General features: G+C 36.7%; 3 protein-coding genes across 3 annotated transcripts; 1 reads left to right on the top strand and 2 right to left on the bottom strand.

Moving 5' to 3' along the window:
- Positions 1–13721: 13721 nt before the first annotated feature.
- LOC149814976 (GDSL esterase/lipase At1g29670-like) lies at positions 13722–19297 on the bottom strand. Its single transcript, XM_089989445.1, has 4 exons — positions 18867–19297; positions 15586–15825; positions 15241–15493; positions 13722–14135 (listed from the first exon to the last, which is right to left on the bottom strand). The coding sequence occupies exons 1-4, from the start codon at positions 19272–19274 to the stop codon at positions 13873–13875; spliced, it is 1164 nt and encodes a 387-aa protein (XP_089845571.1). The 5' UTR covers positions 19275–19297; the 3' UTR covers positions 13722–13872.
- A 39194-nt stretch (positions 19298–58491) lies between these two features.
- ATMND1 (Mnd1 family protein) lies at positions 58492–101009 on the bottom strand. The gene is made up of 10 exons (XM_089990457.1): positions 100977–101009; positions 76526–76606; positions 74153–74269; positions 73712–73750; positions 73467–73574; positions 73325–73387; positions 73108–73159; positions 59204–59248; positions 59037–59116; positions 58492–58790 (listed from the first exon to the last, which is right to left on the bottom strand). The coding sequence occupies exons 1-10, from the start codon at positions 101007–101009 to the stop codon at positions 58749–58751; spliced, it is 660 nt and encodes a 219-aa protein (XP_089846583.1). The 3' UTR covers positions 58492–58748.
- Positions 101010–110464: 9455 nt separating this feature from the next.
- Positions 110465–130166, top strand: LOC149814974 (receptor-like protein kinase At3g21340). The gene is made up of 8 exons (XM_089990456.1): positions 110465–110486; positions 111195–111602; positions 114536–114679; positions 114796–115163; positions 115255–115381; positions 129061–129129; positions 129228–129420; positions 129788–130166. Exons 1-8 carry the CDS (start codon positions 110465–110467, stop codon positions 130164–130166), a joined length of 1710 nt encoding a protein of 569 aa, XP_089846582.1.
- Positions 130167–144179: the final 14013 nt, after the last annotated feature.

Here is a 144179-nt window from a genome sequence, read left to right as displayed (position 1 = left end):
CCAAATCAAAAAAGTGTTCAGAAGATAAGGCAACAATCAATGTTAAAGGGGAGAGAAAACGGTAAGGGATTAAAGAGAATGACTGGAGGACCGTTTGACCACAAATGATCACAAACAAAGATATTAGACTAAGTCAAGGTCAAAATCAGTTGGTCAAAAGCTATATAGAGAACAACCAAAGGTCTTGGGGATAAAATCATCCTAAGCACCAAAAAGAATAATTAAAGGTCAAGCAAAACAATGGCCAAGTTCAAGCCTAACCAAGTCGGGTTGGGACTGACCAAAAGTTAACCTAAATCCAAAACTCAAGGTCAAGGTCAAAAGTTCAAAGTTCATTTGATAAGTCCCCAATGAGTCTTGCTCATAAAAGCAACTATGCCTTATATAAACTAAACAAAGTTTTCGCACTCTTCAATGTGAAACTAAACTTTTAAGAAAAAATGAAAACCTACTTAGGTAAAAGAGAGAAAAGAGTAGGCAATGCTAGGTTCTAACCCAATAATTTTGAGACAGAACCCCAATACTTTTTACCACCCACATTATGTATATGCTACAAATAGGGGTGGGCAACAGGTCAGGCGGCCAGATGGGCCAAGCCAACCTGACCCACCAAGGGCCGGGTTTGGGCCAAGATTTTAAGCCCAAACCCATTAGAAACCAAGCCAAAAACATATCATGCGGGCTACTAGGCTGGCCCAATGAGCTTGAGTTATAGAAAAATTAATAAAAAAAAGTAAAATTACTTTTTATGAAAACTAGAAATCACATAGTAACTTGGGTACATGAAAACTTATTAATTACTTTTAATTACCTAACTATCGGCACTAATTTTAATAAAAATATAATTGATTGCACACACAATTGGCTAGGATTGTTTTTTATAGGAATCGTCTTATTTGGGCCCGCCCGAACCCGGCCCGCTTCAGATTGGCATGTTGGGCCAATTGTAATACCCATAATTTTTTGATAGTTATTTTAATAAATAAAGATGAAATTTTATGTCATTTATAGATTTTTATGTATTCAAAGATTAAAATTAATTATGAATATTAACTCACAAGTTAATCTTAAGTGAGTTAGAATTTTAACTAAGATTAAAATTAATTATGTTTATTAACTCACAAGTTAATCTTAAGTGAGTTAGAATTTTAACTAAAAGTTTAAATGAATTCGAATTCAACTTAGGATTAATTTTATGTAAATTAGAATTTGAATTTAGAATTAATTACAAATGAGTTTACATTTAATTAGACATGCATGTAATGCCATTTCAATAAATTAAGATTTAGTTTTTATGAATTTGAAATCCAAAATACAAAATAATGTTAATAAGTGAAATAAGTTTTTTTGGAATAAAATTTTTGACTTGACCAAAAATTATAAATTGGTTGAGGTCCATAAGTAGGGCATCCCCATATGGGGCCCATACTATATGGCACCTCAAATGAAATTCAATTTAAAGTTAAAAACACAAGAAATAGATATTTTAAAAGTTTTCAAAAAACAAAAGAAAGAAGAGAAAAATAAAAATTAAATATTTTCCATATAAGCAAGCTTTAGGACCTAAGTTAGATTTTTTTGAAATTGGTAAGTAAGCAAACACAAGGAGGCATCCCATGCTTGTGGATCCCTTGTGCTTACTTGGCAATATGATGTTCATTATAATGTAATGAGACCTAAGTTATGGCTTTAGTAAGGAAAACTAAGAAAACTTTTATGGAAAAAAATAGGTGGAATAATTTAACAAAAAAATCTTGTTAAATGGAAAGCTTAGGCTAGGATTTGTGAGGGATTTGGAAAGAGTCAAAGTTAGAAAAAAATAAAGGTATATAGAGCCAAGGAGGGGCTCAACCCCCGCTACTGGACTCTTTATATTTTTTAGCTCTTTCCTTCTCTTCTCATTTTCATCTTTTTTTTCCTTTTCTTCCCTCCTTCCTCTATTAAAGGTAGAACCACTATTGAAGGTGAGCTGAGTGAAGAGTTGCAACCATATAAATGAAGGATTTTATCGATTCAGAAAACTCGAATGAGGTAGGTACACCAATCACGTAGACATAAATTGATCTAAACATGAGTTGTTTAGATGATCAATTTTCATATTTGAACCAATAGGGATCAAACCTGAAAACATCTTATTAAAATTTGTTTTTACTCTCAAAAACTCAATTTTGGTGGATCTCTGTCACCACGGGATCCTTGAAAAAAATAGTTTGTAAAACTAGATTGTTTTTTGCTTCTAAAAGGAAAAATGGTTAGGGGAGGCTTAGGTTATAATTATTTGTTAAAACTTGTTTGATTCAAGCATGTTTAAATATGATTATTAGATTAGATTGATGTGATATAAGTTATAAAAATTTTGAAAATTCTATGTGTGACTAAATCCATATTCGTTTATGCAAAATTGTTTTAAAGATAAGGTTTAGCAAAATTGTGTAGGGGCTTTATGATTTATGATTAAGATAAATTAATAAAAAGCGTGGCTATTTAGTTTAATTCATGATAGTATGGGTAATCAACATGCCAGTGCATATGTAAACCATAATTTGATGATTGATTAGGTCACATGTGATTAATAAAAGGGCACAAGTTTAATTGAATAACCCCATTAATGCAATGTGATTTTGAATGATGGATGTTAATGTTTTAATATAATTAAGCACAAATATGTTTAAATATGTATTGTATGGTGTTGTAAATATGTCTGAAAAAGTTGTATTCATGCTTGATCATATTTTAATATCATCTTTAATCTTGCTTAATGAGTGTGCTATGAGTTTGAAATCTCTGATATTTTGTTCTTGTTTTTTACCTGGCCAATTTCAAAATAAATTCAAGATCTTTGGGAATACGAATTCAATAAAAAAATAAAAATACTAGAGTATTTTACACATCTAGGGTTTGAATTTGGAATTTTGTTTTTCCTGTTTTAGTGAGTTTTAAGGGTGAAACATCTATTACAATAGAGCATAGGTTTTTTGCTCTATCAACAGGACTATTTTGATCAGTGATTTTGAAAGTTTTAGAAACCTAATCAAAATTGTTCAAAATAAATTGCAAAAACAACTGAGTGAAGGGTGACACATATAAGAAGATTTTATAAAGGGGATTTTATCAAGAGTTATTAATAAATCTTAGGAAATTTTCTAATTCTGAACAGATTTCTGCAATTGACAAAATATGTCTTATTTTTTTTTAATAGGGGTCAGTTTGAGAATTTTTATAATTTTTTTACAATTGATTTTGAAGTTATGTTTCTTGGGTTGTGCTTCTGACATTTTAGAGCAACCCTAGTTAAATTTTGAAAGCTAAAACTGATTTCTATGATTTTTGGTGGCTTTCTCAAAAGCAGGTTAACAAAGACACAAACTACACAATTATCATGAATTAGTAGCTTGTCATTTTTACATTATTCAACTTGATATATGATGCATAAAAGTTGATTGGTCATCTAATATCCATGCTAACTAAATGCTATTCATGCTGAATTATGAATGTTAAGAATGTATGTGCTATATATAATAATATACATTATACATCATGAAGCATGATCAGTGAGTGAAAACACATGAATGCACATGTTAATTTTAAATGAAGTATATATGACTTAATTATGCATGCAACCTTTATGTAAGTATGTAGTCATATGATATGGTACATGCATGATAATAATGAATGTGTGGTATGAGCATGAACATGGTTTATGAGTGAACCTAGGTTCAATAAGACCTACGGGTGCTTGTGAAACACCAAGGATAGGAAAGACTAGACATACATGCACATAATCACATAATTGCCTTCAAGAGGCCATGTTCAAAGTCACCTAGAGATGAGATTTGAACTGCAAGAAATTTGAATCGGTTAAAACAACCTTGTGTTATAGAATCTCCACAAGTGGGGATTGGGCTAGTGAGCCCGTGTGCTAAAAGTACTTTAAATTAATTTATGAGTCTAATATTAAATAACACATATGACCCATTCAAACCCGGGACCACCTTAGAGAGGTTGGTGATACACTTGATCGGTCGACCGTTGTCACTTTAGAGAGCTAGGCATCTCTGTTGGTCCCCAGTCGCTGATCATAGGAGGTTAGACTACCGTGTAGCTCACTACAAGAAAAATGTTAATTAGCGACGAAAATTTGCGACGGATTTTTTCCATCGCAACTTTGCGACAAATTAGCTAGAGAAAACTTTCTTCATGGATCCGTCGCTAATTAGCGACGGATTAGCGATGAAAGTTGTTTCATCGCTAATCCGTCGCTAATTAGCGACGGATTAACGACAATGATTTTTTCATCGCTAATTCTCAATACAAGAAAAACATTTTAGCGAGGGAATTTTTCCCTCGCTAATTTTCGATTTAACAGAGCGCAAAATTTTCCCTCTCCACGTTTGAAATTTAAATCGGCCGCGCTCGATTTAAACCGACTTCTTCGGAGGACAGCGACGTCGGAGAGCATGACGGCGACGAGGCAGTTTCACGGAGGATGGCGACGCCGGAGGACGACGACGTCGGAGGACGCTGGAGGACGGCAATGCCGGAGGACGGCGACGCCGGAGGACGCTGGAGGACGGCGACGCCGTCTCACGGAGGATGCCATTTCACAGAGGACGACGACGAGGCAGACGCAAAAGCGGTGGCCGGAACCTCAGCTTTTGGCAGCTCGTTGGAGCCGAAGATGGCGGTGCCAGCAGCTGCAGTGGATAAGAAGAAGTGGCATGCCTCTGGACTGTCAAGGAACAACAATATTGAAGACGGAATGCTGTCTTTCTCCTCTGCGATCGTCCTTCCGTCCGGGGTGAAGTCGGAGGGAGACTCGAACCACTTTAACCTCGAGGCATCGGTGCGGGAGGCTGGTTCACGGAGGATGACAACACCGATTCACGGAGGACGGGGACGCCGGAGAGCATCGGTTCATGGAGGACGGTTCACAGAGGACGATGACGCCGGTTCACGGAGGACGGCGACGCCGGAGAGCATCGGTTCACGGAGGACGGTTCACAGAGGACGATGACGCCGGTTCACGGAAGACGACGACGCTGGAGAGCACTGGTTCTGTGTAATGCCTGTCGGGTGCGGTATAAGTCCGGCTTATTGCTGCCGGAATACCGCCCGACAGGGATCAATTTTTTTTTTTAAATTTAGCGACAGCTTAGCGACGAACATTATCCGTCACTAATCTGTCACAAATTAGCGACAGAATTAATGACAGATAAGTTTTTTCGCTAATTAGCGAGCAAAAATTCGCGATGGTCTCTATCCATCGCTAATCTGTCGCTAAGCCATCGCTAAACTGTTTAGCGACGGATTAGCGGTGGATAGAGACCATCGCTAATCCACGATTTTCTTATAGTGGCTTAGGTGGTATGTCATGAATCTCTGTAAAGTAGGAATCAATTTTGTATGGACCATTGGAAGATTCGTTCGGTAACAGACCGCTCTAGTGGAAACATCGAAAGGAGTTTGCAAATTCTTCTAATCAACGAGGCTAATAAATTACATGGCATAACAGATACCTCATTGGATTAGCAGAGTCAGAGTTAGAAACATTGGGTGTGTACCTTTCAGGGCTAGAAAAGAGAAATAAAACATCAAGTATGGAATCACTTATTTTAATCTATACATGATCGTAGGATTTAAGATGTATTGCTTATTTTCCTGAATTTCTACATAGTAGAATATTTGTTATAGAATTTGACTGCAAGCATAAGTGATTATAAAAATGTAAATTATCCTTATCATAATATGTTGTGTTGCATGATTTAATCACTTATCTGAAAATGTATCAATGCTTATCTCTTGTATTTGGATTATGTTTGTATTTATGTGTTTTGATGTAACCTACTGGGTTTGTTGCATAATACCACATACTTTAACATTTTTTAGATAATGCATAAGTTGGTGTGATTACAGGTTGTTCGGCGACATCAGATAAATCATCATCATTCTTCTTTCTCAGGGAATTCAACTTTTTTTTTTAAATGGTTTTTATTAAGTTGGATTTTAATATAACATATAAACTTTGAATTTAATTAATTATTGAATTGCATTAATTTCTTTAATTAAGTGTTTTAGACCCAATGTGTGTGTAATTGTTTTATTGTAACTTGCTCAAAGTTGCATTGGTTTTCAATTACATTATTATGCTATGTAGGCAAGGCCGGCCCGATCCATTAGGCCGGCCCGACCGATGCCCACCCCTAGCTACAAAAGCACCCAAAGTTTTTAATGTTTTTGAAAGGCAAGCTAGGGTTAGGCAAACCCCACTAGTTATTATTCAACGTACCACTGAGGTCTTGAACCTTTAACGTCCCATGACAGAGAGACGTGCACTGACAGCTCCTACCAAAAGCACCCAAAGTTCCAAGGCTTTATATGCACTTAATCAACTAGCCGTGCCCGTGCTCACCAAGTCTGACCAGGCTGATTAGACCTGGCCTAGGTTGGTGGTTAAGGTGCATGACGCGCTTGTAGGGCCATCCGATTCAACATTCACTCATTTGTAAAGTTCACATGCTTAGGTTTGCTTTTTGCTAGTTAAGTTGGGATATTAAGTACACCCCCCACCTTACATCATCCGAGTAACTTTACTTCAGTCCTTGTTTACAGTCCAGTTCGGTGGCTTGTCGTTCCATATATATATATATAGGACCTGATTTTCATCTTTTGAAATGCAATTAAGGACTGCACATATCGATAGATGCAATTATGGTACCCGGGTCTTATTCATCTTCAAGTCTGAACCCGGGTCTTATTCAGGTTTTATTATTTATCATCATACCCTGACCCTACAGGGTTTGGTCTGGATCGGTCTGGGTAAACCAGAGCCATTGACACCAAAAGATGCAATTTCCGGATTTGAACTTCACATCGACATAAATATGCATGAAATTAGGAAATGCCCTCTAGAAGCTGGATTCGCCCTTCAGCTATGGCTTTCATTCTCGATATCCATGTCCTGTTGGTTGCTGAAATGAATTACCAACGGGGGCTCCGCTTGTCTTTTAGGAGTAGGTAGTGCAGGTCAGGTAGTGTTAGGACGTTGGACGTTCAAAACCCAATAGTATAGTTGTATAACTGGTAGGGGTCTGCCTAACCCAGCTTGCCTTTCAAAAAAAAAATTATGACACCGCTCCATTCAAATGCAAGTCAATTAGTAGGTCAGTCATAATTTCAGTTTTACGAAAAAACGATTCAAACAGCAAACATGAGACTCTCCAACAATCAGAAACTGTCCATTCAATGTGTGTACCTTGTAAGCTATTTTGTTACTACATGCCAGTGTGACAAAGACCAGCTAAGTAGGGATGCAAACGGGTCAGATCCAAAACAGCTAAATGCATGTGAGATTTGGATCCGGTTAGATCAGGAACAACCACAAATTGAAAAACCTTTGTTCTGGATCTAACCGACCCTCTCATGCTGCAATTCAAGACCGAGCAATCTGGAAAGTCTATGATTATGCGGCCCAAATTTCTTCAGAATGAATTTGAATTTCGAGATAATCATAGCGACCAGGCATTCAATAAACAAATGGTAATTGGATTTCAACGTTCTTGATTCAGTAAAGTTACTACAACAAAAGAAGAAAACAGCGGCAATTTGTACAGCGGGCAATTTGGGAAATTGCCACTGTTGATCAAAAAGCGGCAATTTGGGAGAAGCTGCAGCGCAGTTCAAAAACGGCCGCTAAATATACCCTTTATCTACAGCGACAGTTCAAGACTTCCGGTAAATGTAGGGTACTTATTCCACACCTCTGCTGCCAGTCTTGTGTTGCGAGCTTCTGCTCACAACCTCAAGTATAAATATCATGCTGCACAAGGCAAAGCATGTATGCCAGTTTTCAGGGTTAAATTTCATTCTTATCTCCTACCAGAGATGTTAACGGGTGACACATGTTGCTACCTTCCCTTTCCAAAGAAGGGTGTTCATTCCTACAAAAATGGAGGGAACATTCAAAGGCTTCCAAGTAAGAAATCATTTACATCGTTATGCTGAGAGAGAGAGAGAGACTCAAAGATTTATAGTGACATTTTCATACCATCCCATACAAATTAGGGTTTAGAAAATCAAATATATAATTCTATTTTGTAGCCAAGACTTTGTTCAAAACTTGGCTGAAGCCCCATTTTCGATTTCCAAATTTTCTATATGATGTCTAATACCAGACCATCCCCAAATGATGCCACCACAAGCATAGGAACCCCTTATCTGTTACCTGTGACACCAAATGCCTCTCACTGGCCATTGTGATTTAGCAGTAAGAACTTATTGAACCAATTATGCAAGATTTGCTTTGTTAGTGTCACAGATTTGTCTTAGGTCAATTATACCTTCTATTTTGGCCTACAAATTTGAAACCATTTCACCAAATGATGTTTGGGATGGTTATGTTGGCATCGTTGTGGATAAGGGTCACGCCCCTTATTTTTAGTAGGTTTCCTCTATCCTAGGCTCCTTCTGTTTTTGGGAGGTTGTTACCTTCTGCATTGTGGTTATCGCATAGCCTCTTGTTGGCTATTTAACCAATACACTGTGTAACCAGAAATCATAACAAAATAAAGTGTCATTTGGGGTTTTCTCTGTGGATGTAGGCCACATTGGCTGAACCACGTACATGCGTTGTGCATCTATGCATCTCTTCTTTGCTTCTTGTTATTTCAACATGGTATCAGAGCCCCTTCTTTGATCCTGTGTATGCTTGCACAGCTAACTGCTTCAACCTTACGGTGGACTATTGCTTCAGCATTGAGGTGGATTGCCATCAGAACCTGTTTCACAAGGTATCCCTGTGCTAACTGCTTCAGCCTTACGGTGGACTATTGCTTCAGCATTGAGGTAGATTGCCATCAGCACCTGCTTCACAAGGTATCCCTGTTCTTTCTGATCCTGCCCAGCCCTTGTTTTTTGGTTTATTAGTCCTTCTGAGTGTGCCATCATGGATGCATCATCTCAAAGCCTTGGAAATATGAAACTGACCATCCACGATCAGAACCCCTCTCTCAAAATTACTACTGTTCCATTAAATGGAACAAATTATCTTAGTTGGTCCAAAGCTGCGAGCCTATTTCTCAGTGGCAAAGGAAAGTTGGGACACATAACAGGAAAAATATCTCGTCCAGCACAAGATAACGTTGGATATGACGAATGGGAGTCGGCTAATCATTTGGTAATGTCGTGGCTTCTTAATTCCATGGATCCTAGTATTGCTGAAGGATTCCTTTTCGTAGAAACTGCCCAAGAAATGTGGGAGAATATACGCGATGTATATGGTGAACAAAATAATCTTGCACGCATTTTTCAAATTCAGCAAGAAATTTCTCTTCTCACTCAGCAAGAAAAACCCTTCCACACTTATTTAGGGACTCTCAGAGGCTTATGGGACGAGCTTGCCCAATATCGTCCAATCACCACTGATCTAGATGTCATTAAAAAACGTATAGAGGAAGACCGAATTTTCAAGTTGTTGGCTGGTCTCAAGCCAGAATATGAATCCCTGAGAAGTCAAATGCTCATATCAACACCATTGCCTACTTTTAACACGGTGTGTTCTATCATTCAACGTGAGGAGACCAGACGAAAAATAATGAATTCTCCATCTCAAGTCATTGAAGTCGCAACTGAAAAAATGGCTTTCAAAGCTTTTCAACCATCATCCACCACTGCTGGTATTAACCTGAAAGATAGTTCGAAAAAGCCCAAGTTTCGGTGCACTTATTGTAAGAAGTCTGGCCATACTAAAGACAGGTGCTGGGAGCTTCACGGCAGACCACCTAAAGCCCCTGGTCTCACTAATCCAAGAAGCCCTTATGCTGCCAACGTTGTATCCATTGCCGATCTTACCAACATTCTGCAACAACTAAACAAGGGACATCAGGTGGAAATGCCAGAATCAACATGTGAAAACACGTCAGGTATCTCTCACTGCTTTACCTCAAATATGTTATCTAGAAGATGGATTGTGGACACTGGAGCGTCCGACCACATGACAGGACAAGGATCACAACTTCATGACATTCGGTACACTACTAAGAAAACCGTATGCATTGCCGATGGAAGCACAGTCCCAGTAGAAGGAATCGGTTCGACCTGGTTTTTTGATAAATATGCTAAGTCAAAAGTGCTTTATATTCCAACATTTCCAGCGAGTCTATTATCTGTTAGTCGTATCACCGGGAGTCATGATTGTGTTGTTGTGTTTTCTGCTGATAATGTGGTTTTTCAGGATCAAAGGACGCAGAAAGTGATTGGTAAAGGGCGGCAACACGATGACCTATATTTTTTGGATAGTGATGCTCAAGCTCTTGTTGCATACAACACCAAGGAGTTGAGCAGGTTGTGGCACATTAGATTAGGCCATCCTTCATACAAAGTTCAAAATCAGTTATTACCGCATTTACCTGTTATTTCAAATGCTTGTGATGCTTGCGAGTATGCCAAAGCAACTCGACTACCGTTCTCTAAGTCTCATAGTAGGTCTGATGTTATGTTTCATTTGATACATTCTGATGTCTGGGGACCTGCCCCAGTGCCTTCACATTTGGGGTACAACTATTTTGTTACATTTATTGATGATCACTCACGGGCAACGTGGATTTATTTTCTTAAAAATAAAAGTGAAGTTTCAAGAGTCTTCTCAGATTTTTATCAGCTTGTCTTCACCCAATTTGATAAGAAAATCAAGATCGTGCGATCTGACAATGGGGGTGAGTTTGTCAATACTAACATAAGAGATTTCTTTTCAAAACATGGGATCTTACCTCAAAACTCTTGTGCCGGGACCCCACAACAAAATGGAGTCGCAGAACGAAAAAACCGCCAGTTACTGAATATTTCCAGAGCAATTATGTTTGAAAAAAATATACCAAAAGAATACTGGTCTGAGGCTATTGGAACAGCATGCTACATTTCAAATCGTTTGCCCAGCTCTGCTATTGAAGGACGTGTGCCATTGGAAGTTGTCTATAATAAGCCCATATCTATATCTCATTTGCGGGTTTTCGGATGCAAAGTTTTTGTTCACCTTCAAGCTAAAGACAAAGACAAACTCGAACCCAGGTTAGTCAAGTGTGTTTTCTTGGGTTACTCTACAGTTAAAAAAGGTTACCGATGTTTTGATCCGCATCAAAACAAAATGTATATCTCCAGAGATGTTCATTTTTTTGAAAATGAATGTTTTTTTCATGAGCCGATTACCCTTGACAATGAGGTTCATCCGCAGGGGGAGGATGGGAAGGGAAAGGGATGCGAATTGACCCTTCCAAATGTCCAAAACTATGAGTCTATCGAATTACAAACCTTACCCAATTTGACTCCCAACACCCAAATTGAGTCAGACTTAAACATTGCTGATGAACCGATTTCTCATGAATCAACCTCAACTGATACTGTGGCTCCCACTAGAAGATCCAGTCGCATTTCCAAACTTCCTGAGCGGTTGAATGATTTTTATACCTATTTGGCTTCATCTTCAACCACTTACCCTACAACACACCCCATCCAAAATTATCTCTCTCTTAAAGGCCTTTCATCATCTTATATCTCCTATGCCTTAAGTGTTTATGCTCACCGTGAACCCAACACGTTTCAAGAAGCCAATCTCGACCCAGAGTGGAGAAAAGCTATGGAAGAAGAAATTCAGGCTCTGAAAAAAAATGGTACTTGGGAAATCGTCAATCGCCCTGAAGGAAAAAAACTTGTCGGATGTCGTTGGATCTATAAAATCAAGTACAACAGTGATGGTACCATTGAAAGGTATAAAGCCAGATTGGTTGCAAAAGGTTACACTCAAATAGAAGGAATAGACTATAATGAAACGTTTGCTCCCGTAGCTAAAATGAATTCTATAAGAATTCTTTTATCAGTAGCCGCAAATAAGAACTAGAGAATGTTCCAATCCGATATTAAAAATGCTTTTCTTTACGGAGATCTTGAGGAGGAAATATATATGGAATTCCCTCCAGGATATCAGGTCCAAGACCAGGAAAAGGTAGCATGCAAATTAAAAAAGGCGCTTTATGGGCTGAAGCAATCTCCTCGAGCCTGGTTCGCTAAGCTAAGCAGAGCTCTATGTGAGATGGGTTTTAAAAGAAGTTCTGCTGATTATTCCATGTTTGTGTCTATTCAGGGATCTAAAACTGCCATTATTCTCATATATGTTGATGATATAATCATGACAGAAAATGATGAAGCCTTGATTGAACAAGTCAAAAGGAGACTTCATCATAAATTCGAGATAAAAGACCTAGGAACTCTCAGGTACTTCCTCGGTTTAGAGGTTGCTCACTCAAGTAAAGGAATCTTTGTCTGCCAAAGAAAGTATATTTTTGACCTTCTTCAGGATACAGGGATGCTTGGCGCCAAACCTGTAGACACCCCTATAGATTCCAGCAGTAAGTTGAGGACAGATGATGGAAAACCAGTAGCCGACATTGGTGAATTCCAAAGATTGGTTGGGCGTCTCATTTATCTCACGGTTACTCGGCCAGATATTACATTTGCCGTCAACTTGATAAGTCAATTCATGCATGACCCTAAAGAACCACATCTTGATGCTGCTTACAGAATTCTCAAATACCTAAAAGGAACAATGGGAAAAGGAATTTTGATGAAAAGAAATGCAGACTTGAATGTTGTTGGTTATACAGATGCTGATTGGGCTGGTGACCCAAATGATAGACGTTCTACATCTGGATATTGTGTGTTTGTTGGAGGTAACCTGGTAACATGGCGTAGCAAAAAACAGAGTGTTGTAGCTAGATCAAGTGCTGAAGCCGAATATCGGTCCATAGCCCTTGGAGCGTGCGAACTCATCTGGATCAAATCTTTGCTATCAGACATGGGAATTAATGTCAATGAACCTATGGAATTAAGATGCGATAATCAAGTTGCCATCCATATTGGAGCTAACCCAGTTTTTCACGAGCGAACAAAACACATTGAGCTCGATTGTCATTTTGTTCGTGAAAAAATTCAGGCTCAAGTTATCAAAACTCCTCATGTCAGAAGTCGTGACCAATTGGCCGATGTTTTTACTAAAGCTTTAGGAAAAAGAAGACATCTGGATATCATAAGCAAGTTGGGACAGATTGATATCTGCCTACCAACTTGAGGGGGAGTTTGTTGGCATCGTTGTGGATAAGGGTCACGCCCCTTATTTTTAGCAGGTTTCCTCTATCCTGGGCTCCTTCTGTTTTTGGGAGGTTGTTACCTTCTGCATTGTGGTTATCGCATAGCCTCTTGTTGGCTATTTAACCAATACACTGTGTAACCAGAAATCATAACAAAATAAAGTGTCATTTGGGGTTTTCTCTGTGGATGTAGGCCACATTGGCTGAACCATCGATGTTTGAAAGAGAGCATCCAATGCAATGGAAAAGAAAACAGGACATGTGGAATAAGACAAACATCTTGCACAAGAAAGGATATGCAACCGCCACCCTTTCAATAAATTTTGCACTTCAGAAATCAAGACATAGCAATATTTTGCCTTCCATATCTGTAAATAGAGGGGGGGCACACAAATATTGTAAGAGAAGGGTTCCCAAACTCTATTTGAGAATTGATCAAAAACTATCTGCTGGCAAGGCTCCATATTGAGTGGAATATATTGAGATTTAGAGGCATTTATCTGCATACCAGCATTCAAACTGTGAATTCCCGATACGTTGGAAATATGTGAGACTTTCACAGACTGTGAATTCAGACTTTCACCGATATTTGTGGCTATGGCCCATGGAAACTAGAGCCACAAAGTTATGTACAGATTATTAACATATCCCTTGGTTACAATGATTGCAGCAAATATGAGTTATTACTAGCCTAACAAAAGCCAAGAGGGAGGCCTCGAGTGTTACAAAAACGCACCACTCACAAGCTTTCATATGCCTTTGCATGAGCATCTGAAACCATGAGGCTAGCCAGATGACCAACATTGTAGGGGTAAACTTCCGTTGCGAGCTTTGAGAAATATGCCTTCCTTGCCAAATGCTTGTAGAGGGCCTCTGTGAAGTGCACCCCATCGAAGTACATATAGGCATTCCTGTCTTTACATGGGCTGCTGCCCTTCGCACACATCTTCTTCTGGCTTGAACTTGAGAGTGTGCAGCAAGTCTCGTTTATCACCTTGAACCCTGTGAGTATTCATCATGTTGGTCATTTATGTAAGCCCTTCATTTAAAGCAATCAAGTCGAGATATGAATTTCATAAGCTATGAATAATTAGTTCTCCTTGTAAAACAGCAGATCAGGTGCAATCACATTGCACACTTTGTGATATAGCCTGTCAGCCCTGGGGCTCACCAGAAGATGGAGGGTGGATCAGGTGCAGCGGCACACTAAAGTGTGCAACGTGATTGCATCTGATCTGCCGCCTACAGGGAAAGGTTTATATAAACCCAAATTTAGTGACCAGTATGAGTCGAAACGTAATTTATTTGCATACCAGAAACGAACCTGAATCCTGTCTAATTGCAACCGGGCCCAAATTTTATGACTGATTCAAAATGGGTTATGGGAGAGTTCTCCTCATTCCCAAATTGGCATTTGACACTGGTCAATTGGAATGAAATCCCTCAAAGCAGTCAGAATTTTTCTTGGGTCTATTTTCCATGAGAGGGTTAGGTCGAACCCTCTATGAGTAGGGATCTCAGTGAGTCAAGTAAAGCCAGACCAACCCCATAATATCCGAATGTGACCACAAGAATGTATTCTCTATATTGATCAGGTTGGATCCAAAAGATCAATTCTTAGGTGGATCTGAACCCGGTTTAGGTGTTCTTAAACTAGAGCTGGATTTACGCTGCCCACCAGCTAGGCTGATATGGGCGAGTTTAATTTTATTAGTCAAAATCTGTATACTCAGTGGTACGTTTTTCTTTCCTCCCCTTTTCTGTTTGGGTTGAGGATGCTATTTTGATTGTTTGATCTTGAGAGAGAGAGAGAGAGAGAGAGAGAGAGAGAGAGAGAGAGATGGTTGGCACCTAGTGGCACCAACATCCTAATTTTTGATGATGAGGAACCCATACTCAGAACCGGGTCACTTAATTGATCCGCCCCACCGCTGCAAGGCAAACCCCAGGTGGGGCCCACGGCCTTAGGTGACCCACCTTGAAAAGCTATGGACACACTCGTGTGCCAGCGGGGTTTGATCCGGCGCCCTCCTCTAGTGACACCAACATCCTTGATGATGATGATGGTAGTGGTGGTGGTGGTGATGATGGTGAGAGGCGGCCATACCCAAGGGTGCCGGATTGTCAAAGACGTCTCTCACAAGTCTGTAGGTATCAACATAGACAAAATGAGATCCCGGCATCTCTTTCTTCAAATCATCTAAAGAAGATCCCAAACGAGAGTTGAACGAAATTGCTGCCTGATTCATAGCCTCCTGGCACCCTTCCTTCACATTAGACACTGCCCTGGCAAAGGGGGTGCAACCAATCGCTTGGACACCAAACAACACAAACTTTCTAGCTCCTAAGCCGTGCACCTTCTGCAAAAACCAAGCAAGCATTCAGTTGCTAACCGTTGTTTTAACAAACATTAGAATAGTTCTATATGGTGCCGAAGATATAGTTGTTGTACCTTGAGTTGTTGAGTGAAATTTCCCAATAGGAACTGCAGGAACTCATCTGAAGTGCATTGTCCGTTCCCACTGGACCGGGAACACATCCATGAGCAGTCATTGCCTCCAGCATTGAACATGAATATGCTCTTAGATAGGAAGGAAAAAAGTTGGTCCCCCTTGTTGAGTTGAGACCTCAGATCTGGGATAGTTACAGTTTGAAAGTGCCCGATTTGTTCGTTCAATGATATGCACACTGACTGTTAAAGGATTCACATGAAAGGGATATGTTTTCATTAGATGTTGCATTTCTTTTCTTTGTAATATGAAATGGTTAGTAATGGTCGACCTGAGTCATCGTCTCCCTATTGGGGACGTTTTTGTGATGAACTAACTTTGTTTTTTTTTTAGAAGATTCAAGACGATTTTTGCACGTATTTAAATTTTAAAATGAGAAAAGTTTAAAACACTGAAAATATAAAAATGCAAGGAAGTTGTAAGAAATTAAAATCGTGATATGTTTTTAAAGTGACATTTTGGTTAATCATAATTCTATAAAAAAAAATCATTTTAGAAATTTATTGCAATGGATTCAAAATGTCGCTAATGTTTGTCCAATCTCAAACTAGGGTCAGGGCCAACGGCTCTTACATTTATGGTCAAGTTAATCAAAAGGTTGAAAGAAAGCATATGTTAAAATATTTTATTTTCTTAATTGAGTGCTTTGTGCTCGAAGAATGTTAAAATGTATTTTCGTAACTTGGGCAGACTCCTCTCTATTACCCAAAACGAATATTAAAAAATTACAAAAACAGTGTTTGCCGTATTTACAAAAACACGCCAGCCTTCTCTAAAATTACAAAAACACGATTGTGTTAGCAAAATAATTCTCAAACACACGCCTCTTATGTGTGCAAGTACAACGGTTAGTTATACTCAAATGAGTGTATTATCCTCTACCATTTTATCATTTAACCTAAAAGAAATTAAGCGTTTTATTTCAAAAAGCAAAAAGGGTTCTTAGGGTTGCTTCCCTTCATCTACGTTGTGATTAGGGGTGGGCAGGGCCGGCCCTAGCCCATTTAGAGCTTGGCCCGCCGGGCTTTAAGTACGGCCCAGACCAGCCTGGCCCATTTACTAATGGGCTGAGTTTTGGCCCGGTCCATTTACTAATAGGCTGAGTTTTGGTCCAGTTCTTAATGGGCTCGGGTCTGCCCATTGGCCCAATGAGCCAATATGTGAAGCAGGTTAGGCCCAGCCCGACCCAAACCCATTTGTAGGTCAGCTTTTAATAAAAGTAATAAATTGATTTTTATAATACTAAAAAATAAATTAAATAAAAAGTATATATAATTCAAAATTCCTCATCTGATAATGCTCAAAGTATCCAAATCAAAAGTTTGTAACAATATTTCATCCATAGCAGCATTTGAACTAATAAATCAACATCAATTTTCCAAATTGACATAAAGCAGGATCTTGAATTCTTGTCCATAAAGTTATCTTTCTTTTTCTCCTAAAATTAGTGTAACTAATTAGGTAAATAGCAAATAATTAACAAGCTCTCATGTACCAACTAATTATCTTTCTAGTTTTCATAAAATTAATGCAACTAATTAAGTGATAATAGTTATTAATTGAATTACTATGTAATTAATTAATTTTTTAAAATTTTATATTATTAAAAATAACAAATAGCTCAGACCTGTGGTCCGGCCTGGTAGCTCCTGGGCCGACTCAAACCCGGCCCACTACGTAGCCAGGGGCGGCTCAATAGAAGTTGAAGCCCTAGGCATATTTCATTGGAGGCCCATATTTCTCTATTTTTTTCATTGAAGGCCCTAAACATGTGAAATATAAGGTTATATATATATATATATATATATATATATATATATATATATATGTATATATATATATATATAGAGAGAGAGAGAGAGAGAGAGAGAGAGGCCAGCTGGAGGTTGTAGGGATTCCAAAACAGTGGGAAGGCAGCAATCCGTCAACAACTGTAGTCGATGAGGGGGATGAACTCCAGCAGTTTACTCAAACGGAATGACAGAGAAACCTGAAAATCCCTCTTTTACTTCCGGCTAAATGGTAGAAAGGGGAAAGAGGGTAATATAGTCATTTACACATACAAAACCCTAATCTCACCATTGTAAACCCACTTTAGTTGAAGGAAGCGTGTGTTTGAGAACTATTTTCCTAACCTAGTCGTGTTTTTGTAAGTTTTGAAAAGTCACCTGTAAATAAAATCAAACGTTGCCGTGTTTTTGTAAACTTCTTTATTTTCTGAGGTGTTACGTCATTTTGACAAGTTTTTAACTCTTTCCCACTTCAGTCCAAACGTAATAAAAAATTGAAAAAAATTATTCAACTGTAGAAGAAAACAGACCGGCATGACCAAAAGATACAACGGAGAGAGAGAGAGAGAGAGGCGCATTTCTCTACCTACCATTCCTTGGTTTTCTTAGCAGACTTTGGCACAAAAGTGTTAGGTTAAAGCTAACGAATTAAAGTTAGCATTCCCTGAAGTTAAAACAAAGTTTAGGTTAGTTGGGTGAATATCTTTTTTTGTGCCTTCCGCTTTTTTATTTTCTTATTTTCACATCAGTATTATTTTTTTCTTGAATTCATCAAGGAGTACAAAAAAACAGGAGAGAGATGGACGCTGTCTTATGGACCACCTTCAAGCTGTCAAAGCTTCCGTCACCGTGCTTGTCCACTAAGAGGCCTGTTGCTTACGCCTTGAACCAAGGGATGCCCGTGACCTTGAGAACTTGTTACATCCTTGAACTTGAATGTCTTAAATTAACCCATCCAACCAAGTTTGCAGAGCCTTAATTTGTAAGGTCACGTCGATATTGTCTGCTAAAGGGTTTATTTGGAGCAACCAACATCCGGTTCTTGTTATGAAATTTTACAAATGCCTCAGTAATTTTTTCCCCTTCATAATAGAGTTTAGAAAGTGTTATATAATTGGAGAAAACTACATCTTTGCATAAGGTCAACTAGCACCCGATAATTCATCTATTCAATTTTCCAAAAAACTAGCATCCAATAATTCATTTAACCATTGAAAGGGAGTGGTTAGTCATATATGCTAGTACTGGGGTCTAGTGTAAATGACCAAGGCCCACCCTATCTCAAAAAGCAAAGTTTGCATTATTGAAAACCAACAAATAACAGTGTCCTACGGTTCATCAACTCTGAAACGCTTTGCTTTCATGCCCAACCTTCCCGCATAGAAACCTCAAGCATAAAAAACACAGGCAAGGGGAAGGAAGCTCATACTCACAATGTCAGCAATTGAGTCAAGAATTCCAGAACCACCAGAGGCATAATTGACTCCATTGAGTATCCTCTCCCCCTTGGTCTGAGGGTCCCTTGCGGCAGGAAGGAAGCCAGGAAGGTTGAGGAGCTGCCCCAAAAGATCAGATGGGTTCCTTCCGTTGGTGAACCTCCCTGTAGGGCCTTGGGGAAAATCAACTCCATAAGGCAGAAAATCATATTTGGCATCTGGATTTGGCAGGAAGACATTGTTTCCGTTGTCAACTAGGGAGTCCCCAAAAACAAACAAGGCTGGGACATACTTCTCTTGTGAGTATACCCTGGAAGAGACTGAAGAAGGAAGGAAAAGCACGAGATAGAAGAAGAATAAAATGAAGAGGAAGAAGAAGCAAGAGGACGGAAAAAATCTTAGCATCTTGTGGAGACAGTAACCAGATAAAGAATGACTTGTGGTTGAGGTTTCTTTGTGTTATATAATACGAGGAGGGTACGGGGGGAGTAATATGCGCGCACTTTGCCGCCCATCTTAAGTAATCAAATTAGTAGAAACATGCTTCTTATGTCTTGTTTTTGTTTGCCACCTAACACTCTCTAAGAAAAATTGTCTCATCCACGCTTACAGGAGAAGAGGTCGGATCAGGTGCAATCACATTGCATAAATGTAATGTGCTGCTGCACCCGATCACCCTCCATCTGCTATTGGAGGGAGGATCAGGTAAAATGTGATTGCACATTTTTAGTGTGTTGTTGCACCAATCACCTACCTGATCTCAATTCCTGCTGTTGGGCCCCACGTCTGATGGGTTGTACAACAGTAGATGGAGGGAGGGTGGTGTATGCTCGCCCCCGATGATTCACTGTATCCCACGTCTGTGTTCGGGGGAATGAATGAGCGTCACGTATTTATGCACATGGGGCTCATATTCCCTTGTATGTTGACATAACTTTGCATCGGACTCTGGTGTTGTTGCAAAGACTTAAGTACCCTTTCTTGCTATTCTTCTCATAAAGCGATGGTTTGAGAAAATGACAAAAATGCTCTTCATTCAAAAAAGAAAAAACAAACAGTTCAAAAAAAAGACAAACATGTCCTTCATCCAGAAAGTCGAGGATGATGTTGACTCTTCAAAGTCTTCTTCTTCTTTCTCCGTAAAACACTGTAAAACACACTCTCTCTCTCTCTAGAGAAGAAATCAAGGGAGGCAAAGAGTTCTTCCTAAAGAAGGCCATGAACATCAACCTTCTCACTCTCTCTCTCTCTTCTCTCTCTACTTCTGTGCACATCCAACAGACGATCCTACATTGCTCCATCAAACATTGACTGACCTGCACACTGATTGTAGCATCGTTCAACTTGATGAGTTGTGGAGCCTGATTCATAGTTTTTGCCTTTACAGGAGGGGGTTTGGGGGCTCCTCCCAGCGTGGGTAACATCATTCAACTTGATGAGTTGTGAAGCCTGATTTAGAGTTTTTGCCCTTACAGGAGGGGGGTCTCCCCCCGACGCGGACCAAATTTTTTTGGGGCCTTCCAACAACGATTTTTAGTATTATCGGGTTTTTCTACAGCGATTTATAGTGTTTTTTGGTCTCTAACGAGCCCCACAATGATTTATAGTATTATCCAGCTTTTCAACAACGATTTGTAGTGTCTTTCGCAAATCACTATAGCGATTTATAGTGTTTTTGGGTCTCCAACGAGCCTCACAATGATTTATAGTGTTATTCGGCTTTTCAATAGCGATTTGTAGTGTCTTCCGCAAATTACTATAGCAATTTATAGTGTTTTGGGGTCTTCAACGAGCCCCACAATGATTTATAGTGTTATCCGGCTTTTCAACAGCGATTTGTAGTGTCTTTCGCAAATCACTATAGCGATTTATAGTGTTATCCGACTTTTCAACAGCAATTTTTAGTGTCTTCCGCAAATCACTATAGCGATTTATAGTGTTTTAGGGTCTCCAACGAGCCCCACAGCGATTTATAATGTTGTTGGATCTCACTATAGTGATTTGTAGTATCTTCTGCAAATCACTATAGCGATTGTAGTGTTATTCATTAAGCAAATCGCTGTAAATCGCTACCCGAATTAGGACCAACTTGTCAGGGTTATATCTCCCTAACCAGAGGTCATATTTCAAATCCGTAAAAAGTGGTGTCTTTGTTATTAAGTCTAGTTTATTCCTGTAAATTTTCAGCGATTTCTATTGTAATTTCATTCTCTATTTTAACTAAAAACTAGAACCCTATTATTCTGTGTTATTTGAGTTGCACAACACCATTCTCGCTTGACATCCACATCTTGATTCTGGCATGCTCCTTGTTGGATTTTCCATTGATTTCTTCCAACCTTGCTTGAAATAAACATATGTCTTTCTCACCACGACACCCAGGACCCGTGCCGGGAGGAGCCTCCAAACCCCCCTCCTGTAAGGGCAAAAACTCTAAATCAGGCTCCGCAACGAATCAAGTTGAACGATGCTACCCACGCTGGGAGGAGCCCCCCAGTCCCCTCTCCTGTAAGGGTAAAAACTCTGAATCAGGATCTACAACTCATTTAGTTGAATGATGCTACCCACGCTGGGAGGAGCCCCCAAACCCTCCTTCTGTAAGGGCAAAAATTCTGAATCAGACTCCACAACTCTTCAAGTTGAATGATGCTATCCACGCTGGGAGGAGCCCCCAAACCCTTTTCCTATAAGGGCAAAAACTCTAAATCAAGCTCCACAACTCATCAAGTTGAATGATGCTACCCACGTTGGGAGGAGCCCTCAGACCCCCCTCCTGTAAGGGTAAAAACTCTGAATCAGGATCTACAACTCATTTAGTTGAATGATGCTACCCACGCTGGCAGGAGCCCCCCAAACCCTTCTCCTGTAAGGGTAAAAACTCTGAATCAGGATCCACAACAGTCAATGTGCAGGTCAGTTGGTGCTTGATGGAGCAATGTAGGATCTTCTGCTGGATGTGCATAGAAGCAGAAAGAGAAGGGAGAGAGTGAGTGAGAGGGTTGATGTTCATGGCCTCCTCCAGGGGAGATTTCTTTCTCAGATAATCCTACAGTGCAAAGACTGAGTCTTAAATAATCATCTTCGGAGCACTTAAGTCTTTACAACCACTCCTTTTCAAGAATCGTCATTTTTTTTTGGCACCAATGGAGGAGAGGGTACTTAAGTCTCTGTAATTGCATCAAACTCCAACGCTAATTAATGCTGAAAAACATGGGGATACGAGACACACATACTTACATACATGGTGCTCTTTGGAACCCCCGAACATGAGATGTAGCTAACTGCCTTGTTCAGGGGGGAACATATAACCTGCTTCGGTAGATGGAGGGTGATCAGGTGCAGCACCACCTTACATTTGCGCAATGTGATTGCAGCTGATCTAATTCATGCTGATAGGGATGCAAATGGATAGGATCTGGCTCTGGTTAGGGTTGACTCAATCCCTTTTCAATTAGTGGGTCTTGATTTGGGATACCTATTTGACTTCAAAGACGTGGTAGAATTCTGGATACAGATCTGATATAAAAACGACACCCACCCAACACAAGTTTAGGTATGTTGGTTTTCTTGTGCAATATATATAAGAAGTCGTATAACTGTAGTTATATGTCTTAGTAGTGCACTAGAGGGAGGGATGGCATGTCTCGGGCATCTTTTATCCTCCAAGGGTTAAAATACGAAAATAAAATATTTGAATGAACACCCCTTAGGAGGCTTGAGCACCCAAGTAGCCCAAGAAGTGGTACTTCAGGAGTTAATCAAGACGGTCGCTTAATTTGTGATGGTTGCAAGTATAACACATAATTCAAAAGCAATTGAATGGAAAGATACAAAAATGTTCATGTCATACAAGTCATGTAATATGCATAATTGTTATTTATGAAATACATGTCATTATATAATGTTATATGTTTAATAAATGATGACCTATCAATTTGTTTTTCTTGTTTGCTTTACATACGGTGCATATTAGAGACCAAGTAAGGGTTTGCGGGATTATACTGAGATATTAAGTTATTTCATGCTTCTTTATCTTACTATTTTATAAGCTCACAAGAGTAGGCGAACAGACAGACTCAGAGATATATTTGGAATGAACTGGATTGCATCTGAAAATCAACTATTATTTTTTGTTGTAAAAATTTGATATTTTATTTAATGAAATGAATGAAGTTATTTTTATTACTTTGAATTGTAAATTGTTCGAATGGTTTTTACTTAAAATTTATGGTGTGCCCAAGGTTAGGGCATGTTCAAATTTAAAAAGACTTTTGTTGTGTTTGAAAAGAGTTAGAAAAAGAATATAAAAAAAATCTAAATTTTTGCGGCATCAGACGCGGTGAGTGTCCCACCTATGACACCCAAATGGGTATGGTCTATTTAAGGTTCACACGAATTTCATTAATGAATCTAAGCCTTGCGTGTTCAACAATATAGCATGAATAAAATAATAGGTTTAAGATTGTCAATTGACAGCTAATATTTTAAGCAAAAAATAGATTTTTAGTCATGAAAAGGATGAGGGGAAATTCATTTTATGATTGGCAAAGAATCATATTGAACCCTTGTTACCAGGTTTAACGTGAGTTAATGAATCACAGAAATAAATGCAACAATGCAAGAAATCAACTCAATCATTTGATTCTAAATCAACAACTTATAATTTTTATAATTTTTTTAGGCTCCAAATACCATTTTTTTCATACAAAATGCATGATCCAAGGGTCAATTTCTAGTAAATCAAGCATGTTGAACACATTTGTAAGGCCATAATTTGAAAAAAAACACCAAAAATTGATAAAATGTTTCTTAGTAGGTAGATTTTCATTTTCCTATATATATATATATATATATATATATATATATATATATATATCATAGTGTTTATCGTTTCTAAGGTAAAGGGTTCTATTTCATAGGAGTCTCAGGTCCAATATATCATTAGGGTGTTCCTCGACATTACACCCTACATAGTTCGCGTACGATTGGTATCAGAGAATAGGGTTATTGGGTTTTAACTCAGTACAAACCTTAGTTTTCATGATTCCTCAAAAAGTGTATAGCCTCAACATGATTATGGAGTTTCTTAAAACTGTTCAGAAACTTTATCAACAATGTCATCTTCGACAATATCAAATCAAAGACATGATGCATAGAATAGATGTTTTAGAGGCATGTATGTTACATAGGCAGAATCATGATCTTCAGAAGCAGTTGGATGCACTCATACATCAATTGGAAACCTTAGTCATGCCAACGTGCCAAGCATTGGAAGAATATCCTCCAGTATAAGATCACCAATCGGATGACTCTTGCATACAAGCATCCTTCGAGAGTAGTCCCATCTCGACCTAGCAGGCTAGCTTCTTCTAGTCAACCCACACATGGATCAAACCAAAGCAAGCTCTCAACCCAACTCACATCTCAATCATGACTTGTAGGATTGAACAATGTCACCATGTGCTATACTTGTAGTGGAATGAGCCACAGAGCATCAAAATGTCGATCCAAGGTTTTCATTGACAAGGTTTGCAAGGATCGAGTCAAGATTTTAAGGGTGAGCCTATTTTTTATGAAGATGAGGAAGAACCCTTACATAAAATTGAAGGTGAACTCATTTTCGATGAAGATATGGGGGAAATTCAAGATGAGCTACTATGTCAAGAATAATCCTTATGGACGTCATCTTAACTACCGATGGATATGTATCAACATAATTAATTTCTTCTATTTGTGAGAACCCTTTAGCATCTAATCTAGCTTTAAATTTATCTATTGTTCTATCTTATTTTAGCTTTTTCTTTAAACTTGTTTACAACCAATGGCTTTACGTTTTTATGATAAATCAACTAATTCTCAAATATTATTCTTTTTCATAAACTTTATCTCATCTTGTATGACTTAAATCCATTCAAATGACTCTGGTGAATTAAGTGCATTTGAGAAAATGAGATTATTAGCTAATTCATCTATATCAATAGAATAACATAGTTCTTCAGTAAGATACATATACTACTCATCTAAATAAAAATGTAATGTTCTTGACCTTTTATGACCAGAAAGACGAGTTAAATATCAATATCTCCAAAAGGTGACACAACTTCTATATTATTTGGTGGCATATAATTGTCATGTAATAGAATAAGACACCCAAGTTCTTTATTTTGTTTATTTAGTAGGTCTTCTATAAGTTCAAATAGTTCATCATTTATATCTAGACTAGGTTTAATATATTGATCTTTCAAGAAATTTTCATATCTACTCTCTATCCATCCTTTTTTTGGGTGATAAAACTTGTAACCTTTGGATATGGTTAGTAACCTACAAAGGTACACTTAATACTCTTATAGCCAAGTTTGTCTTTGTATTGGCTAGAGATTCATACATAAGTGGCTAGTGTTTTGCTTTGTATATGTCAACAACTCATAAGGTATTTTGTCTATCGCTTTTCTAGGGACTCTATTTAGTATGAATATAGTAGTAGTTAAGGCATCTCTCCAAAATTTCTTGGGTAGATTTGCATGAGCTAACATAGATTTCATCATTTATAAGAGTTACATTTCACCTTTCAGCTACTCCATCTTTTTTGTGGCATATTGGACATAGTTTTATAAAGAGTGATGTGATGTACCTTACAAAAAGGTTTCAAATTCTATTGAATGATATTCGCCTCCTCGTGTAGTGCAAAGTCTTTTAATTTTCTTAAGTGTGATTCAACATGTTTTTCATATTCCACAAATTTTTTTAAAGCCTTATATTTATATATTATAAGATAAACATAACCAAACCTTGAAAAATCATTTATGAGAGTTATAAATTATTTTATTATATTTTAATATTTCAATTGTAAATAGTCCAAATATGTCAAAATATACTTCTAAGAGTTCTAATGATCTAATACCTTTAGTAAATGATTCTCCCAATAAGCAAGGTTCACATTTTCTTAAGTCTGAATTATTTAATTCAGGTATTAGTTCATATTTAACCATTCTTTTCATTTTGTTAACATTTATATGTTCTAGTCTTGAATGCCATAAATAAGGATCAACATTCAAAGCATAGTCAAATATAAAGCAAAAAAAAAAATAACTCATTATTTTAAACGGAACAAACAATATTCAAAATCAAGGTGACATTAACATGGTTATAAATATTGATGGTCACCTATCCTGGAAGAAATCTATTCTCATAGCATTTCTTGACAAATTTTTGCACAAAAATCAAAATTTTCCTCAAAGAGAACACATGGAAAACATGTCTATAACAAACACTACAAGAAACCTGTGGATTAGCGATGACCTAAATCCGTCGTTAATCTGTCGCTAAACAGCTTAGCGGTGGATTAGCGACAGATATCTTCCATCATGATTTTTTTTACTCTAAATCGCAATGGAATATATTTGTCGCCTATTCTGTCTCTAAGTAGCGACAGATTGTATATGTCACCAGTTCCGTCGCTAAGTTGTGACGGAATAACGAATGCCAACATCCGTCGCAAGGTCGGCGTTACTATATATCGACTTTGGTTTTGCAATGGATTTATAGTCGTCGCTACTCCGTCACTAAATTCAACGCTAATAGTAATTAGTGACGGATATATCCGTCGTTAATCCGATGCAAACAAGGAAAAAATTTAAAAAATATATTTGAAAATTAAATATTGAGAAAAAAATTCTCGTGATACAATTTATATTTCTTGTACAATTTATGTTTCCTATGAATAAAAAATAAAGTACACATCAAAATACAAATAAAAGAAAACTAAAACAATTAATCGTTCCACTGTAAAATTTGCAAGTTCTAATTATTTACAATTCAAAATTTACATTTTTGAAACAAAAAGAAGGTAGAACAAATTCAACACATGAATCTAATCATTGCAAAGATTTTATAAATCTTCTTGTTCATTGTCTTGTTATGTCCCTTCAACTCCACTACGCTGATTATCGCCAGCAACCTACACAAGAAAAGAAAGGTCAATATTGATAAACAAAATATATTGAAATAAATTATACTCTATATGTGATTCTATCATCCTAATGTGTTCTAAGGCAGTAAAAAAACTGTATATGTGATTCTATCATGCTCATATGTGTTATAAGGCAGTAAAAAATTTGTATATGTGATTCTATCATGCTCGTATGTGTTCTTAATGCAGTAAAAAAACTTATATGTGATTCAATCATGCTCACATGTGTTCTAAGGCAATAAAAAAACTTTATATGTGAATCAATCATGCTCACATGTGTTCTAAGGCAGTAAAAAACTATATATGTGGTTCTATCATGCTCATATGTGTTCTTAAGGCACTAAAAAAAACTTATATGTGATTTAATCATGTTCATATGTGCTATAAGGCAGTCAAAAAAACTGTATATGTGATTCTATCATGCTCATATGTGCTCTAAGGCAGTCAAAAAATAGTATTTATGTGATTCTATCATGCTCATATGTGTTCTAAGGTAGACAAAAAACTATATATGTGATTATATCATGCTCATATGTGTTCTAAGGCAGTCGAAAAAACTACATATATGATTCTATCATTCTCATATGTGTTCTTAAGGAAGTAAAAAGAACTTATATGTGATTCAATCATGCTCATAGGTGCTCTAAGGCAGTCAAAAAAATAATATTTATGTGATTCTATCATGCTCATATGTGCTCTAAGGCACTCAAAAAAATAATATTTATATGATTCTATCATGCTCATATGTGTTCTAAGGCAGTAAAAAAACTGTATATGTGATTCTATCATGCTTATATGTGTTCTTAAGGCAGTAAAAAAAACTCATATGTGATTCAATCATGCTCATATGTACTCTAAGGCAGTCAAAAAAATTGTATATGTGATTCTATCATGCTCATATGTGCTCTGAGGCAGTAAAACAAATAATATTTATGTGATTCTATCATGCTCATATGTGTTCTAAGGCAAACAAAAAACTATATATGTGATTATATCATGCTCATATGTGTTCTAAGGTAGTCGAAAAAACTGTATATGTGATTTTATCACCCTCATATGTGTTTTTAAGGCAGTAAAAAAAACTTATATGTGATTCAATCATGCTCATATGTGCTCTAAGGCAGTCAAAAAAATAATATTTATGTGATTCTATCATGCTTATATGTGTTATAAGGCAGACAAAAAATTATATATGTGATTATATCATGCTCATATGTGTTCTAAGACAGTAAAAAAAACTCTATATGTGATTCTACCATGCTCATGTGTTCTAAGGCAGTAAAAAAGCTTTATATGTGATTCTATCTTGCTCATATGTGTTCTAAGGCAAGCAAAAAACTGTATATGTGATTATATCATGCTCATATATGTTGTAAGGCAGTCAAAAAAATTGTATATGTGATTCTATCATGCTCATATGTGCTCTAAGGCAGTCAAAAAACTTTATATGTGATTTTGTCATGCTCATATGTGTTTTAAGGCAAACAAAAAACTATATATGTGATTATATCATGCTCATATGTGCTCTAAGGCAGTCAAAAAAACTCTATATGTGATTCTACCATGCTCATATATGTTCTAAGGCAGTAAAAAAAATGTATATGTGATTCTACCATGCTCATATGTGCTCTAAGGCAGTCAAAAAGTTGTAGATGTGATTCTACCATGCTCATATGTGTTCTAAGGTAGGCAAAAAATTGTATATGTGATTTTATCGTGCTCATATGTGCTCTAAGGCAGTCAAAAACTGTATATGTGATTCTACCATGCTCATATGTGCTCTAAGGCAGTCAAAAAACTGTATATCTGATTCTATCATGCTCATATGTGTTCTAAGGCAATAAAAAAACTGTATATGTGATTCTATCATGCTCATATGTGTTCTTAAGGCACTAAAAAAAACTTATATGTGATTCAATCATACTTATATGTACTCTAAGGCAGTCAAAAAAATGTATATGTGATTCTACAGTGCTCATATGTGTTCTAAGGCAGTAAAAAAAACTTTATATGTGATTCTATCATGCTCATATGTGTTCTAAGGAAGTAAAAAAACTGTATATGTGATTCTATCATGCTCATATGTGTTCAAAGGCAATAAAAATATTATACTGAAATATTATATAAAAGATCAGTATTGATAAACAAAATATACTGAAATAAATTATATCCAATGCACCTAAGTTAAGGCAATCAAAGTTATATGAAATCTAATGACATGCAATATATCACATAGAACTTTCATACCTGAGAGGCACCTGCAATCGAAGTTCTCCTGTTCTGCTAAAAACTGTTGAACTCGTCTCAGAGAACGTCGGCAATTGTTTCATAAAAGTAGTCACACATTGTGTCCTTAACGATTTAGCGTACATCATCACCGAAAAAAATATGATGCTTGGAGCTGATGTTCACAGGAGAAGTCTGTGAGTTGTGATTGGAGGAAGCAACAACTGGTGAGATGTTCATATTACTCCCAAACCCAAACACAACCCTTTTTGGGTTCACCTGCTGCAGTTACCCATGCTGCAGGATCAAATGATGGATGCTGAGTAGAGTCATCATCATATCGCTCTACCATCTGTTGCTCATATGCCTCCTACAAAATAATGTTTACAATATGCATTAATAATTAAGAATTACAATGTTTATGATAACTTGTATATTACAATGATTATTAATACAATAAATACATATTGTTGTCATTCTCGCCTTCTCTAATACAAACTCTCACGTGGTCTTACGTTTATGTGTTTCAACAAAAATATCCTTGTATGACACAATGCATCTTTTTTCTGCTTCCTGCGAAGTGAAATAATAAAAGATTTAGTTAACAGGTTTGCAATAATACTTATAAAATTGACAATATATATTGATGAGTTACCATTTTCTTAAGGTGGTCCCCAAAAGTCTTAGATCCACCTGTGTGTAGATGGGTTTTGAGCATTTTTGCTGGATTTTGTGCAGCCTTCGCTGAGCGGTTTCGAAATGCATCATATGCTCACTTGTCGCATATTCCCTCCGAATAATCTTTCTTGATAGTAATAGGGCCATGGCCCTTCCACTATAGTAGATCATCTATTCCGCCAAATGTTTTTTTTGTTGCAGTCTTCATATTGTGCAGCATGTCTGCAAATTGATCGACAGCCACCTTCTGCCACACCTTCCTTGCATCATGTTCCTCCATCGTAGTCACGAAGCGATTTGAAGCCTACATATATTTTCAGAAAGTTAGTAGACATAACTATAACAAAAAAATAAATATAAAACACATTAACTATGACAAACAACTGTATACCGTGAATGAGGACCACAATCTATCTATCACCTCTTTTGGATACTTTTTTCATTGAGCGATCGGTCCTGGTAGATGTTGAAGTAGTGAATTCTTATTATCATGTACTACTTCTTGTGGCTCAAACCTCATGATGCATATGAATTGGTATACAGAAAATATCAATATACAATATTTATAAGATATGGAATAAGTGAAAAGAAAATACTTACAGTCGATTATCAATATACACTATTTGAACGAGTCTTCTTGTGCCAGACTGAGAAGACTTTGCATCCTGTGTTGGCTTTTGACTTGTATGATCAACTGATGTAGGTGAGTCATATACAGGCGAAACATCATCTACAACAAAATATGTTAGAAATTCATAGAATGCACATTTTAACTAATCAAGCATCCAATTAGTTAAATGATATACCTATCAAAGGAGCCTGTGAAGACGAAGGTTGAGCCTAGATACTACAGGATGAACGACCACTATAAGCTCCAAAAACCATATTCTAACAAATAAAAAATGTCATGCAATATATTCAAATTATTTCAAATCATTCACATCAATGCAATACATTTTAATACATTCAAATAATTCAAATCAAGTATTGCAATACATTCAAATCATTGGAATACCTGCAAATCATCCACATTATTGCAATACATTCAAATCATTCACATCAAGTATTGCAATACATTCAAATCATTCACATCAAGTATTGCAATACATTCAAATCAATCACATCAAGTATTACAATACATTCAAATAGAGGTTTGTATTACAAGATTTTGATCACTAGCTTGAGAATTCTTCCTCATCACTTGTTTGACTTTCATATTCTTCTTCTTTATCTTCTTCATCTTCTTCTTCTTCTTCTTCTTCTTCTTCTTCTTCTTCATCTTCTTCTTCATTGTTTGTCCATCCACTTGGTATATCATTTGGATCACATTTTTCTATGAATGTTTCATTGACCAATGGAGATATGACATGCATATCATGCACAACATCATGACCATAAGAGAAGTCATAGATATCATCTGATTGATAGTAATCACTCTCTTCAGTTAACTTGTCTTCCTGTAACTGATCATACTCAGGGTATAGTTTGGACTTCACCTTGCAAACTGCCCACCATTCATTTCTATCTGACTTTTTTGTACTCGGATATAAAGTATAATAAACTTGTTGAGCTTGCGAGGCTAATATGAATGGTTCATATGTTCCAAACCTTGAATTATGATTCACCTCCACAATGCCTGAGGCTTTGTCGACTCTTGTTGTTGTTGGATCAAACCAATGACACTTGAATAAAGTTACCCTATTATTTATGCCTAAGTAAGTCAACTCTATTATTTCTTCTATAACACTCTAGTAATCATGTTCATTTTCACTGTATCTGCTACCCTTGGCACACACGCCACTATTCACCATTGATTTATTTATACCGTAATCTTTTGTATGGAATCGATAACCATTTACGATGTACCTGTTGTAACATTGCACAACTTTGGTCAAACCATTTTGTAAATCATATATTCCTTGATCTTTAACATCACCATAGCAGACCTACACACAAACATAAACAATGATTGTGATCACAACCAATTAAGTAACTTAGTGTTGTTACAAGTATACAATTTATGTGAGCGTCCTTACCAACTCTTTCAACCACTCCACAAACTTAGTTTCACATTGTTTTTGTACTTCTGCATCAGTGAGATGTGAAACTTCTCTTTGCAACTCCAGATCAAATCGTCTGCAAATCACAAATACTTATATTACCAAACCATAAATGCACATATAGAATACAAAAGTATTTAGAATTATGTTGCATCTATATATACTTACTCGATGTATGGGTCGATCGCTAAGCAATTAAAAAGAATATAGATGTGTGTTGCGTCTTGCTCTCGATATGCCAAGAGTCTTGATTGACAACTACCAAATGCATGCCCAAGTGGTTGAAATATCGACAGTTTGTCAACTACAGTTACTTGTTCTTCATCATCGTTATGAGGCGGGAATGTGTAATGTGTTGGAATGTGAGGTTCAAAGTACATAGATGAGAAATTTGAAATCTCTTCTAAAGTGTACGTCTCACAAATATTGGCCAGCATGAGTATAGAGTTGATCTACCCCCAAATGGATTAAATCCATTTGTACATAGACCGAGCCTAACATTTCTCACTTCCATTGCAAAATTCTGATGAGTACAATCAAAGTGCTTCCAAACTTCCACGTCAACAAGATGTGTGATCTTGTCTTCATCATGTCAAACTTTATTTGCATGCCATCTCATGTGTTTAGTTGTTCTTGAAGACATATACAATCGTTGCAATCTAGGAGTGATAGGAAAGTAGCAGAGCGACTTGTATGAAACTTCTTTTAATCTCGTGCTACCATTGCCTCTTGTCTTTGGCTTAAACCAAGGATGTCCACATGACGGGCATGATATGTTGTTTTCCTAGTCTTTGAAATACAACATGCAGTGATTTGGACAAGCATCTATCTTTTTATACCTCATACCTAGAGCGTTGACCATAACCTTCGCACGATAAGAAATTTATGACAATTTCTCATCTTTGGGCAACATACTCTTCACAATCATGCACAAACGGTCAAAACATGATTGACTCAAATTATACTCAGAATTCAATCTCATTAGTTGAAAAATTGCATACAAGATAGTGTGACTCTAACAATCGTTCCAAAGTAGCTTATTAACATCTTTAAGTAAATCATAAAATCTACTAGCTGCATTATTTGGTAATTCTTCATTTACTACAGTTGTTACATCATTAGGACCCATAGCAAAACCCAATTTTGTTCTTGCGACATCAAATATCAAATCCATATATGGATTATCATGCACCATATTCATTCGTGCATCAAAATTGTTTCTAAATTCTTCACCATGAAATGTTCAATTCTGATAATCATTCACAAATCCCTTCCTGTATAGGTGATGTCTAACACCATGAGGTTCTACAAATCGATTGTTCTTATAGATCTTGCAAGGACACTTAATCTGACCTTTAAGATCCACAATACTAACACTTGCCGTTGCAAATTCAATAAAACTTTCAACACCATTTGTATATCCATGCGATAACTCATTGTCAACTATTCTACAGTACATCCATTCACGGTTTGCAGTCATTTTGTCGTATGATGTTACTAATAGTATCCTAACCAGTTAAAAGAAAACCATTAGAATGCTATGATGAAGAAAATATTAAATTTATCATGCAATATATGATGTCTTACAATCACAAGAATTATGATGTATGCATTGATAACTTAATATTTTTATGTGCAAACTATTCATAACACGATACATTTATTTGAAGCATGCTTTCATTATACAATTTCACATGTAAGTCATAATCAAATTGAAAGTAACTACAACCAAACATGGATACAATCACATCAAACATTGCAATACATCAAAATCAATCATATCAAAAAAATGTCAAAGATGTACCTGCAGCAAACACACTCTAATATCTCGTTAACTATTAGCATGCCTAGCATGGAATCCATACTCCAAAAATAAGAATACTTCTATTCTCATACATTAAAATCATGCTCGGCATGATCTCCAAACTCCAACAAAGCAGTCCTAGATATCAACAACTAAGTGAGTGTGTGAACAGTAAAGTGTTGCATCCAATAAATTAAATAACATGTGATGCACTTGCATCACTTACTCACCAAGGGTATTTACCCGATTTGCATTATTTTTGTCACTTACTTACCACGGGTGGCAGGGTACAAATGGGATCCATTGAGAAATCTGCAAGAGACGGTGTGTTAAAATGAAGTCACCCTCTGCCAAAAGAAAAAAAAATAGAATAAATATTGAAGTCGAACAGGATTTCAGTGAGGCAGAATGCCTCCCCAGCGTCGACCACCTCTCCATTCGGCCCAACCGCCCTCGAGTTCGGTCGGCCAGTCAGTAGGTCAGTGATATACGACAACAACACGAGGTCTTCGAAGGCAGTGATCGTCCCCCGGAGCGGCAGGCACAAGGTGATGTCATGGTTCATGAACCCGGTGATCGCCGAGTGCCACCCGGCTTGTCGCCCCCCTACCGAAAAAAAAAATGAGACAGGAGGGGCGACCCCCAACCAAAAAAAATGAGGTTGGGTCATCGCCACCCCCCTGCCAAAAAAGCAGGGGGGCGACTCCCTGCCGGAAAAAACAAATGAGGCAGTGGGCGACTCTCTGCCTGAAAAAACAAATGAGGCAAGGGTCGCCCCTCCCTGCCAGAAAAAAAGAGAGGTATGAGGGCGACCCTTTACCGGAAAAGCAGGGGGGCGACCCTCTGCCCGAATAAAAAAATGAGGCAAAGGACGACCCCCTGTCGAAAAAAAAAAATAAGGCAGGGGGTTGCCCCCCTGCCAAAAAAAAAAAGTGGCATGGGGGCGACCCCCTGCCCGAATAAAACAACGAGGCAGAGGGGTCGCCCCCCTGCCAGAAAAAACAAAATGCGGCAGGGGGTCGCCCCTGTCAAAAAAAAAAAAACAAACGAGGCAGGGGGGCGACCCTCTGCCGAAAAAGCAGGGAGCGACCCTCTGCCTGAATAAAACAACAAGGCAGGGGGTCGCCCCCCTTCCAAAAAAAAAGTGGCAGGGGAGCGACCCCCTGCTTAAATAGAACAATGAGGCAGAGGGGTCGCCCTCTGCCGGAAAAAACAAAATACGACAGAGGGTCGCCCCCCGTGCCGGAAAAACAAACGAGGCAGGGGGGCGACTCCCTGTTGAAAAAAATAAAAGGGGCAAGCGCCCCCCCCCCCCCTGCCGGAATAAAAAAGAGGGATTTACCTAGGAGATGTCGGGCGACGGGCGGGAGGCGACGGGCGGGAGGCGACGGGCGACAGACCAAGGAGCAACGGGCGACAGACCGGGGAGTGCGGCGGGCGGCGGGCCGGAGAGTGCGTCGGACGATGGAGGAGTGCATCAAGCGGGCGAGAGAGATAAAACAAAAAAGAGAAAAAAGGGCTCTGATTAGGGATTTGCGGGAAAATTAGTGATGGATTTGGTGACAGTCTAATTCTATCACAACACCATCATAAATTTACATGACCAGTTGGCGACGAAAGATTTATGTTGCTAACGTCGTCGCTAAGTAGCCATGAAAAAACTTCTGTCGCCAAATTCGTCGCTAATTGTCACGTGTGTTGCGACTTAGCGACAGATTAGTTTCTCTCACTAATCCGCCGCAACATTGCAACGGGAAAAAAACTGTCGCCAATATCCATCGCTAATTGGCAATTTTCTTGTAGTGAAAGTTTTGCCCTTAATCATCAAACGATATAACCCAATAGTTATTACCCCATAGTAAGTATTATTACCTATATACACTTTGTGTTCATTTGGATTCACCTCTTTTAGATCCACTAACCCATTCTTCATTTTAGCAATATGATGAGTTGAAGTTGAATCAATCCACCAACCTAGAATATCATGATCGGCAATCAAGCATTCGGATATAACCATAAGTATTTCATGTTTCCCACCTTTTGGTGTATTTTTGTTAGGCCTTTTTAAATGTGAGTAATTATGCTTGAAATGTCCAGTTTTTTCACAGTAGAAACATTCATCTTTCTAGTGAGCAACTTCTTGTGTCGTGTGAAATGATTGTTGCTTCTTATTCTTGAAGTGATTTGTCTTGTTGTATCCCTTTTTAAATTGGTCCTTAGCACCACGATCATTTTCAAGTCCTTTGGCCAATAGTAACTCATTTCTTTTTTTTTATATGCTCTTGCTTAAGAGCAAGCTTACTAGAGTCAAGAAAGAATTCAATCTTAAAGCAAAAATAACTATATTTCATAATATAAGAAGGCTATTCAAAATAGTTGAAATTTGTGTATGGTTGGGTATCACATTTTCTGCTGCAACAAGGCTCTTTGCCATGACTCCATGGCATAGTGTTCACATGATCCACTATATTATTTGACTCCTTCATTCTCAAGGAATTATACTTTTCAAAGAATAATTGAATATGAGGTTTTGAATTTGTATCATATTTTGCACATATGGCATCTGCCATACTCTTGATAATAGGACAATCTTAGAAGACCTTTATCAAATGTCCACAAAGTAAGCAAAGTTGCTTTTGCATAAAGGTCATCTTCAACATATTTGTCTAACTTTTTTTTTTCTTGAGGAGTTACATTGTTTGAAAGCACATGTTTTTCTTCTTTAAAACATAGTGGATCTTTTTAATGATAAAAATATGTTCTATTTTATGGCTTCAAAAGTCAAATTTTGAACCATTCAACTTAACAATTTTTTATAATTCATTTGCGAGAACCTTTCTCGCCATATTTTCACCTTTAGAAGGCAATTACAAAATTAATAAACAAAGTACAACCAAAGTATGTCCTTGTCTAGCTTTAAAGTTCCCAAAGAATAATGGTTTTTTATGTCCACAAATTGTTATGTAATTTGTTCAAAACCAATGGTGCATCGTATAACTGGTGGAGGTCTGCCTAATCCCACCTTATCTATCTAAAAAAAATGTTATGTAATTTTCAACAAGTTTTTTAGACTACCAAAATGCAATTGTAAAAAAAAAACACCTATTTTGCAATTTTGTTGAGTCAAGTCCAATTTTTTGAATTTCAGACAAGTTTAGACACTATTCAACAATATCAGAAATACTAAACAGAATATATGACAAATAACAATCACTTTTCTGAATTTCACAAATTTAGGCACTGATCAATAATATAATTGGAACTACTTAAAATGAAATGTCAAATATAAAAATCACCAATATATATGTCTTCAAACTACAAATATTCATCAATTAAGCAATATGCAGTAATTATTATACAACCTTTTAGAAATTTCAGAATGTCAAAGGCACTAACAGAGAATTATCAGCAAACTCGCTTTTGATAAAAGAGGAATAGAAAACTCGCAATCCTTCTCAAGAGTCAAAATAGAGGGTTCCAACTTCTCTACACATGGCTTGCAGAGAACTGTAATCTGGTAACCTACTGGGGCCATTCGATGTCCCTTTATCAGTTGGCTAGTGTCCAGCCACCTACCAGCAAGAAGCAGAGAAATAAAGACGAAGCAATAGAGTGCTTCAAAAAAGGAAAATCAACTTAACAATAGAATATAAAAAGGAGATGGAGGCCACACACAATCTGCAGGCCGAGTTTTTAAGTATATTTTTCAATCACTTGACTGAGGTCTAAAAAAAGGCACAATATGTAGCAATAGAGATACACACTAAGTGCTTTCTAAACTGCCTCAAAGAAAGTAGATCTCATAGGAGAAGCATATATGCAACATGTATATGCAGTTTGTGTATTGTACACCTATCAACTCAACCTCTAAATTAAGAGCCAAGCAAAAGAAATATAGCTTGCAACAAGGTTGCACACTATATGTTTGTTAAAATGCCTCAAAGAGGCTAGACTTACCTCTGATTGCTAAATACTCTTGTTGTGATGTAGAGTGGGCAGTTGTTGTGATTTCCCACGTATGAAAGCACTTGAAGCAGAATGATCAACAGAGCAGCATGTGGGACATGAAAACACTAACATTGAGAGCGCAACAGACTATGACTACTACTCTGAAACCTATATCTATGGTGGTTTCAAGCAATGAAGGGCAGAGAGAGATATCGTGAGACTGGTGATTTTCAATGGGACTGCAAGGTATTTCCTCACCTTTTATGGTATGCAATTTCTAAGTTTTACACACTTTCCAATATGTGCCATCTCTATTTATAGATTTTCCTTGAACTAGATTTGCGTATGTTATCTCGTTGGAGAAGACAGTCTCCTCCTTCATTACTTGAAGGGCTATCTTAATTATGATTTTGGTAAGTTTTGCAAAAAATAATTAGATTTATTATGTTTGTTTATAGAACAACATGACACTATCATACTGGGTCTACCTTCAACAGAAATATTATTGATAGTCACATTCAACCACAATCATATCGGTAGTGCTTGACCCATAAAATATTCAAGAAAATGTTTGTAAGTTACTGCATTTGAATGGGACTCTCAAGTTTGTAATTGTTTCGTGGTGTTTGGATGAAAACTAGATAATGCAAGTTTCTGCCTATTCCCCACCATGTCTGGAAATCAAATAAATCTTCTAATGTGTTAATAGAGAAATGCATTTTTTGTGGACTCTATTTCTAGATGAACTTGAGTTGATTTCCAAGTTACCAAATAGAGTGACTTAGTAAATAGCACACAAGGAGTTTGAGTGAAAACTTCCTGAGCCAATATGTAGCTCAACTTTGATGACAACTATGTCGGGCTCAAAATGTGATAGTTGTCATGATATGTTGTTGGACATTACAGATTGGGTCCAACCGTAAGTGTGTCCCGGTTTGACACTAATGAAGGTTTTAGTGGGGCATTAGTAGAGAATTAGTGGGAAAGGGGTTAGCTGAATGTTAAAGGTTCACATTCAATATGGCATGTGAAGGGTTCACATACATGAATGTCATGTATGTAACCCCCCACTTTTCTCCCACTATAAATTGAGGCATGATTGCTTGATGAGAGCAACCAAGGTGTCCGCTTTTTCTTATTGGGTTCAGGGTCCTTCTCACCATCGACTTGATGACCTCAGTTCATCGTGGGCGTCAATGGAATAAGGAGAATGACGTGCACTTGCGCCAATGCTTGTCTCATTCATGGTATCTACAGATATGTGTGCTTGTTTTTACATTTCGGTTATGGTTTTATATGAACGCTAACATTGGGTTATGGGCCCACACCGTGTATCCGCTGCGCATGGTGTGGGTGCATCAACATGTTTGCATAGTTACCGAAAAAGTTATCACCAAAGAGGCATTCATCGATGACACACAGCCTGCAGGTCGACAGCAGTCGTTGTCTTTCCTTAAAGGCCAGCGATGGTCACTGCCAGCAAGCAAGGATGCTCGATCCCGGTTTCTGCAGCCACCCCATTTTGGAGTCCCATCAGTTCCTGTCGATCGAGGTGTCTTGGTTCAATATGCCTGAAGTTGGCCCCTGTGGCAATAAAAATTGGCAGAGAAGAGGGGTCATGATCCCCTTTTGAGCCCTCTTTTTCCACCAGCGCAGTTTTTGGAAGACAACCCAAGTTGGCGACGGTTGGCCCCCGTGGCCACCGTCATCGATGGCTGCTAAGGCTGCCTGCAGGAGTGAGATGGCTGGATAGTGGCTTTGAGGGGATGATACCCTACCAGCGTCGGCGAAGGGAGTTTTGGGACCGGTTCAGAGCCATTTTTAACTGATTCTTATCAGTTTTTCTCCAGTTCATGAATATAGAAACCTTATTTTCATAAATCTATGAAAGAATAGGGATTTTCTCACTCGGTTTTAGGGGTTTATGAGCCTTTATACATGTTTCAGACCGATTCGACTGTTCAAAAATTGGTCCAGTCCCTTGGTTGATAGGTTCAAAGTCGTTTCAAACCAATTTAAGGCATTATAAGACTAGTTCCAATGTGAGGACCTCGGGTTTTACCCATAAGAGTATGTTTTTGTTATTTTTTCATGTTTTATACGTGTTTATTGTTAAAGAAGCATGACTTATGCATGTCTAATACATGTGTTCTATGTCATTTAAGTTATACATAATATTTAAGCATGAATTATGACTAAATTCATGACATTTGTGAATTGTTTTCATCAAAATGTATTTGTGCATATAAGTTGATGCATGAATTTATATTTTTGATAATATAATACATGTTTCATCATAAATATTCATGCATTATTATGTATGCATAGACAAGCTCCATAATATGAATATGTTTGTAGTAAAGTTCTCGATTAACTGACTCATGCAATCACCAAAGTGATCTGAGTTTTGTTGATTGAGGATTCTTTGGGCCGTGTTAAGATTCAATATTATGATTGCGTATGACTTTATGAAATAATGATTCTACCCAAAGGTAGGTCATTATGTTCTAAATTCACACAAGTTATAATAGTAGATATGTATACCAACACATGAAGCATGTTTGTACACAAAGGTGCATTGTTGAATTGCCTCTAATTACATGATCTGTTAGTTTTAGTAATTAAAGTAAATTTTTTATGAATTGAGGAGACAAAGCAACTATGAGTATTATCGTTTCCACGAAAGTGGAATGGTAATGGCCCAATTATGCTTGTCTTTAAAAAGGTAAATAATAAAGAATCTCAACTTTTACCTTTTCAACATAAGCCTCATTTGAGCAATTATAAGGTATTTTCTTTCGTTCTTTGTTGTATCAGGTTCTTTCATCCTTGACGATTCAAGTAACATCTTTATGTTAGACCGATCTAATTTCTCAGATTGAAAAGAAGTAATATTATTCACTCTTGGTTACATGAACCTAGGTTTGGCCCTTAAGAACCTTCTGCTCTTACAGAGCAGAGTACAGCCGAACAAAAGGCTACCTTTGTGAACTGGGAGCACTCAAATGACTAAGAACATTCGTGATGCAATCCCTCACTGTAAGACAATGAAAAAATTTATGGGAGTCATTGAGGCTCATTTTTTTAGTTATAATAAGTCTAGGCAAATACTCTGATATCAAAATTGGTGTCTATAAAATATTCTAATGAGAGTCACGTCTGACGTCATATATTGAAGATGAGAAACATTGCATCTTAGCTGAATAAAATGAAGTTCGTTATTTCAAAATCCTTTTTGGTCCATCTAATTTTGACCTCGTTGCCTAGTAAATATGAATCCCTCAAGATCTCTTGTAACACACAAAATGATGAATGATCTTTTAATGACTTTTTGACCAAGTGTGTTGAAGAGGAAGAAAGATTGAAGGGTGAGAGGGTGTCGAGTGCACATATGGCCTCTCATAAGGAAAAACATAAGTCAGAGGTAAAGAAAAGTTCCTTCAAGAACAAAAACATGAAGAAACCCTCTGGGGAGAGTTTAAATTCTTGGGTGAAAGTCAAATCTTAGGCAGGAGGTTCTTCAGTAAAGTATTTCTTCTACAAGAAAAAATATAAGAAGGTGGATTGCCTAAAGCATAAAAAATGACTCAAAAGTAAAGGTAATAAGTTATTTGTTTCTGATTAGTGCAATTTGATCCATGTTCTATTGCATAGTTGGTGAATTTATTTTGGTGTCATGGTGTATATTGATAGTTTTTTTTCTAGCATTTCTGAACAAAAGAGAACCAACAAAGTATGAAAGAAGCATCTTCTTAAAAAATAATGTGTTCACATGTCAAGAACGTTGTGAATTATATAGTTGTATTGGTGTCAGAATTTATTTTGGATTTGGTCAATACATTTTATATTTCATCCTATAGTTAGAACTTTGTTTTGATTTCAAAACTTGATAATTTGGTTTTGTCTTTAAATTTGAAAATTCCAAGCTTATTATTGTTAAAAAATCTATTCTTTTAGGTTCTACATATGTGTGTGATGGTTTGAATCATTTGAAAACCAAACTTCAAATTCAAAAATCTCACTCTGTTGAGAACACTATGATTGGCAATAAACGTGGCTTAAAGAAGAATCAATCTTATTTGCTTTAGCATCTCAAGTTAAGACACATCTCGAAAGAGATAGTCCAAAGACTTGTGAAAGAAGGAATTCTTGGATCTCTTGATTTCACAGATAAAGAACCATGTGTTGACTGCATAAAGACTAAGTAGTCTAACACATATAAGAAAGATGTTGAACGCAATAATGAAGAATTAAAAATCACAAATATGGATGTTTACTGGCCTTTTTTCTCGTGTAATATAGGTAAAAATATTTTGTTACATTTATAGACGATTACTCACGGTACATGTATCTCTACTTATTATTTGAAAAATTAGAAGTCTTTCAGGTTTTTAAGGATTTTAAGAAATAAGCAGAGAAATAAACCAGTGAAGTTATTAAAGTAGTTAGTTATGATAGAGGTGACGAATATTATAGTCATTTCACTAAGATGAGACAAAGGGAAGGATCATTAACGCAGTTTCTAAAAATGAAAGGTATTGTATCTCAATATATCATGCCTGATAGTGCTTACCAAAATAGTGTAGCTGAAATAAGAAATCATACGCTTAAAGAAATGGTTTGAATGATGTTGAATCACTTAAATCTTTTCTTGATCATGTGGGGTGAAGCTCTTAGGACAATAGTGCATATTTTGAATAATGTTCCTACAAAGGCCGTCAAAAAGACTCTTTATGAGTTATGGACTAGTAGGAAACCTTTTTTGTCATATATATACATATGGGGATGCCTAACTGAAGCTAAATTGTATAATCCGCATAAAAAAACCTTTGATCCTAGAACGACTAGTGAATTTTTCATTGGTTATCCAAAAATAGCAAAGAGCTTTAGGTTTTAATATCCATCTCATACACCATAAATAGTTAAAACACACAAAGCAAGATTCTTTGAAATAATTTTATTGGAATAGATGCATCTCAAAGTTTTGAATTTGAGGAATTGCAGAATTTAGGTTCTATATCTGTGAAGGATAAAGACTCAATTTTTACTATCATTGTCCCTTTAGATAATATCAAGAAAAAAATTGATCAACGAACATCAATCTCAAGTAGAACAAGTTGTTGATGAGGATATATAACAACAGTATGCAGAGGTGTTTTTGAACCTCCTGTAGCACCTGTATGGAGGTCTACGAGGACTAGGAAATTTGTTATTCATCTGCACTATGTGATGTATTTGCAAGAGCCCAATGATTTCGTAGACATTGATGATGATTTCTTCATCTTTGCAGAAGTTATTAAAAGTAATAGATCAACACATCTGTTCAATGTCATGAAAAAAATCTCTTGACTTGATGGCAAAGAACTAAGTGTCAAATTTGGTACCTTGACCTGATGGAGTAAGACCTATTAGTTGTAAGTGGGTCTTTAAGACCAAGACAAACTCCAAAAGTCAAGTGGACAGGTACAAGGCTAGGCTTTTTGCAAAATGTTTCACATAGATAGAGGGCATTGATTATAATAAGACTTTTTCTCCTATCTAAATTAAGGAATCATTGAGGATAATCATAGTCCTCGAAGCTCATTTTGATTTAGAGCTATATCAAATGGATGTGAAAATTGTTTTCCTAAATGAGGATCTGGAATAGGAGGTATATATGCAACAAACTCTTGATTTCAGTGTAAATGACTCGAATCATTTAGTTTGCAAATTAAATAAGTCAATTTATTGACTTAAACAAGCCTCCCGCCTGTAGTATAAAAAGTTCAATCAAGTAATTTTGAACTTTAGATTCACTAAAAACATTGTTGATCAGTGTATATATTTTAAGGCTAGTAGGAGTAAGTTCGTAATTTTGGTTTAGATGTTGATAATATTCTCTTTGTAACTAATGATTTGCGCATACTACATGAGATAAAATATTTTTTTCTCTTATTTTAATATGAAAGACATGGGTGAGGCCTCATATGTCCTTGGAATTGAAATCCGTCATTATAGAACTAAGGGTGTCCTTGGACTCTCTCAGAAATCCTATATCTTTAAGGTTCTTAAAAGATATGGGTTGGAGAATTATTCTCCTGGTTTGGCACACATAGTAAAAAGAGATAAATTAAGCTTAAAGGATTGTCCTCAAGATGATAATGAAAAGGCTCAGATGACAATTGTCTCATAATGCTTCGGCAGTTGAGAGTTTGCAATACGAGCAGACCTGCACACGACTAGATATCGCATTTTTTATGAGAATGCATGATAGATATCAGTCAAATTCATTCATTGCACATTCAAAGGCAGCGAAGAAGGTCATGCGCTATTTGTAAGGAACGAAAGACTATATGTTGACCACCTAGAGGTCATTGGATACTCTGATGCAGACTTGGGAGATGTCTCGACAATAGAAAGTCTATTATTGGATACATCTTCCTACTAGCAAGTGGTGTCATCTCATGGAGAAGTGGAAAACAGTCTACAACTGTTGCTCGTACCATAGAGGCGGAATTCATTGTTCTATATGAGACTTCATCTTAAGTCATTTGGATTAGAAACTTCATTATAGGTCTTGAAATTGTGGACTCTATTGAGAGACCATTAAAGATCTTTTGTGATAATGAAGCAATTGTGTCTTTCTCAAATAACAATAAAAGCTCAACCTCATGTCGACACATAGAGTTAAAGTACTTTGTTGTTAAAGAAAAGACTAAGAATCATCTGGTGTGTGTATTGATATAATCAGTATGAAGAAAATGACTGCAGATCTCGTTACTAAAGAGCTAACACCGGGATTATATTCTCAATATATAAAGGGGATGAGTCTGTTTGATTTCTTTTGATGTATGACAATACATTATGGTTATATGTGATCACATTTGTGAAACTAAATTGATTCTCTATAACTTTATGTATTATTGATTTTGCATAAAGGATTTCTCATTTGGTTAAAGAGAATCACAGAATAACAATATTAAAAGACCAATAGAATGAGTTAGAGACCAACCTATTTATAAAAAAAATCTTAACATGCTAAAGCACTAAAAATGAATTATATTGTAATACATGAAAATATGACATTTCATAAAGAATTATTTATCTTCATGACTCATATGGTTCATTCTTGTGATATCGGATAACATGTGAACCCACATGAAAATTAAGTCAAAATAACGATATGAACCTCGAATTTGTGTCTTTCTGTGTCAATGGGTCATGTGGAAAAATGTTGGACATTTCGAATCGGGTCCAACCCTAAGTATGACCTAGTTTGACACTAATGAAAGCTTTAGTGAGGCATTAGTGGAAAATTAGTGGGAAAGGGGTTACGTGAATGTGAAAGGTTCACATTTAATATGACATGTGAAGGGTTCACATATATGATTTTCATGTATGTAACCCCCCCACTTTCCTCCCATCATAAGTTAAGGCATATGAGAGCAACTAAAGTGACCGCTTTTTTCTCATTGAATTTTGGGTCCTACTCACCATAGACTTGATGGCATGAGCTCATCGTGGGTGTCGATACATTGAGAAAAATGTTGTGCACCTATGCCAACACTTGTCTCATTCATGGCGTCTACTAGTATGTATCTTTGTTTTTACATTCCGATTATGGTTTTACATGAACACCAACATGTGCAAGCATGCTTTTTGCAATAGTTGTGTTTGTGTGCTTAAACATTTAGATGGGCTCTTTATTTGTTTTCTTTTCGGCAAGGTAGGAAAAGGTATCACTCAAGGTAAGAAAATACTGACAGGGCAATTTGTAAATATAACCACAAAGGGGCCACCACCATTTAAAAAGTTAAAAGGAAAAAGAATGGACTTTTTTTTTTGAAAGGCAAGCTGCAGTGGGCGCAGGATTTGAACTTGGGCCTTCAGCTTGGCACAGGACCCCGCTTACCACATGGGGTACCACCTCGGTGGTAAAAAAGAATGAACTTATACATAAGGTAACTATTCTAGATAACCATTGTTGACAGAATCAAATCCCTAATTGGCTCCAAATTGATTTGCTTGAGGGTCACATCCATTTTCAAAAACCGACTCAACCTTGGTTTGACAGAATCTAAGGCTCTGTTTGGGAACTGGTGTTGGAGGGATTTACAAGGAGGCGAGGGAAATACAAAAACTGGATTTCACCATGCTTGCTTAAGTGACTGTAGTTAAAGCTTCTTGAGGGCAGCAGCTAAGCAGATTGGGTTTAAGAAGGGTTAAAGGAGAGAGGGATATGTGGTGAATAGGGGATTTACTGAGGAAAATATGGTAAAAATTTTAAATCATTGAAAAATCAGGGACCCACCAGAATCTTTGTGATTTAAGGAGTTGTAAATACCTCCACTTTAGGAGTTGAAATTTGAAGTTTTTAGGATTTGGAGTTGGCTGATTCTCAGCCGATATTCTTTTGGACCCTACCACGTCATTTAACTGTCTTTGTCTTGGACACTTTCCCAACTCCTCTGGTACCCTGCCCCCAAACAGCCCAATTCAAGCTCAAGTGCGGTTGAATCAGCCTTTCTTTTTATCTTTTGTAATTTTTTATTTTTTCAAAATTTTATGAATTAAAATTTAAATCGACCAATTCTCTAGATCTTTTTGAAAATCAAATTGCCTGAAACCAATTCAGACAACATTATCTATAGCTACTCTGCACAAAGTTGTCTTGCTGGGATAGACTATATATATATATATAGCACTGAAGAAATTAAGAATGAACTTGATGATAGAATAAGAAACTGCGAGGCGATTGATACAAAAAAAGGTTTAAGGGTTAACAGAAACTAAAAAGCATACAGCAAGGAAAAAATCAAAAACATATGGTACACTAAAGTGGAATCAACATCTCCCAACATCTATGAAAAAAAGTTGCTGTAGAAGGAGGAAGCATCAAGAGGGTGGATTAGATAGGTCAGCACCAAAGCAGCAATCATCAGCACATATGCTATTCCTTGGTCAATTGATGTCCCTGCCAAATCCACAAATATCACAGTCTAAAAATTAAAGTAAAACACCAACGCATAATACTCAATTTTTAGTAGTTGATGTTTTATAGAACAAGCATAATACACCTTTATGTAAAATGGGTCTATTAAAAGTAATATGATAAGATTCACATTTCGTACGGTGAAAACGTTTTATTCGATGGCCAACATGGACACTTTTTATTTTTTGGTTAGGCCCAGGGAAAAACTGCCCACCTCTAGTTGTTATCCCCTTGAGTATTCGGGAGTACACCCAGCAAGGGACGCTTCCCAACTTGTGACGTCCTATCAACCAGGTGAACCCTTGGGAGGAAATGGCCAGGGTGGATCTGGTACAATCACATTGCACACTTTGAGTGTGCTACTGCACCTAACCGAGCTCCAGGAGCTCCATTTCTGGGATACAACCTGTCAGCTGCCTTGCCCAACAGAAGATGGACGGCAGATCGGTTGCAGCAGCACACTAAAGTGTGCAATGTGATTGCACCTGATCTGCAGTTTGATTTTATAATTTCACAATGCTTTCAAAATAAAATACTAAATAACCTGCAAGGTTTACTATAAATGTCTTAATTCTTTTGAAAATGCCCTCGGAGAGAACTTGAGAGATATCTCATGAAATTAAAGAGAGATGAAGCTACTTTTTCCATAATGTGATGGAGCACCTTGTGAAGCACTAACATGCAATGCCCAAACAATTAAAACAGCTAATAATAGATCACATTTTCACAAAGAAAGCAGAATAGTTCGTTTTCCAAAGAGGCTAAATGAAATGTCTCCAAAATAAATAAATAGAAATATCGCTTTGGATTAAAAAAAGTTAATCTATGAATAATAATCACAACCAAGTAATTTTTAGAACTAGAACTTACCATCACTAGAAGGGGAAACGGCAGGAGCTCCGCTTGGTTGTCCCATGGCTGGTAAAACAAGGCCTAGCAAGAAGAAGCCCTGCACTGCAATTAAGTTTAATCTCTGCAACATCCCTATGGTAAGGACGTGACCCTCACCTTGGCTTCTCTCCTTCCTTGGTCGAGTCTGCACCTTTGTGAATTGGATGTGTACTACGATAATGAAATGATGCCCACTCTTTCAAGGGGGGGGGGACTCCCAATACCACCATCACCAATACCAAGTTTTGCCATCCCCGGTTTTAGCAGATGCCCAAAACTGCTCTTTCAAAATCCAGTCTGGATGCTGAACTGTTATCAGAGCATCCCAATCAATTTACATGCGCTTGGATCAATCAACCATCTCTACGTGGAGATTTCCTTGAAGTGCATGGTTTCCCTTGCACGTTCTAACTAGGGCGTTATTTGCCAAAGGAGCTGTTCAAGGTCAGCATTCGTGCTGCAAAGTGGCTGGAGGAATATGTGAGGATTTTTTTCACGTAGAATATTCTTGAATATTTTCAGAGCCTCTTTAGAGCTTTGACATCACTTTTAGCAATTGGGACATGCCAAAATTGAACATGGAGGTTGGGATTTTCTTTTTTATTTATAACTGAAAGAAACTGCACCTGGCTCATCCTGTCATACCTACAGTGCTGACAGAGTAAAAACTCTGAGGCTAGGACCCTGCCCCCGAGGCCTATGCGAGAGGGGGGACACCCATGAGAAACTGACCTTAACTGCCCGTCCAGCAGCCAAGGCACCAACATGTGGGTTGGGATTGTTATTTGAGAAATCAAAGTTGGCGTTGTTATTTAAAAGTAAACTTCCCTATGGCAAAAGCATACTATCCTTTGAGAGTTTGGTGGGTTTTTTTTTCCTTTTTTTATTTATAACTCGAAGAAACCACACTCAAGGCGAAGACCTGGTCAAACTGGCCCAACCTGCTATACCTACGGTCATCATCTCAGCAGCGTAAAACTCTAGGACCTTCGTTTCTGAGGTCTATGCGGAGAGCAGGCTTGAACAGTAAGGAGACACCCATGAAAATCAAACCTTGACCACTTGTCTAGTGGCAAGGCCCCCACCCCACTAGGCCAATTCCTCTTGAGGAGAGCATGGTGTCTTATTTGCAAAAAGAAAACGGTGCACCTCATATAGCATATTATCCAACCAGGAAACACCTCACAAACATAAGGAGAAGAATAATGACAGCTGACTAGGCAAGAACAAGTTGGGATAATTTTTCTATAGGTGCCAAAATGTGGCAAATTTATATTTATACACCTAAGTATGAAAAATTATTCATAAATTAACTTTTTTAAGAAAGAAAAATTTTCAAATACCTAATAAACATTTTGGCCTAATTCATGCGCACACCAAACTTTTCAGAGTTTGCAAATGCCCAGCAAAGTTTTTACTTGTGAGTCTAACACACGTCGCCGCGTGCCCTCGAAGCCACGATCTATGTGACAGAGATTACCACTGATTAATCAGGATATAGGTCACTATAACTCATTCTCTTAAGGCACTTGGAAATTTGATGTCAAAGTTTTTAAATAACTAAAATAAAATCATAGAATTAACTCTTGTGAGGAGTCTTCTATCTCAACACGCCCCCTCAAGTTCATCTTACCATCGGTGAGATTAAGCTTGGACCTTAAGTAGTGAATGCATCATTAACAAATTCACCACTTTCATCACTGTAAAAATTCTTGGTTTTTTAGTTTAATTGTTTTCCCATAATATTTTTAAAATTTTCAAAGCACTGTAATGAATCAGATTTTCTAGCAAATGGGAAAAGCCATAAGAAACAAGAAAAATCATTAACGAGCAACAGGTAGTACCAATACCCTTCTCTAGAGCAAACAAACAGGGGATAACCCTACAAATCAACGTAAGTTCTAAAAGGCTTACTGGCAGAAAATTTTGATGGTTTAAATGGTAACTTTTTCATTCTTGCAATAGCTCAACTGGAACAGAAATCAAACGTCTTATCACTACCAAAAGTAAACATAACTATTCTTTTGTAAAAAATCGAAAATATTATGATTAGGATTACTAACCCAGAGCGACACCTCTCCTTAGACACGACTTGAGCTAGATTTGCACGTCCCCTTGGACTCCTAACACGGCAATACTAGAGCCCTCCAGTGATCCTTGTGTGTAGAATAGTTTTATTCTTCTGATCCTTTACACAAAATCCATCACCATTAAACTCAAAAACACAGCTATTATCTTTGGTAAAAGACGATAAATTCTTCCTAATCTAAAGAGCATAAAAAACTTCATTCAAATAAAAGAACTTTTCAGAGGTTGAAATTAAAGCAAGATTACTCATGCTCGATATAGGTATATTGGCCCCATTGCCAACCATGAATGTTTCGGGCTCTTGACAGTCGGCTTTGTTTCCCATAGTTTTGTTACATGATGTGTAACCCTGTGTCAGAGTACCACGTGTCATTGAAAGGTGCACGCGTGCATATAACTAGGGATGGCAGTGGACCGGCGGAAAGCGGTGCCCCGCCCCGCCCCGCCTCGCCCCGTTTGGACCGGGGATGAAGGGTATAAAACAGGGATGGAGGCGGGGACGAAGGTTAAAATCCATCCCCGTCCGGGGGTGGAGGCGGGGATGGATTTGCACTTTTCCCCGCCTCATCCCCGCCCCAACCACTTTTCCCTGCAATATCCCCCGCCCCGCCCCGCCTCATCCCCGTTTGAACCGGGGATGGAGGACATGAAACGGGGATGAAGGCGGGGGTGGAGCATAAAATCCATCCCCGCCGGGGATGGAGGCGGGAGTGGAGGATAAAATCTTGAGGCGGGGCAGGGGTGGAGACCTTGTTTCCCGCCCCGCCCCGCCCCACTGCCATCCCTACATATAACAGCAAAAGCTTTAGAAATGTCGTAGCACCGCCTAGCAGTAGTGTGGTTCGTGCATCCACAAAACTGATAAATAACAGGCTGAGAAGAATTTCCTTGAAAACGTGAATTGTTACCTCCCTTAGGGACACTCTAAAAACCATGACCAGCAGGACCAACATTATAACCTCTTCCTCTACCTCGACCACGACCTCTGTTTTTTCTATTCCCATGCACCTTGCTTCTTTGGGCAAAGAAGGCAATGGAAGTTACTATTGAGTTGTTCTTTATCGTATCATATCATATATTTCGAAGGAGAGTAACTTATTCATGGTAGTGACTGTGGTGACTGCTCCCATACTCATTTGAGAGCCCATTCAAGGTATACTATACAAGATCACTTTCAACTACAGATTCACCAACTGCACTCAATAAATCTGAGATAAACTTCACATGATTAAAGTAATCAATCATATTAGCGTTATCTTTCTTGACATCATGCGGATCTTTCTTTAACTGTAGAATCTTGAGACTTGAGTGGGACACGTAAGACTGTTCTAAGGCCAACCACGCTTCCCTAGCTGACAGTATATGAATAATTTGGCTGAGTAACAGTGATTGTGGTCTTAATCCAATTCAAGGTAAGTTGGTCAGACCTCTTCCACGTATGATACTCAGGATTAGGGATTATCTCCCCCTCTTTGGCAGCCTGAATAAACTGAAGGGGAGTGAGACATGAGTCATTGACAAATTTAATGAGGTATGTCTGATTCAATTAGAGACCTCAATAACAAGTAATTATTTTTATCCAATCTAATTGAAACCAAGCTTGAAAAAGTATTCCATGGTATGGCAGCACTAAGGCAAGAGAGATAGAACCTGAGGAGCTTGATGACGCCATTGATGGAACGCAACCCTGGGACGCCTTTCTCTAACTGAAACGTAGATGAGCCTCCTATGATTCTGATTAGGATGACCCTAACGGGGAGTGCCACCTCTCCTTTGACATGACTTGAACTAGATTTGTCTGTCTTCTTGGGCTCCTAACACGCCAAGCATAAAGCCCTCCTTCAGTGATCCCTGTGTGGAGAAGTCTTTGTTTTTCTGATCTTTTACACAAAACTCAAAAACGCAATTATTATCTTTGATAAACATGGCTACAAACAATAAATTCCTCCTAATCTAAGGAACATGAAGAACTTCATTCAAATGAAAGAACTTTCCAAATGTCTAAGTTAAAGCAACATTAACCATACTTGATATTGGTATGTTGGCCCTGTTGCCAACCATAAGTGACGATTTTGGAGGTGTTAGAACACTCACACAATAGCCCAATTACAAACAAAAACTTGTTGTGGTTCGGTTCAATGCTGAACCTACGTCCACGGGAAATTTTTCTCTCTCTCTCATCCTATTTCCATAAGAGAGGTTCCATTATACAGCTTTGGCTGATACATTTAGTTGCCTTGATACATTCGTAGACTCTCATTAGGAACCTTATAAAGACCTTCATTAGGAGTCTTAGACTCCATACAATTAACGAGTTTCTCCTCAACCCAGCTGCACCTTCCTCTAATAAGGACTCCTCACGTGAAGTGTCACCCTCTTGTGAGGAGTCTTCTATCTCAACAATATCTATCGAAGATTCAATGTGCCTATTCATAATTCATAGGTTTAGGGTAGTGGCACTCAAATAATCAACTAACAAAAAATAAGTGTAACCTATTTATAGGTTTAGGGTAGTGGCGTTCAAATAATCAACTAAAAAAAATATGTATACAATTGATCTTTCACTTGTCTGTCTCTTAACACCTTTGGCCAAGTACAGTGAAGGGATTTTGAACCTTATGACAAACTGACACAAATTTATATAGCAATAGAGTAAGTTAATTTTTCTTTGCTCATATACCATAACCTAGCTTAGCGTTCCATTATCTTTAAACAATTCATTTGTTTGCTAATTAAGTTGGCCCTGAACAACCTAACATATCTACAACCAAGAAATGCAAAAGAGATGGCAATACTTCAGAACAAGGTTGACCCTTTCGTGCCAACCTGTTTGGAGCCATTTCAAGTTTTACACCTTATGAGGCATCGAATGGTAACACCAAATTGCGAAAATGCACCATAATAAGCTGTATATGAATTTAGGGATGTCAATTGGGTCATATTATCCAACATCCAACCTGAATCCAAATCCGATTAGTCAAATCCTGTAGCCAAAGTAGGATATATTAAGATTTGGTATTGGATTTTAGATCCGAATCTAAGTCTGAGTAAGATTTGAATCCAACTAGAATCTGAACACGAATGCATGCAAATGTCAGATTTTTAAGTTAGATCCAAGTGCAGTTTTCACTGATCCAATCCGACCTAATCCAAATCCAAATCCTATTAGGTCAGATCCGATTTAGGTTAGGCACAGTATTGCCTAGATATGATATGACCTGAGTCTGACCAATTATATCCCTATATATGATCCTTGCACTTGGAAACAGTACTTTGAAAAGTTGCAAGGATTGGGATGGTCTGTAGTCTGCCGTTCATAAAAGATGGCCTAGCACATTATCTTCACTCATATTGGAACCAAAGCATCATGACAGCTCAAATAATGGTTGACCCCATTTCCAAAGTTTTCGTATTTCAAATGAACGGGCTAAATGTGCTTTCGATTGAGAAACTTAAAATCCAAGTACTTCAATTTAGACTTGTATTGCTGCAATCCAGATGCAGAGTTCTCACATTTTGTGAAAAGCATGATAGTCCAATTATTAAACAAGTAAAATGGGTCGCAAATTTTGCACCATGTAGGCATTAAATACAGCATTGGTAGCGTATTACAGATATGCCATACATTGTTTTAGGCTAAAAAGATGGAAATGCCCCTATTCAAGTAGCTTCAGCAAGTAATATGAAGAGGCCAAAGTTCTGTTAAGATTGGTTTCCACGTTGTTAAGATTTGTTTCCTCATTTGACGGATGATCTCCGAAGGATCTCAGATGATGGATCACGTCTAATTTTGTTTCCTCATTTCCTCAAGATAGGCTTAACTGTATTTTCCATTGTAATTTTATTACTTTACCAGGTTGTCATCTGATTGTATATAAAAGGGGTTGTATATGCAAGATGTAAGATATATAAAAATATCTCATTCTCCCAATTGAGAGTTCCAATCGTTCTTCTTCACAATGATTTCTTCCAATAGTTCTTCTTCACAACGATTTTTACAAATCGCTACTCGAGTCTAAGTGTAAATCGTCACATAGGTATTGCAGGCTGAGTGCAAATCGTCACATGGTATTGCATGTTGAGTGCAAATCGTCACATGGTATCAGAGCTATAAGATCTAGTCCTTGATGTGCGTCCTCGGCTACTCTTGTACGTCCATATTTTGTTTGGACAACTGTGGGTAGAAGCTCACAATCAGATCTTCATTCTTTTTTGTGCTATTGTATCATTCATCCTCGTCCTAACTTTGATTAATGGCGACTGAAGAAAGTGGAGCAGGTACCACCCTAACGTCTTCAATGAATTTAAGTTTAGATGCAGTAAGTCCATATTATTTGCATCATTCAGATAGTTCAGGCTCAATCTTGGTTACACAACTATTGGATGGTGATAATTACCCTACGTGGAGCAGGGTCATGACAATGGCATTAAGTGCAAAGAATAAAATCGGCTTCATAGATGGTACGCTACCCAAACCAAACCCTTCTTCACCCGAATCATTGATATGGATATGTTGCAATCATATGATCCACTCCTGGATTTTAAATTCTATCTCGAGAGAGTTGGCAAACAACATCATTTACGCTACTTCAGCTAAAGAAGTTTGGGATGATCTCAAAGAGAGATTCACTTAGAGTATTGCTCCGAGAATCTATCAAATTCAATCTGCAATTGCAAGACATCAACAAGAATCTAGTTCAGTTGCAGCATATTTTACTAAGCTAAAAGGATACTAGGATGAGTTGTTATCATATTCCCACATGCCAGTATGCACTTGTGGAGCTGCTAGAAGTATGACCGAGCAACTCCATAGAGAATGAGTCATTCAGTTTCTAATGGGTTTGAATGATTCGTTCCATACAGTGAGAGGACAAATCCTGTTAATGGAATCATTACCGTCCATTATAAAAACTTACTCGTTGATACTTCAAGAGGAGAAACAACGAGAAGCTCGATATGGGTCTGGTCAATCAATGGACAGAGCGGCTTGTGTCGTGAACTCAGGATATGCAAATCGATTGTCTTCAAATAACTTTCAAAAATTGAAAAATCAAAATTGGAAGGAAAATCAGAGAAACAAACATGTATGCTCTCATTGCAACAGAGTGGGACATGTGAAAGACAAGTGTTATGTTCTTCATGGGTATCCTCCTGGACATAAACAATATAATGTCAGTCAAAGAACCAGTAGAGTCACAAACTCTACATCATGTGATCATAGTGGCGTTGTTTATGATGGAAAGACTCCCATTAGTGATTCGGTTAATAGCCCAAGCTCAATGGTTCCTTCATTTACCGTAGAAGAATATCATCAGCTTATGTCTCTTCTTCGATAGAATGCTCCATCCGCAAATCTTGCAGGTTTGTCAGTTTTCAACTCTGATTCACACTTAGGTAAGTGTGTTATAGACTCAGGAGCAAGCGATCACATGGTTGCTTCCCCAGAATTCTTATCGCACTCCTTTTAAAATACTTCAGTTCCTCCAGTCAAATTACCAAATGGTAATCTCATTCCAGTATCTCACATTGGTTCAGCCACTTTAAACACCAATATGAACGTCCAGGATGTCTTGTGCATTCCCTCTTTTAGATTCAATTTACTTTCAGTTAGTAAATTGACTAAGCTGCTCAATTGTTCAGTAACATTTTTTTTCAAACTCTTGTCTTATTCATGACCTACAATCGAGGACAACGATTGGAGCGGGTGAGGAAAAAGATGGACTGCATTACTTCAATCGTCCTCTACCATCAGCATTATCGTCTCACCAAACCACAACACATCTCTGGCATTGGCACCTCGAACATCCATCTCCCTCTCGTATGAAATTTTTTAATAACTATGATGCTAGTATTCAAATGAATAACTTATGTCACTGTGAAATTTGTCCTATAGCAAAACAATCAAGACATGCTTTTCCATTAAGTGAAATTGTCACAAAAAACCATTTGATCTAATCCATTGTAACATTTGGGGACCTTATTCTCAAGCTTCTTTAAATGGTGCTCACTGTTTTCTAAGCATTATTGATGACTTTTCTAGATGCGCCTGGGTATATCTAATGAGATATAAGTCTGAAATTCAAAGTCTATTGAAATCTTATTTTTGCTTAATTGAAATTCAACATAAAGGCAAAATCAAAACCGCCAGAACTGACAATGGTTTTGAATTTTTTTCACATGAGATGCAAGAGTTTTTCTCCTCTCAAGGAGTGGTTCATCAACATTCTTATGTTGCAACTCCTCAACAGAACGACAATGTTGAAAGAAAGCATCGTCATCTTCTCAAAGTAGCCAGGGCATTACGTTTTCAAGGAAATCTTCTTTTAAAAATTTAGGGTGAATACATTTTAACAACCACATATCTTATCAATCGCGCACCCTCTTTCAAATTGGGAGGCAAACCTCCGTTTGAGAAACTTTTTCAGAAAAAAACTAGCTACACAAATCTCAGGATATTTGGATGTTTGTGCTATGCTATCAACAATAGTGAAACCAGGACGAAATTTGATCCATGTGCCTCAAAGTGTATTTTTCTTGGTTATGCTCATGGACAAAAAGCATACAGAGTTTTTGATTTGGAAAAAAAATATTTTTCAATCGCGACGTTGTTTTTCATGAACAATTTTTTTTCATTTCATACGAGTAAAGAGATCACTTGAACCGGTGCTGCATTTACCTCTTTTGGACCAGTATGACTCCTCTCATTATGCCCCAATGACATCTCTAAACCTTCATTTAGAGCAATCTCCTCCAGCGTCTGATTCACACTCTTCTGACACAATCCCTAGTTCTCTGCATACATCAGACACCTCATTATCAACCCACTTATGATGGTCCACTAGAGCATGTCAGCCCTCTGTCTGATTGAAGGATTTTTACTGTGCATCGATTCAATCCTCATCTCAACCATCGTCAAAATCGACTGGAGGTACGCACTTTCCTTTGTCAAATTTTGTTTCGTTTGCCAAATTTTCTTTGTCCCATAAAGCCTTCCTCACTACCATATCCCATGAAGTTGAACCCACATCATTCACTCAAGCTATGAAGCATTCATGTTGGAGAGAGGCTATGGCTGCTAAAATTCGGGTACTTGAAGCCAACTATACTTGACTATGACTGAATTACCACCAGGGGTCAAACCCATTGGAAGCAAGTGGATCTATAAGATTAAGTACAAATCTGAAGGGACCATTGAACGTCGTAAGGCTCGGTTAGTTGCTAAAGGGTATTCACAACAAGAGGGGCTCGATTATCATGAAACCTTTGCCCCTGTGGCAAAATTGACAAATGTCTGGTGTCTTCTCTCAATAGCAACAACACAAAACTGGATTCTCCAACAAATGGACGTGCACAATGCCTTCCTTCACGGCGATCTGGAAGAAAATGTTTATATGGCTCTACTGCCTGGATTTGCTCGACAGGGGGAGCATCATCGAGTATGCAAACTTCACAAGTCCTTGTACAGACTTAAACAGGCTCCTCGAAATTGGTTTGCCAAATTCTCCTCTGCACTCCTCACATTTGGTTTTCGTCAATCTCCAGCGGACTACTCCCTCTTTACTTTCCAACAAGGTGATGCTTTCCTCGCATTACTTGTGTATGTTGATGACCTCATACTTGCTGGGAACAAGGCATGTGTCATACAGTCAGTTAAGCAATATCTTCACAGTCAATTTTATATAAAGGACCTGGGCATTTTAAAATATTTTTTGGGCATCGAGGTTGCTCGCTCAAAAGAAGGTATCATTCTATCTCAAAGGAAATATGCCCTAGAATTACTTGATGAAACCGGTTTATTAGGAGCTAAACTTGTCAATGTCCCTATGGAGCAACGTCAACATCTCACAAATATTGAGGGCAAAGTGTTGCATGACCCAACCCCATATTGATGTCGTATTGGGCATCTCATCTATTTGACCGTAACTCGGCCTGATATTCTATACTCAGTCCACATCTTAAGTTGGTTCATGCATACTCCTCGACAACCTCACATGGATGCCGCTCTTTGAGTCGTTAGATACTTGAAGCGCCATCCGAGTCAAGGATTGTTCCTATCTTCCTCCTTTTCTCTTCAGATTCATGCTTACTGCGATTCTGATTGGGCTGCATGTCTGAAAACTAGACGTTTGATGTCTAGATACTGCATTTTATTGGGCTCTACAATGTCGTGGAAGACCAAGAAGCATCCTACTGTGTCCAGATCATCTGCAGAGGCAAAATATCGAGCCATGGCAAATACGGTTTGTGAGATTACTTGACTTCATCTTCCGCTCCTATCTCTCGGGGTTTCTCATGATTCACCCGCAAATCTCTATTGCGACAATCAAGTTGCGCTTTATATTGCGGCAAACCCAGTGTATCATGAACATACAAAACATATCAACATTGATTGTCATATTGTTCGCGAGAAACTATGTAAAGGACTCATTCATACTACTTATGTCCACACTTCAAGTCAACTCGTTGATTTATTTAGCAAGCCTCTTGGACACTATCTATTTGTGAGATTGACTTCCAATATGAGCCTTCGTGATCTTCATGCTCCAGATTGGAGGGGGAGTGTTAAGATTGGTTTCCACGTTGTTAAGATTTGTTTCCTCATTTGACGGATGATCTCCGAAGAATCTCGAATGATGAATCACGTCTAATTCTGTTTCCTAATTTCCTCAAGATAGGCTTAATTGTATTTCCCATTGTAATTTTGTTACTTTACCAAGTTGTCATCCGATTGTATATAAAAGGGACTCTATATGCAAGATGTAAGATATATAAAAATATCTCATTCTCCTAGTTGAGAGTTCCAATCGTTCTTCACAACAATTTCTTCCAATAGTTCTTCTTCACAACGATTTCTACAAATCGCTACTCGAGTCTAAGTGTAGATCATCACATGGTATTGCATGCTGAGTGCAAATTGTCACATGGTATTGCATGCTGAGTGCAAATCATCACAAGTTCCCAGCTTGATGACATTGTCCTCAAAAGTATAGCAGCAAAAGAGAAATTCATTGAGCATCCAGCGTTTGCTGGACAGCAATATACTTGAACAGACCATTTTCAATACATCTAGAGTATGATTTTTACAAGCAAATTTGACTTCTTATTGAATTCTTTGACTGGAAAAGAGAGGCTTAATGCTGAAATTTTGAAGTTCACAGATATCATTCTCTTGTATATCAGGGCTCTAAATATCTGGTTTGTGCTTGCAATAACTGTTTCCAGCATGATGCATCTTTTGTTAAATCTATGACGGCTCTATGTAGTCCAAATCTTCTGAAATTCCTACCTGCACGCATACAAACATAACACTTAAAAGTTTGTGAACCATAAATGAATATGCATTTGTTTAAAAGGAATACTCAAATTAAAAGAAAATGATATAACAGCATCAAAATCATCCATCTGGAAGATGCAAAAATGTACAAACAGGGGTATTTTGTGCATGTCATCAATCCATAACCAGTATTTTCAAGATTTTGTTGTAAATAAACCATATTATAAGACTATTTTAAAAAAAAAGGAAAAAGATCACCTCTCTGTATAAATGGTCCAGCTGCTCCCTTGCTTGAGGAAAATTTTGTGAACACCAGTGCTGTACTGTGAAAATGTTGTCTGAAGAATGTGCAAATTTTCTGGATTATAAGTTTAGAATTTAGAAATATAAAACTTGAGAGAGAGTTAAGCAAGCTCAGATAAAACCTGTCCATCTATTTGCTGCAGAAAGTGCGATCTCACTAGCATTTTCTGATAAGCAAACCAATGATAGAATTGAGTTGAAAAATTAATTAGCAAAGTAATTCAAGCCACAAGAAAAGAAAAGAAAATGTTAATATTAAAAATTCCACCTGAAATCCATATCATTTGAACTATTAAATAATGCAGGATAACGTTCTGAAGTGACAAAAATGTGAAATTCATGCAAACACATGAATGTGCAATACGTAGATCTCTCAAGATATAGATGCAGACAAACACCTCCTTAAAGTCAGATTTCTCAAGAACTAATAACATATTCTTTATTTCATGCTTCCAAACTCTTATATAAAGAAAATCATCCAGATGATTTGCCTATAAAAAGGCATCAGCCTAATTCATCTCAGTCAATTTTAGAATGAAATGAAGGCCAAGGCCATGACTGCATTCTCGGTCAGATGACAGAAAACAATGTTGGCTGGTCCTAATATAGATTGCACTTATCATTTTAGAGAGAATACTTTCTCATTTACTAATGGCAAATACTTCTTCTAAAGAAAACTTTACTAGCTAATATAACTATAAATCGATATTTCTATATTTGTCTTCCAAGTTAACTGTATATGAGACCAAATGTCTTGGCTTCTCCATCAAGTCGGAAGGTTTTCCCTAGTAAAAAAAGTTTCCATTCATAAGTTTGCTTCTATCAAGACAAACAGCATTATTAACAGATTAAGTAATATCCTTGAAAAGGTTGATAAGCCAAGTTATATTCAAAGTAATTTTCTGTTATAATGCATAAATGAGTGTTCTAGCAACAACAGTTACATTCGAACATGTAGTATGATTATAAAAAGAAGGTTGCATCTCGCCACACATGTTCATCTGAGAGAGAGGGGCAAGGCACATCAGAAGAAAGTTGCTGCAATCTTTGATGTCTCTTCAAAGGTTAACCAAGCAATACAATCTTCCATTTCCTGAGAAGCCTGCTAGTTCTTAACATATGTCACAAAGACATGAGTATGGTCCGACATGCAACATGAGTACAACATGTAAGTTCAAAAAAAAAAATTAAATAAAAGGACACGAGGAAAAAGATTTTTTTTTAATTTTTTAATGAATAAAAAACTGTTTTTTTATATTTGATGGTAACCGATCATAGAGGAGATGAAGGTTTTGGATGAAATTGGACAAGAAAGAGAGGTCGACTATGGTGGATTGATGGTTGGCTAAGGTGGAAATGGGAGATGAAGGGAAAATTCTCACTAGGAAACCCTAATGAGAATCTCAAGCCCCAAGAAGCAAGTGCCAAATCTACTCTACAAAGAGAGGCCAAAGAGAAGTAATTCTCATTTAGAAAAGTAGGATAATGATAATGATAACACTTGCATGGGGGTATTATAGATCCCATGAATCCCCAAAGGCAAAAATAGCGCTCATTAAGCCCCAAGCATCCCCCTACACCCTCCATGGATCCGTGGATCCAAATACAAGATGTTTGACGCTAGGCTAACTCGCCCAAACAAGAGACTCAAAAGAACCAAAAAGATGCTCAACAAAATGGTATGCTATCAATCCTACCCTCTTCGAATTTGCCTTGTCCTCAAGGCAATGCTTGTGAGGGTGGCTGGTTCTCTTCTTAGCTCACTTCTTGTCTTTGTAGGTCTTCTTTCATCTCTTCGCATGATGGTGTGGATCGTCTCAAGTCTCAATTCTCATTAGGCCCCAGTTCTCAATTACAAAAGAAATTACTACTAACTGTTACAATTTTATTCCCCATGATCTCTAACTATTACTAGCCTCAAGATTACAAAATGCAAGTGGCTTCGATTTCATTCCCAAGGAGAAAACCACAAGAAGCATGAGAAAACACTTGTCCATCACTCCATGGTGAGAATCCTCAAAAAGCATGGGAATAGGCTGGGTAGTTGCTTTGAGGAGTCTGCTTTTTATGTCAATTTGTTTCCCACTTCTTGATTCCCTTGATAGCTATTGAGATCCAACACTACAAGAAAAACCTTAATTAGCGACGGAAATTTGCAATGGATTATTTTCATCGTAAATTTGCGATGGATTAACTAGAGAAAACTATCCGTCCCTAAAATTGGAATTAGCGGTGGAAAATTTCGTCTCAAAATATGTCGCTAATTAGCGACAGATTAGCGACAAAAACATCCCGTCGCAACTTCGCGATGGATGAGCGACAAAATTTTTCCGTCGCTACACCATCGCTAATGAGCGATGGATTTTGAGACAGAATGTTTCTATCGCGAATCCTTCGCTACTTTTCGATTTAAACGAGGGCGAGAAATTTTTTTCGTTACTTTCGCACTTTTCCCCCTTTCACTGTACGCAGCCGCCCCCGAGCCTTCTCTTCTTCTCCTTTCTCTTCCTCATCTGCCCCCCAAACCTGCAAGTTACTATGCCGGAACGGGCGCGCGGTAAAGTGCGCGGCAAATGGAGCTGCAGCGCCGTAGGAACGGTCGGGTGGTTAGCAATGACGCGCATGGTGCTGAAGCGCGCAGGGCTCGCGGCGTGTTAAAGGGAATGGTCATGCGTGAAGCACGCCCGTCGAGTTGGAGTGCGTGCAGGCGTCGACTGCAGCAAGAGAGGAAGGCCAAGCGTTGAGAAGCGAGGCGCTAGGGGAATGTCAAATTCTTTGTGTTTTTTGCTTTAGGGTTCCGAGGAAAAGCCCTGCCTCTCTCTTATTCTTTTCCCCCCTTCTTCCCGCTAGGGTTTTGGTTTTTTATATTGATGCACCGATGAACGTGGTGTAGGAAGAAGCACAGGGCCAAAGCTACAGCGCCTGCCAGTCCGTCGGCGAGCGATGGCTCCACGATGTCCGCCATCGTGGGATCTACCGTCGCCTTTGCGCTGTTTGCGTCCTTAGGCTTCACTCGAGCTTCTTCTGCCCTATCTGTCTGGAGGTTTATGCTGACGGGTTCCCACCGGAAAACAGCATCAAATGCCCTAATTGCCCTTTGTCGGTGCATGCTGCTTGCATTGCCCCAGAATTCATCCCAAACTACGTTTGCCTCTATTGCGCGAAGGGGTTCACATTCCTCCACCCGGTTTCTTCGACGAGCAAAAATATGTCGAGGGAGGAAGGGAAGCATGTTGTTATTGATCTCCCGGTTGCTAAGATCATTCTGGCAGCTACTCGGATTGCCGCCATCTCGATGACTCGTGCGACTTTGACTGCTTGGGTGGAGACGGATAGGAAGGTTAAGGATTCCGCCATTGCGAGGAAGAGGGCAAAGGAAGTTCTCCTCTTGGCTTCTCAGAGTGGAGAGCCAGAAGGTCCAAAATTCATTTAGGGTTGGTGATCACAAGAAAAATTTTGATGGGAAAACAGGTATCGTTAAGACGGAGGAGTTGGAGAAACCATCAAGGGGAACGCTGAACACAAGTTCAGCAAAGAAGCGAATGGTTAACAGTGATGAGGATGATAAGTTGAAGTCTTTTACGAATTCTTTACTGTCGCAACACCAAAATGTTCAGAATAAAGCTAATCCAGAAAGAAGTAGGTCGAAACCAGATGAGGATCTGGTTGCTTCAGCTAAGACTCTTTAGCGTCATCTGGTTGATGCGTTGAATAAGGATAAGCAAGATGGTGTGGATGTTTCCAAATCTGAAGAAGGTAATGATTTGTTTATTGAGTTACTGTTTGGCGACAAACTTGAATTCTTTTACTGCCATTCTTTATATTGCTTCTCTGATTTAGAAACGATAGTACCGGTGACAAAATCTTTGCTAGTCTATGTGTAACATGATAGATTGCTCTAGAGAGTAGCAAAAAGGTTGTGATGCAAGGCAGCATGGATCTCCTACTGGTACCATTTTCCCCTCTATTTTGATTTTTCCCCTCCTAGTTAGTTATCTGAAATAAGAGGTTGAACTATTAATGCCTTTTGTCAACTTGATTTGATTGTGCGGCACTTGGATCTTCTTTCTCCACTGATTCAATTTCTGTTGTAACAAACTAATCTTTTTGGAGGAACACCATTTAATGTTTCTCTTTGAAAACCAATATTGAACTATAGGCAGGCAATGGCTTAGAAAAATGAGTACCAATGACTAACTGACCATTACTTTGATGAGTAGCTTAGTCACTCACTGATGATTCTATGTCAAAGCCAATTGCACAATCACTTTTTATAGCTTTTCTTGGTTGTTGACTTGTATCTTTGTTCTACATGTCCTAATGACAAGTGAATATTTTATTTATTTTGTGCAGTTTTTTCTGAACAGTGTTCATCTTTCCCTTCAGCTTCACAATTTGGAGATTACTCGTTTGCAGGACTTTCGCCAGCTCCTGGATGAGAACCTTGAATTACTGGCAAAGCTAAGAGACTCTGTCATTGATTGGGTGCAAGAAGGATTTCAGGACTTCTTTAAATCACTTCATGACCATTTCATTCTGTTCTCTGTTGGAAATATACCAACAAAACATATGGATCAGAATCTACCTGATGTTATACAAGGAGACAAAGTGCTTACTAGACTAGTTCTTGTACTAGCCCAGCTCTCAGTTTTCATAGAACAAAGTGCAATTCCTAGAATCACTAAGGCTTGATTATGTTGCATTGATATGATTTTGTATGAGTGCATGACTAAATGCTTGCTTTCTATAACAATTTGCTTGTGTGATTTTGTTCTTTGAGCATCAATACTTTTTCCTGCATTTTCTTGCATCATCATTTTCTCCTTGGTTCAAATCTTGTGGATAATCATGCATGTCTACTTAAATTACTTGGATGTCAAGATCTCTAGTTGACAAATCCTTGAAATTTGTGTAATATTTTGTCCAGTTATTTCTCTTAGGCATCAACTGTTATGTCCATCTTTATGAGCTTTTTGGAATGAATCTTAATGGTGCAATGACTAACCAAGGAATCGCAGGTGGTGGCAGATATCCAAGGATGATATATTTGCTCATATGACAAATTTAGACAAGAAAAAGCTATCTAGTTGTGGCCATGTCACTGTAAAAAATTATATGTAATAATTTGGATATGAAGTATAAAAATGCACTTATGCACTGTTTAGGCATATAGAATTTGATATGAAGTATTTGTATTTCAATTTTTTTATTTTTTATTTTTAAATTTTGCGACGGATTAGCAACAAATGAGTTTTGTCGCGAATTAGCGACCAGAAATTTGCGATGGACGCTATCCATCGCTAATCCGTCGCTAAACAGTTTAGTGATGGATTAGCGTCCGTCGCTAATTCGTGTTTTTCTTGTAGTGCAAGAATAGGGCACAAACCAAGAAAAGAATAGAAGAGAAACAAATGAACTTCATTAGCATAAACAATGAGAAGTTACTACAATATAATGGATGACCTCTTTACACCACTAAAAGACAAATTGTTGACCCTACATCAAAGTACATAAATACCCCTATAAATAATGATATATACACATGAAGGGTAGCACATCTAGAAAGGTAAAATACATATTACTTCTCGCCGCTCCCCTCAAACTTGAGATGATGCTAGCGAAATCATTCTAAGTTTGGAGAGGAATGTTCTAAAGTGATATGGCAGAAGACTTTTTGTGAATACATCAACAATTTGTTCTTTGGACCCCACATGCATAAGAGAAATAATATCATCTTCATAAGCTCGCCTTGTGAAGTGAATCAATCCCAATATGTTTTGTTCTCTCATAAAATTCAGGATTCTTGGCAATATGAATTACACTTAAATTATCACAATATAGAGGGGTCTTATCATGAATCGGAACACCAAGATCTCTCAATAACCATCTAAGCCAAATAAGTTTTGTTGTAACTTGAGTCATAGCTTTATACTCTTCCTCAGTTGTATATAGTGCTACTCTCTATTGTTTTTTGCTCTTCCATGAAATCAATGAACTCCCAAGAAATACACAGAAACCAGATGTAGATAGTTTGTCTCTGGTAGAACCCTCCAAAATCATCATCACGGTAGGCTCTAAGCTCACAAGTAGTAGAAAAAGAGAAGAACATCTCATAGTTTATTGTATCTCCGACATACCTGATTATCCTTAATACAACAGCAAAATACACTGACCTTGGTGCACTCATGAACTGGCTGACTACATGAACATAGGAAATATCTGGCTTGGTTATGGTTAGGTATATCAAACAACCAACCAATGGATTGTATAAAACAGGATCATCATTCCGTTTGAAACAATATATACATCCATACATTCAAACAAAATATAAAAATCATATTATCTACATAAAATATCATGTTTATGTAAAAAATCATAAAAAAATGACAACATTACAAAAGGTTTGTTATAAGTAACTGCCAATACATTCATAAATATCAATCACAGAATAAAAAAGGTATGTTATTTAGAAAACATTTCATGTTTTTTTATGAATTAAGGATCACATTGCCGAGAAATCTAAGTGTTATGAGTCATGTGGATATTGCAGATCTTGCACCCATGTTCTAAGGTCATGAAGTTCCTTATCCTTCATAGAGAGTAGATCTTCCTAGGCCTATAGAAGTTTCTTCTTCATAGCGAGCAACTCTTCGTGGGCCTATATAAGCTTCTCCTTATCCTTCAGAGTTGCATGTAGTTGAGAGATTTCAACCTTTACAATTGTTGATTCTGCATTTGCATCCATCCGATCAGTTGCAACTTGCACTCCACTTAAAGTCCTTCTATGCTTCGGACTCCTAGCCCTAATTTGCTCAGCCTCTTGCAATTGTAAACAATATATATATATAAGAGGTAATCAAAGTATGTAATTTGCATTACCATCTCACTGCCTCTCTTGATGCTATAACTGCCAACCAATTGTTGGTTGCATGCAATCTCATCTCTACTGTCGCACCAGTTTTGCAGTTCATTTTTTACTAATCCTTCAAACAACATGAAAAGCATTTGCTCACAATGTCAGGGTGATTAGGTGGTGGCTGACCATAGCCAAACTACCACACCACTCGACATATCATTTGTCGTTCAAATTCATTCATGTTGTGCAATTTCTATAGCCAATCTCAATCCTCCTCCCTGATGGTTGATCATGTACACCACAATCAAGAGAAGAAAAGGTAACAATGCAATTAAGTTTGGTTAGTTGCCCAACAGATATAAGGTTCATAACAAGAGAGGGAACATGATGAACTCGAGAAATATTCAATTTTTCCCAAGGACAAGAAATAGGAGTAATGCATCCAATCTTAGAAAGAGGTCTAGAAGAGCCATCTACAGTGAGAATAGAGCCACTATAGGAACAACAATTATCTAGAATGGATTCATCAGTTGTCATGTGACATAATTCCTTGAATCAATTAGCCAATTTGTAGGACTATCAAGGATACCTACAAAGGCAGTACCAAAGGAAGAACACAGTGCAGAAGAGTGGGAAACAATAGCTGACTAGCCCAAGAGATGTTGGATCTCCTGCTGGATGAGCTCAAGAGCCTTATAGTCTCGCCACTTGACAAGGCATCTGAAGTGCTACTCAAGGTAGGTGAGGATGGCTGGACACCACTAACAACTTGCACCCCTTTAGGCTTCGCAAAACCTTCACTAGAGGGAGCCACAAAAGCTCTTTCCCTCTTCTTCTTAAGAGCTGGACAATTATTCTTTATATGTCCAAGCTCTTTACAATAATTGCATCTGACAGAGCTCATGTCAAACCTAAAACCTCCTGATCTACCATCACCTCTACCTCTTTCCCTTTGCTGCCTAGATACAACCAAAGCAGTCTCATCAGAGGATTTCCCACCGAGTGTCTCGTTCTTGGTTTCTTCTGTCATTAGCTAGGCCAAAGTCTGCACAAGACTGGGGAGAGATACTCTATGCAAAATCCCATTACGCACACTATCAAACTTGATGCGTAGAACCATGAGTAGGTTTATAAGTTGCTTCTAATCTTTAGCTTCAACCTCTAATTTCTTACAATTCCCACACTTCTTATATTTCGAACATTTCACATTTGAAAGCACAGGAATAAGGGCATCCCACAACTGATGAAACTTCATAATGAAGACCTGAATTGACCCCCCCTCCCCTCTTGCTTCAAGTTCTTGAGCACCTAAGCCAACTGGTACCTACCAGCCCAATTAGACTGCTCATACATTTGCCTCAAGTAATCCCATGCCTCTTTAGCTTCTTCAAACATCACAATATTTAGAGCAATATTCTGCTCTACTGTCCTTAACAACCAAGATTTAGCCTTGGCGTTATCTTTGTCCCATTCCTCAAAGGCAGTCACATAGTTCTCATCATCACTTTCTGGCTTTCTCTTGGACGCATCCAAGTATCCAGCATATCCAAGCCCCTTCACAACAGTTTTAACATATTCAGACCAGTAAGAATAATTGGTCCCAACCATCTTGATGGGAATATAATATGAATAGAGTCCAACATTTACCAAACCTCCAAACTATAAAATTCAAAGTTCCTGCACACAAAAAACAACAAAGCACTTCCAACCAAAGAAGCCAAACAATGTGCAGCACCTACAGCTCCAAATATACTGCATACGAATTCACACTTTTGTTGTCTCATAACTATGAGCTCAACATAACCAATGTTGTGAATCAGATTCAATAAGCAAAGCAACACAAGAGGTTCAATCAAGGCAGTAAATATGAATCAGATGACTAAAATATCACTTCAATCATCACAACCACAAAAGTCTCAGCAAAACCCAAAGCAACACTGGAGTCAATGAACCTGATACATATAAAGAGTGCCCATGTTAGTAAGACAGTCCCCAAGAAACCATAACTTCCATTATGCACCAAGAATCATCACAAAACCACTTGCACTCTGACTTTACATGTAAAGTCATGCATTTTCATACTTTGTCAATTTAAAAAATTTCTGGAAAATTTGGTTAAGTATAGGCGAAAATTGATGGACATCCCATATTAGGAAAGGGATAGTGGAGTCTGGGCTTGGCCTAGATCCTATTGACAAGGTCGATATGAGCCAACAAAAAAGGTACTAAGGAGTTTTACTGTCGACCTTTAAATTCAAGCGAAATTTGGGTTAAAATCAGCCGAATTTCAAAAATGGGATTTGAAACATATGTTGTTGGATGCGCCTCGGAATCCCGAGTCCAACGATATTTTATTTGTCCCAATCCGAGCTACGGTTGGCCCGAAAATCTTTTTTTTTTCAAAAAAGAACCGCCTCGACAAGCCAGGTCCAGATTTGGATCGGGCTGGATCCAATGCTTTTAATATTAATTAGGATTTGATCCAACTTAGGATCCAAATGGGATTTGGTTATGGATTTGGATCTTGAATCTGAATCCATATCCAAACCCATACCCAACAACGATATAGTTATAAATTCATTTTTATATTCAATTTAAAGTTAAATTAAAGTTAAAAAAGCCCCAAGAGGAATAAGATACCCTCTAAAAGTTTCTCGATGCTTATTTAGTAAGAAATAAGTCATAAATAATTAATTTATTATTTAATAGATATTAATTCCGATTTTCAAAACTTACCTTACGGTTAATCAGAGAGAATCTACCCTAATCATGGAATGAGAAGAGAAAAAGGTAAGCTGTGGTAAAAGAAAAGGGAAAATATTTGAAGTTTGAAAAGTTACCAAAGGGAGGTTAGAGAGAAATTAGGGAAGGAAATAAAGTGGAGATAGAGTGGAAACTCTATCTCCAACCACCCAAAAGAAACAAAATAGAAACCCTAGAGGGTGTCACCTCTAGGGCCTCTTCTTATTTAAAACAAAAAAAGGGAGAAAGAAAGGGGCGTGAGAGAGAGAGAGACGTGTGAAGCAGGGAGACGTCTTCTCCGTAAAATCGAAACTCTTTTGGGTTCCTGATGCAGAGCAGGAGCGACCCAGATCCATACAGCCAGCCCCAGACATGGAACCGGATCTGCGCGAGGGGATTGAAGATCGAACCCATGGAGGGGATCCGACCCAGATCGTGGTACCAAGGCGCAGGGATGAGGCACCCCTGTGTACCTACTCCAGACGAGCCCAGGCCCGAGCGTCTCAAGCCCAGCCTCAACGAGAAGGCGACCCGGATCACGACTCGGATCCAGGGCTGGATCCGAGATCCGAGTCCACCCGCAGCCTTTAAAAACCCTTTCCTAGGGTTACGTGAGGGGCATAATTAAAAAAAAAAAAGAGATTGCAACAACCCTCCTTCAGCAATTTTTTGGCCTTTTGATATTCTTTTATTCCTTATTTGTTTTGGTTTGGTTTTCATTCACGTCCTGTTATTTCTTCCTTCTCAACGGTTTCATCATTTGTTTAGTTGGCGTTCCATTGAAATAAAACAAAAAAAACAGCACCCACACTTTTTGGGTGGCTTTTCCTCTTATTACTGCACATCGCACGAACGTGAGGGTCGTGCCAACCATTTCAACAAGCAGGTGTTTCGCAGCCGGCCTTCCCCACTGCATCAGTTCCTTTCAATCTCGAAAATGATACAGGTTCATCTCTTTCGATTCGAATAAGAAGAAAAAACTTGAATCTGACTTAAGCCATATTCTAAGTGTGAATCATGAATCTAGATTGGTGTTCTCATGATTAACATAGAGAAAACCGACGAATGCATGAGGATCTAGTTGTATTTTGATTCTTGGAGATGATGTGTATACGACCAATGCCTTATTTCTGAACCCATGCACATGATATGTATGTATATGCATATGAAAATACTTAGGTATGTACGTCGAAGCTCATAGCTAAGTATATGCCGATTCTAATCGTATGTACATTCGTGGGTATGTATATATATATATATATATATATATATATATATATATATATATATATATATATATATATATATATATATATATATACTTGGACAGATCTGTCCATGCACAGATCAGACAGATCTGAACAGGTTCAAACTTATCCAGTCGCGGTCAGATCAGCACAGACAGGACAGATCTGTCCCACGGTGCTGCTGTCCATTCTGGACAGATCTGTCCATTGCGATGGTGGACAGATCTGTACAAATCTGAAGGAGTGCTCTATGTGGAAAAAAAATCAGCTTTTATTTGTGTATGCCCTGTGGTCTGGGAAGGGCTTGACAGATGGGACGGACAGGTCAGATCTATCCCAATGCACCTGCCTACAAGTCTGGACAAATCTATACAGGTCTGTCACAAGAAATTTTTGACTCTAAGGCTTTTGTTAAAAAAAATGAAGATTTTGGGTGTGGGTGTGTGTATATATATATATATATATATATATATATATATATATATAGAGAGAGAGAGAGAGAGAGAGAGACGTGATAGAAAGTAGCACTTCAGCAGACTGTCGGCTAGGGCTAGTATGCTGACAAACAAAAAGGAATATGTAATCTTGACAGTCGGCTAGACAGGCAGCCACCAATCGAGGTGTTGGCTGCCAGGTCCAGCCGATTGTGCTAGACAGACGGCCATCCACCGAGCTGTTCAATGCAGAATATGCACATGAATGCAGAAATATTCACATGAATGCAAAATTTCACTTCAATATAGATTATGCACAGGAATGCAAAAGCATTCACGTGAATGCAGAATTCCACTTCAATACAGAAATATTCACAAGAATGCAAAAATATTCATATAAATGCCAAATTCCACTTCAATACAGAATATGCACATGAATGCAGAAATATTCACACGAATGCAGAATTCCACTTCAATCAGAAATTTCATATGAATACAGAATTTCACTTGACTGCATATTTTCATATGAATACAAAGTTTACATATGAATGCAGAATTTCACTTGACTGCATATTTTCATATGAATACAAAGTTCACATATGGATGCAGAATTTCACTTGACAGCATATTTTCATATGAATACAAAGATTTCATATGAATGCAGAATTTCACTTGACGGCAGATTTTTCACATGAATACAAAGTTTACACATGAATGCAGGATTTGCTTATGAATGCAGATTTTCACATAGATACAAAGTAGGATTTCACATGAATGTAGAATCTCACATGAATGCAGAATTTCACATAAGTGTAGAATTACACATGAGGGAAAAATCATTTATATAGATGCTTGTGTTATGCTAATGCTAAAATTTTAATGCGCGTACTTATGAAAGATTACCTATTTGAAGCCTCTAAATGTCATTACATAGTCATATAGCAAATACATGCAGAACTTGATAGAAGTATACTTTCTCATATGCATATTGATAGGTTGTTTGCATGGTGAGTTGAGATAACTCTTGAAAGGGTTGCATAGGTGACATCCTTGTTATGACTTTGATATACCTGAATGCATTTGATGATCAAAAGTGGATCATCATAGGTTGTATGAGCCTTGAGCAGGGTTGACCCTCATTTGATTGTTCATATGCATAAAAAAAAAAGTATACATCAACTTAATGGCTTATGGTAAATTATATTGTTGCATAGGGATCAAGCATGGGTTGAGAAAATAATCAAATTTGTATGTACATATACTGATTTTATATTTTTATCAAACCCGGAATTGTTTGGCTGATGCGAATATCAATTTTTTATTTGGTTTGGATGGGCCTGAGCATCAAATTTATCAGTCATAACAGTAAAAAAAGTAGTGATTAATTGTGTTTGGACCAGATTTGTTTGGCCGATCTTTCTGCATCTGCGTTTGGTTTCCTTGAATCGAGTTCAGGTTAGATGGATTGTGATATATCAAACCAAGTTAAGTTAAAACTGATTCTCCTTTCTGTTTGAGAGAAGGAAAACTATTTGCCTTGTGTCATAAGGATTCCTTTGTGCTGTCCGTTTTTTTTTGTCTACTGAAACTTTAGCATAATTTTTTACTGCTGTTAGAAATTTGTTGTTATTCTTTTAATCTGTCTAAGTCTGGTCTGAATGGGTACTCTAACAGGTAACGTCAAGCCTTAAAATTTTATTGCTTGTTCTCTTGTTTAGATTTAATTATTGTTGGATCTTGTATTTCTGAACAAAGATTTATGTTGTCAATTATACCTAAACCTGATTACAGTCAGTGGATATATATATATATATATATATATATATATATATATGTCTGTGTTTTTTTGTTCTTGAATAGGGTTCGCAGTGGGTTTATATATATATATATTGTTAAATTATGTATATATTAATATATATATACATATACTTATATATATATATACATTCGTATATATATAAGTATATATATACATATATGTATATATACATAATTTATTTTCTTTTTCTGTACAACCAAAAACCCGATAGGGGTGTTTTGGTAAATTACCATGTATTTTTTCCCTTTTGTATTTCTTTTTCCTTTTTTTCTTTTCCTTTTTTTATTTCTTGTTTTTCTTTTTGAAGGATCATAAGGGGCCCCACCCATCTAATCGTTGGGGCCCCAACGATCATATTTATGGCCGTTGGGGCTCCTAACGACTAGAAGGGAGCCCCCTTTATGGTCTCCTCTTTAGCTCTCCTCCTCTATAAATAGAGGAGGCTCTCACTTGTAATTGTATTGGGTTTTCACCCTCCTTCAATAATATTCAACTTATGACTTTAAGTCATTTTCTACTTTTGTGAGTTTTGTGTGTACACTTTTAGTGTTTGTGTTCTTGGCTCTTGTGGTCACTCTTAAAGAGTGCTTTTGTTCTATTGGTGCTTCCGCCTCTCTTCATTACATATATATGTCTACGTTCTTGAACAGGATTCGCAGTGGGTTTATACATGTATATGTCTGAGTTCTTGAACAGGGTTCACAGTGGGACCTATCCTTGTGCAATATGCATGAACAAAAAAAAGAAGCACCAAGAGAGAGAGAGAGAGAGAGCACTTCGAAATGTGTACACAAACCAGAAAAATACAGACTAATGAAGTGCTAAATTAAACTACAAAGTGCATCCAAAGAAAGAAAATCAGTAACAATTCTATGTACATCAATTACGTGAAAACTCAAAATTAGATTATAGGGACAGTTTTTCTTACTCATTGCATCAACGGTGGCAGGGTCATTATCAGCATAAAGCTCCATTTCATCCTAGAAAAAGTACTTAGTTAAGAAACAGATGGTGACAATTGGAAGTAGCATTTGTTATCAACAATTTTTTTTTGAGAATGAAGCATTTGTTATCAACATTAATATGACCCAACTATTGGGTTTCCATTTTTCAGGTAAAAGCAGGAACCAAAGATATTCAATCACCTTAAGTGCATTATATTGCTGTTCAACATTCTTCAGGTCCTCAAGAGCCATGTTCCGTTCATCCTGGAGCAAGTACTAAAATTAAATGTCAAACAAAAAATTACCATTGTGTAGATTTGCAATTTTCAAACTTGGCACCTACAGAATCCTCCCTGCCTTTCTTTAGGCTGTCGCTCCGTTGAACAAGCTCAGCAATATATTTCTTACTGGCTTTGATATCAGCTTCCAGCTTATATCGTGAATTCCTTAGCTGTTGAAAGCAAATATTAACAACAAAACCAAGAGATTGGCATGACATAATAGGGGAATCATAATGACATACCTGAGCAGCCATAAACACAAAGAAAGAGAAAAGGAAAAATCAACCAGTTATGAGAGTTCAATTGCCTGGTTTCCAGCAGTACTAGGGAGGCTCCAGAAGTAGACCTGCAAGATGTTAAGCAGACTAAGGTGGAGGACCAAAAGGATAAAAAATCACTAGCATAAAAAGTATATTTTGTCAAAAAAAATGGCAAATTAGACCAAGCTGGCACACACTTTTACCAAGTCGTTAAGGGCTTAAAAATGTGATACAGTAAACATGACTAACTTGGTTTAGGTCTGTATGCACCAACTCCATTTCAGATTGAACAAGTCTTTTCCAGTTTAAACCAAGACCCAAGTTACAGCCAATATCCAACTCAGTGCTCAGTTTTTTGGGTTTGATTTACTTGAATCTCAGATCATGTTCATGTTCTCATTTCCTGGGAAGAACCATCTTGCACTGAGATTAGGCAGTAAAATGTTGAAGATGGTACCTAAGTATTGATCATGAAACAGAATACTCACAGAACTTCCTATCTTGTCCTTTAATACAAGGTCATCATCCACTAAACTCTGGAGAACATCTTTCACAGTCTGGCTAACAACACCTTTTCTAGGGCCCAGCTTCTCGAGATCTTTGAGCTGAACACACAAGAAATGAAGGTTAAGATTTACAATTAAAGTGTGGCATCATATATAAAGTGCAATTTCATCTAAATGTGCCAAAAGTTGTGGCATAGTTGAACTCAAAAGGAATCTACAAATTTAGTAATAAATACAGTAGCAATAATTATGCTACTTAAGAGTCAGATTACATGTGAACTTTACTAAATTTTCGATAACAAGACTTTATGTTGGAAAAAGTACATATTAGAAAAAAGAAAAGGACCTTTTCTCGTGCTAAACATACTGTTGTACCTCAGAGAACATCTACATCTACCATAAGTAGGAACCATCAACCAATTATTATAGTTTGAGAGACATTAAGGCAAAACCATAAGTAGGAGACAACAAAAGGGGAGCAAAAGTCTTAAACTAACATAAAAAGGAAGATTCACATAGAAGTCTTTCTCCTTATTCCTTTGTCCTTGCCAATGAAAGGAAAGGAAAGGACAAAGAAAAGAATACTCGCTTTCCTTTTTCATCTTTTTTAGCCAGAAGAACTGGGAACCAGGACTCCTGCATATGGCTCCTCTGCCTTCATATTTTTTCTGTGCCTCCAAGCTAATCATTCATAAACTAAAATTAACACCTTTCTAAAGGTTTTTTATTTTATTTTTTGTCTCAGTCCGTAGTGACAAGTAGCTAGATATTGAAAAGATCATTCTTGCATTGCATTATTTTCATTAAATGAGAAAAGATCAAAGTCTCGCACTATTTTTGAGGTTTTCATATGTTCGTCACCTTGCTCATCACAAAGTTCCTACTGTCTCCCTCCTTAGTTCCCAGAGATTTAACAGATCACTTGCCACTCCAAGAATAACCTGTGAGGGGTGAACTTTTATTCTTGTTCTCCCTTACTAACTAAAACTTCATAAGAAATATTAACACTATTCATGTGGCACAGAAGCTTTCTGAAAAGACCGGCCTATTTAGGCATGCAAACCAGAGATACACTATACAGACACTCCTAGTTTTTCATTGGTTGGAAGCTTACACGTGCTGGAAACAGCAGTTATGACAATGGATCTAAAATTGCATTTTCAAACGCAGTTAGATGTGTATCCTTATGACAATACATGAATACAGAAAAAAATTTACATTTTCTCCTAGAAGATTAGAAAACCACCTTGGGCTTCACATGTGAATCATGACAGCAAAATGTGGTCACATGTTTTAAAATTTTGTATATTCTTTTTCTGTTTCAGTGTTCCCAAATTGGCCACACCCGTGGTGTGGCCTTTCTTCCCCCTGAAGACCCCCATGTCATACCAATGACACCAAATCCATGTGTTAGGTCACCATGTTGCAAACGAGTGTGAATTTTTAGTACCATAATCACAGAAATGACAAACTTTTGCACATCCAAGCCTGTGAAAACTATCACACATTTAAAGGTGAGAATCTTAAGCACAAATAATCTCATTTTAACAATAACATCATGGTGTGTTTCAATAGAATCTGTTATGCTGTTTGAGGCCATTTACATTGCACAAAAAAGTCCAGTAAGTTAGCGCACTCTAAGTTATGGCTCCTGACACAAAGCAGAGCATTCAATAAATCGGGTACAACAAATATCAAACGGTATCAACTGCTATCAGCTTTGGGGTGTGCTGAATAGCCATATGATTTTCAAACACAAGTGTGGTGCCTTCAGATCGAATTTATGAACTTCAGACATCATCCATTCAATAGATAAATCTCATACAATGGCATTTTGATAACAGGATATCCCAGAAATGATCCTCGGTGAAAGTTTAGCAGATATTATGGATGGATCAGATATATCATAGATTCCATTGTGGGCGATTCTTCCACAATGGAATCTGATAAGTGAGATTTAGTGTAAGTCTTTACATAATCTTCTTCTGCCCAAAGAAATGATTCATCCAAATAATGAGTCACCCGTTCCGTTGAAATGGAAACATCTGAGATCACCAAATGCTCGGGAGTTCCTCTATTCAATCCTACCTAAGATACATTAATCTCGTTATCTTGATAAGGGATATGCATATAGAGAAAAACATATAAAAACAAATACAATCAAACGAAGAAAATAAAGATAAAGAACAGAATCTGCTGAGCATCAACTCTCTACTGTCACACAATTACGAGCGGAACGAACGAACATGAATACCGTTCAGTTCACAAGAAATAATCCATTGAAACAAAAATACCCAAAAATAGAACAAAAACGAATTCTGAATCCACGTATTTGATGGACGCTTCTCAGCTTACCAGGAAGAAGTCCTGCGACTCATAGAAGATCTGAAGGATCTGCTCGCGTTTCTCTTCCAACGATAGGCCTCGCTTCTTCGACTAAAAAAGAAAAACCAAATTTATAACTAGACAATAATCATCATTAACAAATGCAATCTGCGAAATGGATTCTTCCGATTAACGGTTATGGGTGAGAAAGGAAACTCGACAGGTAATGAAGAAGAAATTGATAGAGGTTTCGAGAGCCCTAGTTTTAGAAACAGAAGCAGAACACTGTGTTCGTCGATTCACGAGACCAGAAAACGTGATTGGAAAGAAAGCGCACCGGAAAAGAAGAAAGATTTGCGGATGATGGCAAAGGAATTAAGACAAACAAGAACTTGTTTCCTTATTCTCCCCAACGATTTGCTCAAAACCCTTAAACCCCAAATTCGCTAAGACGGGGAAATTCCCTTTCCGACATTATACAATTTAATTTCTTCCCCGAAGCAACACGTTAGAAAGATAATAACCAAGAACGGATGAATAAATAAATAAACAAATAGAAGAAATTAGGAATAACGAAACGGAGATTAGCGAGATTTACCATTTTCTGAGAATTTCCCCTCCTCTGCAGAGAGAGAGAGAGAGAGAGAGAACTGGAATGCGGGGGAAGCAGCAAAAAAGAAAGCGGGAAAGTTCGCTCGCCATTTTGATTAGGAATATGGACGAAATGAATCGGGTTTGGTTCGACTTTTGATCCAGACCGCTACTATTGTTAATGGAGATACGGATATAAAACAGGATCCTTTTAAGCTACGTCACAAATATCAGCGATGTTTTCATAATCTCTCCTTTATCGAAATAAAATATTCTCAAAAGTCGATATGATCTTAAGGTAGGGATGGCAGGGGACCAGGGCGGGGGACAAGGTCTCCATCCCCGTTTCATGTCCTCCATCACCCGTCCAAATAGGGGTGGGGCTTCGTTTCCCCTTAGTCTATAGTCATCCCTTAAAGGATTGGGGACGGGCGGGGATTTGGATGGGGACGGGGAAAAGCATAAGTCCATCCCCACCTCCATCCCTGTTTCATGCCCTTCATCCTCGGTCCAAATGGGGTGAGGTGGGGCGGAGCCCCATTGTCTCCCAGTCGACTGCCATCCCTAGGTGAAGGGTCGAACGAGATCGGACGTGTGGCTGAGCACTGCACATCAAAAAAAAAAAAGATTTAACACAGTTTTGGACCATAGCTAAAGACCTAGTTTCAGCTCTGATCTTTGGCGGCAGTCAAGAGCGCGACTGCCGCTAAGTATCATCAAAATGAAAAAAAAATACACCGCTAATCACATGGGATCAGGGGTGCAAAGACTGGGCATCACTAAAAGCTATTTTTAAAACAAAGCACACTGAGCATCCATCACGCACATGCATTTTTGTTAAGCATAAAAGCATTAAGCAGCTAACACTCACACTATATATATATATATATATATATATATATACATATATATATATATATATATGAGAAAAAAATAGTTGTCTATAGCCCTAAGTACCTATGGCAGCCTACCACAAGGGTTTTCAAGTTTTTTTTTTTCAAATTTGACTGCACAAATGCATTCAACATGGCTGATCTGTTTAGAAATGATACTTGGATAGTATTTTTTTGATAAAAAAATATATGATTTTTTAAGCCTTAATTATGATATTTATAAGAAATTTACACCATCAATTTTCAAACCTCATAAAATCAAACATGTGGAGAACAAGCATGGTTTAATTTGAGAAAATGTGGAAAAAACCCTTTCAAAAGCCCTGTAAGCAATGGTAGGTACATATCGGTGTACTGTTATATATATAGTGAGTGGTTGTTGCTCACCGAAATGGATGCACACTACGCGTCCATCATGCATGCACAAGATGAATGCTAAGCACGCCCCTGTGCTAAAAACCACCCTTTAGCGCACTTCTAAAGTGCCGCTAAAGCTGAATGTCACATTTCCACCAAGACCTTTAGTAGCACTTTTGGATCACCTAAACATCAAGTTTTCGCTGAGACCTTTAGTGCTAAAGGCCATTTTTAACATGGGTGCACGCTGAGTCAAGGTTGTTAAATGCGATGAGGCGAAGCGAGGCGTTGAGCCTGCGCTTCGCCTCTGAGGCATACGCCTCAGGTACTGAGGCGTACGCCTCTCACAACTGGAATGAAAGTGAAGCGGTGGGAGGGGAGGCAGTAAGAGAAGGACCACCGCCCAGCTGGTACGGAAGCGATGGATATGCCGGTCGTCCGGTGGTCGAAGAAGACTGAGCAGCAGCTGCAGCACAGCAACTCCGGTGGTCGGTGGTCACAACTGGTCGGAGGTTGATGAGGGGTGCATCACAGCAACGCCTCAGTACCTTGAGCGTGCGCCTCGCCTCTGAGGCGTACGCTTCAGGTACTGAGGCGTACGCCTCTCACAACACTGCGCTGAGTGTCCATCATGCAAACACGATGGATGATCAAGGTTCATCCGCTTTGGGTCAGGCTCAAAAGCGGCCAAGCAGCTACTATTACTTATATATAGCATATGGTAGCTGCCTAACACTTTTTCAGCTCACTCCAAGCCTACTGGACTTTGGAACGGTTTTTTATTTTTCTAAAATCTAGCCATACAAATGAGATCAATATGCTTGATTTTATAGGAATATACTATTGGACCATCCCATTGCGACACCTAGTTAGGATTTTATAAGATTTAAAAATCAATGGTTTACAATTTTCAAAATATTCAATGCTTAAAAATCATTTTTTATTGAAAAAATATGATTGAAATATCATTTTGTAACAAATCAGACTATACAGAACACATTTGGAGGGCCAAAATTGCAAAAAAAACTTTAAAACCCCTTTTCACTAGTAGTAGGGGTATGCTCAAAAAGTGTTAGGCAACTACCACTTTTCTTATATATATATGAGAACTGAACATATTAGGCCTAATTTCTTGTTCTCCACTATAGGTTTTAAGTGTTTTATGATAGATATGAACCATTAGATGTATTTAGCATGCTTGATTTAGTAGGAATTAACTCTTGGATCATGTTTTTTGATGAAAAAACATGTTTTTCTTAGTCAAGAAAACTAGTACCTTCATAGCCATTAATTTTGGATCATAAAAAAAAAAACTGTATATAGGTCAAATTTCAGTTATCCAAAAGTTGGTTCCCACTAAACAAAACCTATAGATCACATCTATTGAAAGTGCAGTAGGATCGAGGCAACGAGCACTAGAGGGGGGGGGGGGGGGGGGGGTGAATAGTGCTTTTAAATATCGTATGCGGAATTTTGAAGGATTTTGCAATTCGCAAAGCAATCACACAAATAACACAAGAATTTATCCTGGTTCGGTCTTTCCTGACCTACATCCAGTCTCCAAGCAAAACCCGCTTGAGATTTTCACTATCAACCTTGTGTAACTACAAGATCATACAGATCAAATCCGGTCCCACTTTCAGTAACACACCTACTGAAAGCAAACAACTCCTTTAAACCAAGGAGTCCTTCTTTTTACAGAAAATTGAAACAAGTAACAATTTACAATACAACATATGAGCCCTTCTTATGACTGCAAATAAGATGCAATTGGCTTTTGAGGTTGTTGAAATACTCTACTCACGAATTCACTATCTCTTAAAGGAATTTGAGTGAAAAATATCACGTGAGTGAGAAAATGAATATGAGTGAAAAGCAAAGAGTATGAATGCAAATAAAATGCAATTGGCTTTTGAGGTTGTTGAAATACTCTACTCACAAATTCACTATCTCTCAAAGGAATTTGAGTGAAAAATATCACGTGAGTGAGAAAATGAATATGAGTGAAAAGCAAAGAGTAATTGATTCAAATTGATTGAATTGTAGTACTTTTGAGTGTAAAATGCACTCATATTTATAGTTGAAAGTTTTCATACGTTGAGGGTATAAAAGGGTGTGAAAACAGTCTATTTTGAACGATCAAAATGTTTGAAAATTGAAAAGACATGCCTTTTCAAAGTTTCAGGAAAAACAATAAAATTAGTCGACTAGAACAGTAGTTAGTCGACTAATAATTAGTTATTAGTAGACTGACAGTTATCGTCGGTCGACTGATCTGTTTATCGAGCCGTTTGAAAATCTGAACTTTTGAAATTTAGTCGACTAGAGAAAAGTTAGTCGACTGATAATATCATCAGTAGACTGAAAAACCTTTCAGTCGACTGATGCTAGAATTTTCTAAAAAACACAAGTTCTGTCCGGTCGACTGATAAAAGCATTAGTCGACTGCTGCTAAATTTCCAGAAAACACATGTTCTGTCCAGTTGACTGATAAAGTCATTAGTCGACTGCTACTAAAATTTTCAGAAAACAGACATTCTGTCCGGTCAACTAATAAAACCTTCGGTCGACTAATTTGATAAAAATGACATTTTGCTTAGAAAATTTGGCGCGAAAGGATTAGTCGACTGGTGAGTCGATTGGTCGACTAATAAACACGAAAATTTAAGAAAAGAGTTTTCTAATAAGATTTTCATGAAAGGTTCTTTTAGAAAAGTTTTTATAAAGACTTTTTAGCTGAAATGCAACCGAAATATGCACTCTAAGTAAGGCTCTTACAAGAATCTAAGACTTTTAATGAATTTAACATTTGCACACTAGTCTTCAAAGATTCTTCATCGAATTCTTCAATTTTTGTCATCTTTCTTCATTGCCTTAGCTGAAATGCAGTTGATTTACTTGTTCATCATCAAAACCTTGTACTTGAAGTATCATGTACGACTTCATTGTCGTAACATCTATAGTGTTAGACGTGAGAAACAATTTCTCCTTCTGCCACATCGGTAAGTGTTTTATGACAGATTTGAACTGTTAGATGTGTTTGCATGCTCGATTTAGTGGAAATCAACTCTTGGATCATGTTTTTCCAAAAGTCAGAAAAATGGGTACCTTTATAGTTATTGTTTTTAGATCACCGAAAAACCTATATACGAGGTAGATTCTGATGATCCAAAAGTTGGTCTGCACTAAACAAAACGTATAGATCACATCTACAGTGTTAGTCATGAGAAAAAATACTTAAAACCATAATTTTTAAAGGGGCCTAAGGAAACCTAACAAAAACTGGGGCGCAAGGAACTCATTACTATATATATGAGTATTATGCTTCTTCTTCCCACCTTTTGGTTCTGCCCCATTTTGCCCTCTCAAAAATTATTGTTTTTGGCATTTTTTTTCATATCTAACACCATATATGTGATCTATAGGTTTTTTTTATTGGGAACTGACTTTTAAATCACTAGAATCTGACTTGTATATAGGTCTTTTCCCTTATCCAAAATCAGTGGCTATGAAGGTACCTGTTATTTCTGGCTCATAAAAACATGTTTTTTCATCATAAAAATATGATTCAAGAGTCGATTCCCACTAAATTGAACATGCTAACCACATATAACAATTCAAATCTATCATAAAACACTTTAAAACTATGGGGCATAATAAGAATTGAGACCTAATATATTCAGTTCTCTCTCCCTATCTATCTATCTATCTATAGAGAGAGAGAGAAAGAAGAGAGAGATGGGTAACACCCATCGCATTCGACATACGTCAGATGTTGTTTGTGCTCACAAGGTCTTTAGTGGAGGTCACTGATGCCGCTAAAGACTATTTTTCTACCAGCATCTTTAGCGATGGTCAAAGACCACCACTAAATGTATTTAGACAATACACTTGGAGACACTTAGGCGCATCTGATTTTCATATGACGAAAGGGGGTTTGACGTTACTCACTTTCATGTGTGTGTATATGTATAGTCATTAGAATATTAGATATATTGAGTCATTAAATAAGTCTTTTTAAGGCATTAAAATCATTGACTTGTAATCTTTATAAATATTCAAGCATTTAAAAGTTTTATTTTTTAATAAAAAATACACAATTCAACAGTGTGTAGCAAATTCACCATGACAAAAACATATACATAGTTGGATTTGCAACAAAAGTGTTCGAAATGCCCAGTTCACATGGTATTTCTCACATTTTAGTGACTATATATATATATATATATATATATATATATATATAGAGAGAGAGAGAGAGAGAGAGAAAGTGTCAAATGGGTGTTTTTAAGTTGTTTTTCACAAATATGGCCTTGCCAATGTGTTTTGGATGGTCAATTTGCTAGGAAATGATATTTGAATCATGTTTTTTTAATATAAAACTTGATTTTTTAAGCCTTAAATATTTATGAAAATCTTAAACCATTAATTTTAAACTATATAAAAACTATTTGTGTCAAAATCAGGCAATCCAAAGTCAATTCCAAGAGACTTACAATATATACACGCCATATTGGCATCCATGGGGTCACAGACCAATATCATGTTATCTAATTGGGTAATAAGGGTCGGAAAAGGGCAATTACTCATTCTTAAAACTAGCATTTCTAAGACAAAACCAAAGAGGTTGGAGCAAAAAGGGGGAGAGCTCCTCATTCTTGGTTCTTCTGTGGCTGGATATTTTGAAACCATAATAATCATACATATATATATATATATATATATTAGCTACTAATGAAAGTACCAAACTAATGAGCTGGAAATCATAGGTGCAAGTTGTATTGACTCAATCATACCTCATAGATGTGTTCAACATGGTTTGTTTGCTAACTATCAAGCCTTGAATTGTTCTTTTCTGATATAAAAATGTGATCTTTTGAGTTATAAAATGTTGGCACATTATAGTTCGTTGATTTTTGGACCCCTTTAAAAACCTATTTACTTGTCATAATCACATGATTCAAACCAAGTTTCTTACTAAAACAAACCATGTAGATCACATCTGTAACATTTGATCAATAAAAAATTGAAATTTTTTAAAGAAAAGAGCGATTTCTACTCATTAGTTTTGTACCTTAATTAGTAGCCAATATTAACCCATATATATGGATAAGATTTGCTACATTCGTTTGTACGTGCAAACATTTATTGGGTAATTAATCAAAAGTTAATTATAAATTATGCCTAAATTAATATTAAGTGAATAATTATACTTGAATTATTCATTAAATTATGAATTTAAAATAAGGAAAAAGTTATTAAATATTCAAAACGAATGGATATTCTTGTAGAGTTTGAATCTAGCTTGGATTTGGACCCGATCCAACAAAAAGATCCAAAGTAAAAAAAAAAATAATTTAGAGTTCTATAAGTAATCTAAGAACCAATATGAAAATTTTATAATTTGGAGTTCCTAAAAGTAATATCAAGAAAAATAAAAACTTGCAAATAATAAAATCTACCTAAAAGGTAAATAGTAATTAAAATTAGTTGAATGAAACCAATGGGGGGGGGAGTATAGTCCCTACCTTGATAAATGTATAGAATGAGAGCCCGTGAGATTCTATACAAATCGCAATGGAGGATTTCTATAATTCCTAGGAAAAACCAATATGGAAATGACTAGAAATAATAGCTTTTTATAGCTTACCAAATTTGTAAAAGTCTTCACATGACTAGAAGAAGTCAAAGGTCAATCTTGAGAATTTTTTTGAGAAGAGGGTTAGACCCATCTCAACCATTCATCTTCCTTGTAAGAAAAACCACACATCTCATTTACTCATGAATTTTTGCCTATAAATACCTCTTAAAAAGTAGAAGATAGGCATTCTAGAGTTTTTTCTCTCTCCTCTCTCTCTCTTTCCCAACATTTTTGAGTTTTCTTTTTTTCACTAGCGTAGTGTAGGATACCTTAGAGGGACTGTATTATACACATGTTATAGGTGAAGAGCAAGCATCACTTAAAAAAAAGGTAAGTTAATCTTAATTCTTTGCATTTTGATTTTTGTTTAAGCTCATATCCCTTCCCAACCGTACAAACAGGCATTTTTGTAGTGCATTTGGGTATGAACAAGGATTCTTCATGGATAAAACATGATTCTTCATCTATATTATTTCTCTTTTGATATATATGTTTTTGACATAAACCCATGGTAAAAAAATAATGTTCACCAATACTAATGGTGCTTTATTATTTCGACCTATGTTTCATGCTAAGAAATATGATTCATATGTTGTTTTGGTTGAATTATCATTTTGACATATTTGTTCTTGTATTTTCATGAATCATATTGTTTCTTCTAGCACAATTGTAGTTTGAGATGAGATTCCCACTTATGATAGCATTTCATAACTCATTCATAGATAAAAATGTGAATCCCTCACATGCTTACCATTATGTGACTCATTCATGATCAAGAATGTGAATTAGATCTAAGATTGTACTTTTGAGAAAAGAGAAGTGATTTTAGAAACATGGTTAAGAACTTGACTCACCCATAGGAAGTATTTTTGAAACTCACTTATGGTTAAAAGTTAAAAGTTAAAAGTTAAAAGAGTGATTCATTTTTCAAAACATAGCCATATGTAGAACATGGCTTATTCAAACTTTCTTACGACTTGACATTCCTTTCAAAATTCATTATATCACCTAACTCTTTAAATATATGTATGATATTCAATGTTAAACAATAGAAAGAAAATCAAATATATATGTTGTAGTCACACGTGAAAATGATTTTGAAAAAAAAAGGCATATATTTATATATGCAACAAAGTATTTAACTCTTTCTGGGCAGACCGGCCTGAACCATGCCCATGATTCAGATCAGGTTTGAGTCAAACTCATACTTGATAGGTCTGAACTAGGCCATGGTTCAGACCTAGATAAAGCAGAGTAGGTCGACCAAACCAGCCTGAACAGAGCCGTGCGCAGTCTGCGCCCAACAGGGTCAGACCGGCCGAACTGAGTGACTTTATGACTCGGTTCAAGTCAGGTCTAAACTCAAGCCAAGCTGACTGGCCTGCCCCAAACTAGGTCTATGTTGGTTGGGTAGACCAGCTGACAGTCCATGTCCTACAGAAAAAAATGAAACAATTAGGAAAAAAAAGAATGCAGTCTCTTCTGTAAATGTCCCTAGTGCATAGGTGGTAATTCCTATGTCTACAAGCTGATACATAAGTGCATGCGTGATATGCCTATGTGTTCAATGATCTAAATATATCATACATGAGTACATACTTGATATGCACAAGTATTTCAACAAAGTTGATTTACGCAAATACTTATGAATTGATGCATGGGTGCATACGTATGATGTATACATGAACTATTGAGTCTGACCTATGCGAACCGTGTAGAAATAAGTTTATGCATAGATACATTCTCGTATCAGGCATGTGATCAAAGGACAATGAACTATGTGAATGAATGCTCATGTACATGAATTTTGTTTATACCAAAATGCATGATTTATATATGATGAGAAATATGTTTATGTCAAAATGCGAGATTTGCGTACAATGTAAAAATGTTTATACCAAATGCAACATGATAAAATTGCATGTCTATGCTCATGCCAATTGCAATATGACCAAATTACATATGATACCAAATGCAATATGACAAGATTGCATATGAAATGTTTATGTTTGTGCCAAATGCAATACGATAAAATTGCATATGAAATGTTTATGCTTATAATAAATGCAACATAATAAAATTGCATATGAAATGTCTATGCTTGTGTCAAATGTAATATGACAAAATTGTATATAAAATATTTATGTTTATGTCAATTGCCACATGACAAAATTGCTTATGAAATGTCTATGTTTATGATAAAGTGCATATGAAATGAAGGGTTATACTGTTTTTGAAAAACTTGCATAAGCTTATATAAATGACATATGATGTATAAAAGCATGTGATAATGATGTTTCTTGTTGTTGACATGAATTGTTCATGTAATGTGTTGTCTAAATGCCTCAAGATTTGGCCATGAAGTCTATATATGAATGAAGTATATAGCATGTTGTAGAAATGCACCAGTATGCATATGAAAGTTTATGTTTCTTTTGTGCTATGACATAAAATATTGAGGCATAAGTGAACATCATGGACTTGTGTATGGACATTATCAGATATATGAAATAAATGTTGAAATGCATAGCTGGATAATGCTCTCTTATGAGCTTGGGTGGATTGTAAACCCGCAATTGTGAGAGGAAGTCTCACTTCACATGCATACATCTACACATTAAAAATCATTGTCATTGCCTTTACTAACAAGGTGCTCATATGAGCTAAAGGCGCCAGAGCATATGAGTTGGGTTGGGCAAAAACTATGTCATGACATGTATACTATCTTGACGAGAGTATTGAGGCTATTGAGCCTATTTGTCTCATGAAGCGAGGGCATGGAGTACTAACTATCCTAATAAAGATATTACTGCCCTTGTAACTCATTCAAAATGTGGTCTACCTTAGAGAAGGCGAAACAGTATAACTCCGAGTGATGATGTCACATGTAGGTTTGATCTACATGTCATACGTACTTAAATTAAGGAGCAAAGGCTTCCTTGGACCTCCAGTCACTCAAAGTTTGAGAGGTCAAGTTTGCCCATTACCTCAACTACTGCAGTAGTAAGGATTACAATCTGGTTTATCTTTGTACAAAAGGTCTCTTAGTCATGGACCGCTCACCTAAGTGTGTTTATCAAGTCTGTAGGTACTACAATAGAAATACAAATGACATAATAAACACCATAGTATACTCTAGCAGACACGATGACAACTACCTCTACATACCCGAATGTGTAATCAAAGGAAACAAAAGTTTACTAACACTGCTAACTGTCTAACTTGATCATTGCATATTCATGTTATTCAAGATGCTTATTTACTTGATATTTCATGTTATGATGTTCAATACTAAGGCTCACATGTTATATTATTTGTATCTATATGACTGTTAGAAAACATGTTATTATATTCATGATAGATGCTTGATATTTATCATTATGCACATGAATGCAGATTTGCTTACCGGCTCATAAGAGTTTTGACCTCATTTTATGGGGTGTAGGTGATGAATGGGGAAGTAATGCAAGAGTGTGATATGGCAGCGAGACCAATAACCATCATTTTTTAATAGTGTTGGCAATCTTAGGACAACTCTATGGTGTCTCAATTCAATTGAGATATTTTAATTTTATTGCAAAACTTGTATTTTCATTTATGAACCATGTTATAAAATTGGTTTCCTTCATTATGTGAATAAGGAATGAATCTGGTTCTAATGGGAATTGGGTCCAGTCCCATTCAATTATTTTATTTTTGTAACCCACACAATTGTTTGACTTTTTAAAACACAAATATATCGGTGGAACTATCTCTATTTAAAAAAAATGGTTAAAATTTTATATTTTCTAAGTTGAAAATTTTGGGGTGTTATATAGATAGAAGTGTGGCTAGATGCGTTGAAAATCTAACATCCACATTAGTAATCTATATTTTGAGTAAAAAACCAAATTAGATTGTTTTGGAGGTCAAAATCTTATTCAAAATGGGATCTACATGAAAAATAAGTTTTTTACTAAAAAAATCACTTTGTTTTGGTCATAACTTTGGATTAGAATGTCGGATTAGTCTAATCTTTGGCTTGTTTGAAAGATGAAATCCATTAGTTTAATTGATCTTTTGGACAAAAAACTTTAAAGATGCATTTTGAGGGCCAAAAAAGCAATTAGAGTTAGGATGTCTTTGAAATAAGGCAAAAATACTAGAAGTAAATGACTTGGCCAAAATTCAGGTGTCTACAACTAAGAGCTGAGCCTTTTACCGTTCGACTGACCCATATATATTCCCGATGCTTGAATTTATAAGCCCATTTGCAGCCTATGGATCTTTTACCCGGTGGTAAGGTACATATATTCCGGATACCATTTTTCTCTAATGCAATGATTTTTGCAACCATTGCTTCTTTCCAAAGTGGAAGTTTGACCACTTCACTAAAATTATGAGGCTTATCTTGGGAGAAAATGGCAGACAAGAACGTAAGAAGAGTAGCAATTTTTTTTTTTCTAATGATATAAAATGCTCAATGGAGTAGGCTTCACCTGAGGAGGGTTGATCACAGCAAGGTAAAGTTTTCATGGGCCTAGAGGACGCTGAGGAACAAACATAGTCTTTGAGGTAATTTGAACGAATATGGGTACACGAGGATCAACGAAGCTCAGAATGGGAACTAACATGAGATATGCCACCGTGAGTTTCATTTTGATGCATTTCAGGGGCATCATCATGAATAATTTGAGCGACTGAGTCTGTAATGTCTTGACTACTTATCATACAAGTTGGTCGAGATCTGGGTGAGGTAAGACGATTTGATCAAGATCATTTGAATTATGAACTTGATTTTGGAATCTAAAGTGAGACTCATGAAAAATAACATTCTGATTGGTAAATATGACATGAGATTCCAAGTCATATTCATGCCCACGTTGTCCAAACAGATATCCTACGAACACACAATGTTTGGCCCTAGGAGCAAATTTGTGGGGGAAGAGTTTATACTATAAACATAGCACAAGCACCCAAAGACACATGTGATCAAATTAGGATTTAGTTTTAAAAAAACATTTCATAAGGGGTTTAATTTTGCAAAATGAGAGTGGATAAGTGATTGATGATATAAGTAGCGGTTAAAATACATTGCCCCAAAATGATATTGGAAGATTGGCAGGAAACCATATGGCTCCGAAACCTCCAAAAGGCGATGATGTTTGTGCTTAACCTTGCCATTTTGTTGATGGGTTGAAACACAAGATCTTTGGTGGTAAATACCGTTTCAGTGAAAATATTCTTGCATCGTATGAGATAAAAATTCTATGCCATTATCCGAGCAAGCACATTGACCTTGAGTACCAAATTGGTTTTTGACCATGGCAGAAAATTTTGTTAAGAAATGATATGTCTCAGACTTATATCTCATGAGATATACCCATGTACAATGAAAAAAATCATCCACAATTGTCAAAAAATGGTGTGCACTTGTGTGTGATTGTATAGCCTATCCACCTCATATATGACAATGTATCAAAGAAAATGGTGAAGTGCTATGACCTGTGCTAACAAGAAAAGGAAAGTGTGTTTGTTTAGCACGATGGCATACATCACAAACAAGTTCAGATAGGAAAAAAATTCAGTCTTGTTTAGCTAACTTAGAGATGCATTCCTTGGACAGATGTCCCAGATGAAGTTGCCAAAGATAAGGAGTGGAACACTGGACAACATAACATGCATGAGAGTTGGGGTCCGATGGAATGTACTGGTATAGCCCATTACACACTTTACCCACTCCAATTAGCTTCCTCGTTGCAAGGTCCTGAAAAAACACAGAATTTTGGAAAAAAAATGGCAGCACAATTCAAGGATTAAGTTAGCTTACTAACATAGAAGATTAAACGGGAATGTAGGCACACAAAGTAACGTCTAAAAGAAGGATTTCGGGTGAAATTCTGGTTTCTAATGTAACTTCCAAGTTTTGGCGGAAGCTTGATAGGTTTGAGTTTAGAAAGAGGACTATAGATGGATGACGGATCAAGACACGGTATCATGTGATCAGATGCACCCGTGTGTATGATGCATGGACGAGGTTCATCATAAGGGTTATGAGAAACATTACCTGCAAAGTTTGTTGAAGTGGTATTCACGTCCACATTGAGAAAGGCAAGAAGAAGCTGCTTGTGTTGATCCGCCGACACTATAGGAAAATTGTTAATTAGCGATGGAAATTTGCGACGGATTAGCGAGAAAAAACTATTTGTCGCTAACATTCGAAATATTTGCAAAAGTAGCGACGAAAATATTTCCTTCGCTAAATCCGTCGCTACTTAGCGATGGATTAATGACAAAAATTTTCCGGCGTCAAAACACTAAAAAAATACTAGTTAGCGAGATAATTTTTCCGTCGCTAAATAGCAACAGATTAGCGACGAAAAAATTCTCTCGCTAATTCCGTCGATAAATTTCGATTTAAACCGTCCCACCTGAGGCGTGAAATTTTTCCTCCCTTCGTTTTTTCCTCCCCCCATTTGATTTAAACCGCCCTTCCTCTGACGACGCGCAGCGGGCCCCGGAGCCGTGACACTGGCGTCAGCCCTCCGAGCGTCCTCCTCCTCGTGCTACCTCTCTCCCGCGCCGTCCTCCTCCTCTCGGCAGTGCCCCTCGCTGGTCTCCACCGCCCGTCCTGCCTCTCCCTCGCCTGAGGCCCTCCGAGCGTGACTGGCGTCGGCCCCCACACCGTCCTTCTCCTCCCGCTACCTCTCCCCCGTGCCGTCCTCCTCCTCCCGGCGGTGCCCCTAGCCAGTCTCCACCGCCCGTCCCGCCTCTCCCTCGCCGGATCCTGTCTCCACTACGACCCCGAAAAGCTCACAGACGGTCAATCGACGCTGCTCCTCTACCCCCTCCCATGCGTCCACTCCTTCGCCAACAGTTTATTCTGTGAAGCGGGCGCCGAAGGTCCTCTGGCCATCGACACAGAGCTTGTCGGTCTCCTTCCAGGGGAGTCGTTCTCCCTCGCTCGATCGGCCGCCTGCGGCTACCTGCGTCCCTTCTCCCACCGTGATTGGCTCGCTGCGGAAGAGTGTCCCGACGTCGGAACGTGCCGGTTATGTGCAAAAAGTTTTGCTCCCTGCCAGAGAATGCGCCGGTAGAGAGCAATTTTTTTTATTTTTTAAATTTAACGACGGATTAGCAACAGATATTATCCATCGCTAATTTAAAATAGCGAAGGACTCGCGATGGATCATGCCCATCGCTAATCCGTCGTAAATTAGCGACGGATAAGTTTTGTCACTACTTAGCGTTGAAAAATTCGCGATGAAAGTTATCCATCGCTAATCCGACACTAATCCGTCACTAAACCATTTAGCGACAGATTAGCGTCAAATTAGCGACAAATTTAGGTTGTCGTTAATCCACAGGTTTCTTGTAGTGCAACAAGTGCAGCAACAAATACATGTTGGGTCAAGGATGGTGCAACAGGGACATGTTGGGTCGTGAGTGGTTCAATGGAGGTAGTGACATTTGGGGCTTTACTCGATCCCTCCCCCTTGGGTGAATTCTTGGGATGGTTTAAAGGGTAACCATGAAGAGCATAGCACCGAGATTTGTTATGACTCACCATACCACAATGTTCGGATTTTGGCCACGGTTGGTTCCCATCATGGTTCCCAGCACCACAATTTTGAAGAACAGTTTTTTGGCAAGACAAATGGCAGGGTGACCATTCCCTTTGGGATGAGTTTCCCGAATTATATCAAGCTACCCACATAAAATTCAACAAGGTGGAGGACGTTGGCATGCCTAATACAAATGTGTGAAACATTGTTTTAAGAAGAGACCCTTCAGAAGAGGTATTCTGGCAATAAACTGCACACGTCGGATTTGGAGGTCTATTTGACGCAACAACTGGATGTAATTGTTTGGATCCTATCCCCCGATGGAAAGTGCAATGCAACTTTTCTTTACATAACAATTGGCGACCCTTCCCCTGTTTGGATTACAAAAAAATCTTTTGGGGTGGATGGGGTGGGTTACCTCTGCATGGTTCGTTAACAGGAAGGTTAATCATTCATGAGAAGATACAAACGAAAAGTAGGTTGAAACGATGTGGTTCTAACCTGGCCAACGGATACTCCTTTTGTTTCTGTCATGAGGAAACCATTCAACATCTCTTTTGGGACTGTCCCTTCTTAAAGATTTTGTTGCATCAGCTTTGGGATGATATGGGCATTTCTTGGGATGCCCCGCACTTCCCTCGAGAGGTCTTGATTGCAAATCACCTCAAGCATAAAGGAAATACATGGAGGTTCGTATGGCTGGTTTAGGTGTTGACGGCCCGGAAGATTATTTGGCTTGTACTAAATCAATGCATCTTTAGGAATGCAAAGCAAAGATTTGATCGCCTACTTCAGCTGAAATGGGAGATTGCTATTAGGGTGCACATAAAATGGACAAACCAAGATTTTTAGTGGATTGGCGCAAACATGACTCTCATCTGATGTTTGACAGAAACATTCACACCCTAATTTGGGACCTCGAGAGTCTAAGTCTGGTTGGTATTACTTTTCAAAGGAAAAGCATACAAAGTTCACACATAAAAAACATGGCTAAATTTTTCTTCTAATAATTGAATCTCTTTCTCAAAGTTCATCATTTATGCGAAAATAATGATTACATAACGATTCAATGATAAGAAAATATATTAACAAGTACTCTGTTGCAAAGTCGATCACGTCTAGCCTACGCTAGTGTACTTGAAACCTACAATTGTAATTATACAGAGGGTGAGTCTACAACTCAGTAAAAAAGAATTATAAGTAAAGAATAATTATAAGCAAATAATGACTTTAACTTATAACTGTAGTGGACTTCAAGCCCCTAGTCTGAGTTTAGTTTTTGACACACTATACAAGGTTTGTATGTTTTAAATCTTTTCCATTAACTCTTTCAATCAAACACTCATTCACACCAAACTATAATACTAGGTTATATCGATCATAGCCGTCTATGGGAGCAACAACCTATATGGAACACCCCGATTCTAAAATATTAGCTAGACTATGAACCATACACTCTCAGTGATCCTCGGATCACCAGGCACTACAGTGAAACAATAGGGGGACCCCATCGATAGCTAGCTAGGAGGTCAGGCTAAAACTCAATCTCGGCATGGTTTATGTTACATCCTAACCATAATGACTTTCAGCCATTCATGGTTGTCTAAAGTCCTAAATACTATGTGAATATAACCCTAAGTCATATTTTAAGTTTATTACATTGAACCTTACTCTCAAGCTCATGTTTCACTCATTCTCTCATGAGTGATATCGTGAAATAATAATGACAAATGTTACTCTCAACCTCAGAATGATATTAGGGTTCACACTTTGTATCATGCTAACTATGTAACAAGGTAAAACCTTTACATCGTTAAATCACCGATGTCCTACTCTCTATGGTGGTTGCACTCTGACCATGAACTAGGTAGCCCTTTCCATAAGTCACCACTTTTGGGATTTAATGGGTTATGCATGCTTATATCAATGTAAAATTTATATTATATAACTATATTCAAGGGACTCAAGGCTAATCATAATCTCATCACAATGCATGTTATTTGCATATTATAACATATATATGTTACCATAAAAACAATATATTTCTAGTATGCATGACATATCATGACTAACATGTGCATTTAATCATCTCATTACAATAATCTCATGCATGATCAATTTATGCATATCATATTAATACTCAAGAGCCATACTTCTAAACATGTTAATGTGCAACATTATTCATAACATGCAATACAATATAGTTTGTTCACAATTAAGATTACATATAATATCCCTTACCTCGAGTATGAATGTGGTGCTCTCATCACAGTCAAGTTTCAAGAGGCTCAAACAATAAGATCTGATCATCACACAAGCATATTTATATTAATATACATAAGTTCTTTATATTTTGAAAAAATTATCAAAATACCCCTTCTAAGTTGACTTGTCAGACCTTAAAATTTTTTGCCCTAATTTGACCAGAACTAGAGAATAAGAAGATTCTCTTCAATGATATAAGTCCAACACACCAAACATCACTCAATTATGAGTTTAGAGTGTAAAGTTTTGCTTATTTTACTTAATCAGATATTGGATACTGATGATGCATGACATATACATCATTTTCATAAAATATTCATGCATTTTTACATGTTTTTAATGATTTAGAACCCATGTATTGATGTATTTAGGTATAAAGAGGTCATAATTCGAATTTCACTCGAATCAGAACCCAGTCCCTTATGAGAAGCATCATGGTAAATAGTACAACTTCCAGATCTAAAAAGTAAGACAAAAACTAGAGCAATGGTCAAACACTTCTTTATCTCTGAAAAACTCCGCTCACACTTGTCATTCTACTCAAACTTTATGTCTTTCTTAGTGAGTTTGGTCATTTAAGTTGCCAACATAAAAAATTCTTTCACGAATCATTGGTAGTACCCAGCCAATTCTAAGAAACTATGAATCTCTGTAGGATTCTTAGGTCTATCTAGATTGGTGACTGCTTCAATCTTCGTAGGGTCTACCATAATTCTCTTTTTGGATACGATATGACCAAGGAAAGACATATGCTTCAACCAAAATGCACACTTTAAAAATTTAGCATAGAGCTGATATTCTCTAAGTGTCTGTAGAACTATCTTGAGATGTTCTTCGTGTTGCTCCCTCGTGGTTAAATAAATGAGAATGTTATAAATAAATACTACCACGAACTTACCCAAATATGGTATAAAAATTGTTCATCATATCCATGAAAGTTGTTAGTGCATTAGTCATAACAAAATGCATGAAAAAAACTCATAATGGTCGTATCTTGATAAGAAAGTGGTCTTAGCCACATCTTTTTCCTTAATTTTCAGTTGATGGTAGCTCAATCACAAATCCAACTTCGAGAAGCATGCAACCCCTTGAAGTTGATCGAATAAGTCATCAATCCACGATAAAGAATATTTATTCTTTATGATCATTATGTTCAATTGTCGATAATCAATACACATTCGCAGTGATCCGTCCTTCTTCTTGACAGACAAAATTCTAGCACCCTAAGGAGATACCGATGATAATCAACCACAAAGGTGCAACTGGTAATCGTTTTACAAAAGTTGATGTGGTAAAACTATGTGTAGTTCTAGAGTCAAACAACACATGTGCTAAAATATCATAAATTGGGAGTGTACCTTTAATTACCTTAGGGTTGGTAAGAGATTCTTTAAGAGAAGCCACCTATGCACGACCTGGTACTACGAACTTCTACTTTGGGGCTGCACCGTTTCTCCAGTCAGACTGTGGGTAGTCGTCGACATAGTGACCCATCTACTGGTAGTTAAAGCACTTGACATTCCTTAGGTATCACTAGCCTTCGTGCCTCTGAAGACCATAAGTCCTGCATGAACTGTTTAAGTGGACCGACTTCTAAGTTTTCTGCCTCTTAGCTTGTTGGCTTCTAAAATTCTTGACTTGCTTACCCTGGATCTGACCTTTATAGTGCCTCTTCTGCTCCCACCAAAACTTTCCTTTATACTAAAACTTTCTTCGAGAGGACTCACCAACATCGCTGACATTATATTTGGCCTTCTCTTTAGTCTTGGGTTTTTCCTTTTCTTGGGGCTTCTCATTTGTCCTCAACTCCCAAAATTCATACCTTAAAGCATAGTCCATGAGCCAATTATATTTCTTTATTTGTTGTGACTCTGCCAACCTTAGAAGTTTGGGTCTCAAGCCCCTCTCAAAGTGTCTGCACTTCTCTTTCTCGTTCGCCACCAAGGACTTGGCAAAATAGGAAAAAACAGTTAAATTCGGTCGTATACTGGGCTACAATCATGTCTCCTTGCTTCAACTTTCTAAATTCTTTCTCTTTCTCTACCCTCTAACACTTCAAAAAGAATTGTTTGTAGAACCTCCTCATGAAGGTGGACAAAGACAAATAAGTGTCCTGCTCTAGAGTGTCTCAGATAGTCCTCCACCAGTGTTTCACATCATTTGTCAAGTTCAATACTGTTATCCATACTCTTTGATCCTCCAAACACTGAATGACATCTAAGACTTTTTCTACTTGCATAAGCTAATTCTTTACTGCGACGCTATCAGGAGTGTCATTAAAAAGTAGAGGCTGCACATTCTTGAACCTTTCAACCCAAGAGGTGATGCCTGAAATGATCATTTGAAGTTGTCCTTATTGAGCTTGAGTGGTTTGCAAAAGCTCGTATATGATGCAATTTATAGTATAATCAGGAGGTATCCTCATGTTTTCTTCTTCTGAGCTTCTTGTCGGTGATTCTTGTGGGATCTCCATACTCTCTTCTCTATCACCGCGTGGAGCATGCCTCTCAGAGGTGCAGAAAGATGAGGGTGCTCTTTGAACTGATGCACTTCCCAAGGTGCAAGATGATGAAGGCTCCCTCCAGAATGGTTCACCAAGGCACTCTCTATCACTAGTCAATGCATCAAGCTGCCCTATCTCTCGTTTGGTGGCTACAATGTTCTTAATAAGTTAGAACGTTATTCTACGAGTAACCATATATACTGCATTGAAATCATCACGTAATTGATTTATCATTATTTAAGTCAGTTAGGTTATTTTTGCATAATTTTCTATTATATGCATGTAATTATTATACTCATTTAGTCAAAAGTATTTTATTTCATTAATCATCCCAGTACACATAAAGAAAATAATACTAGACAATGCAAGAAGGAAACAAACCAAAATAAGAGATAATTAGACTAGACCAAATAAAACTAAGCATTCCCAAATGCAACATCATATCACTCCTCAATCCATCTGAAACTTACTTATCTCCTTGAACTCATTCACATCTGCTGAGAGTGAGGCATAGAAAGATCACTCATGTTGTATGATGGTGAAGCAGAAGTGTAAGTTGGTGATGCGGGGTGAACCATGAGATCTTCAGGCATATAAAGAGTACCCACATTGTATTGAGGCAAAACATGAGTGTAGTTAGGTGAGGTGGGCGAGAGTAAAATCTTCATGCTCGCCTCCTTCTCACAAACTTTCCGATGTTGCTCATCTTTCTGCTACTTCTGTGCTACTTCCATTCACTTGTGTAGCATTCCATGCTACCTCTGCATCCTAAATTGTCGCCCTCCTAGTTTCTTCAGTAAGAAACCCTATGGCTGCATTTGAAATTCATTGATTGGCCGTGCTCATGGCAACCACATAGCTGGTTTAGGACATATATCATCTTCATGCACTAGCCATCCCAGACCCTCTCTAAGACACATAGTTTGCGCTAGAGAATGCTCTTCTTATGACTCCTCCTCAAGCCACCTTCCAGTCCATTACCATTCACCCACGCACTGACAAAGCTCTTTAATGATGGGATTGGTGAGTCTCTCGCCCATAAGGCTAGAATTGTCACCCATAGGACTGTTGTTGTCGCTCCTAAGTAGAGTCAGGATCGTTCTGTCAGAACACAACTCTTTCCCTAGCTATGATATAGATCGACGAGGGTTGTGGTGTCAACTCTCTCACAATTTGAGCCATGCTCACCATGACTCCAGTAGCTATTATCATTGCAGTGACAAACTCTTTTCTTCCTACGATTGACAACTCAGAAGGTTCTTGTGCTCTAGAGTCTCCGTGATTATCGCACTCACTAGCCATTCTTAATCACAAAATAACCTACTCACTATCGTGTTTTTAGCGATCATAGACTTATACTATATTCTATGTCATTGAACTTGCTCTGAATAATAAACATTTTTATGTGAACCTGACTTTGATATCATTTTGTAAAACCTTGATCTGGGACTTCGAGAGTCTATGTTCGATTGATATTACTTTACAGAGGGAAAGCATACAGAGTTTAGACAGAAAAAAATGGCTATTTTTTTAATAGCTCAATTTCTTTATCAAAATTCATCATTCATAATATGCATAAATAATGATTACATAATTATTCAATGATAAGGAAATAAACTAACAAATACTCTATTGTGAAGTCGGAGTAGCTGATCACATCCTACCTGCACTAATATGCCTGGAACCTACAATTTTAATTATATAGGGTGTGAGTCTATAACTCATTAAATAATAATTATAAGCAAATAATGACTTTAACTTACAACTGTAGAGGACTCTAAGCCCCTAGTCTAAGTTTGGTTTTTGACAAACCATATAAGGTTTGCATGTTTTAATTTTCCCTCTTTAACTTTATCAATCAAACACTCACTCACACTATACTATAACACTAGGTTGACTATACCGGTCATAATCATCTATGGGCATAGCAACCTGTGTAAAATACCTCAATTCTATAATGTTGGCCAGACTATGAACCATATACTCCTAGTGATTCCCGGATCAATAGGCACTGCAGAGAAACAACAAGGGGGACCCCATCGATAGTTAGCCAGAAGGTCAGGCTCAAACTCAATCTCAGCATGGTTCATGCTATATCCTAACCATAATGACTTTCAACCATCCATGGTTATCTAGAATCATAAATATTGTGTGAATATAACCCTAAGTCATATTTTAAGTTCATTACATTGAACCTTACTTTCAAGCTTGTGTTTTACTCATTCTCTCATGAATGATATCGTGAAATAATCACGATGAATCTCACTCTCAATCTCAGAATGACATTAGAGTTCATACTTTGTATCATACAAAGCATGCCACAAGATAGAGTCTCTACATCGTTAAACCATCGATGACCCACTCTCTATGGTGGCTACACTTTGTCTGTGAACCAGGTAGACATTTTCATAGGTCGTCACTTTCAAGATTTAAGTGGTTATGTATACTCATATTAATGTAAAATTCACATGACATGACTAGATTCAAGGGACTCAAGGCTAATAACAATGCATGTTATTTGCAGATTATAACATAGATATGTTATCACAAAAATATTTTTTTTTTAATATGCATGACATATATCATGACTAACATGTGCATATAATTATCTCATTACAATAATCTCATGCATGATCATTTTATGCATATCATGTTAACACTCAAAAGCTACATTTCTAAACATGCTAAAGTGCAACATTAATTATAACATGCAATGAAATATGGTTTGATCACAACTAAGATTACTTATAATATCCCTTACTTCGAGTACGAATGTTGTGCTTTAGTCATAATCGAGTCTCAAGAGGCTCTAACAATATGATCTGATCATCACAAAAGCATGTTCATATTAATACATATAACTTCTTTATATTTTAACAAAATTACCAAAATACTCCTCTTGAGTTGACTCATCAGACCTCAATTTGTGTGTGCATGATTTGACCAGAATCATAGAATAAAAAGATTCTCTTCTACGATATGAGTCTAACACACCAAACCTCACTCAATTTTGAGTTTTGAGTGTAAAGTTATGTCTATTTTACTTAATCGGATATTGGGTACATATAGGGGCATTTTGGTTATTTTAACTCTTATGATTTGACTTGTCTCATCCTAAGTCAAAATAGGTTCGACCTAAGTTTATAAATACTAGGTTTATTGAACCTAGTCGCGACACCAAAATTCAATTGGATTCTCAAAATTCATAACTAATCACAAACTGGATCTAGATCTATTTTTGATATGGATTCAGATCTATTTCTGATCTGGATCCAAAACTTTTAGATTGGATCTAGACCCAGTTTTGATTTGGATAGAACACTAATCTAAACCAGATCCAGTTATGCTCTGAATCTAGATTTGTCAGACAGGATCCTGACCCCAATTTATCTAGATCTAGTTCAATTTAGATCAGTATTGATTGACTAGATCAAATTGGACCCAGATTTGATTTGGTCAAGATCAGACCAAATCCAAACAAAGAACTGAGACCCAGTTAGACCCGACTCGGTTTGTTTCACACCCAGATCAATTCAGTCAGATTGAGTCGGTACGATCGAGTCAGACCGATTAAGATTTTTTTTTGTTTACCTGGTTCAGTGTGGGTCGCATTCAGATCGACCCAAGTCAAATAACTAAAGGGGCAGAAAGGGCACAACCCCTCTTTCAATTTCTTCTTCTCTGTTGCAGAGGAGTCAGCGACCAAAGCCAACCCTCTCTCTCTCTCGACAATAAGACCGACAACCATAGCTACCGGCTTGGTTTTTTTTCTGTAATTTGCCGGTCGCCATGGCTGCCGGCCCTCTGAACAATCAGAAAAAAAGGAGGAAAAAAAAAACATACATGCTGATCATCGCCGCAGTTTCGGTAAGCCTCTTTCCCTCTCTCTACAACTCGTTTTCGTTTTTTTTTTTTCTTCTCACCCTCTCTATGTATTGAGGGGTGGGGTGCTCACCATGGGTGAGCATAAAGCTCTTTTCAATTGTCGATAGTGAGGGGCAAGGTTTATTCTTATCTTTTTGTGATTATGGGGAATGTGGTTTCCGTAAATAGGGAAAACTGTCTTTCCTTATCTTTGATTTTTTTTTAACTTTTCCTCGTCGGGTGATTTTACAAACGTCCTGTGATATGGGATTGTTAGGTTGATCGGCTCTTTGTTTTTTGATTTATGTTCTGTGATTCGTGGTTGGAGATAGCTCATGGCTGTCACTTTTTTGTTTTTCACTACTCTGACTTGTTCTTTGATGCTTATTTTTTTTTTGTCAAAAAAAAAAAAAATACACAAAAACAATGGATCGTGTGTCCTTTTAGCCATGTCTTGTCCATGTGACAAAGGACAAGGCTATAAATTGGAGCTTGGAATCATCAATTATCCAGGTCCCACTTGTCTTTGGGGTCAGAACGGCCGTCCATTTCCAAATAATTGCATTGAACAAGTCAACGGAGACGCTATTTAAACTTGCTTACCCCTTACAGCCTTCCAATTCCAAATAATTGCATTAAACAAGTCAAGGGAGAAGCTAGCTGTGGCAATTCTGCTATTTAAACTCTCACTCCTTACGGCCGTTCAATTCCAAATAATTGCATTGAACAAGTCAAGGGAGAAGCTAGCTGTGGCATTTCTGCTATTTAAACTTGCTTACTCCTTATTCTGGATGCCATCTGCAGACCTTTGCACTGTACTCACCTTGGCCTTTATCATCTCTGCCGATTCCCACATCTTCCTAACAGACTAAGAAAGATGGAAATCTAAATTTAAAGAAGATGGTGAATCAAGTTGAAGTTGGTTTCATTCTACTATTGCTGGCGGTTCTCTTTGTGACTTTAGTTGATGGCCAAATTAGTAAGCTTTCTCTGCATTCATTTTGAATATTTTTTTTCACGTTCCTTTCAAACATTGGCTATTTGATGATTAGTGGCTTCAAAATCTGAACATATAGCAATTACATCCCATGTTTTGACAATGAGAATGCTGAACTCAGAGTCAAGTGGGCATTTTGGTTAGCTTCAGTAGCAGAGCCAACTCTTGCAAATGGGCCGAGCCACTTTGGGTTACTCTTAAGTTTGGCTATTTAGATGGTTTTCATTCGTTTGGTGATGTTTGATTAACGCCATTTCTGGAAGCAGTGAAAGTGTTCACAGAAAAAATCGACTCGTCCTATCAAAAAGTTTACATCATATACATTTGTCCGTCAAGATTGAAAGTAAAAATGAAGGGAACCGTGAACATATTGATAATTTTAAAACATTATAAAACGATTTCATTTTATAGCTATTAAGAATTCTATATAATCTTCGTTTCTTTGCTGGATGGGGGTGTGATATCTCATCACGCACCATCAACGTGAGCTGTTATAAGCTATTTATGCTTTAATGATATTTATTTTGTTCCCTTAGAAACAGAAAGAAAAGTAGGACGTTTGAGAGAGAAGTTATAAATGGTGGGAACTCATTAAATTTTGAAAATATTACAATGTGCCATGTAACACTTTTTTTTTTTTTGATGAAAACTCTATGCAAATGCCCTTACAAATTTATAATTACTTTCTCAACTCACATGACAAGAATGCGCTTCTGCTTTTATATTATTTGGCAATAGGATTTGGTGTCCTCTTATTTATACGCTAAGGTGGAGAGGTTCTTGTTATTTATAGACGTGAAAATCGTGCAAGTATCATATGAAAAAATTTCAGTCGTTGAAAACATGGGAAGACTTTTCCCATTCCCAAACTTGGCCTTAAACCTTCCAAGCTCATAGGTTTGCATGTAAATTTAAAAACAAAAATCTCAACGCACATTCAAGTCGGATTTTGGAAAATGTCATATGTTTGATCCAGATCATATAGTCACAAATCTCACTGTCCAGATTTTCTTGGAAAAGGAGAATCTTGCAATAAATTAAAAAAATTTGTTTTCTGATAAAAAAATTCTCCCAATCAGTATATTTTCTCCTTTAAAAATGAATAAATAAATCTATGAAAAATATAAAAACATTAAATATTAAAAATATATATCAGATATATAAATATCACATTAATAACATGTTAATTTTATGATAGAAAACATGATATTTTCAAAATAGGAGACATTTTGAAAATATCACGTTTTTGTCAACATTATATTGGTTTTTGAAAATTGGGAGATTTTTTTAAATGAAAAGTTGGGAGATTTAAAAATGCCCAATATTTGTGACTATGATTCAGATCAATGCTTTCTATCAATTTTCTAAAATAGAAATTTTGTCGGCATGAGAAAATATTGGATATTTTAGAAAACATTTATTTTCTCCACTTCACCGGCTGGACAGGAAGGAAGGAGCTATTCATCCCTAGAAAGGGGCCACCTGCATTAATGGCTTACGTAGAGAGTAGGTTAAACTATTTATTATATAAAAGCTATGTTTTAGTCCTACTTCGGTGAATGAATGGAGGGATGACCCTTTTTCCAACCGTGATGTCCTCCTTAAGATTAAAAGAAAGGGTTGATCAATGAACCTGCCATTTTCAGTTTTTATTGTTAGCATTCTTTGGGTTTCAACATGTTGCCAAATTTTTTTTGGTTTTGTTTACACTGTCAGTTGCTCAAGCAGCGCTTATTTTGTCCTCATAAATTCTGACCATAGGGAGTTAGTGATATATATATATATATATATATATATATATATATATATATATATATATATATATATATATATATATATATATATATATATATATATATATATATATATATATATATAGGTTTAGACCGAACTTAGGCCTGGGCTCTAAACTCATTTTCATTTTTTTTACATATTTATGTTTAAAATGCGACCTGCAATGTCTAGAATCAAAGCCTAAGGCTTTTTTAAATTAGCGATTCTACAACATGATAAGTGAAAAAACAGGCTTTAAAAGATATCTCCTAAATATATCATTGTATTTAATTAGTCTACTCAGCTGAGTTAAGTTGAGCACCCGGCCGTGATTATACTCGGCTCAGAAAATCAACGTGTGCTAGCCTGTATTCTACTTTTTTTCTTTTCCCTTTTTTGATAGTCCAAGAGGGATAACCCACCTAGGATTCGAACATGAGATCCCCTTGGTTGTGACAGTGGGGTCTAGCCGTCCAGCAACCACATTCGACTCCTGGCTTGTGTTCTATTGGTAAAAAAAAAATATTATATATATATATATATATATATAGATATATATATATATATATAGAGAGAGAGAGATGGGGTAGGTGTGAAATTGGTAGGTGTTAAATGGGGTTTTCTGCCATTTTAGTATTTTTTTTTTGCAGTTCCGACCCCATAAATGTGTTGGGCATGGTTGATTTACAAGGAATCCACATCTCGATCATGTGTTTTTGATGAGAAAATAATATTTGGAGCCTAAAAAAATTATAAAGATTTTTGGACCGTTGATTTTTTGAACCTTATAAAAACCGACCCATGTGTTGGAATCAAACACTTCAAGAGTTGATCCCTATAAAATCAATTACATGTTGGCGAAAACCGGAATGTAGAAAACAAAAACACATACTAGTAGCCGCCATAGTGGAAAATGGACAAAAGGAGTATTGACACAGGTGCTTGACATTCTTCACATCCTATCGATGCCCACGATAAGCCCAGGCCATCAAATCGATTGTGAGCAAGACCCTGAACTCAATGAGAGAAAGAGACCACCCTTGGTTGTACTCATCAAGCAACCATGCCTCAATTTATAGTGGGAGGAGAGTGGGGAGGGGGTTACATATATGGAATTCATGTATGTGAACCCTTTAGATGTCACATTCACATAACCCCCTCCCCACTAACTCCCTACTAATGCCTTCATTAGTGACTTGTGTCAAACCGGGTCACTTAGGGTTGGACCGATCCAAAATATTCAACATTCTCTCACTTGATCCATTGACACGGAAAGACACAAAATCGAAGTTCTTTATTCTTATCTCGATCCAATTTTCATGTGGCCTCACATGTTATCCGGTATCACAAGAATGAATCATATGGGTCATGGAGATGAATACCTCTGTATGAAATGTCATATTTCTGTGTATTACAATATAATTCATTTTTGGTGTTCTAGCATATTAAGATTACTTTTATAAAAGGTTGGTCTCTAACCCATTCTATTGATCTTTTAATATTATTATTTTATTATTCTCTTTACCCAAATGAGAAATTCTTTATACATAATCAACAATACACAAAGCCATAGAGAATCATTTTAGCTTCACAAATGTGATCACATATGACTATAATGTATTGTCATACATCAGAAAGAATCAAACAGACCCATCCCCTTTACACACTGAGAATGTAATCATGGTACTAGTCATTTAATAAGGAGATCCAATCATTTCTTTTATACCGATTATATCATTACACACAAAATAATTATCAGTCATTTCTTTAACAACAAAATATTTTAACTCTATGTGTTGACACAAGGTTGAGTTCTTATTGTTATTCGAGAAGGACACAACAAATTTATTATCACAAAAGATATATAGTGGCCTCTCAATAGAGTCCACAATCCTAAGACTCATAATGAAGTTTCTTATCCAAATGACCTAAGATGAAGTCTCGTATAGAGCAATGAATTCCACTTCTATGTTATGTACAATAGTTGTAGACTCTTTTGCACTTTTCTATTAGATGACACTACTTGCTTGTAGGAAGATGTATCTAGTTGTGAACTTTTTATTATCGAGACATCCTCCCAAGTATGCACAACTAGACATCTTCATATGCACATATATGATAAATAAGGTTTCCTACCAGTCCATAGCTTGTAAGGAGTCGTTTGGGCAACCTTTGTAGAAACTTTATTTAATATGTGCACTATTGTCTTAAGAACTTCACTCCACAGGATCAAGAGAAGGTTTGAGTGATTCAACATCGCTTAAACCATTTTCTTAAGCTTACAATTCCTTCTTTTAGCTACATCATTCTACTAAACGCTACCAAACATGATGTATTGATGTATAATATATTTCTCTTTTAAAAATTACGCTAATGACCTTTTTTTTATCTTATCTCAATGACATGATTATAATATTCACCACCTTTATGAGACCTAACAAGTTTAATAATTTTGCTCATCAATTTCTCTACTTTTTTCTTGAAGTCATTAAAAACTTGAAAGGCTACAAATTTTTCAAATAATAAGTAAATATACATATATTATGAGTAACTGTCTATAAAGGTGACAAAATATTTTTCACCCGTGTAACATGAGAAAAAAGGTTTAAAAACATTCATATGAACAATCTCTAAATTTCCATCATTGTGTTTGACATATTTCTTATATGTGTTAGATTGCTTAGCCCTTATACAAACAACACATGGTTTAGTATTTGTGATATCAAAGAATTCAAGAATCCTTTCTTTCACAAGTCTTTGGACTTTATCTTTTGAGACGTGTTCCAACATTTGATGCAAAAGCAAATAGGATTGATCATTATTTAGGCCACGTTTATTGATAAGCATCGTGTTTTCAATAGAGTGAGATTCTCGAATTTGAAATTTGGTTTTCAAAAGATACAAATCATCACACACATATGCATAACCTATATGAATAAAATTTTTAACAATAATAAGCTTAGAGTTTTCAAATTTAAAAATAAAACTAAACATATCAAGTTTTGAAATCGAAATAAGGTTTTGACGATAAGATGAAATATAAAATGTATCAACCAAATCCAAAATGAATCTAGACTCCAACATAACTTTACAGGTTTCAATGTTCTTAACATGTGAATGCATTTTATTTCCTAAGAATATGCTTCTTTTATGCTTTGTAGGTTCTCTTTTTTCTAAAAATGCCTGTAAAGAGTTGACAATGTGCATAATGGCACCAAAATTAATCCACCAACTATGCAATAAAACATACATTAAATTGCACTCATTCGAAGCAAATGATTTATTGCCTTTATTCTTAAGTCATTTCTTATGTTTTAGAGAGTCCGCCTTCTTATGCCATTTTTTTTTTGCACAAAAAATAATTTATAAAAGAACTTTCTGCCTTGAATCTCGCCAGAGGATTTCCTCTTGTTCTTCTTGAAGAAAATTTTCTTTGACTCGACCTATGTTTTTCTTGATGAAAGGTTATATATGCACTCGACACCCTTTCACCATTCAGTCTTTCTTCCTCTTCAACATATTTGGTCAAGAGGTCATTAAAAGATCACTCATCGTTATGTGTGTTGTAGGAGATCTTGAAAGGTTTGTATTCAATAGATAACGAGGTGAAAATCAGATGGACAAAAAAGAAATCTGAAATTGCAAACTTCATGTCATTAAATTGAGATGCAATGTTTCTCATTTTTAAGATGTGTTATCAGATGTAACCATCACCAAAATATTTCATAGACACCAACTTGGACATTAGGTATTGACCTTAGCCTTATAAGAACTAATGAACTGAGCCTCAATGGAACCTACTACAACAAGAAACAAAAGAAAAAGATCACATAATTACTTAAACGAGACTCATGTTGAAAAGGTAAAAAATTGAGACCTTTTATTATTTACCTTTTTTAAGACAAGCATAACTGAGTTATTATCGTTCCACTTTGGTGAAAATGATAATACTCATAGTTGCTTTGTCTCCTCAATTCACAAAGAATTGACTTCAATTGGTGAAATTAGCAGATCATGTAATCAGAGACAATTCAACACTGTACCTTTAAGTATAAACATGCTTTAAGTGTTGGTATACACATCTACTATTACACTCTGTGTGAATTTGAAACACAATGACCTACAGTTGGGTAAAATCATTATTTCATAAAGTTACACAATCATAATACTAAATCTTAACACGGTCTAAAGAATCCTCAATCAACACAACTCAAATCACTTTGGTGATTGCATGAATCAGTTGATCAAGATCTTTTACCACAAACATATTCATATTATGGAGCATGCCCGTGCACAAATGATAATGCACATATATTCATGATAAAATATTATTATATCATTAAAAAATATAAATTTATGCTTCAACTTATATGCATAAATAAAATTTGATTAAAGCACATCATATATATAATGAATTTAGTCATAATTCTTGTTTAAATATCATGAATAACATAAATAATGTAAAATACATGTATAAGATATGAAAAAGTCATGCTTTCATGATAATAAACACCTATAAATCATGAAAAATAACAAAAACATGCTCTTATGGGTTAATGCTAGGGCCCTCATGCTGAAATTGGCCTAAAAATGCTTTGAACCGGTCCAAAACAAACCCAAATTAGTGAATTAAGGGCGTGAACCACAGTCTCAAAATAGTGGACCTGTCTGAAACATGTACAAAAGCCTATAAACTCTTAAAATTGAATAAGAAAATCCATGTTTCTCTATTGATTCATAAAAACATGGTCTCCACATTCAGGAACATGCGAAAAACCGATAGGAATCAATTAAAAAGTGCTCTAAAACAATCTCAGAATGCCCTGTATTGGTCACAGGACCAGTTTAGTTCTTTAAAGGGTTAAATAATATATGGACTTTATTTCGAATATGATCGATTCAATCTGGATCCGAATTCAGATTCAGTTCCAATGGATCCTAGGTCATATCCCCCTAGTCTGGATCCAGTCAGGATCTAGACCCGTTTATTATCGAGCTCTGATTGAATTCCACAAAATAGACTTGATTTGGATCTAGACCTGATCTTATAAATAGGATCTGTATTGGATCTAGATCCACAGCCCAATCCAAACCTGGACCCAATCTAAATAGGATCTGACTCCTCAACTCGATCTAGATCCAGATTCAATTCTTAAAGTATTTGCAAGAACGTTGACTCACCCGCACGCACAATGAATACAAAATGTGGGCTCATAACCCAATGTTGGTGAAAACCAAAATATAAAAAAAACAAAAATACATATCGGTAGCTGCCATAGTGAAAATAAACGAAAAGAGTGTTGACACAGTCAAGTCGATGGTGAGCAGAACCCTGAACCTAATAAGATAAAGAGAGCACCTTTGGTTGCACTCATCAAGTAACCATTTTTTTTTAATTTATAATGGGAGGAGAGAGAGTGTGTGTGTGTGTGTGGGGCGTAGTCTACTCCCTCACTCTTGCCTTCATTAGTGCTTTGTGTCAAACCGGGTCACTCCGAGTTATACCCTATCCAAAATGTCCAAAAATACATAGAGCACTAAGTATGCATTTGCATGTCGTAGAAGGTTGATCCACGCCGCAATCGGCCTGAAGCGTCCTTCAGAGGTAAATGAATCGGATACCCAGGACAGAAAACCATACCTAGGGGTGGCAATCGTGTCGGGTTGGCGGGTCAGCATACCTCAACCCGAAACCGACCCGTTTATTAAACGGGTCGGCTGTGGCAAACACGAACCCGACCCATTTAATAAACGGGTAACCCGACACGACCCGCCAACCCATTTAATAAATGGGTTGGGTCGGGTAAACGGGTTCTCAGGTTCACGGGTCGGGCTGACGGGTCGGGTTGGCGGGTTGGCATACCCCCAACCCGAACTCGACCTGTTTAATAAACGGGTTACGCGGGTCGACCCGTTTATTAAATGGGTTGGCTTAAGCCCAACCCAAACCCGCCTAAGAGGCGGGTTGGCGGGTCGTGTCAGGTTTTGCCACCCCTAACCATACCGCCGTAAAGTAGGGTTCTCGTTAATTTTGTCCCCAGAGAAAGCGGGTGCAATGTGCTTGTGGGCCCCACGAAAAAAGTTTGGGCATTTTGCGCCATTCCTCGGAACCATTGATTGGTCAGACATGGGGTTTTGCGCAATGGCTGATCATCAACATCATTTTTCATTTTTCTTTAATTTAATTGTTAATGTTTCTTTGGGTTTTATAATCTCATGCTAAAATTGCTTTAATAAAATGCCACTATTTGTGTTCCACTCAAATAGACTTTCTTGAACAGCTTGTGGATTGGACTTCACTGACCAATAATAATTTCGTACGACAAGAAGCCTCTCTATTGGCAGAGGTTCTACCAGTTGAAGTTTTTTTTTGAGAGAAGAAAATTCCATTGATATAGCGTTGAAATGTATGGGTGTGATGGGGCATCACGCCCGAGTGATCAAATATTGATACGATGCATTCGGAGAAATCACTTTCATCTAATAGAAACTTTAACTTTAGATTGTCAAATTTCTTAAATATTTTTAGATCAAATATTGATACGATCTATAAACATTATTTAGTAGAAAACAAGTTTTGGATCATGTGATTATATATATATATATATTGTGTGTATTTTTTTTAATACACTTAAAAACCAATGGCTTACAATGTATCAAAATTTCATGACTTAAAAAATCTTATATGATCCAGAGCATGATTTCTATCAAATAAACTATGTTGAATACATCCATAATGTTTAATTGAGAAAATATAACCTACAACCATGATTTTTAGTAGGTAGGAGTATATAGAGTATATATATATATATATATATATATATATATATATATATATATATATATATATATATATATACATAGAGAGAGAGAGAGAGAGAGAGAGAGTAGTGCGTAGGTGCTTGAACATTAGGTTAAGGGTGGCAATCGGGTCAGGTTGGTGGGTCAGCATACCTCAACACGAACCCGACCCGTTTATTAAATGGGTCGGCTGCGGCAAACACAAACCCGACCCATTTATTAAATAGATAACCCAACATTACATGGTTAACCCGTTTAATAAACGAGTCAGGACGGGTAAATGGGTTGGCAGGCAGGTTGGCGGGTCAGGTTCAGGTAAACGGGTTGGCGGGCGGGTCAGGGTCAGGTAAATGGGTGGCAGGTGGGTTGGAGGGTCAGGTTCGGGTAAACAAGTTGGCAGGCAGGTCGGGGTCAGGTAAACGGGTTGGCGGGTCGGGTTCGGGTAAACGGGTTGACCCACTCGCCTAACCCATTTATTAAACGGGTCAAATAGGTTGGCATACCCCTAACACGAACCCGACTCCTTTAATAAACGGGTTAGACGGGTCGACCCATTTGCGACACGAACCTGTTTAAGCCAAACCCAAACCCAAACCCAGCTAAGAAGCGTGTTGACGGGTCAGGTTGGCGGGTCGTGTCAGATTTTGCCACCCCTACATTTGGTACTTAATATGCTGACCATTCATCAGGTGCTTAGGCAGTGTAAAACATGATTTTTTTTAATCCAACGAGCAATAACAATGACACAAGTTGTTGTTAAAGGTTAATAGCAGCAAGAAAAGTCTCGCTAAATGAGTTTTTTTTTATGAAAAAACTTGTTTTTGACGTTAATTTTTTTTGAGCTGACCGTTCAAGTACATACCACTTACATTATTACATATATATAAAAGCGCACGCCTTCTCCTTTCAAATAGAAACGGGTTGTGCCGGTGGAGTTGGTTCCACCACTTGATGCCTTCGATGCGGTATGACAAGTCTCCATGTAAGATACGATTTTTTTTTTTATTTTTTATGTTTTGAAATCATCATTACCATTGATTGTGAAACAGCCAAGCTCATCAAAATGTTGAAGTCATAATCTTATAATAGATGCTGATAGGTAAAACATAATTTTTTGTGTATTGAAATCACCACCGTCCATCACTGCAATCCCCGCTATTCATTGTAAAAGCAGTGGAGCCCACCAAATGTGCTGATGTCATTATTTTAGAACGGATGGTGGTGACTGAAGTGATGGATGATTATGATCTCAAAACACAAAAAAAAAAAATAGATTTTGTCAAATCCCCTGTCCTGTCCTCGATAACTGATGACACGAAGGGTGGTAATGTTTGTATTTTGTCAAATCATATCTGTCCACTTTTTACTCTTTACAATAACCCACAAAAAGTTGTTTTTTTTACCTAATTGGCTTTCTTAAAACTGCACCACTAATGGTATGTTTATTGACTAAAATATCTTATTTTCCAGCTCCTGCACAGCCCCCGGACTCTCCACCACCACCGGATACGGATGCATACCCTCCACCACCACCACCCGATGCATACTCTCCACCACCACCCGATGCATACTCTCCACCACCACCGGATCCGGATGCATACTCTCCACCACCACCACCCGATGCATACTCTCCACCACCACCGGATCCGGATGCATACTCTCCACCACCACCACCGGATGCATACTCTCCACCACCACCACCGGATGCATACACTCCACCACCACCACCACCGGATGCATACTCTCCACCACCACCACGGGCTCTGGGTGCGTACTCTCGACCACCACCACCGGCTCTGGGTGCGTACTCTCAACCACCACCACCACCATCGCCCCAAACTGAGTCACCTCCGCCGGCACTGTCCCAATCTTTAAAAGGTACACTCGTGCTTCTCATGACATGTTTGATGCGGTGTACAGCTAGCGACTCAGCCATGACGTCGTCATCTCACTTATGCATAGTTCCAATCTTAAGTTTACGTGGTGGATCTTCAGTCTCATACGTTTATCTCAGTATCAATTAGTTTACCAGGTCGATCGTAAGGCGAATAATTGTACAAAAGTTATTGTCCAAATTCGAAAAACGCCATATCACATAAGTTGAAGCCTAGTCTGAATACAAGACTGATACCTACCAAAAACAAAAGGTGATAAACTTTCACTTATGGATCGGAGGTTCAAGCAATCCTGATCCATTTGCACCTTTACCGTCCATGCCCACGCTGCTGAGAGGACTTACGCGTTCTTGAAAATAGATCCGGTCCACACTCTCAAGTCCCATTAACCATTAACAAGGATTTGCCATCGACATCATATTGCTTTAATTAAAAAGTTAACGAGTGGTGAATTCTTCAAACCTGATTCTGAAAGAGGATGGATCTTTGTTAACGCAGCACCCTGTTGTTCCTCAATTAGCTTGGATCTAGACAAGTCATTGCCTGTTAAAAGATATGATGACTACCCAAAACAATAGCTTTTGGTCTTATTGGGGCTTAGTGCAGATTTATTATGTCTGAAACTGTGGGCCAGTAAGGTAAGCAGCCTCTACACTTGATGCTAGTCTTTCAAGATATGAGTATGGGGTATCCTGTATACTGGCTTTTTATCACATTTGTAACATTCGTATGGTCACGCCAAATATGGTATTCCTACTAAACAAACCGTGTAGATCAAATCGGTAACATTTAATCTACCAAGATTTGGATTTTTTTTAAGAAAATAATAATTTCTACTTATTAGTTTCTTAAATTCATTACTATATATATATATATATATATATATATATATATATATATATATATATATATATATATATATATAGAGAGAGAGAGAGAGAGAGAGAGAGAGAGAGAGAGAGAGAGAGAGAGAGAGAGATTGGTAGCTACGCAGCTACGAACGGAATCACGCTGGCTGTCCATCGCGCATGATGGTCGGCCAGCATGTAAAACGGTGGAAAAATGCCATTTTTAGTATTTTTGTGCACTTTTGGGCTTTAGACCGCTGCTAAATCTGCTGGGATGTCCGCTAAAGCCCAAAACTGTTTTTGACGCTTTCTAAGATTTTTGCGGGAAAAATGCTGAGCATCGTCACACACCCGGCCCTCAGCAACATCATGTTTTCATTGTGCACCTATGGATTGCGTTGCTATACATCATAGATATATATATAGAGAGTCACTAGAATATGTTTAGCATAGTATGTGCAAAGAGTTCCATAGGTTCTTTTGTTTTTTTCTTAAACCTCACCGTACGGATGCAATTTACATGCTTAGTTTTATGTGGATAGGCCGATTATGGTGCATAAGTAGGAGCCTCTAAGGCTTGAAAATCGATGGCTTATTATCTCATAATATTCAAGCATCCAAAATTCATTTATTTTGATAAAAAATACATGATCCTACAGTCAATTTCAAGCAAGATTGTGCCAAATGCATTTGCAGGGTCGGATTCACAAAAAAGTCATTAAAGATACTTGGTTCACATTCTGATAAACATATTACAGTATATATATATATATATATATATATATATATATATATATAGAGAGAGAGAGAGAGAGAGAGAGAGAGAGAGAGAGAGAGAGAGAGCACCTTGTAGGATGTATATCTTCTCAATCAGACCTTATAGATGCACTTAACACAATTTATTTGATAGGAGTCATATTTTGGATTATGTTTTTTGGATATCAAAATAAGTTTTCTAAGTCACTAAATTTTGGTACATTGTGAGCTGTTGATTTTTGAACATTCCAAAAAACTTACCTAAATGTATGCCATAATCACGTGATCCAAAGCTTAATTTTCACTAAATAATGATTGTAGATCATATCTATAGGGTCTGATCAATGAGAAAAACTCTCAAAACTTGAAAACTTGAAGTTTCTATTAGGTGGGAGTACGTGATCTGGGAACACTTTATATATATAAGAGTATCTCCTAAGCAGTTTATGTCCAAAACTATTTTAAATGCTTTTAAAAAACATAGTTGCATGTGTTTATTCTTTTTTACTTAATCCTAACTTCGTCATCAATGCTTATTGACTATTAAGAAACCTTAATTTCTATTTGAATAATTTTTGGTACAATACGAGCCGTCAATTTTTGATTGCTCTATATACACACGCAAAGATGAAAAAGTTTAATCTAGCATGTTTTCTACTAAATAATCCAACACATGAGTTCATATTAACAAACACAAGAAACTTTGTTCGTTTGATGCCATTTAGGATGATTTAGGAGATTAGAGCCTTGGAGCTACTCACTAATGTATGCCTTAGGAGCTACTCACTATATATATATATATATATATATATATATATATATATATATATATATATATATATATATATATATATATATATATATATATATATATATATATAGGCATTTCCAATTTTTTTTCTCAAATCCAACCCTGCAGATGCACTCAGCATGGTCCTTTTGATGTGAATGGACTGTTGGATCATGCAACCTAAATCCTAATAGAACCCCATGGATCTAAAATTGCTCACCCTGGGCCTGAAAGAAAATGTTTCGTCTAATTCAGGTGGGTATGTCAAGCCAATTGGACCCTCAGTTGACTGATATCTATCTGACCACTTGAATGTCGGTCGATGTCATTAAGCCTCTTTCATTCCACGTACATTATTCTCATGCATGATGTTGTTTGAGATTGACAGAACCCACAACGTAACTGCGCCCACACCCTATATTTAAGTTACGAGACGAGGGATCATCTCATCCTTTCTAATCATCAAAGCAATTTTTTCTTCAGCGGATGATCTGTGACAATCTTGTGTCTTTTGATTCACAGTAGATAATCCAAAGAGCAAGAAGAACATTCCAGCGTGGGTTTTGGTCTTGATATCCATTTTTGCCACATTTAGTCTAATTGGAGTACTTGTAGTGGCATTTATGTGCAGAAAGAAAAGGGCCATAGCAGCAAGAGATCGAGCAGGTGTGTACCCATGTCGAGCAATAGACTTTATAAGCTGTATTTGTGTAACAGGCAACTAGTGTGCGTGCACATCTGTGTTAGTGTGTGCGTCTGATTGCTGTTCATGATCCTTGCAGAAGCAGGTGCTTGTCCCAAACCAGAAAATCCCATAAGTGGAACAGCAGCAGTCTTTCTGGGACCTTCAACTTCCTTAAGTTCTAGCTACACTAAGTCTTCAAGTACTGGTAACTTCAAAATAGTTGCTGGCGGGGAGAACAAATCACAAGAATCCCCAGCAACAATAGCAACTAAAGCTTCAATAGTACGGTCAAGTGCTTCGAGTTTTAGCTATGCTGAGGTTGAAAGGATCACTAATAACTTTGAAAAGGTTATTGGCCGTGGAGGGTTTTCAACTGTCTATTATGGCTGCCTTAATAATGGTTCTGCAGTTGCTGTCAAGATGGTGCAGGATTCATCGTCAGAAATTCAACAGTTTAATGCAGAGGTTGGTATAGAAAATTAATGCATTCAATCGATGACAAGAATACGTAGGTATATGTTATAATAATTCAGAATTGTATGCCCATTTTCTGCAGATTGAGATCTTGCTAAATATAAATCATAGAAACTTGGTTTCTTTAGTCGGGTTTTGTGAAGAAAGTAATAACTTGATTCTCGTATCGGAGTATATGTCCAATGGAAATCTCTCGGAGCTACTGTCAGGTATGATGCTTCAATAAGACATAATCCAATATGAGATGCAGATGATTGTTGATGGATGTCAATACTGCAATTTCTTCTTTGTATGCTCTACACGACACCAGAACTAATATCCTTGCACAGCTGCGAGCAAAAATTTGGCAGTTTCACTACTCTGACCAAATATCCTCTTGGATTTTGTCTCAAAACTAAGTTTTTCTTCTATTTTTTCCTATTTCTATAAGTTTGTGGGTGTTATGTTCTCTACAAAAGTTTACCTATATTGAAAGTTGTAAAAACTTTGGCATTAGATTTTGGGTTTGTTCTCTTGGTCCCTCGATTTATCTTTTTAGTACTTAGTATAAATTTAATCCTCAAGTGTAAAATCGACTTTGAACAGCTCATTAATTGACTTTGCATTGATTTTGTCTCAAAACTAAGTTTTTCTTCTATTTTTTTCTATTTCTATAAGTTTGTGGGTGTTATGTTCTCTACAAAAGTTTACCTACATTGAAAGTTGTAGGAACTTTGGCATTAGATTTTGGATTTGTTCATCTCTTGGTCCCTCGATTTATCCTTTTAGTACTTAGGATGAATTTAATCCTCAAGTGTAAAATCGACTTTGACGAGCTCTTAAATTGACTTTGACTTTGCATTGATTTTTATTTGAATTTTATTTAGATCTGTTTGGACTTTGACCTGATGTATTTGCATGGGCATTTGTGGTCCAAAATGGTCCATAGGCATCCATACCTATTGACCGTTAACCTTTGACTCGGTCAAGGTCTATCTTGGACCTTATAGGATTATTTCAAACCCTTTTTGGTGCCCCTCTTTGGCTAACCATTTGGGCCTATTTTGGTTGGCCGTTTTGGCCAGCCATGACTCGTAATAGCTGGTCATTTGGACCTCTTAAAGGCCCTTTATGATGGCTGAGGCCTATATAAACCCCAACACTCTCCCATTTCTCTCATCCCTCTCTCTCTATATCGAGTTCTTTCTCTCTCATAAGCTTGACTCTCTTGTGAGACTTAGATCTGGTTGTAGTTTGGATTCATCCCTGAGATTAAGATCCAGTTACAGTTCAAATATATTCTTGAGATTCAGATCTGATTGTAGTTCAAATCCATTCTTAAGATCCAGATTCGGTTGTTGTTCGGGTCCAAATCTAGTTGCTCAAATCCATTCTTAAAAAAAAAATTCTGTTGTTATTTGGATCCTTACTCACTTGCAATATGGATCCATACCCATATCTAAACCCAAATTGAGCCTAGATCATCAAATCCTAGTCAAAAGGCTATTCAGGGTAGTTGTAGAGGTTATCTGTCTCACCAAGTGCAGGTCCTGGATTGATTCTTTGCTAGTAGGCGAAAGCTCAATCATATCCTAGGAGCATAGTTGTATGAGTACCCTTTACACCTAAGTAAGGTAACTATCGCTTAAAGATGGCACATGTATATGCGTGCCTTCAAGTATACCTGATTCAAGCTTAGTTGTCTGACCCACAAAGTGAAGCAAAATTTTTAATCATTTTCAAGTGATAGTTCTCTATAAGGTGACTATGAATGTTGAAAACCAGTAGATGCCCAAGTTGTCCCAGTTCGATGGCACCAATTTTAAACGATGGCAACAGAAAGTATTTATGTTTCTCATGATTGCAAAGGTGGTATATGTGCTCACGAAGGAGTGTCTCAAAGAATGAGAGGACAAAACCATTGTTGAAAACCAAAAGAGAAAAAAATGGATGCATTATGACTTCATATATCACGGACATATATTGAATGCTTTATCAAACACCCTTTTGACCTCTACTCAGAAGTCAATACTGTAAAGAAACTGTGAGAAGCACTTGAAAGCAAGTACAAAATATAGGATATAGAAAATCATAAGTTTTTCATTAATAAGTATATGAATTTCAAATTATTTGATGATAAGCCACTCCTACCTCAAGTTCATGAGATGTATATCTTGGCTAATCAGATCAAGTGTAAGGGTAGAAACCTTGATAATTATTCCAAGTGGCTACAATCATTAGTAGATTGCCCCATCTTTGAAAGATTATCGAAATGAATTAAAACATAAGAATGAAGAGTTTACCTTATAAGAACTTCAACTTCTTATAATCAAAGAGCAAACTCGATCTTGAGATAAGAAAAATGAAGTAAAAGAATTTTGCGCTAAAGTAAACATGGTTAATTAAATCACTACAAAAAATCTGAGGATTAGCGATGACCTAAATTTGTCGCTAAGCTGACGCCAATTCATCGCTAAGCCGATGCCAATCCGTCGCTAAATAGTTTAGCGATGAATTAGCGTTGATGTAGCGACGGATAGCTTCCATCACAAAATTATAGTTGCTAATTAGCGACAAAAACTATATGTCGCAAATTCAGTTGCTAATTCGCGATGAATTAGCGAATGCCATGATTCATCGCAAGGCCGTCGTCAATATACAAAGATTTTGGTTTTACGATGAATTAAACTCCGTCGCTATTGTAGCGACGAACATAGCGACAAATTTTAATCTGTCGCAAACACGTTGACCAATTCATGTTTGCGATGGATTAATATTAGTCCCTAATCCATCGCTAAATTGGACGCTGATAGAAAATATTCGTCGCTAATCCGTTGCAAACAAGATTTTTTTTTTAAAAATTTGTTTAAAACATAAATATCGAGAAAAAATTCTCGTGATACAATTTATATTTCCTGTACAATTTATATTTCTTGTGTATAAAAAAACAAAATACACAAACAAAATACATATAAAAAAAAACTAAAACTATTTATTGATCCACTATAATTTTTGCCAAGTTCTAATTATTTACAGGTGAACATTTATATTTTTGAAACAATAAGAAGGTACAATAAATTCAACACATGAATCTAATCATCGCCAAGATTCTGTGCGTCATCTTCTTTATTGTCTCGATCTGCCCTTTTAACTCCTTTACGCTGATTATCTCTAGCAACCTACAAGAGAAAAGAAAATGTTAGTATTAATAAACAAAATATAATGAAATAAATTATATGCAATGCACCTAAGTTAAGGCAATCAGAGTAACAAGAAATCTAACGACATGCAACAAATCACATGAAACTTTCATACCTGAGAGGTACCTGCAGACGAAGTTCCCCTTCCCCAGAAAAAACTGCAGAACTCATTACAGACATCAGAAATTACTTCATGTAAATAGTCAGGCATAATGTCCTTAACGAGCTGTCGTACACCATCCCAAGAATTAGGCGAGTCAGTCGGTTGCTTGGAGCTGATGCTGACGGGAGAACTCTGTGAGTCTTGACTGGTGATGTATTCATATTACTCCCAAACCCGAATACACGACCTTTTTTTGGTTCACTTGTTGCAGTCACCCATGCATGATTAAATGATGGATGCTGAGTAGAGTCATCGCTATATCGCTCTACCATCTGTTGCTCATATGACTCCTACAAAGTAATGATTATAGTACGAATTAATAATTAAGAATTATAATGTTTATGATAATTTATATATTATAATGTTTATTAATACAATAAATACATACCGTTGTTATTCTCGCCTTCTCTGATATGAACTCTTCCGTGGTCTTACGTTTATATGTTTCAACAAACACATCCTTGTATGACACAATGCCTCTTTTTTCTACTTCCTGCGAAGTGAAATGATAAAAGAATTATTTAACAAGTTTGCAACAATACTTATAAAATTGACAATATATATTGATGAGTTACCGTTTTCTTCAGGTGGCTCCCAAAAGTCCTAGATTCACCTATGTGTAGATAGGCATCAAGCATTTCGCTCAGTTTTGTGCAGCCTTTGCTGAGCGGTTTTGAAATTTATGCCCCGCCCACTTATCGCATATTGCATCCCAAACATCTGACCTGATAGTAGGAGGTCAATGGCCCTTCCACTGCCGTGGATCATCTATCCCGTCAGATGCTTTTCTTGCTGCAGTCTTTATATTATGTAGCATGTTTGCAAATCGATTGTCAGCCACCTTCCTTGCATCCTGTTCCTCCATCGTAGTCGCGAAGCGATTCGAAGCCTACAAATATTTTCAGAAAGTTAATAGACATGACTATAAAAAAAATTAACTATAAAACACATTAACTATGAGAAACGATTGTATACCATGAATGAGGACCACAATCTGTCAAACACCTTCTTCGGGTACTCTTTTCATTGAGCGACTGGTCCTGGTAGTTGTTGAAGTAGTGAATTCTTAATATCTTGTATTACTTCTTGTGGCTTGAACCTCGCACTGCACATCAATTGGTAAACATTAACTATCAATATATAATATTTATAAGATAAGTAATAAGTGAAAATAAAATACTTATGGTCGATTATCGATATATACTATTTGAATGAGTCTTCTTATGATAGACTGAGAAGACCCTGCATCCTGCGTTGGCTCGTGACTTGTATGAACAGCTAGTGTAGGTGGGTCATGTACAGGCAAAACATCATCTGTAGAAAAATGTGTTAGAAATTCTCAGAATGCGTATTTAAACTAATCAAGTATACAATTAGTTAAACTTATATACCTATTAAAGCAGTCCGTGAAGATGAAGGCTGAGACTGGCTACCACTGGGTGATCGACCACTGTAACCTCTACGAACCATATTCTAACAAATAAAAAATGTCATGCAATACATTCAAATAATTTAAATCATTCACATCAGGTATTGCAATACATTCAAATCATTCAAACACGTTACAATATATTCAATTCATAACTCTATACGTATCGAAGATACATAATCAAAGAATAAAAAATGTCATGTAATACATTCAAACATTGCAATACCTTCAAATCATTGCAATACATTTCAATGCTTTCAAATAATTCAAATCATTCACAAAATGTCATGCAATATATTCAAATAATTCAAATTATTCACATCAAGTATTGCAATACATTCAAATCATTCAAACATGTTACAATACATTTAAATCATAACTTTATACGTATTGAAGATACATAATCAAAGAATAAAAAATGTCATGCAATACATTCAAACATTGCAATACCTTCAAATCATTCAAATCATTGCAATACATTTCAATACATTCAAATAATTCAAATCATTCACATCAAGTATTGCAATATATTCAAATCATTCAAACATGTTACAATACATTCAAATCATAACTCTATACGTATCAAAGATACATAATCAAAGAATAAAAAATGTCATGCAATAGAGGTTTGTATTACGAGATTTTTTCTCCATCAGCTCATCAAGATTCTAGGCATCATTGCCAAGTTATAATTAGTTACAAGTATGTCAAAGAAATTAAACAAATGAAACTAATCCTCGTCAAGATTTTAAGCATCATCCTCTTCATTTTGTCGATCTGTGCCTTCCTCTATGCCTCCATCAGGTCCTCTACGGTGATCATCTCCAACATCCTACAAGAGAAAAAATGTTAGTATTTATAAACAAAATATAATGAAATAAATTATATGCAATACACCTAATCTAATGTAACAAAGTAAATGGTTGAATGACATAGAGAATAGCAATAAACTGACGGACATTAACAGAATTCAAATATATGTTCTAAGACTGAAAAAAAATATATAGTGACTCAATCAAGCAGATATGTGTTTTAAGTTTGTCAAAGAATTTTACAGTGATTCATGCATGCATTTATAGTTTATAAGGTTGTCAAATAAATGTGTTATGTATCACAATCATGCATCGTTTGTTGCTTCTTTCTCTACCCCAGTTGGTGTATCACTATGTTCCATAGCAGAACCCATTTCTGGTCCTACGACATCAAATATCAAATCTATATATAGATTATCGTGCACCACATATACCCATGCATTAAAATTATTCTAAAATTCTTCACCATGAAGCATCCAATTCTGATAACCACTAACAAAACCCTTTCTGTTTAGGTGATATTTAATGTCACGAAGTTCTGCAAATCAATTATTCTTACACATCGTGCAGGGGCATCTGATCTGACCGGTGGGATCTACTGTACTAACACTTGCCATTATGAATTCAATAAAACTGTCAACACCATCCATATATTCATATGACACCTTATTATCAACTATTCTACAGTATATCCATTCATGGTTTGCAGTCATTTTATCCTATAATATTACAGATATTATCATCACCAGTTAAAAGAGAATCTTAATAATCCTATGATGAAAAAAAATCTAATTTACCTATTAATTCTTGTTTGGTGATTGTTTGTGAGCAATTTTTTGAATGCATAAATTTTCATGTGTAACACCATCACATCATATTTATGCATATCACAAGGATATTTAGAAATATGAAATCACATTTCATAAAATGATACATTTATTTGAAGCATATTTTCAGGATATAATTTTACATGGAAGGTATAATTAAATGGAAAATAACTTCGTGCAAGCATGGATACAGATACATCAAACATTGCAATACATTCAAATCATTCATATCAAAACATATATCAAACATGTACCTGCAACAAACACACTTCAATATTCTGCTAACTACTACCATGCTAAGCATGAAATCCGTACTCCAAAAATAAGAACACTTCTATTCTCATACATTAAAATCATGCTCAGCATGATCTCCAAACTCCATCAAAACAGTCCTAGATATCCATAACTAAGTGAGTGTGTGAACATAAAAGTGTTGCATCCAATAAATTAAATAACATGTGATGCACTTGCATCACTTACTCACCACAAGTATTTACCCAATTTGAATTGCTTATACCTTTTCATTTTTTTCTTATTTATGTTTGTATTGCATTTTTAGCCACATGCGATGTTTAACACTAAGCATCACACAATTAGCTCAGCAACATACCTGTGAAGCACAAATATACAGTACAATACAGGGAGGCAGGCGGGGGTTACCTACGAAGTCACCAAAGACGGGGGTAAGGCATCAGGAATGTTTGGAAATTGAGCAAAAAAGAGGGAGAAAAAGGATGTCCGAACGAGGGTGTCGGCCTAGGTCGGGTGCGCGGCGGAAGGAGGTCGGCAAGGCTGTCGGAGAGGGTGGAGATAACAGTGAGTTTGGTAGGAGGATCAACGGTGATGTTGTCGAGCCAGAAGGCAACAAGAGGAAGGTCGGGGGACGATGGGAGGCAGGTCGGGCGACGATGGGAGGCGGGCCGGGGAAACGCGGTGAAGACGAAACAGAAAAGAAAAAGAAATGAGAAAAAATTAGGGATTTACGGAGAAATTAGCAATGGCCAAATTCCGTCGCTAAGTCATCGCTATTTGGCGATGACTTAGCGACAAAATAGTTTTGCCACAGATGGATATGGCGACAAAATAAAATCCATCGCTAATCTGTCGCAAAGTAGCGACATATTATCGACAAAATATTTTCCATCGCTAAAATCACAAATAAACAATATTTTAGCGATGAATATCTTTCTCTCGCTAATCCGTCACCAATTTGTGATGGATTTTGTCTGTTGCAAAGCAAATGTCCATTGCTAATTAGCAATTTTCTTGTAGTGGGTGTCTTAGAAGAAAAAATTTATATGAAACAACCTTAAGGTTGTATTACACTGTCAAGAAAAGAAAGTTTGCAAACTCTTAAGGTTATTATATAGTTTGAAACAATCACTAAAACAATTTCATAAAAAATTTGATGAAGTAATCATGTCATATAGTATTAGAATCCATGACTTTGATAAATGCATGTATAGCAAAATAGAAGGTATTCATGTTACAATTATTTATCTTTATATGGATGATATGTTAATCATGAGTAATAATATAGAATGCATAAATAATGCCAAAAGTTTTTTTTCATCTAAATTTGACATGAAAAATATGAGTTCAGTTGATGTTATACTTGGTATTATGTTGATTAGACATGAAAGTGGTTATACATTAACTCAATCCCACTACATTGAGAAAATTTTAAGAAACTATAATAATTATGGTTGTAATCATGTTGCTACTCTGATTAATACTATTGTTAAGCTTTCGATTAATACTAAAAGAAATATATCCTAATTAGAGCATGCAAGTATTATTGGCAACCTTATGTATGCTATGAAGGAAACTAGACCATACATATCTTTTAGTACGAACAAGTTGAGCCGATATACTAATAATCTATGATAAGAGCATTTGGATGATATATATCAAGTCTTGAAGTACTTGAGATAATCTTTATAATATGTGATATTTTATTAGAAAGAACCCACTGTACTTGAAGGGTATAATGATGCAAACTAAAATCTTAATTTTAATGAATCATTATCCACAAGTGGTTGTATATTTACCCTTGGATCTAGAGCAATTGTTTGACGATCCAAGAAACAAACTATGATAACTCATTATATAATGGAAGTAGACTTGATAGCTCTAGCATCAACTAGTATGCAAGATAAGTGGCTAAAGAATTTCTTAATAGGGATATGAGATAAACCAATAACCTCGATAGTTATGCATTATGATGATCAATCAACTATATGCAAGACGAGAAGTAATATTTATGGTGAAAAATCTAGACATATTAGTCTAATTGACAAAGATACTTACTTGAGATATTGTCTTTAAGATACCGAGGGGAATTGAGTTAAAGTTTATAAAAGCAATCAACGATGATAGAAACCCAACCATATGATAAGGGTCAAACCATCTCGAGTGGTTCAATAGAAAAAAAAATATTTGAGTGATTAGTTTGAGAACTTAATATTTTTCTCATTCTTGTTGTCAAGTGCTCAAAACCTATGTACATATGGTGAGTTTAAATTAAACTCTTAATAAGATCCATAGAACTAATGGCTTGGGTGTTTCAAACAGTTTTACACACTTGATGGATTTATTTATATGACTTTGTCTCTAGAGCACTTATGAAATTGGGATATAACACATAATCCTTAATGTGCGGCTTCTATATATTGGTAGACACACTATGATCACATGAAGTGAAAGTGTGTGTTACGATGTTTGGAAGGCTAATTGAGATTTTCAATTCAAGTCTAACACTATTGAAGTTTCAGACAGACTAAGATTAAGTAACATTAACGTGGGGGTTCAAACCCAAAAGGTACCTTCACTTATGCATTGAATCTTTGCGAATAACCTTTGTAGTCATTTTCATAGTTTTGATCGACATGAAGGATTGTTGGATTTTGGCTCCAAACTACTTAAGTTTTTCCTCTATTTTTTCTATTTTCTTAAGTTTGCGGGTGTTATATTCTCTACAAAAGCTTAGTCCCATATTAAAAGTTGAAAAACTTTTCTTGTCCTTGTATATAGAGTTTATGCCTTAAAGGGCAAGGGCCTCAAGGGCATTACGTCTTGAGCTTGTGCATATTTTTATTCTTGGACCTTGAACCTTAAATCTTGCATCCTAGATTTTGGATCTTGGATATATTTAGATCTTATTCGAATTTATTTAGACATTGCCCTAACATCTTTGCATGAGAATTTATGGTTCCAAATGGTTCATAGTTGCATATACCTGTTGACCTTTGACTCGATCAAGGTCGATCTTGGACCTTATAGGGTTATTTTGGATACTTTTTGGTGCCCCTCTTTGACCAACCATTTGGGCCTCTATGGTTGATCGTTTGAACCTCTTAAAGATCATTTATGACCTTTATAGTGGTTGAATCTTTGCAAACAACTTTTGTAGTCCTTTTTATAGTTTTGATCCACATGGGGGGATTATTGGATTTTTTGTTAAAACTACACAAGTTTTCTCTATTTTTCCTATTTTCTTAAGTTTGTGGGTGTTATTTTTTCTACTAAATGTTTAGTCCCATATTAAAAGTTGTAGGAACTTTTTTTGTACTTATATAAAGGAGTACGATAGTGCCTTAAAGGGCAAGGCCCCCAAGGGCATTATATCTTGGGCTTGTGCATATCTTTGTTGTTGGATCTTAAACATTCGACCTTGAATCTTTGATCGTAGATATATTCAAATCTTATTTAGATCTATTTAGGCCTTGCCTAACATCTTTGCATGGGCATTTATGGTCCAAAATAGTTCATAGCCATCTGCCGAGAGTTGTTGACCTTGGACCTTACAGGGTCATTTTGGACCCTTTTTGGTGCCCTACTTTAGCCAACTGTTTTGGCTAACCATGGCCTCATAATAGATGACCCTTTGGATCTCTTAAAGGCCCTTTATGGCCATTATAGTGGTTGAATCTTTGAGAACAACCTTTGTAGTTCTTTTCATAGTTTTGATCTATGTAGGGGATTGTTGGATTTTGGCTAAAAACTCCTCAAGTTTTCTTATATTTTTCATATTTCTCTAAGTTTGTGGGTGCTATGCTCTCTACAAAAGTTTAGTCTTATATTAAAAGTTGTAAGAATTAAAGGGGTGGTGCCTTAGAGGGCAAGGCCCTCAAGGTCATTACATCTTGATCTTTTACATATCTTGGACCTTGGACTTTGGATCTTGATCTTGATCTTGGAATTTGAACTTGGGGTTTGACACTTTGGACTTTGGTTTGGTCTTTGACTTATCTTTTTAGTACTAGGGACATATTTAATCTTAAGTCTAAAACTGGCTTTGACTTTGCATTGTTTCATATTTGAATCTTATCCAAATCTGTTTGGACCTTGCCCTAATGTATTTACATGGACATTTGTTGTCTAACACGGTTCATAGCCGGCTGCCCAAACTTGTTGATTGTTGATCTTTGACTCGATCAAGGTCAATCTTGGACCTTACAAGGTCATTTTGAACCCCTAATTTTGTTGCCCCTCTTTGGCCAACTGTTTGGGCCTTTATGACTGACTGTTTTGGCCAGTCATATCATATAATAGCTAACCGTTTGAACCTCTTAGAAGCAATTTATGGTGGTTGGGATGGGGCCCCTATATAAACCCTAACCCTTTCTCATTTATCTTATCCCTTTCTTAAGCTCTCATCTCCTCTCTGTCACGAGTTCTCTCTCTATCAAATTCTTTCTCTCCTACGAGCTTGGCTCTCTTGTGAAATTTAGATCTAGTTGTAGTTCAGATCCATCTCTGAGATCCTAGTTATAGCTTTAATTCATTCTCGAGATCTATATCCGGTTGTAGCTTAGATTCACTTTTAGATCTAGAGTCGGTTATTGTTTAGATCTATTCTTAAAATCTAAATTATGTTGTTGTTTGGATCTATACTCACATGCAGTCTGGATCCATACCTATATTTGAACTCAAGATCCATATCCAATTTGAGCCTAGATCATCCTATCCTAATGAAGAGGCTATTGAAGGTGGTTCATGTCGAGGTTATTGGTTTTACCTAGTGTCGGGCGTAGACCGATTTTTTGCTAGGAGGCGAAAGCTCGGTTGTATCATGAGACTATAGTGGAACGAGTACCCATTGCACCTAAGTGGGGCAACCATCGTTTGAAAGATGCCTCAGTTGCCAGACCCACAAAGTGAAGCAAAATTTCCAACATATCCTACATGGGATAGGGCACTCCGAAGGAAGAAATTACTCTGAGCTTAAAAAGTAAAATTTTAAGTTAAGCTAGATTAGTTAGTATGTTTTCATGTGAAAATATGAGAAAATCCTAAATAAAAGAAGCGACAAAAGCAAATTAGTCGAGAAGTAAAGGTAGAGTGCTAAGCGCTCTGACCGCTTCCTAACTTGACTGAGATCCAAATAAAGAAACTAAACTAAGTAGCTAAACTTCCTATAGACTTACACTAGAAACACCCTAAACTGTAGAAAATGATATAAAATTACATAGAGCGGCATTTCCCTAAAGCAAAGGACAAGGAGGAAGGATGGTGCAACCAATGATATAAATCCCTCGTTTTCAGTCCTCAAAAGAGGGAGAAAGGCTATTAAAAAGTTCTTCTCACAAGCTAAAAAAGAACCCTTAATGAAGAATTTTGACAGACTTTGTTTGTCGCCAGAATTGGCTTAGAGGTAAATTATCCATTTGCCACTAGGTTAGTTAGCAACAGATTTATTATCTTCTAAGCCTGCTAGTGGCAGATCCATCTGCTGGACTATGCCAAGGGGCATTCCACGGGTATTTCAGGCATTTATAGGAGTATTGGTTCAAGAAGCCGAATTTTTTTAGTGTCTACAGTTTCAAAGTCATACAAAACAAATGATCAAGAATATCTCATTTTCATTTGGGTAATATAATTATTGATGGTGGCAAGGCAAACAAGTAGACTACCTTATGCAAAGACCGTTGCAAAAATGATCCCAGCAAATTCCCTAGTGTATGTATAGATAGATAGGATTTTAGGACCTAAAAGTAAATGACTTTAAAATTTCTGAAATTTCTACATTATAAAGTCCAAACTACACATAAAAAAAAAATTGATCCAAGGGTCTATGTATACTTTTCAACCATAGAGATCACCCTAAAAATTGTCAAAAAAACACATTTACATATGATTTTTGAAGGTGGGCACAGAGAGGTAGACCCTTTAGTAGGACAATCCCCATTGTCCTATGTATATATGGGTTAATATTGGCTACTAATGAAGGTACAGAAATCATTGGTACGGAACATAGATGTATTATTTGTTTGCTAAAGGTCAATCCTTAGATCATGCTTTTCTGATGTAAAAATGTGAGCCATTGATTTTTAGACCCCTTTAAAAACCTACTTGTCATAATCGCATGGTTCAAAACAATTTTCTTACAAAACAAACCATGTAGATTACTTCCATAACATTTGATCTACAAAAAATTAGAAAATTTTGAAGAAAAAAGTGCTTTCTACTCAATAGTAGCCAATATTTTTTTTTGATAGACCCTTACCAGTAATTATACAACCATACCAATGGGATTCGAACTTGCGACGTCCAAACATAAGGTGGTGTGCAGTCACTGCTCCTAACCATACCAATGGGATTTGAACTTGCAACCTCCAAACACAAGGTGGCGTGCACTCACTGCTCCTACCAGACATCCGGAGCCCTGTTGGTAGCCAGTATTAACCCTATCTATATCTATATATAGGTTTCTCTTTGACGTGGCATGAGCTGGCCTTGTTGCCTCCCAGGTGAAATCCTGTAATAGCTGCTGTTTGTGCATTGCTAGACTTCATATTGACAAGGGAGAAAATGAAGGTTACTTATTCTGCATTTGTGCTAGAGCCTATGAGGATGATATCAATGTAATTGCTTTTCAATATTTAGAACCAAGTGAAGTACTACTATACAAAGATTGCAGCAACTTTCGTCAATGTGAAAAAAAGGCTTAAATGAGCCTACTAAGACCGTTTAGCTAAGCAAATGATAAATAGTCCAATTTGAAATAGATCCATCATACCTATTGTTCCCGAACGAAATAAACAGGTTAGAGAAAAAATAGTTCATCAACTTATTTTGGGTATCAACCTAGAAGGGTTTTTGTGCTTTCTTAGGATGACCTCAATATTTGTTGCAAAAGACGTTTTCACATCGTATAGTAGAAAAGTATCAGGACATTTAATTGTACTCCTTGAAGAAAATTTCATATAGAATAAGATATTATAATCATTTTTTTCCATATTTTACACGGGGAAACCGCAGCCCGGGGAATGGAGACTTAGTCCGTGGCTAGGACCCTCAACCCCCAGGGCTTATGCAAGGGGTAGCGCCAACGGGAATCAATCCCAGCCAAGGCCCCCTCCAACTAGGCTGACCCCTTGGGGTTGGATATAAGCATTTTGTACTGTGATCTTTTTTGAAAGATTATTTGCCAATGCCATCTAGGCTGTTGTTAAATAGGCAATATTTTCTGCCAGGCCAGAAAAACATAGGGGGAGCATTGACCTGGCAACGGCGGCTTCAAATAGCACTAGGTGCTGCAAAAGGTTGAACTTTTTACTTTGCTTGCTTAATTATTTTCTTTTAGACATCGCCTTTTTTCCCCTATTTGTTTTTTGTTATAAAATCATCGTTTAAATTGCAGGTTTGGAATATCTACATACAGGTTGCAAGCCAATGGTCGTACATAGGGATGTTAAGACAAGAAATATTCTCTTGGATGAAAATCTAGAAGCCAAATTAGCAGATTTCGGGTTGTCTAAAACTGGAGCTGTTGATGGGTCTACATATTATGCAGCAACCAAAGTTGCAGGAACACCTGGTTACATAGATCCTGAGTATTACTCAACATATATATAGAAAACTTACATTCTTTCTATTCATGTTAAATTTTTTGCCTTGATTTCTTACTTGGGATGTAGATGTGAAAAAGAAGCACATCAATAAAGGGAAAAGGGAAAACATATTCTTTTCTTTTTGAGAGAGAGAAAAGAAATTCACTAGTCAAATATACTAATAGAAGACAGTAGTAACATGTGATGAGAGATCAACAAAAAACAGCGGAAACGGTAAAAAAAACATGATACAAAGGGAACACGTATTCATCTCTATACATGTTCTCCTTGAGCATCCATGCAATATATAGGCCAACATTTCATGAGTTAGCTGAGAAGCAGTTTCTCATCCATGCTTAATTTTTCACAGGTACTACAACACCCAAATCCTCACCAGGAGGAGCGACGTCTACAGTTTTGGTGTAGTTCTTTTTGAACTTATAACTGGGAAACCTGCGATATTTTCCATAGGCAATGACCGCTATAATGTCGTCCAATGGGTCAGACCCAAGATTTTTAAGGGGGACATTGAGAGCATAGTTGATCCTAGGCTGCAAGGTTGTTACCGCGACATCAACTCCATATGGAAAGTTGTTAAAATAGCAAAGAAGGCCACCGAACAGTCTCCAAATGCGAGACCCGACGTAACCGAGATTGTGAATGCTTTGAATGAGGCAATGAAGATGGAAAATTTCCAAGGTAATCCATTTCAGCAGTTTCTACGGAGTTTCAACATCAGAAAATTTTAGCAGTTTCTCATGAGTCGATACACTAGCTAATCCATTTCCAAGGTAATCTCATGCTTGTCTATTGCTATCACAAATGCCTACCAACTTTTAATTTCGAACTGTTTCACATGGGTATCTATTCCCAAGTGAAAAAACTAAGGTTTAATTTTCCTCCTCAAGTCAATTTCCTCCTAGACATTCAAGAATATGTAATGTTATTGGTATCAATGAAAGCCTATAAATTGTGATTTGTTTCTTGTTTTTGCTGTTCGTTTTATCATGTGTTCGTACGTTTCCCTCCTAGTACACGTTTTTTTTTTTAAGGATAAATGTATTACTGAATCAGTACGAGATTATACAAATCAGGAGGACAACAGTTACATGAAAAAAAAAGAACAAGAGTCCCTCAAGGGGCTTGTCAATTGAACTGGATCCACACACTTGTGGTTTTCGTTATTGTGGGTGGTTCCTACAAAGTATCGGTAGAAGCAATAGCAGCATTTGTCCCCCAAAAGATCACCGCTTTTACTTTCCTTTTATGATGAATACAATTGTGATGGCCTACTGTTTTCCTATGGTTGGATGGTTATGCTGAATGGTAGATTTTGGTAATGGTCTTCACCTCTTGGGCATAAAGTTCTGATTTATGATAAACAAACCACTCAGATATGCCATCAAGAAAGCCACTGATAAGGTCCAGTCCAACTGGCAGACTTGGGTGTCTTTCTAGTGTATGCTCGTCCCACTTGCAATGTACAAGAATAATGTCTTCGAAAAACAAATGTTCCGTACCTCCCATCATGCTGAAGCTATAACAGGTGAGGCATTACTCAGCCCGAACTAGTCCTTTAACGAATGAAGGACATGATCAGATCCATCAGACGTGGACCATGGTGAATCCCACTAGGGGCACAAACATATACTTTAAGTTTTAAATAAAAAAGTCTGAATCCAAGCCTACACTACAAAACAATCTGGCCAATACTGGTGATAAATTAGCACCAGTAAAAGTGTTGCGCTAATACATTTACTGGCGCTAATGCATAGCGCTAGAAAAAAGCCTTTTCTAGCGCTAAAGAAGAAACAAAAAAAATGTTTTTTTTGCACTAAAATAGTATTAGAAAAAAATTCGTTTCTGGTGCTTTTTAGTGCTAGAGAATATGCCTTTTTTGTTTCTTTTGTAGTGCTAGAAAAGAATTTTTTTGGTTCTATTTTAGCGTCGGTGATTTATTTTGCATTTTAGCCGCTATTTTAGAGATACATATTTTTTTCGCTAATTTTTTTTTTCATGTATAACTTTGCTCATACATTCATTCACTGATGAACCTGCTTAGATATTCATTTATTTATTATAAAATGAACCTTCTTATACATACATCCATTCATTTAAAAATGAATCAGTTCATACATTCATTCTAAAATAAACCTGATCATTCATTCTAAAATGAACATACTCATACATACATTGCAATCATTCATTCATTCATCACCAAATGAACATGTTTATACATGCATTCATTCAAAAAATGAACATGCTCATATATACATGCATTCAATATGCTCATATCTGTGTTCATTCATTCATTTAAAAATAAACTAGTTCATACATTCATTTCATTCATTCGAAATTAATTTGCGCATTTATTTCATTCACTCTAAAATGAATCTGCACATTCATATATTCACATGTTCATTCACTCATTCAAAAATGAACCTGCTCATACATACATTCATTTTTTGCATTCAATATGAAACAACTCTTACAATCATTCATTAATTCATTCATCACCAACTGAACATGCTTATACATACATTCATTAAAAAATGAATTCGTTCATATATACATTCAATTATTTAACTTGAAGTAGTTCATACATTCATTCATTCTAAATCATATTTCTCATTCATTTCATTTATTCTAAATCATACTTCTCACTCATTTCATTCATTTAATAATGAACCTCTATAATTCCAACATTTAAATTTGAATCCCTGCAATTAATACAACATTTAAAGCATACACACACTATATATATTTTCTTCAATTCTTCATAACTTCATCATCTATAACTTTAATATTCACATTCGAAGGCTTACAAAAAATACAATATTTAAATCCTATACAGACACAACTATATATATTTCTTCTTTTAACCTCCATAACTCTAACCTCCATAGCTCCAACATTCATATTTGAAGCCTAAAAAGAAACACAACATTTAAAGCATATATACACACACAACTATATATATTTCTTCCTTCACCTCTCCATAACTCCAACCTTTATAATTTTAACATTCACATTTGAAGACCTGCAAAAAAATATAACATTTAAAACATACATACACACACAACTATATATATATATATATATATATATATATTTATTTTTTCAACCCTTTATAACTCCAACTTTAATAGTTCAATATTCACGTATACAAATGCATAACTCTAACCCTCTATAACTCCATCATGCACATATTCAACCTGCTATAAAAAGAATTCATGCATAAAGAGGAGATAGTCTAAAAGTTCATGCATATATTCAAACCAATATGAAAAAATTCATACATATAAATAATATCAGATAACAAAAAAAAAAAGTTTTGTTTCAAATACATATAAATAGTTTATAAGTTCATGAATTGTATAGATGGAAAACAGTCTCAGAACCAAAGGCTCACCACACTTGTATATGAGGCCTGCAAATAAACATATATGAAAGAATTATATATGCATACACACACATATGTATATATATATATATATATATATATATATATATATATATATATATATATATTGGTAGTTGTTCATTTGTTAGGTGCTAAATGATACATGCTATGCATTTTTCTGCCCTTTCGGTATTTTTTTCGCAGTTTCGACCCTATAAATGTGTTGTGCATGGTCAATTTATGAAGAATCCACACCTGAATCATGTGTTTTCGATGAAAGAAATGATATTTGGAGCCTTAAAAATTTATAAAGATTTTGGGCCGCTAATTTTTCTAACCTTATAAAAACCCACCTATGTGTCAAAATCAAATGCTTCAAAAACTGATCCCTATAAAACAGAATACATAGATCACATTTATATGATCAAAATTTATAAATAAAATAAAAAGGACTAAAAAAACCATTTAACACATAACATGTGAACAAATACCAATCACTATATATATAACCAAATACAAATTCATGTAAGGATTAAAATCCTTACTTTTATCAACTTACCTAAGGAGTTTATGAGGAACTTGATTGATTATTGGACATCATTCTCAATAATAGCTTCTTCAATCCTACAACCTTAGATTCCAAACTTGTGAGTTGCTCTTGCATTACATTTATCTTCTTGTGGTACACAATGTTTTAATGTGAGAGGTCTGCTAAGCTTGAATCAACACCGAATACTTTTTTGCTTGACACCCTCATGCCAAACATTTGTACATGTCCATATTTGTTTGGTCCCAAAACTTGAGAGAGGACATGCCCTCGTGATGGGACACCGACATATGCATCCAACATCTAAGACAACTGAGTTATCTTGTCTTTGATCTCCATCTGTAAGCCAACATATTAATTCAATAAGAATTACATATTTTATTTTCATATATAATTCTTCTATGAATAACAATGAACCCTAATAAAGAAAATAGGCCTTATTATCGCTTGATTTGTTTCTACACTGGCAACCCCCGATTTTTAGCTGGTATAGGTCATACAAAACATATGCCTTCGAGAAGGCTCTGCCCCATCAACACCAACCTACGAATAAATAAAATATGATTAAAAAATACAAAGTCCTATACTTAAATGACAACCATGCAAAATATGATACATACATTCTCTTCTCAATACTGTGAGAAACTCTTTATGCCCTTAGCATGCATAAATTTTTGTCGGGCACGATTGACTTTGTTCTTTATACTTTGCGCCTACAAAGATATAAGTGATATATATATATATATATATATATATATATATATATATATATATATAGAGAGAGAGAGAGAGAGAGAGAGAGACGCGCTATTATAATCAGATATAATGAATGCACATAACATTAATATATAATGAAAAATGCAAACCTTCAATTGACGGGAATCAAAATGATGCATCAAACATTCTGATTATCATGTATGTAAGGTGGATGTGCAATAAAGCACCCCTCAAGAGCACTATGATGCTTGTAGATTATCTTAAGATCGAACTTGAAGTTTCTTCAGGATCTAGCATATTCTTTCAACAACAATCCATTCATTATCTCAAGAATTTCATACTTTTTCTATATTAACAATATATATATCTTACCTATTGTTGAAGGAATAAATGTTAAAGATCAAATCAATTTTATAATATATATATATATATATAAGAAATATATATACCAAAATCGAAGGCTAAACATCCTCCTTGTAAGAATTTGATAATGACAAGGATCTCCAATGATGGTTCCTATGAAGCTACTAAGGTGTTGTGCCCCTCAAAATATGGGTTGCCCATACTTATTTATGACAACCTTATGAATTTGTCCTGAGCAAAGACCAAAAGTAAAAAAAATAGCAATTAAAATAAAAAAATCCTTGAATCTAAATTATACATGAGTAAATAAAATTTGGATTTAGCATGCATTCATTAAATAAATTATAAAATTAGTAATTCAAATACAAAACCCATAAATTTACAAACTACAAAAAAATGAAAAATATACCTTGGTGAGGGAGTGGTAGAAGGTGGTCGGATAAGGCAACCGTAGTGGTGGTGGTTGCCGGTGAACACATGGTGGTGGAGGATAGACGGTCGAACGAGGCACCAGTGAAAATAGTGGTGGCTGGTGAACATACAGAGGAGAGAGAGAGAGAGAGAGAGAGAGAGAGAGAGAGAGAGAGAGAGAGAGAGAGAGAGAGAGAGAGAGAGAGAGAGAGAGAGAGAGAGAGAGAGAGTGGTGGTGGACGATGGTGGTGGTCGGTGAATAAAGATAGAACATAAAAAAGGGAGAGGGTTTTCTCATCATCAATATATATATTTTTTAGAGAAATGATAATTGCTATATTTTGATAAAAGTAGATTAACCGGGTGACAAGGAGTCACCACATTTCCATATAGAAACAACATTACATATCCGATTTATAGAAAAATAGGAACAAAACAACATTATAATTTGAATCGGCAGAAAAATAGCAGCAAACAAACGAAGGATCATCTGGCGACATTAGTCACAGAACCTTCCATGCCAATACGATGTTCCCTTGCCCAAAGTGACTCCGAACTAGGTCATTTGAGCTGCAAACGCTCTAACAGCAGCCTACAAATAGCTTGCAGCAACGAGAAAAGTGAGGTTTGCTTGTCTCAAAAAATCCCGTTGTTCATCTCCAACCAAACACACCTTCGCATAGTCAAAAGCCAACATCTCCACAAAAATAACCACTTTGAACCCCAATTTCTAATTTCTTGAGCTACGAGTAGGGATCTTAGAGGTCTAAAGGACCTCTAAGGTATGCTCTTGTACCCCCAAGCATGATTAACAAGGAGTTGGTCTGGAGTGAGCATCAACTAGGAAAGCAAAAACTCCTTTTCTTCATGTTCACATCCATGAGAATCTTGTCTAGAAACACCAATCAGCCAGTAAAAGAGGCTCTTGCCAGAAGGGCACCGCTATAAACACCCCAAATTTTCACCATCATCCAGTGTTTATATATTTCATGTGTCATTGCATATCATTGCATGCATTCGGCATACTATTTTATTGTATTGCATGTCATTACATCTCATTTTCGAGATCTAGCACTCCTGTTTTTAAAATATTTAATCCAGATTCGGGTTTTAAAACTTTTCTTTCAAAATCAATTTTTAAAACCTGGGGTTTTAATCAGCATCCTGTCATTTGCCAACCCCTAGGACCTTATATTTTGAAATGTTTTCTCAGAAAACAATCTGGATTTGTTTCAAACTCAAGTTTCAACCGATTTCAATTCTCAGACGAGACCCATTTAGGTGGTGCCGCTTCTGGATTCCTTTACTTGTCAAAAATCTCCAAAAATTTCAGAGTCCTAGTTGAATCAGGACTCTTTTTTCAGAGGCCAGTCAGATCAGAACTCTACTTTTTACTACCTTTTCTACTTGTCTTGGAGAAAACCCTTCAAAATCTTCCGTTTTGGCCAAAATCCCAGAGTCCTAGTTGGATTAGGACTCTTCTTCAAGAATCCCAGTCGGATTAGGACTCTGTCTTTTGTCATTATTTTTACTTATTTTTAACCAAATCTTTCAAAATGAGTCAAAACTCAGAGTTTCAGTCAAAACATGACTTTTTTCAGAGAGTCCTAGTTGGATCAGAACTCTGATCCTGATTTCAATTTTGAGAGAATCTTTCAAAATTCTTTCCATTTATCAAAATTGTTACACTTTTATCAAAGAATTTCAAAATTTTGAGGTTTTATCCCAGAGTCCTGATCAAATCAGAACTCTACCCCTAGAGTCCAGGACTCTATCCAAAATTGATTTTCATACTTCATTTTCACTGGTTTTCAAAAGCTTTGCCAAAATTTCATCATTTGTTTATCAGAAAACCAAAATTCTTAGAGTTCTGATCGAATCAGGACTCTTTCTCAGAGTCCTAATCAGATCAGGACTCTAAACCAAAACTTTAATTTTATCCTGTTTTTAACTGTTTTTCAAAATCCTCTCATTTGTTTTCTCAGAAAATCCAAAAAATTTGAGAGTCCTAGTTCAATTAGGACTCTGTCCCCAGAGTCTCAGTTGAATCAGAACTCCGTTTGATTTCAATATTTGTTATTGTTTACATTGTTTTTACAAGTTCTTTCATCTATTTTTCAGAAAATACCAAAAAAAAAATCTAGAGTTTCAGTCCGATCAGGACTCTGTCCCAGAGTCCTAGTCCAGTCAGGAGTCCGTTTTGAAGTCTGTTGTTACTTCCATTTTTCATTTATTTCTATTTGTTTTAAAAAATTAGGTCATTTTGTAGAGTCCAATTAATCCAGGACTCTATTTCAGAGTTCTGATTGAGTTAGGAGTCTAATCCTGATTGTATTTTCTGACTCGTTTCATCATTTTTGATAAAATCGTTTCAGAAACTCCTTCATTTGGCTTTTAAAACCCAAAATCTCAGAGTCCTATAAATCCAGTACTCTAACCCAGAGTTCCAGTTCGCCCGAGACTCTATTTTCAAAGATTTTGAATTTCAATTATTGATTTTAACCTCTTTTCAAAGTTCTTTTTAGTGTTTATTTCAAAACCTGGTGTGGGCCCACTCAGTTGGCGCCACATCCAGAAGAGTTCTAACCTAGTTGGAACTCTATGCCATTTCAAAACTTTTAATTTCAAGTTTGCTTTTGAAAATCTTTTGAAAACTCTCTCAATTTCAAGTTTTAAAATCATTTTTTGAAAAACTCAAGTAGGGCCCACTCGGGGTGGTGCCACTTTTGAGAAAGTCAGGGTTAGTCTAGGCTTAGTCAGTGTCTTGGTTAGTTTTAGAAGTTTAGAAGAGTCAAAATCTATTTTGAAAACTCATTTTTAAAGTTTGGTTTTTAAACTAGTATTTTTAGAGGTTTTTAAAACTTTAAAAACCCAAATGTGGAAAAACGCCAAGTGGCGCCACATTTGGGGGCTTTTTAGGACTAGCTAAGGGTTAATTAGGAATTAATTAGGATAATTTAGACTAGGGGTAGTTAGGTAACTCCACCCAAAAATCGCCCCCCATATAGAGAGTCCAAAATTTTCAAAATTGTGATTTTTAAAAAACCTATTTTTTTACTATAAAAAGAGGCCATAGGGAGACGATTTTTCAATTCACCTTCTTTAGCAATTCTTGGAGATTCTCTCTCCTCTCCAGCCCTTCCTCCATTGCAGCAACCTCAAGATAATTATTTTTTCAATTTTTTAGTTTTTTTATTTAATATTTTTAATGGTTTTAAATCAATTTTAACCATTGGCTCCATCTATTCTATGAATTAAACCATGGATTCAAGTCCAAGAACCTCAAGAGAGGTTCAAGAAGATGATCTAACTCAGTTTTGATGTTTTTCCAGGAATTCTAATCCATTAGAATTGATTATATTGTGGTTTTTCATGTACTTAACCAATAAATCATGAGATTTACCCTTTTAATGGATTAAATCCATGGTTTTAAGGGTAAAATCGAATTCCAACCAATGATTCCGTGTGTTTATTTATTTTCTTTGCTTATTTATGTTTATTACACGTTTTTCAGCATAGAAATCAATTTTATTTTACTGTTTTGGTATTTTCCTTATTGTTTTCATTAATTAATGCATGGATTATTAGGTTTCATTGATTAGATTTCTGTGTGTTTTTAACCATGGATCAACAAAGAATATGTTATTTCGTATTGAAGAATTCACTGTAAATTTCTTATTTTTTAATATGTGATACATGGATATGTCAGTGAAATACTGTGAAAAATTCAGGTGTTTTGGGATTTGGAAACTCTGTCAGAAAAATCAGACATTAAACCGTGATTTTCAATCTTTAAAATTGTTGTTAAAATTCAAGAGGTAACTTGCTGTTATGTTATTTTTCTCATCCGATATCCGATTTTAGATTAGTAAAGTGCTGTGGATTTGTGTTGAGATAATCTATTTACTGTAAAGTTTTGGTAATTTTGGGCCTCTGTTTATTATTTTTCCTCTGACAGAAAGTCTGATTTCAAATTTAAAACTCGTTAGGGTTTCCCAAAAGCCTAATCAGACTTGTAATGACCATAGATCTCAAACCATAGATCCGATTCATGATCTGTAAAAAAGGAGTTTTATTATTTTTCTGTCTACTGTTCACTTCTAAATTCTATTTTTTTTTATTAAGTTTGTTATTTATTTCTGTATTTTCAATCTGAAGTAGCTGTTATAACCCCTGTTAGATTTGTTATATTTTAGTTCAGATTGCCGGAAGGGTTTCTCCCTAACCGGAGATGCTTCTTTCAATATGTAAAAAGGAAAACCTCTGTTTTTATGTCTAGTTTGCCTCTGTAAAAATTCAGAAATTTTCATGGAAGATTGACCCCTGATTCGGGTCTAACTCTGAAACTGGTTTGTGACCTAGGTTAAAAATAGCATATTTTAGGGTTTTAATGCAATTTTCGGATTAAAATAATGTCAAAAAATTATTTTTATGATTTCAATCTTATTTTAGGGTCATAACAAGTGCATGTACCAATTTTTATGAATTTTGGAATCCGTTTGATGCCTGAATTAATCAAATTGCAAAACAGGGCACCTGCAGGATCCCGAAACACTGCCAAAATCACAATTTTTGTGATATTTCTTGATTTTCGTGCATAAGTGTGTGTTTTTAGGGTTTGTTCATGTATAGAATCATATTATGGTGTTTCATGTTTGATTTTGTGTTTATTTCAATCATAAATCCCAAGTTTTTACCAAAATCTATTTCAAAAAACCTTGATTTCAAGGCCATAGTCTTGCTATCAGGGGTAATTTGGTCATTTGACCTCAATTTCGAAATTGAAAACCCTAATTTTCTTATTTTTAATCATTTCATATCATATTTGAGTTAATTTATCATTATTGGTAATTCAAAAGTTGTATTTTACAAAATATCTTTTCTGAAAACCCTGATTTCAAGGCCATAGTCTTGCTATCAGGGGTATTTTGGTCATTTTGACCCCAATTTCGAAATGCCAAATTCCATTTTCATATTCATTACATCTTATTTCATATTTTATTAAGTTTATATAAGAGAATCATATGGAAACTGACTTATATCTAGGAAAATCCAGTAATTTCTAGATATTACTGGATAAATCTAGAAAAGCCAACATATCTTCACTAACCAGTTTTCTAGTTTTGCAGGGACATTGAAGACTTTATTTTCAGTCATTTAAATTCAATTAGTGATGTAAATTAAATATAAATTTTGGAATAAGAATTTCAATTTCTGCATAGAATAGGGCTGCATTGCATATAGTTTAAACTTTGATATATAACTGCTATGTATGCCAATTCATTTATATTTTTACAAATTCACCATGCTCTACACGAATGGCACGTTTACAAGCTCTTATGGAGTTGACAAACTCGATGAAATTTGTATTTATGACCATTGTCAGAATACGAATGATACCTAGATTTGTAATCTTTGTATTAGCCACATTCAGCCTACACTCTTAGGCTAACTTCAAAATGCACTGCATTTCTCAAAAATACAAAAAGGGTTTTCTCAATTCCTCAAAATCAAGTCTTCAAGTCCATATTCATTCATTTCATTCATTTGCAAGTTCAAATTCCAAATCAGAAAATCAATTTTCTCAAAATTTTTCTAAGTCTTATTCAAAAATCGATTTTCTCAAAACATTGATTTTCCAATGATATTTCAAGTATTTCCTAAGTTCTAAATTCGATTTTCTAAGTTATATTTTCAATTTAAAAGTTTGAATTCAAAGAAATCAAAATTTTCAAAGTTATTTCACATTTCTCAAAATTGATTTTCACAAAACCTCTAGATTCTTCAGAAATCGATTTTCACTTTCTCAGATACAGTATCTCAACCATGATTCACGATTTTCCAAGTGATATTTTTTTCAAGAATCTCCAAATACTTTTCAATCTTTGAAGCAAACATGATGTTTTCAAATCTACATTTTTCAGAAAATTCATAGCACATGCCTGATTCTTTGTGCATTTAGGAAATAGAACATGATTTAGATAAGTTGAGTAAAGCTAAGCACACAATTGATCCTTGGTTCAATTACCCCTGGTAAAGGCGCCAGGAACGGTTGAACCTCGTACCGACAGGCGAGTCCCATTCTTTGGAATTATCCTGCATTTTAAAATGGAGGCGAGTTATTTTCAAAATCTTTTTCAAAGGTCAGTTTGACTTGCAAAAGTAAAAATTTTGCGATGATAACAACCACCCACAAGGCATGGTAAGGAAACCATTGCACCATAGGTTACAGAGACAAACTCGTAAGCAAGTGTGATAGGGAGCTCGGTTCCCTTAAACGGCTTCCACCAAAGTTGGTCAGGGTCACCATTAAAGACTATTTGAGAGAGAAGACCCATTTGTTTCATCCATTCATAGGAGACTTGTGGAGAAGGGTTTGACTGTAATGTCACATCCCACCCACCACTAGCAGACCACCTTTCCGCAATCAAGTTCTCTTTATTCCTAGCTGCCCTATAAAGGAAGGAAAAACCTCCTGGTGAATGTAGGAGCTATGGATCCTTCCAAAAAAGTGTACTCAACCTGTTGCCCACCTTCACCGTGGAACCTCCCATAATGTATTTTAACACCTTGCACCATGCTTTCCAAGTACTTGAGCCCAACCACTACTTATATTATTGGTCCACCATCAAGGCCACCCATAAAGCCCATATTTAGCCCTTATGACTAAGGCTCATTCCTTGACCTCAAAACACAAAGACCATAGCCACTTCATTTAAAAAACTACATTCAAAGTACTCAAGTCACGAAAACTCAAACCACCATGGTTTACATGTTGACAAGATGGGGTGCCATCCGTGCATCGGGCCGGCCCCAAATACACTTCTTAAATGCCCTTAAGATTCTCTTTTTCACGCACCTAGGTATGTCGAGAATTTGTAGCAGGTATGAGAAAATCGTCGCCAACACATGACACCAACACCACCCTCTCTGGAGCCATAAGAGGGCACCCCAACCAACTTTCCATCCTCTTATTCACCCTATCCTCCACCTTAGCCCAGTGTGAATCCTTGGTTACCCCCAAGTGCAATGGGATCCTCATGTAGTGTAATGACAAGGATGCTCTAGCACGTCTGAATATGATAGGTGAAACCTTACACACTACCTCATCAGCATTAAGAAGAATAACTTGGCTCTTGGACTCATTTACCCGTAGCTCAAAAATTGAAGAAAAGCATTGCAAGGCCAACCATAAATACCACAAACTTTGTAAAGAGGCCTCCCCAAAGACAAGGAGATCATCAGCATAAAGAAGGTGAATAAAATAAGGGCAATGGAACCCTTCTAAAAATACCATTAGAGGCAGCAATATCTAGCATGGATGTGAATCCCTATGTAGAAATATCAAAAAGTAGAGGAGAGATCCAGTCACCATATTTGGGACTGTGACATGGGGTAAATTCCTCCACTCCACTTTCATTCACACTGATGGAGCAAAAAAAGAGGAAATAAGACATCTGATCCAAGGAATCCAGATCACCAAACCCCATCTTCCCTAAATATGTCATAAAGTATAATTCCATCTCACAGAGTCAAAAGCTTTAGCTGGATCCACCTTCAAAACAAATGCAAGCCTCCTAGTATGATGAATGTGGTGTAAGGCTTCATGGGCCAGCACCACACACTCATGGATCCGCCTCCCAGGTATAAAAGCACAATGCACTGGACTTACAATCTTATGAATGACCCCTTTCAACCTCTCAGCTAAGGCTTTTGAAATGAGCATATGAACACAACCAAGTAGAAAAATGGATCTCAACTGCCCAATGTGATCAACACCCCCTTTTTTAGGAAGGAGAACCATTGGGTTCTGACAATGCTCCCAAGGAAGCTTTGCATTAGCATAAAAGTGCACAAACAATTGGAGGAAGTCCCTCTCACACACCTCCCATATAGTACAAAAAAATTTCACAGGTAAGCCATCAATGCTAGGAGCTTTAGAAGCAGATAAAGCCCATACCACATACCTAATCTCCAGCCATTGTGCAACTTTCCTGTTTATATTACGTTGCACCAAAAACCAGTTTGGAGGAACACCTTCAAAATTTATTTTGTTTTTATGCTTCCAAATCTGGTGCCATGTAATCAATACAAAGCACCACCACCGAAAATCCTGTTTGCAGCGACCGTTTTCCATGACAAGAAAGAAATAGGTCACGTGGGCAGATCCTTGATCCATTTGCATTCAAGGAAGAGATGTGTGGTCTCATTTACCACTTCACATAGGCGACAACAACTAGCTAGGCTGAATCTCATTCGTTGGAGGTTGTTTTCTGTTCTAGCCATGTCGTGCAACACCAAACATCCAAACAAAGAAGATCTAAGAGGAATACCAGTCCCCCAAAGGAAATAATTTGGGAGCCAAGTGGCATAGTCAGATGTAACAACGACCAAAAAATTGAGACCAAAAAATTGAGCTATTTTTTTTTAAATAAGCAGCCGAAGGAAAACCATTTCTTTTTTTTTTTAAATAAGATGAAAAAAAATTCAATCACAATAAGCAAATAGTGAATCAAAACATTTTATATATTGATTTCAAGTTCTATTTACAAAATCTGGTGAATTACAAGTACTTTTTACAAAATTTTCAAATTATATAATCAATAGTGGTAGTACCAAAACACACAAAAATCTTAAGACTAAAATGGGTCAACGATCTAACTCCAGAGATACTCAAGTCCACTACATCCATTGCCACTAAATCATGTCTAGCTGTGAATACTTGAAAAAGAAAAAGTAAGCAAGGGTGAGACCAAACATATGTCTCATCAGAAAACTTGACCTCCTATCTCGTAATAGCGAACATGGAAAAGTCGATGAGCTAAACTGGACTCCAACTAAGTCCATAACTCGACTTAACCTCTAACTCAAGAGGGAAAACAACAATGCATGCACAACCAAGATGCATGAACATGTTTTAATTACTTTCTCTATTTAAGTTATTTTTTTACTTTCTATGTAATGCAATTACAATTAGTTTATTTCAATATTAATTATTGTTTCCATGAGAGAAACATTGTTTTGGGCCAATATAGGCTCACTTGTAACAACTGCAAAATTTTATACCATTTCAAACAAATAAATGAAAAAAATTATGACTAGGTATTCACACTAATAAGTTAGTTTTTATTTGCTGACATATTTAGGTCCCAAAGACGAAAGTCAGTTATGAATATAGACTGAAACCCGAGCTACTCATTTTACTATTAGATCATTTGATGAATCCAATCTAGAGTAGAAAACTAGATTATATTTGAATGCAAACCAGATAGCTATGTCATTTGGCTCCAAATGGATCCACCTTCCTAATCCTCAATATAA

This window comes from Nuphar pumila, chromosome 15, assembly GCF_984573655.1.
Source record: "Nuphar pumila chromosome 15, dmNupPumi1.hap1.1, whole genome shotgun sequence".
In the NCBI taxonomy this organism is placed as follows: Eukaryota; Viridiplantae; Streptophyta; class Magnoliopsida; order Nymphaeales; family Nymphaeaceae; genus Nuphar; species Nuphar pumila.
The sequence above is the reverse complement of the archived record's forward strand: the minus strand, read 5'-3'. Positions and strand labels throughout refer to the sequence as shown.

What these genes read in the sequence shown, in the direction of transcription:
- ATMND1 (XM_089990457.1), bottom strand. Translation starts at nt 101,009, where the DNA reads ATGTGGGAATCGGCAGAGATGATAAAGGCCAAG. An exon ending in AGAAAGGCAGGGAGGATTCT is followed by an intron (nt 73,388 to 73,466) that starts GTAGGTGCCAAG and finishes TACTTGCTCCAG; the next exon opens with GATGAACGGAACATGGCTCT. An exon ending in TGCCACCGTTGATGCAATGA is followed by an intron (nt 59,249 to 73,107) that starts GTAAGAAAAACT and finishes TTTGCTTATCAG; the next exon opens with AAAATGCTAGTGAGATCGCA.
- LOC149814974 (XM_089990456.1), top strand. Translation starts at nt 110,465, where the DNA reads ATGACACAAGTTGTTGTTAAAG. An exon ending in GACACAAGTTGTTGTTAAAG is followed by an intron (nt 110,487 to 111,194) that starts GTTAATAGCAGC and finishes CTTATTTTCCAG; the next exon opens with CTCCTGCACAGCCCCCGGAC. An exon ending in AGCAGCAAGAGATCGAGCAG is followed by an intron (nt 114,680 to 114,795) that starts GTGTGTACCCAT and finishes TGATCCTTGCAG; the next exon opens with AAGCAGGTGCTTGTCCCAAA.
- LOC149814976 (XM_089989445.1), bottom strand. Translation starts at nt 19,274, where the DNA reads ATGCTAAGATTTTTTCCGTCCTCTTGCTTCTTCTTCCTCTTCATTTTA. An exon ending in TTGACTCAATTGCTGACATT is followed by an intron (nt 15,826 to 18,866) that starts GTGAGTATGAGC and finishes ATCCTTTAACAG; the next exon opens with TCAGTGTGCATATCATTGAA. An exon ending in ATTTCACTCAACAACTCAAG is followed by an intron (nt 15,494 to 15,585) that starts GTACAACAACTA and finishes TGGTTTTTGCAG; the next exon opens with AAGGTGCACGGCTTAGGAGC.